Source organism: Nesoenas mayeri, assembly GCF_963082525.1.
Source record: "Nesoenas mayeri genome assembly, chromosome: 7".
Taxonomy (NCBI): domain Eukaryota; kingdom Metazoa; phylum Chordata; class Aves; order Columbiformes; family Columbidae; genus Nesoenas; species Nesoenas mayeri.
In genome coordinates this window covers 34261750-34405928 of record NC_137551.1, presented here as the reverse complement: position 1 = coordinate 34405928, position 144179 = coordinate 34261750, and the positions used below count along the sequence as shown (strand labels likewise).

Below are 144179 nucleotides of genomic sequence, written 5' to 3'. Positions count from 1 at the left end.
ACGTGCTTCCAATATTTGTCTTAAACAACTTTTCAGTAACCAAAAAGTCCCCAAGAGGTATCGCCCAAACAACCCCCACACCCAAGTTCTGTCTCATGTTTAAACTCTGCTTAATTACAATAAATTCCTACCTGTCAGTAGATGTCTCACCTTTTGAAGACAGGAAAACAAGGTGAAGGAAAAAAGCAACTTGTCTGAAGCCTTCTGCACATCAGATCAGAAGCAGACCTACATTACTTATGGAAGGAATAACAGCCTCAGGCTGAGCTTAAATACAGTCCCTGAAGCCAGGGCTGGGGGTGGAGGCCTCAGGTGAGGCTGTTTGGTGCCATTAAGGTTTGTTAGTGCCCTCAGGACCCTCACAGGTACCCTCCATCAAGCTGTGTCTGTTATTTGCTTGGAGAAGAGGTCCCCTGGGCAAGCACGGCCATCTGCTTTGCTGCTGATGAGAGGGAGCAGAGCAGCTGTGTTATAATACATGGACCTGTGGGAGGTGTTTTGCCCATCCCTCTGATCTGCAGGGAAAAGGAAGATGTAAATCCCTTCCTTACTTCTGAAGATGGTTGAGAAAACGTGTTAGCTCAAAAAGTTTCACAGCATAATGAAATATACTAGCAGTCCTCCATGATTTTCATGGTGCTAATAGGAAAGAAAACGATGGAAAAGAAACGGTTGCTGATAGAAAAATGATAGTTAATAGTTTTGCAAAAAACACCTTCTGCAAATTTATTTGCTGTTTTGTTTAGCTCCTTGGTTTGTAGGAGAAAACTGATCCTATTCCACACACTAGTATAGTTCCAGTTTTAGCAGAATAGCATCCAGAAAGAGGATTCTGGTGGTTGTCACAAGCCTATCAACTTCTGTATAAATATAACTATATTTTTAGGAAACTTCCTTAGTGGATCAGATTGCTGAGTGTAGCTGGATTCATCCTGTCCACTGTCCTCACCTGGAAGCAACAAGTTGTTCTTTGAAAGCAGAATTGTTGCTCCTTAATAACCATCACAACTGAGACATAAATTTGGGCTGAACTTCTTTTCAGAGCTTCATTTACAAAGGATCTCGATGGCAGTGTAAAATTACCTTATTTTTTCTTACATACAAAGGCTGGATTTAAACAGTTCAGACTGTCAGTTCTGTCACAGCCACTTTGTACAGTTGAATTTACAGTTTTATGATTCAGCTGTACTGGAGAAAAAATAGGAGGCTGTGCTGACTGGTAATAGTAGAGGCTCTACTTTACTCATCAGTGTAAATGTATTTGGGTAATATATTTTTCCAAACAGTTTGAGGATTTTATTCTAATTCTTTAGTTATATTTTAATGAGGTATTTTGAATGAAGTTCAATTTTAATGTCTGTTGAGTTTGCTATGTTAACTACACCACTTCCACTTATTTCATATAAACGTTTTGGATGTCACTTTATAGTTTCTGCAGGCACACATTGCAACTACTACATCTTAAGTCTTATAAGATAATAAAAATGTCAGAATTTCATGTTCTACATCAGATATAAACAGAGCTGTCGTGCAATATTCCATTTCTGACAAGAAACCGATAAAGCAAGAGAAGAAAGAAGGAAAATACCTCAAAAAAAGAAAAGAGCAGCAGTGATTGATGGGCACGTAACTGAGCCAGGATTTCCATGAATAATGATAGTTACATAACATGCCAAAAGACAGGATTTCCAAAGAGAATGATTTTATGATTAGATGTAAATTGTAATCAGGACCAGAATAGTTCTAGGAATTAAATGCCACTAAGCATGGAAATGAAGAAAAAGGATAACTGGTCTCATTTTCAACAAGGTTTTGTTTTCCTTGGCATCTTATTTTATAGCATCTGTCCTGCCTATAAACTATGGATTTCTTTATTTTTTAAATTGACAAGTGAAAAATCTCATTAAAACAAAACCCTACCTATGCTGCTGTTAATATTCCATGATATTAAATCTGAAATAAGTTTTTTAGGTCTCATTTTCTCTTCACTAATTTACCACTTACACATTAGATGCTTTGGGTAATAAAAATAAATAAACACTTTGCTTTCTGGAATGCCATATTTTAACAGCATTTTGTAACATGAAGTTCTGAGTGAGGTTTGTATGCAAACATTTCAATCATTTCATTTCAACAACATGAAAATGCAATAAAAGATTTTAATCAATATTACAGCCTGTAAAATGTATTTTGTCTTCTCACAAAACACAAATTATCTGGTAACATTGAGACAATGGAAGTGTTTGAGAGAGAAAACTTCTGAAATTTAGTTTTAGAGGCTGACATAACAGAATAATTAACACAGGCTGCCCAAACTTATAATTCCAGTACGCTGCACAAGGATGTGAATGGATGTGAATATGGTAGTCAATGGTGCGGAGTCCAGTTGGAGGCCAGTATCTAGTGCAGTGCCTCAGGGGTCAGTGCTGGGGCCAATATTATTCAATATATTCATTATTGATTTAGACGAGGGAATAGAGTGTACTATCAGCAAGTTTGCTGATGACACGAAGCTAGGAGGAGTGGCTGACACATCAGAGGCTGTGCTGCCATCAGAGACCTGGACAGGCTGGAGAGTTGGGAGCGGAATAACCTGATGAAATTTAACAAGGGAAAGTGTAGAGTCCTGCATCTGGGCGGGAAAACCCCAGGTTCCAGTATAGGTTGGGAAATTACGTATTAGAGAGCAGTGTAGGGGAAAGGGACCTGGGGGTCCTGGTGGACAACAGGATGACCATGAGCCAGCACTGTGCCCTTGTGGCCAGGAAGGCCAATGGCATCCTGGGGTGTATTACAAAGGAGGTGGTTAGTAGATGGAGAGAGGTCCTCCTTCCCCTCTACTCCACCCTGGTGAGACCATATCTGGAATATTGTGTCCAGTTCTGGGCCCTCAGTTCCAGAAGGACAGGGAACTGCTGGAGAGAGCCCAGCGTAGGGCAACAAAGATGCTGAAGGGAGTGGAGCACCTCCCTTATGAAGAAAGGCTGAGGGAGCTGGGTCTCTTTAGTTTGGAGAAGAGGAGACTGAGGGGTGACCTTATTAATGCTTATAAATATATAAAGGGTGAGTGCCACGAGGATGGAGCCAGGCTCTTCTCGGTGGCAAACAATGACAGGACAAGGGGTAATGGGATCAAGCTGGAACACAAGAGGTTCCACTTAAATTTGAGAAGAAACTTCTTCTCAGTAAGGGTGACAGAGCCTGGAACAGGCTGCCCAGGGGGGTTGTGGAGTCTCCTTCTCTGGAGACATTCAAAACCCGCCTGGACATGTTCCTGTGCAACCTCACCCAGGCGTTCCTGCTCCAGCAGGGGGATTGGACTGGATGATCTTTTGAGGTCACTTCCAATCCCAAACATACTGTGATACTGTGATACTGTGATACTGTGAAATGGAAATTCAACCTGTTCAAGTCCAAGTGTGAGTTAACTCCCAGTAACCCTCTGAACAGCAGGATGTCTATGGGACACAGCAAAGGGGCTGGGACCTCCTTACCCTTTTCTTCCTTCTAGTCTTCCACTTCGCTCAAGTGGAAGAAAAGACCAAGCGTCCATGTGTGTCGAAATGTGCGTGTCTGCAGACACTCATGGACTTCACAATGCAAGTACCAAGCTTAAGTCTCCGCTTATGGAATAAGGATCCAACATGAGCTGAAGGATCTACCCCAGGAAAAGCCAACTTCAAACTGGGGCTGCAGGCACCAAAATGGCCAGATTAGTTGTAGGAAATCCACATGTACATCAGTAATATTTAGGAGGAAGCATGTGCAAGTGGAAAGGTATGGATTGCGCTATTTGGAAACATAAGCAGGGATTTACAGGCAAGAGATATGTAAGAGGCAGCCAGCTTTGTGTGCTCGGCAGCTTAGCAGGACCCGTCTCAGCTGTGGCTTAGGCCTAGGCTGGACAAAGCGCTGGGCGATGCTGGTGGCACAGCACCAGCGCAGGGCAGTGCTCACATCCACGAGGCTGCAGCCTGACTAAACAAGATACAAGCAGAAGAGGGGGAGAGTTTTAACAGCCATCCCCATGAACACTGCAACGGCAGCAAGTACGAATCTAAATTATGAGGGATGTTACTCCATGGGCTCAGAGGAGGGACTGTATCGAGCTATTTTTAAGTAGGCTTTTTTTATTTAATCCTTTTTCAGTAGACTTTCAGCTTGTAGTTCTTCTTTTACTCCTTAGAGGTAAAACTAAAGGAGGGAAAAATGTCAACTTTCAGTTTCACATCTCACACACAAATTATCTTACTACAAGGTCAACATTGTATGTATTGTTCTCCCATGGATTGTCTGCATTTGCTGATAATTCATTCATTTTCTGGCTCAACACCTCTTCCTTCCAAGGCATTAAATGGCTCTCATGTCTCCTCGAGAAATACGAGAGAGCTTGATTGCATGGGAATGAGAAGGATGAGTGCATTGAATTTTGACGTGGCTCTTTCCTTTGTTTCTCTTATTCCTCTGCTTCTTGATGGGAACACAAAACCCGATCTGCTGCCAGTGCAAATGCGCATGAGGAAAAGCAGAACGGACCTACTGGGAAACTGTACTCTCCAAAAAACAACTTAGGGCAGATGCTGACGGGTGAAATTCCTCTGTGGGAGACTCCCTGTGAACAGGAGGGTGCTGTGCCGCTGAGGGACTGGCACCAACCACACATCTTTCACACCGGTTCATTTTTGCCTCTGGAAAAACTTCTTGCAATTGGTCTTTTCCTGAGCCCAAGAACAAATTCTAATTTATTCCCACTGTGGTACTAAAAACTCTATTTCCTTATTCCTGAATAAAAATGCAGATGAAGTGCGTTTTCTGTGATGCATCTTCTCAGGAAAAATCTGTGTGAGCATATTGGATTTATGCTGCAGAACTAATGACAGTATCAAAGCAAGATAAAGGTTTTATTATTTTGTTCAACCTCCTTTATTCCCATATCTGATTATTTAATGCCAATAAACACACTGGTTGACTTTTACATCTTGGATCCTACAAGGTAGAACTTGTCACTTACAGTTATTTTGACTTTCAAACAGGATTTTTGAACATCCAGTTATCTTTACATTTCTGTAGACTGCCTGTTTCAAGAAGTAATGGATTAAACTGGCCATGGGGAGAGGGGCAGGAAGTTGTCAGTAGGACTGGCTCTCCAAAAGCACGTCAAGTCAGATCTACGCAGCACTAATGAACTCTTCAGCCACCTTGTCTGTCAGCAAAAATAATCCTCTTTCAACTGTCTTTCCATTTCTGAAAAAGGCTCGCTCTTAAACTAGAGGTTTGCAAGCAATGTGTCCTGTGAAACCATCAGCAGCAGCTAAGAGAGGTCGTGCAGAGCAGCGATGGGGACGGGGCCTTTTTAGCAGGGCCTGTTATGACAGGACAAGGGGTGATGGTTTTAAACTGAAGGAGGGAGATTCAAGCTGGACATGAGGAAGGAATTTTTTACAATGAGGGTGGTAAAATACTGCAACAGAGAGGTGGTGGATGAACCATCCCTGGAGACATCCCAGGCCAGGCTGGACGGGGCTCTGAGCAACCTGAGCTGGTGAAGATGTCGCTGCTATGGCAGGGGTGGCATTGGGGGAGCTTTGAAGGGCCCTTCAACCCAAACTGTTCTATGGTTCTCTTATATGATTCTTACAAGCATGCCCACTCACGCTAGTTATACAAGTCATTGCTATGCAAAGGCCAGAGGAACTCCCTGAGAGTCATCATGATCCATCCCTCACTCCAGCTCACACGTGTGATTCCAGCCCAACAGTGCAGCTGCTGCTTATAAAAAGCATATTCAAAGAAAACACGACTTTTTTTTCGTGTTCAGCATGAAATCCATCAAGCCACCACCAGCTCAGCTGCTGAGTGTTCTCCCAGTGCTCCTAATTGAGGATTTCTCCATATGTGGGTGGCATTTCTTGCACAGACCTCCCCAAACCAACATCAGCTGGGTTTGGTGCCCACCGCACACCACTCTGCTCTGCCAGTAAGTAGGCAGTGAGTAGCTACTTGTCTGCCAAGAGACACAGCGAAAGGCAGCACAGCAGCCGTGTTTGAGTACATTGCTGAACACACATCTAAGCTGCGCTTAAGCTAATTGGTATCTTTGCAGTCTGCACCACGGACATATTCGTAGTATCAAGGTCTCTTTTTTGGAGGGCAGGGTATCTCATGAATACAGTCCTTGCTTGAGTGAGAAGCATTGTCATTATCTTTTGCTAAGAATGATATTTAGAATCAGTCTTTTGTGTATATTAATGACACGCTAATTGACTCTGGAAACTCATTGCTCAGAAGCAATGGATTCGGGGCTAATATTAGCATTTTATAGCTTTTGATAGAATGTAAGTGAGGGTCTTGCCAAGATAAACACAATGTTTGCTTTTATTGCTGGCAGGCATTGCTAGAGCTCCATTGCAATATATATCAGCAGAAAGCTTAATGTGAAGTCTTTAACTTGTTGCTGTGCTGGAGGTGAAATCCTACAAAATCAGCACTGAAACTCCCTAACTAAAGAGAATTTTAAGAAATTCCTACACCCTTTCCTTTCTGAAGGAGCTTTTTCTTGAGGCTCAGCATGGAAAAGTAAAAGATTGTAGAGTTTGCTGTTGCTTTAAAGTGCACACAAGAGAGTAAGAAATAACATTTTTACCTCTGCATTGCAGGCTGCCACTGGTACATGAGATTTCCCACTGGGTAATAGGGAAGGTTGGACAGGAACCCTCTTTATCAGTAGAAAACCCTTGTTAAAACATTGGCCGCATATATTTGTGCCAGCCATGACCAGACATAACATCAAAAGTTGCAGGGCTCACAAAGGAATTACATTATACTATTCCTGTTTGCCCCATGAAGTGCTGTGCAGGACTTCTGTGGCTTATCAGGCATCTGGAACAGAATATTTCTCCTCTATATCCCAATGGGATTTTCCAATCAATCACTCTCTCAGGTGCCTCAAATCACATCCATCTAGAGCTCTGCTCCTCACACCCCTTGTCTGCACAGCTCTGGCACAGGGACTTGTGGAGCTCTTGAACAAATCTTGGCCAGTGGCACATGCCCATTGCGTTTGAAACTTGGTATCCTCCTAAGGGAGCTGCTTTCAAAGATGAGAAGCCATCTGTCCCCACTTCTGGTGTTTTCTCTCCTTCCACATCCATATGTTTAAGGCATAAATAATGTTTTCAACTCAGAAGCCTAATTTGGTCTGTAAATTGCAGATTTGTAATGATCAAATCTTGTTTAAGACAGACAGTGAGGCTTTTTCCATCACCGTTTGCTGACAGAATTCCTTCTTCATAGCACTAGTAGTTTGCATCTTACTGTCCCAATATTTGAATTTAGTTTGGCATATTATATTCTGGACTCCTGCTTGTTTCCCCCAGATCCACGATCATTTACAGCCACAATTCTGCTGCATTGGCTGCTCTCTCCCAGTGAAGTTTCTATCATAATAAATGTCGGCAGAGTAAGCAAGATGTTGCAAAATATTGCTTTGATTATCAAAGTGCTGCAAGAATGCACCGGAGAGTCTGTGTTGCTTATGCGGCAGCTTGGAATGAATAGCAGTAAAAGGAAAATATTATTTCATTTCTCTGTAGATACATGGTGTGTGGGCAGAGCTGAGGCCATTCTGTCGGTGAGACGCCTGATTCTATGACCAAGAAGAAACAAGTTTAGTTCAGATGCTGTAGCTCTGCACCGGGCAAGGCAGGTTTTTTGAAAAAAGGCATTTTGCGTTGGCAGGACCAGGGGGTAAGAAGCCCAGAGAGTGCGGGAAGTGTTGGGGATTCTTGGTAGTAAGAGGAGAAGACACCAAAGAACATCATCTCAAGGCAATGGAGATGCTGAAGGGAGTGGAGCATCTCCCTTCTGAGGAAAGGCTGAGGGGGCTGGGTCTCTAGTTTGGAGAAGACTGAGGGGTGACCTCAGTAATGTTTACAAATATATGAAGGGTGAGTGTCAGGAGGACGGAGCCAGGCTCTTCTCGGTGACAACCAGTGATAGGACAAGGGGTAATGGGTTCAAACTGGAACACAAGAGGTTCCACTTAAATTTGAGGAGAAACTTCTTCACAGTGAGGGTGACAGAGCCTGGAACAGGCTGCCCAGGGGGGTTGTGGAGTCTCCTTCTCTGCGGACATTCCAACCCGCCTGGACACCTTCCTGTGTAACCTCATCTGGGTGTTCCTGCTCCGGCAGGGGGATTGCACTGGATGAGCTTTCCAGGTCCCTTCCAATCCCTGACATTGATTCTGTGATTCTGTCTTCACTTCTGGTGGCCTCCGTGGACATTCAGTGACGGCAGAAGCAGCTGCAGAGATGAGGAAGCCCTCGGGAGCCACTGTCACCTTGCAGGGTGCATCAGGCGGAGGGACAACGTGGTGCTGGCAGCAAGAACCCCGGCTAGCCCAGCAAAGGGGTCCTTATATTATTTTTCTTAACAGTTTTCAGAGGTTAAGGTTGTGTTGACTTTCTTATTTGGTTTTGTTTTGTTTTGTTTTTTCTTCCAGTCAGCTTCCATTTTAACTTAATTTGGTGAACTTCATCATCTTGACACCAAGACAAGCAAAAGCACGGGATCTTTCAAGCGTCTCCTGAGGGCTGTGGCTGACACAGCACTGCTGTTTGGCTCCCTGAATTCACACCTGGTTTAAAACACTTTTGCCTCCCTACCAACTTTCAAAGTTTCACCGGTGGCCAAGCGCAATCCCTACAATGTCATTACCCTACAGATTATTTTAAGTTGTACTTAGCTGAGCCTTAATTGCTTTACCCTCAGTGTTTCCAGTACAACATCTGATATGATTAGCTACGCCATTAATTATCTTGCACTTTAACTATGAACCTCCTGCTGAAAACCAAGGAAAGGTCAATGCACATCTAAAGAAAATGGTACCTAACAAGATACATTTATCAGCAAATTAGGCACAGTGTGGGTTCAGCACACGCTTGCAGTCTAAAGGGGTTTTGCTAGCGTGCTAATGATACTTGTTATTTTTCTAAGGATATATGCTTGTAGTCAACAGGGCACTGTCTGCCTAACACTCCCCTCAAAAATCCTTTATACATTATAACAAGTAAATGGGATTAAAGAAAGCAAAAGATACTTGGTAAGTAGTCCAGTCAGCACAAGATACTGGTCAAATGATACCTGACTAGCTGTTGTTACAGATAATAATTCTGTTACATGTTTTTACCTAGAATAATGATAATAAAAACAATCCACTCAGAATGTTCACAGTTATCATCTAAGTGTTATCATACACTCTGTCTCTCGAAGGTTTCATAGCATAAAATAGAAGGACTTCTGGACATGTAGTTTTATTCTGAAATGCTATGGCATTTGGATACAAACACTATACAGGCAATTTTTCAGGTGTTTCCCTGTAGTCACAGATACATGTACACAACCTTTTTTACTGAGTGTTTTCTGAAGTGCTTGGGGCTTTTTCCCCCTTGCAGCAGATGTGTCCTGTCATCCTTTTCCTTTAGGGGTGTTTAACAATATAATGTTGCCATTTGTAAATATTTTCGGTGTTTCATTTGGTTCATCATCACCATCGCATATATTTTCCATGTCTATTTTCTACAGCTTGGCGTAACTTTTCACTACCCCAACCCTCTTTTCTTGTGTTCAAACATCTTCAGCATCAGCCACCGACTCAGAACATCTCCCGCTGACTGGTTACACCTTCAGTTTTGTTCTCCATTTTTGTCCACAGCTACTCACTGACTTCCACTCTCATTTACAACTCCTATTAAGGAAATTTGAACTGAATAGACACATGTTTTCCAACACACACACCCCAAAACCACCCCACTTTGTGCTGAAAAGCCAAAATAATGGAAGTGACTTGTGTGTGGCTCTGAAAGCCACCTCATCCCTTCTCTGTTAGTGCTATATAGTCACAGTCTCAGCTCATTTACTAGGTTGTTAATAGCTCTTTCCATCCTATTGTCAGTGTTTTCTAAGTGGGCTATCTCCTGTGAGGACTTCACAAATCATTCGATATGAGATGTCATTATATTTGGATCAATAAACTTGTACTGCAATCCTATTAGTGAAGGATCTTCCAGTGACTAAAAAGCACATTTATTTGTACGAAGGATGGTCTGAAAAACAAACCTAATCCTGTTTATTGACACACCTCAGTCCTGAGAAAATGGTCTTTTAACTAATCATTTAGCCAAGATATTTTGCAGAAATACTCCTTCATGAAGGAGTTTTTGAGGTTATTTTTTCCTACTTTACACTGCGACTCCTGTTTTCCACTCAGCAGCACTGATGTTATTTTCTTCTGCCGAGAAGCTAAGGGGAAAACAAAGTAGAGAGAGAGTATCTGCCATGACAGAGCTGTGCTCCCTTTTCCCTGTGGCTGGTTACTTTATATTGGCAGAAATCGGAGATGTTTCTGCCTCAGTTCCCTTGCACAGCTCCCACCCCACTTAAATAGCCCCCCAGGAGGATGCCAGGGCTACAGCTTATGATTTGGAATTTCAGAACGGTATTTTCATAGTCCTCCGTGCCGATGGAAAAGCCGGGGAGAGGACAATCATAACTGAACATCCTGCAATGCAGAGATCATGAATCCCCTGAGTTACAAACAGATGAACAACTAAATATTTCACAATACCCATAACATAAGACTCAGGAAAACCTGATTTCTGTCTACAGCCAAGTGAGCTCCTTCCAGCTTCTGAATAAACCCTTTTTCCCTACAAATGCACTCAGAGCAGCCTCAGGTATAATTATTGCTCTGGTTGCATTCATGAGGCCATTTTAACAAGATTATATTAAAAGTTATTTGAACATTTCTTGGCAGAAAGGGAGATACAAGGTCAACTGCTTGCTTGCTTCTCCTCTCAGACCTTTGTTCTCTATTGCCATCTCTTAAATAGACACACTTCACTTTTGATTGCCTGAATTTGTATGGATCTGAGGCTATTTTATTGACTTATAAAAGATGTTTCTTCTTTTACAGTCTCCACATCTAAAGACAGATGGGGGAGTCCTGGGTTTTGAAAGTCATGGAGCTGAACGCACTGTTCCTCATGCATCTTGAAGAGCCGCATTCTCACTGCAAGCAGGTGAGTTGTCCAGGGTTCCTGCGCTCTCCCAATAGCTCAGCTCAACACTGCACTGGGAGAAAAATCTGATCATCACCTCTGTTCAGCTCACTGAAAATTTTCACTGCAGATATAAGACAAATACTTAGTTCTTTGGGCTTTGCAACAAGGGAAACACAAGTTTATGCTTTTCTGCGCATAGGTTGATTTTCTCATTAGGAACAAACTCTAAAGAGAAGCACAGATTATGTGAGTACTGGTCGGTGGTTGTGCTGCCAGTCAGAGGGACCTCAAAAGGCTGGAGAAATGGGCAAACAGGAATCTCATGAGGTTCACAGAATCCCAGACTGGTTGGGGTTGAAGGGACCTCTGGAGACCATCCAGTCCAACCCACCTGCTCACGCAGGGTCACCAGAGCAGATCACACAGGGTCGTGTCCAGGCGGTTTGAATGTCTCCAAAGGAGACTCCACAGCCTCTCTGGGCAGCCTGGGCCAGGCTCTGGCACCTCACAGGAAAGAAGTTTCTCCTCATATTCAGATGGAACCTCCTGTGCTTCAGTCTGTGCCCGTTGCCCCTCATCCTGTCACTGGGCACCACTGAACAGAGTCTGGTCCATCCTCTGACACCCACCCTGAGATATTTACAAACACTGATGAGATCCCTCTCAGCTTCTCTTCTCCAGGCTGAACAGACGCAGCTCTTTGTCTCTCCTCATAAGATGCTCCAGCAAAGGCACCTGGAGATGAACAACCTCAAGTACCAGCACAGGCTGGGGCTGACCAGCTGGAAAGGAACTTTGCAGGAAAGGTTCTGGAGTCCTGGTGTAAACAACATCTACATTCTTGCTTTTTTACCACTGTTTGCATCATGCAGCAAGACAAACTAATGTTCGTGTACTTCCCAGTTCTCCAGTGAAAACCTCACATGCAGTGTCAAGGATGCTTGAACCGAGACTCAGTTTTGATGCAGCAGATCGCAGGTAAGCAGAGCGATGCTCATCTCCACAGCCTCCAAACCTTTTCTGCCTGGGGGCACCCAGGAGCGTGTGGTACCCAAAGCCTGTCGTCTGCTCTCCTCCACCTCCTTCCCATCACCACGCAAAAACGCTAATTCTATAGAAGAGACCGCAAGTAACTGGCATTTAAAACAAATAAAAAACCCCTCACTGACTCTGTGGAAATGCCGAGTCGCAGCAGGTCTGTTTGTCATCGTGTTTACACTGGAGTGGTTCCATTAGCCTCTGGGAAGCTAATCCTGATTTACACTTATGAAAATCAGATAGAAATCTAGATCGAAGCTCATGTTTTATTTTAACAGTTGCTGTTACAAGAGTCTGAAAACAACCACCAGATTGCCCCTATTAAATCAAAGCAAGCTGTCAGTGACTTACACCACTTCTGTTAAATACAGATACACCAAGAGTATCAAAATGGGAACAGGCATTTGAAATAACGTTTCCTGTTATTAAGCAAGAATGCATGAGATTATTTTATTTCAATGTTAGAGAACACATTCTAACTCAAAGCAATGATTTAAAAAAAGAAAAGTAGGAGGATATTTAGCTTGGTCTGAGAAACACAGCCCTGCAAAGTGCTGCTCTCCAGTGCCTGCTCCTGTTACACTGGAACATTCCGTCCCCACCAACCAGCACCCTGGCACTGGAAAAATAAGGAAAAATAAAATGCTATGTTTTTTTATTTATCACAAGGGGAAAAAAATAACATATAGGGAGGAATTGGGGAGAATATTATTATGGAAATTGCATTTTAGATAGAGTTTGTTACATATTTGTCATATTGCAGACATAAAGTTGTAAATATTGACATAACATACACTGGGAAAGGACCAGGACAACTCTAGAAGCGCAGTTACTGAATATTTTCAGTGTTATGCAAGATGTCTCCTACCATCAGGAGAAATTAGTTAACTAAGTTTGAGGTGTGCAAGCTCTTCCCAGAGGTCAGAAATGCTCAATGCCAGCAGAGGCTGCTGAAAGAGTGGGAGAGGAGCAGAGGTTAAAGGGTTTTTCAATAGAAATCAGTTTGCAATGAAAGATTCCACTTTGTCCAGATGGGAATCTTTTGGAAAGGTGCTGGATTTCTTAGAGATGCTCCAATTTTTTCCTCATCCATGAAAAATTTCCACCTGAAAATTCATTTCCCACATGAGGCTTCAGTGGAAAACCGGACTGTAGCAGAGTCTGGAATAGTATATGAAACATCCAGAAAGGTGAGACTTTGGTGAAAACCAGTTAGTTTTTCACTTTTCTGCTTGTTTGGTTTTTGGTTGTTGGCTTTGTTTTTGTTTGGTTTGGGGTTTTTTTGGTGGGTTGGTTGTGTTTTTCAACTTATTCTGCACACTATGCACTTTTCCTATCTGTGCCCTTCAGTTCTGTGGCTTTGGGGAGCTCACTGACAACCTTCAGTTCCTATGGATCTTCTCTGCTGTGATGCTGCAAGGATAAAGTGCTTGTAGAAAAGAACAGTCAGTCAGTTTGATGCTTCCATTAACTCGTTTTCAAAAATCTGTGCACACTAACTGATTTGTAGATATAAAATAAAATCAATACGTTACACAGGTGCTTATCTGGAAGCAGCAAATACCATTCAACAAGTTTCCTCACAGAAGAGCAAAGGCATCCGCTTTTCAACAACTTCACTAAACCAAGTGCCATATCTTGTCAGAATTCTTCAGATCTTTGTAAATCTTCTTTGTTTACTATAATCATTGGTTTCACTGTCATTTTTCCTTTGTTAATGTTCAAACTCCTCTTTGCTTTTAAGACAGACTGCAAGCTACTGTAGCTGCAGTCAAATTTTAATTTATATAACTAGAATTGATTTTAATGCTATATTCCCAAAACAATTTCACCTGCAATACTCCCCTGGGCATCCTTCTGTTGCTAAGTAAGCTCCTTGCCAGCCATAGTCCCCCATAGAGCAGCACTTCTCGCACCCTCAGAACATTTAGGGTTCCCTGGCACTGCTGTTCCCTCCCAGGGGCTCCAGCCCAGCGGCTTTATAGTAAAAGAAGAAAGTGAACAAGGCACCATCAGAGCTACTTAATCATACTTCATCAGATTATTCAGTATCATAAGTGTATAAAATTCCACTCCATGATACTTACGATGAAAATGATGCCAGGGGTTGTGGGTTTTTGGTTTCTTTTGGTTTGTTGGGTTCTTTTGTTTGGTTTTGCTTTTCTTTTTTTTTAATGTATTTTTTTATATATATTCTAGCTAACAAAGCAAATTCTAAGCTTAGAAATCTCAGCCTTCAGACGTTAATTTACAAAGATACCAATAAGTTTGGTTTGGATGCAAAATTTCCTTTGGCAAACTTGCTTCCCAGAAGAAGATGGACTTTGATAAACTAAAGCAAGTCCAGTGGAAAGCCCCAAGGTGACCACAGGGCCACAGCACGGGCCATGCAGGAAAACCTCAGTGGAAACGTTCAGTCTTGAGAAGCTCAACAGGAAAATCTTATTGTTGTCTTCAGCTATGTAACGTGAGGGTACAAAAGAAGACAGAGGCGTTATTCCATAGCAGTGAAACATTAAATAGGGCACAGAGATGTAAAGGATCTTCATCCCTGGACAAGGCCCTAAGTTGCTCCTACTATGAGCCGCACAGTTGGACCAACTAACCTCTCCAGAGGCCCCTTCCAACCTATTTTCCGTGATGAAATACAAAACCTTGCTGTAAAGACCCGCTGGAATAACATATTTTTAATTATAATAATCAAAATATATACACAATAATGTGTATTTTACATATACCAAGAAAAGCAAAACATTCTGCATTTCAAAACTCATCGGCTGCAATAACAGAGGTAAATAGTCAGTAGTAAGGTTAAGTCACTAATATTAAGAAAAGCGACAATTTGCATGTAAATTGAAGCCAGAAGAAAGCTACAGCAGCTCAGCATTCGGAGACAGGAACTCAAAGGATTTCATTGTACCCAACTCATCTCAACTTCATTACATGACAATAGAGTCTGGATTGTAGGTCTGGACCTAGATTATTATTTAGTGCCCATAAACTGCAGATTCATCTATTTACATCAAATGTTTTGAGATATTAACCTGCAAGGTCAAGGAAAGTATTTTAGTTCTCACAACTGCAACCTAGTTTCACTAAAATTACCTCAATTACTAGACCAAAATGTTGTTTTAAATTGTTCTTCATTTCAGGAGATGTGAACACTGAACTAAGTGTAACAAACTTCTAACGTTTTCAAGTCCAAGGTTCATTTTTACTTAAAAAAAAAAACCCCAACACAATAAAACTCTTAACAGAGGCTTAAAAAGGTCTTTATAAAATAATCTCCATCACACTTACAATAGTAAGAAAATTATTCTGGTTTCTAGTTTTTAGTAAATATGAACTGCTTCATGTAATCTGCATTAACGATGGTTCTAACTACAATTCACATTTTATTTTTAAAAGATGGACCAAAAAAAGGCGTCAAGAAAAGCAGATTATTGCCATTTCTCAACAAATCCTTCTTAAGAAGGACACATTGCCTTGATAGGCAAAGCATGTTTGAAAGGAGCTAAAGGAGAGAAGTAATGATTTGCACGCCAAAAAAACACCTTCCACAGTGATCACTTTATACTTGGCAACTGTACAATTAAACTGATTGAAGATCAAAATTGTGTCACTCCATCCATCTCTTGAATGATGGTGATGATCATCTCAAAATGTAAGTTTGCTTGGAGTGACACTAGAAGGTAGAATCTGAGTGAGTTCTAGACTGGCAGGAAAAAGTCTGATGCTTATGCTGTCATCTGTAACTATGGAAATACTGGATGTTCTTCAAAACGCTTTTCACCAGGTCTGTCGGAGCAACAGGTGTGGCTGTGCAGAGAAAACATAACATATACATACGGGTAATATTAAATACATCGAGTTTTCTATTCCTGCAGTAGTACTAATAAATGTGCCAGCACTTAAGTACAAGCGGACTCAAAATATCTAAAAATCCACACACATTTTTAGTCAATTTTTAATGCAAAAAAGCTCCTGAAATATGCTTTGTGGACACAAATTGGCAATTACAATTACAAACAGAGAGAGCTCACAACTGCTCAATAAGATGCCATTCACTTTACATTTTAATTAGCTACTAGATGCTTTAACTCATGGTAGTAAGTTACCCCAATCTATTTAGAGTATCAAAGAGCTTCAAGTGTTTTCACCCTCAGCAGAGATAAGCAGAAGCAGAGAAAACAATATCTGTAACTATGACTTGAGACTCTGCATAAGCCACTGTGATAACTAATAAAGCACTGTCAGAGCTGTGCTGCCTCTTTCCTACTATTTACCCGTGCTTAAAAAAATGCATTTGATCAGCTATGACATTTCATTTTACAAAGAGATGTTATCAACCGACCACCAGAAACATTCTGTTGCGAAAGACTACTAGAATCGTATGGTGGTACTTCTAGAACCGTATGGTGGTACTTCTAGAACCGTATGGTGTTCTAGAACAGTAGGCAGAGATAGTAGGTAGTAGAGATATCTAGAATATTCCTCTGAAATGTCAAGTATTTCTCTTCGTACTGTGTATTTATGTACCTTGACATTATCAGTTCTTGTGAAAAAGGGAGAAATACATCAGAAACTACCCTGTTGTACGATTCCAAACAGAAAAGGTGCGTATTTCTTCCTCCTTGCCTCTCAAAAGAGAATATCGCTTTTTCTATTACATCCAGTGATGCAAACTGGTACAATATGGATCTTCAGTCACGATACACACATCTTAAAATAAAAATACCTGCAAGTATATTTCATATCTAAGACACTCAATTATATAGTATATTTAATTTCTTTTCAAAGTGAACCAACTTCCATGTTATATCGTTTTCCTTCTACTTTCAGTCAGCTACACAATGATAATAAAATACTGGCATTTATAAAAGTCTCATTTATTAATTTATCAATATCAACATTTAACATCTTCCTAAGAGAAAAGTGACTTTTTCTCCAGCATACACGTGCACAATTGGTCAATCAACACTACAATTTGCAAATCACAACACTGGAACACTGTTGGTGTTATTTCATCTACTGCACTGTAAAGGAAATATCATCATATCTATTATCACCAAGTTTTCCTACACTTGAACATTCACTGAACAATTTAATTGGGGAAGAAACATCATAAAGAGAGATCATACTTTTGACGTATTTGTACCAGCAGTTATTACCCTATACCAAAATCTCTAACAGCAGATATATTTTAGGAATTAAGGGGGGAAGACTTCCCCTGCATTTAAGTCTAGAAACCATTTTTCCTATCAAAATCTCACTTTGCAGCTGCCTGCTTCATAATTTAGAATTCAGAGGAAAAGGGAAAGTAAAGACATCTAAGTTGCAGCTGAATTTTATATAAGTACGTAAGTTATGTTAGAACAAACTTACAAATTCATGGATCTATACATCAATGTTGTGGCTGTTCAGGATTGATATTCATAGTCCTGTATATTTCTTTGAGAAACAGCAAGGCAGTGTCTTCAGATTCCCTATGAAGAATTAAAAGGTAAGTTATTTTGGTATGGTCCATGTTCTAACTCTTGTAAGCCACACTCCATCCCATTCCAGTTCTCTAAGGAGTTTGTACAACCTATTGCCCTTATCTTTTGGGACCGTGGCTTTAATTCTACCAGCTTGCTCTGAGCTACAATTGTTCATTAGTTTTGTGTTATTTCTGTATCAGACTAGCTTATGCATTTAAAGCAGTTTTCTCCCCACTCTGTCCTCTCTAACTTACTCTGTTTGCAACTTGAAATCATCCACTTCTTTGATGTTAGTCATTTGGCTTAAATCTCCTCAAATAATCTATCATTTTTCGTCTGCAACGGGCTCCTGAATACATCCCAATAATACATGCTGCTTGTCAAGGGTTTCTTTAGCCCAATGTCAAAACTCAGCCTTATCAGTTCCACCAGCAATATTCTAATTCTTATCTCCTAACTGGCTGGCACTTCCTTGGAAATAGACTATATTAACTATCCATAGTCTTCCTCTCTTCCTTACCACTAGAATGTAAGGAAGTTCTCAACTAATTTAAAGATTAATATTAGTGCCATGTTTCCTAGTTGGTGTTTTTCCTCCCCTTTTCAAAAATCAAAGCTTCAGACTATCTGAATTTAGATCCAACATTGGACAGACTTAATTTTCTTACTCGTCTATAAAGTGTTCTTTAGTCGCATGCAAACAATACCAGTATAAAAGATTAACAATCACTGTAAAAAAATAACCAAGTTAAACAGGCAAATTTTAACACAGTCCCAAAGCTGCAGTTGTTTGATAAGGGTAGATTTCTGTGCTTTTTCAAAGAAATGACATAAGGAGGCAGTAAAGAAGATTTAGACATTCAGAACTGTGATCCTCCAAATGTGAAGAACATGATTTGTAGAGCACCAGGACAGAGTTAAATGTGCAAGCTAAGGGACTACAGGTCTCAATTAAGCATTGAGATAATAACCATGTTTCTTGATGGTGTCTGCTATTAAATGAGCAGGCGGACAAGTAGAAGCATCACCACAGAAGCTCCATTCTCTCTCGACAGATCATTTCATTTAAGGCTTTTCCCACCACCGCTCTCAAAAAAAAAAAAACGAAACACCAACGCTTTCAAATTTAGGTCATTAATCATTGCGCTTATCTTCCTTACTTGAGTGACAAAAAGAAAAAACCTGGCAATGATCAGCTGCCGCCTTGTGGAAAACAGCTCCTGCTTCTTCAGCTCTACCTGCGAATCCACACTGCCACCTGTGGGTCACTGCCACTGTCACCACTGGGTCACCGGCACTGCCACCCGTGGGTCAGCAGCTGCTGGGGAGCCCTGCCAGAGCACCAGGCTCAGCAGCGCTGCTAAAAATCCCTTCTCCTACTGATCTTTAGTAACATGATGCTGACTTGACTAGTACCTTGACAGGTAAAGCTTTCTATGCCATATTTCAACCCCTGGAAAAAAAATGCCTGCTTCTAAAAATTATTAGTTATGGAAAATCAAAATCTTCAAAAACAGTGAGAGCGCTGCTTGTCCAGCACCTGCTGAACTCCAAACAAGACACTGGAATTTTCCTTCTGGAACAACAAAACCAGTCACTTCCCTCCACTCCCAGCATTTTGCTGAGCTCAGCAGTTACCACCCCAGCTTGGCCAAGACACAAAGCTGTGCTGACCTGTTGCCAAACAGAGTTTACACATCCTTTGCTCTAACATCCCACTTCTTGTCTATTTTCATGTGTGCTTAATTTTATGACAGTAATAAAATGCATACAGTGACACACTAAAAAAAATGAACAACTCATAAAGGCAAATACAATAAATAGGTCAATAGTTACTGCTATTATATTCCTATAAATGGAATTACACCGTCTCCATTTGAAACACATAAGCATTTAAAAAAAAGACAAAACAAAACAAAAGCAGATAAGGCAATGGTGTACTGTGGCTGACTACATGATGACACAAAACTCTGCTTCTTGTTCTAGAAATTGTTCTGTATACGAGCAAGTGGTAAATTATAACCATCCAAATTTACAGGAAGACCCATGGTGCCTTTTATCTTCTTTCTACTTGTTAATCTTTTATAGCAGAGCATCAATATCCAGCAATTTCATTCCAGCATGAAAAGGTAGTAAAGTTTTACTACACATTGTAGTCTAATTCCCTTATGAATAGTTTTATTTGAAGAACTACAGTTGTCACAATGCTCACAGCTAGAGCTCTCCTTGTTCTGAAAATGACTGTAGCTAAAGGTGTGTGTTTAGAGTGTCAAAGTTCAAGAGACCAGTATATATCTTCATTGCAAACAGGACGATAGATGTGTTCACTTTGTGCTAACACATCATTTTATTTTGAAATTCTATTAGCTAACAGTGACATCTAGGTGCGACACCTCAAGACTGACTTTCCTGGCGGTCACATATACTGTTTACCTTAATACTCAAATTGTCTCAATGATATAACACCTGAGCATCCAGAGTATAACAAATTTATCTTTACAGTATGCCTGTGTGGGAAGGCAATGTCTTTCCAAATGAGAGGCCGTTTCAGAATTAAGTGATGAGGACCTCGTATCCATTTTTGTCAAAACATACTTGAAGTGAAACACTAGGGCATGATTTTTAACAGAGATCTGAGTTTTCATTATAAAATACTCAAGACAAGAAGCATGTTTCTGGCTGTTATCACATTGGTCACCGGTAAATAACAGACAACAGGAGTTAAGATGACAGGCATGTCATTACCAACATGTAAAGATATACAGTTATATCAGAAAAGCAGTATTTATAGAATCACAAATATTTCCTCTTACCAGTAGCACAAATGACTCTGTAAAGCAAAAAGGTATTCATTGAAGCTTTCGATTGGTTTTTCTTGCAGAACATAATCAATACGACGTCCTCCATTTAGCATTCCAATCTTCACTGAAAAGTCTTCATCTTTTGGAGGCTCTGGACTTTCAGTGATCTTTTCAGCTAAAATTAAAGAGTTTAAGATTTATACTATTTTCAAGCACAGCCCGCTTGACTATAATCAAGATAAACTACCCATTTTCCCTGCTATAATTTCCAAGTGCTTGCAATAAGACAATAATTACAGTCTTAACTGACTGCACCACTGCATCATTCAGAAAGGTTACTGGAACTATAGGCTTCTTTCTTTCATAATAGATTAAATGGAATCTGTTTGAGGAATAGCTCACATAAAGCAGCAGGTGAGCAACTTTAAAAACAAACCACATGGTTTATACATAGACATATCCAGTCATTTGACAGGCAAATAACCTGAAATAATATCTTTTTACATCCCCTTGCACAGAGTCAATCACTATCCTCAATTTAAACTAAGGGGAATGTTTTCTTTGTAAGTATAGACCAAGCCAGTATTACTAAAGACCAACAGACAATTCACAACTGGGAAGCCTGCCCTTGGTATCATTAGGGTAATATTTATATCTGACTTAAGTTTATTTACCCCAGCAGCATTTTTTTCTGTTACAGTACATACTAAAATGTTCCTTGACTGGTCCAAAAAACTCACCAGAACACTACTGAAGAGAATATATCTCACAAATAAATATGTATTTACACTGACTTGCCCTAAGGGGAAAAAAAACACAACTGATTTAAAAACCTGCCCTTCTGACTTAAAGTTGAAAGGTTATACAAACCCAAGCCTAAAATATTGTCCATTAAAAATTTAACTTCTCTTTCCTAAAAGACAAAAAAAATGCAGCAATAGAGCTCACATTTAATGTTAATACTCCAAAAGCAGAGAAGTCTCCTTAATAAGGTCAGAAAAATCCGACAGCAAGCGGTCACTAGAATGTTCACGTTTCTACTAATTTGAGATTGCCATGTTGTAAGGAAAAAAATGTGATCACATACCTTCTACCACCTGCTTTTCTTCTTCCTCCTTAATTTGGTTAGCTACTTTCTCCAGTTCTGCTTGTAGCTGAGTGGAAGATGTATGAGCACGTGCGAATTCGTTCAGGGTCTGCCATGCACTCTTCAAAGAGCTGATAAAACCCTGTTTCAGGTCAGAACCCATACGAGACAGAGAGTCTCTCAACTCTAAGGGAAAAAGAAAATCACCATAGGAGAAGGATTTAAAATTATAAACTAACATCAGAATGATGAAACTCTGTTCAAAAAACATCCCAATTATTAGGAGAAACGGGCCTGCTATGTCATGAACACGTGTATCATGCTTCTCTATTCCATTTTAAAATATTAGTTAAAATGTAATTAATGCACAGTTAATTTCTCACTGTATGGTCAATGAATTCACACCTACTAGCACAGGGAACAGTGCAACAGCCTCCAAGTCCAGAAGGGTCCACAAAAATAGCTACACCAGCCAATCTCTGACCCTCACCACCCACCACCACACGACTATTCCATGGACATTCAGCTATGTCAAAGCAAAACCACTAAAGAGTAACAGACCATATTTTTTTCTTTCACTATACACACTATGACTTGTAACCTAAACTATTCCTTAACAAGTATCTTGTCTAGTCTAGGAAAGCAGACTCATTCTAATGTACTACTCTCAAGTATGGATGCTGCATCATTTCTCCATCCAAGTGCCTGCAGACAGGCTTTCAGGAGGAGTCTGTGAACTCATGGAACAGTAATATTGTCAACTGCACAGCAAAGTTGACTTTCCTATCAGGTACACAAAGTTTAAGTGCAGCACCTTGATCTGACGTGTACTTGTGAGCAACAAAACCCAGTCCTTGCCCACCAACGGCTAGGGAACCACTCTTCTCGATGTTTCAATAAACAGACACTGGATAAACACTTCATGGTGGTCATTAGGGACAAGGTAAAAGAAAACAGTAAACTTAGTTTCTATTTCACATCATCGTAAAAATCAAGGTGAACAAGCAATGGAGAACAATTTTGAAATGGAACTTTGGTAATCAGAAGCTCAAATCTGGAGGAATTACGATTATTACATCTGAATGCAATTGTGAATGCCCAAGTTATGGGGCTGGGAGGAATCCCTGTGGATGTTCAGGAAAAACATGAAGTCAGATATGTAGGAATATTCATTACTCTCTTGACATTTTATGATATTCTAATGCATCAAACAAGTAAATTAGCAATGACATCCATATATGAAATAAGTTGTTACCCAGGTGAAGTCTTTTTCTGCCTTTATGATGTGGAATGAGAACTGGTTTTAAATCCAGGTCTTCAGTGATCATTGGTTCTAACCTGTAAGCTACTGGGTCAAGCTGTTAAGAAACAACACATTGACATTTTGTCACCTTAGAAATTATTCCAATTATCACATTTCTGCGAAAAATATTGCTATTTATGATTAACAGAGAACCATTCTTTAATTCTGTTCTATTTCAGTTTACAGAAACTCAGTTCCTGAACATTTAGTTTAATCATAAGATTAGGCAGGTTCATTGACTACCTAGATCTTGTTCTCTTACAGAGATTCTAAAGAGGAAACAACAGTGAAAGAGTAGTGAAATTTTCTTGCACTCTGATGATTTCTACCAACATGTCACTATTTAATTCTTAAGCAAATGGGACAGAAGAGGACAAGTGTACTGCATGCACTGCAAAAACTCTAGGGAGTTCTAAATTTCCCAGAATCTTAACTGGAAACTCAGAAAACTCGTGTAAACAGCTCAAATACAACCACTTCATAAAAATCTACAATTCCTTGAAAATAATTTTTGAAAAGTTCTTTAAGCTCTGAAAATGAACAGGGCAAATATTTTCAAGCTAATCCATACCTACAATGACATGTATGGAACCTACAGCCAGCTCTACATCTCTTTCACAGTAAAGGCCACAAATATTTGGAATATATATTTCAGTTGGGACATTTTTTTTTTTAAAAAGGGTGTTTTGGGAAATGTACATAGGAGAACAGGAGGTGTAATGTTCAGAGGTTAAAACTTAGTGTTCTGCATTGCTGTCATCTGCATCAATCAAAATGAAATCCCAAAAGCTCTGCTTACTCACTGGGTGATAGATATTGAAGAATCCCTTGCAGGTGGGAAGTCTGTAGTTCTCATCAATCTTCTCCACACCTCTCACAGTGAGGAACACACCAATAGGAGAACCAAGAGCAAAGAAAATATCTGGCTCAAAGTCCAACGCGCTGTAAACCACAGAAACCTACCAGACAGAAATTGGATATATAACCTCTCAGAACCAGCAGCCAGTTAACATAATGCTTAGTGTGGAAGGAAAAACAAGTTGTGTCTTAAATCAATCACATGCTCACAGAACTTCCAGGAAGCTACAGCTGCATTGCCCTCTTCTATACTACTACTATAGTACCATTATGTTTTAATATATTTCAATATCAAAATGCTTTCTTTAAAAAAAGTAAATAAAAGTACAAAAAAAGTTTAAAAATATATTTAAAACAGGAAGTCTTAGAGGTTTGTTTTTTGAGGTAAAGCTTAAATATAACAGCATAAATGGACCAATTTAGGCTACCATGCGCAAAGCCACAGAACCATTCAATATTATGTCATTCACACAGTTCTGCTTCTGGAACAGAACCGTGTTTACAGCTGAAAGGATAAAAATGAATTGTAGCAGCATCCTTGTTACACTAAGTTTTGCTTTTCAGCAATCTAACGCACTCCTCCAGCCCTCCCTTCCACCAAAGGGTAGACAGAGTTCTACGTAAACATAATTTTTGTACAACAATCAGGGAAAGTAGCCCAAAGTCATCAACAATAAAATAAAAATTCAAATCAAATCACAAAATAAATGGAAAGCAAGCAAAAGGCAGTTTCACCTGGCCAGTTCCAACTTCAAAATACTCATAGTCAATGTTCACAGAAGAAACAGATGCACCAACTGGAAGTTTCCTCTTTGAGTGCAGCTGAGCAGCCTCTGAAGGGGAGACAGCACTAACTGTCTCCTTTGCTTTCTGGGCATCTTCTTGTGTTTGGAGTGTGGCAGCCAGCACCGCCTTCTTTTCTGCTACTGCTTTCTTTTGTTCCTTTCGAGACAAGTTTTAAAACAAGGAGAAAAAGTTTATTTCACTGTTGTCAAAATTCCTTTTATATATCCATAGTGTTAACAAGTGTGTTAAAGAATAGAAGTTACTACATAGCAAGGAAGTCAGTTACATTTGCTTAATAATTTTTTACTTCATTCCTGAAAAATGTATTTACCTGCTTTGCTGCTCTGTCTTTGACAAAGTTAGCTATTTTCTTTCTTGGTCCAAGAGGTATCCCCATTTCCTTCAGGTCATCGACTGTACACATCAGCTAAAAAAAGTCCCACACACATCAGAACTGCTGTAGTACCATATATCATCTCTTATTTGCAATGACTTATGAATTAGATAAGACACTTCGCAAAGCTACAGAAATCACCAAAAAATTAAGACAACATGATACAAAGTGCCCTAAACACACACACACAAAAAACCCCTCAACATGAACCTCCATATCATAGGAAACCCCCATAAGTTAAGTGAACATTATTTACCAAAGACTCCATGTCAATCCGTTCCTTTTCAAACGTGCTTGCATACTCTGACAAACTGAGCATTTCCAGCGTCTTCTGCAAGGTAGGAACATCATCATCTACTTCAGGCTCACAAAGGTCATCACCAGAAGTAGTAATTGAGGAGCCCAAGGAACTGGTATCTTCAGTCATCTTAACAAAACAGCACAGAAATAGAATCACATGATATAACAGTGAAAAGCCAATATGCAGCAAATAAAAACATTATTATAGGTAAGCTTTGTAACTTCATGCCCGTTTTTCATAAAGCAGGATACAGATTTTCCACTAGTAATTGACCAGCAAAACATAAATTTAAAAATGACAAAGATTTCTTGTGATTTCCAACACAAAAAGAATATATTTCCTTGCAATAATCAAGCTAATCACTGATTTTAGCCTGAATACAGACAGATTCTCTTCCTCTTACACATCTCCCCCACCATTTAGCTACTGTTAAGACCAAGTTGTGGGTCCACAAAGGTCAAAGCTGATGTTCATGATCAAATCCCATTACTAGTAAACTCATAACTTTAGAGAGATGCAAGTAGTTTGTCCTGAGAATTGACAATATTTACTAAGTTGCACATTTCCATTAATATATTAAAATGTAATATCAGAAGCCACAATTGTGTTTCAGCCAATAAATTCTGAAAACATCAGACCTATTTGCCTGGAAAGATTAGAATGCAAATTACCTGTTTATCATGAACAGCCATATCCTTTACAGTCCCATTAACACCAGAGAATGGTCCGCTACTTACTGATGAAGCCAAGTCCTTCTGGTTAGACAATATGTCAAACAGAATTAAGGAACCTGGAAAGAGGAATTAAAGTTGCCTTGGGAAAAATGACAGATTTTCCTGTCCATAAATCCTAAGGAAGATTGATATGCAATAGTAATAGCAATGTACGCATTGATCAAAAACGATGGTTGAATTAAAACTGAAACATCCACATATTAACATGAACATGATCATTCTCAACAAAAAGCAAACTTTTTTTTCCCATTTATGTGAAATAACTTTATGTAATTGCCATGATTAAACTGTCTTTCCTTAACCATCTTACACTGTTTACCAAACTGGAAGTACCAGCCCAAAACAGTATGTCATCTGTCTTTATAACACTTATTTGCTGACCTAAAAAAATCATCTTAATTTACTAAGTCGGGGTTCTAAGACACAGAAGTTACCCACCTAACAAGACACCAGATAATCTGTCAACTTTTAAACATGAATTAGACACTAAGTCTTCACATAGGGAACTAAGGCAGGGGGAGAATTCATGCACCTGTGAAGTACTAACCCTCGCTCAAAGCTTTATAAACTTAACTACTGAGAAGTGTTTAACTTTTAGTCAGCACTATTCTGAAAGATACCCATGCCCTATCAGCTAATTTTAACCTTATGCTTAACAATCGTTCCAGTTCCCTTAGCGCACGAATGTTGGTTTAATCTCCAATCAATTCCTTTGACAGTTACCTAAACTGTGTCCAGCCACAGAGACTCCTCCTTTGAAGTCTGGGTTGCGACTCATGAAAAGCGCGTACAATCGATTCATCTCCATCCCCACTTTTTCCACAATGGTCTGGCAGTAGGTGGGGCTGTTGTAGAACAGAACGTCAAGGAGCGTTTCATTGGTGAAGTGGCGCAGGCGTCCAATGCTCGGCAAAGTGATTTTTTTTATGTTCCTAGTAACACAAAATCATTAGAAGCATGAGTGCCTTTGAGGAAATGCAGAGAAGAGCTTTGTTAGCTTTTGAAACAACACATAGAAGAACTGCAGTGTAAATACTAGATATGGTCTCTACAGACATTAAAAAAAAACATAGAGACTTCTGGCCTCGTTGCATATTCATACAGCAGTGCTATCTGCTAACTGTACATATCTGAGAAAGATACAGTTCCCTTTTTATTCTCCAGGCTGAAAGAACGCCCAAAAGTGTCCTTTCTCTGTTCCAACACTGCTCTCATACAGTAGCATGGAAGTTTTGCGAGCAGATTGGTAGGAGTGGAAGAGAAAAAGAACTCGCATAAAAAATTGAAAGTTAAATCGAACTAACAGGAAACATAACACTCTTTTTGGAGAAAAAGTTCAGCATCACCATCTGCCTGCCTGGAGTTAAGACAGCTGCAGTGGAAGTGCTAGAGAACTGTGAGCCTTAGTCAGTTAGCATTGCCTGCTTTGATTCACAGAATGAAGACCTTAATTCCTCATGATAACGTACTGTTCCAACAAGAATAAAAGACTAAAACTCTAGGAAAGCAGTATGACTTGGCTGAGCTAGAACAGTCTGGAGAACACCAGTATGTGCTCCAAGCGGTTCAGGTTGCTACCCTCACAATTTCTACTTTCCCATCTTGGAGCGAGAGAAAACAGCTTGAAACATCAAGCAACAGCAAAGGAACAGGCACCAAGAAGTGATTTTTAAATAGACTTTTAAATGTGGTAACACTCCTACCTAAATATAGATACTTTGTTTAAAACAAAAAAACCCCAAAAGCAAAAACCACTTAGCTCAATTGCCTAGTCATAATTCAGGTACTGCTCTAGGACAACACATCTCCACACCCACTATCTCATACTTAAAATCACTGCCTCTACACTCACCATCATCTATCAGCACATTAGCCACTTTCACAAACATGCAGTATTGAAAAGAGTGTGTATACGTATCCTGTCACGCAGTGTCACGAAAATAAACAAGAGAAAATATTCTACATGTCTTTCCAGCTTGCCCTATCATCCTTATCAAAATGTTAATTAAAAAATTTAGCAATTCTCTTTTGTAACCCAGTCATACTTTCATTCATCTAGCCTATTAACTTTATTCACCTAGTGTATTAACTTCTCTTTTTATCCACTTTATGAAAACTGTTAAGATGCCACTTGTATGAAGAGTTCACAACATTAAACGATCTACTCACCTGTCTACACCTGTTGCATCTCCATGCAGAGCACTGTGCCAGTGAACCGGCAGGAACTCCACCCTGCTCACTTTACGTTCCTCTAAAGATTTCTTAAAGTGAGCCTGCAACAGCTTCAGAGAAACAGTCCTGAAATCATCAACTGCAGAGAAGAAGAAGAATGAAAATCTGCTAGTAGCAGTACTCAAGTATAATACAATTACAAATATTCTTTTTTCCGCCCCCTCTCTCCATTTTCAGACATGGTAAAAATACAAATGAAGGAAACTGCAAAGTTGAAAAATCTTTGTAAGTATAATATTACTCCCCTGAGAAAATATATTTTTTGTAAAAGTGGATTTTCTAACAAGCTTCGATGTATCCCACAAAGAATGCATTTTTACTCCATGACCAGACATGGCCTTCTTAATTTAGTCAGCTGTGCTGGAATGTATTTAAAACAAAAAGCAAACAAAAATCACTCCACGCACAAACCACACAAAGCAAATACATACACCCACACCACAAAAAATACCACACCCCACAAAGCCCAAAGCCAAACCACTCTCCAAGTCTAATATTGAGGACTAATAATAACAGTTAAAGCTGTAAGACTGAAAAATACACAGAATGCACTTCAGAAAATAATCAGGAAAAAAAATCCTATTTGAAACTGTACTTCTTAACATTAGGTACATGCTTATCTGAATGAGAGATATAGAGACCCACATTAACTGCTTAGTTAAGAACACGACTTCTCATTAAACAAGCAAAAAAACTTACCACATTCAACAATGCTTCTAAATCTCAGGTCACATACAGGACCTATGCCATGAACCATAAATACTAGATGGTCAATTTGGGACATTTCTCCTGTAGAAAAAAAATAAAAATAAAAAATTCAGAGTACCGACATGTACTGCAGCGGTGAAGTTTAGAGTCAAGTAACCTTAAGATATACTTGCTTTATAATGCCTATTGCATAACATGGTTCAGGATATAACACAGCCCATCGGACTCTTTCAGTTAAAAAAAACAAAACTAGATAATCTCTATCAGGCAGCTTAGACTAAGGAACAAATTTAGACTCCAGGCACAACCAGCACATTGCTGTTTTACCCACTATTGTCCAGCTTTTGCACAAAGCCAAACTGACTGCTGCAGCTGCAGACCCACACACAGTACTCACATACCATCAGGAATTTCATCGTGGTCAGCATCCGTCCCACGTTTTACTATCCTGGGTCTTGCCTGACCATCTTGAGTGGTGCCCCATTCATCTGGTATCGCAGAAGGTTGGAACTGAACTATGACCTGAAAAAAATACATCATCCAATTAAACACAAAATCCTCATGATTCATATTGTTAGTCTGAATGCATTGCATAGCTTAACACAATTTAATTTGACTGCTTCACCTTGCATCTGAGACAACTGTTTTCTTTAATTAGCACAAATGCAAAAAAAAAAGCCTTAGAAAACCCTAGGGCTATTCCCTGTGGCAGTGACAGCTTCACTAAAACTATATTCCAAAATAACACAGATAAATCTTGTTAGTTTTAAAAGCAACCAGATGCTTTAAACAAAAATAATCACTAGTTGAAGAAGGCAGCCTGCTCAGTAACTCTTAACAATTTTAACTCCTCCAACAAGCATTATTCAAACTCTTCTTTGCTAAACCCCCACACCTACTCTTCCTTAACAGATTACTGTTTATGTGAGGAATCTGAACGCTACCCCTATTTATTATACAATTACTCTATCACAAGGTGGAGATAAGGTTGAAGTCCATGTTTTAATCACAAGAGACTGCTAACGAAATATTTAGAGTAACTTTTAAAGGTTTTTTTGCTATACTTTCTCATGGTTTAAAAATAGTTCCAGTGGAAGATTTCTCATGGCTTAGATACACACATTACCTTACAGTTACATTAATGCTCTTCTCCACGTGAAAGCACTCAGTTTACATTACCTTCCATTTGGTACAGACTGTCTGAGGTTAAACTAATTCAAATTGTATCCCATTTGCTGCCAGTTATGCTTAGTCAAAATATTTACTATGTAAACCCTTATTCTTCTTAGGTTTCAGAAAGCATTGTCTTTTAATCATGAGACAGCATATTGAAGCAAGGAGGAATTTAGTGTTCTATAAACTTTATCATCTTTAATGCACACATATTCAAAGCAATCAACAAGTACATTTCAAGCAAGACTAAGACTGCATTCAATTTATGCTTCCATCCATCTGCTCATTCACCCCTAGTGAATTCTGTGAGAACCAATCACCAAAACATATTACCTTGGGATTATGCATAACAATTGTCTCCCCATTTGGAAATTCAAGTCGCCGATGCCATTGATTTGTAGTTACAGCCCTTTTATATTCTGCCTGAAACAGTAAACAAGTTACATGAAATTAGTATGCCTTCTCAAACAAACTATTTTTTGGGCTTGTGCACAGTCTATAATGTTAAGGCTATAATTTACTGAACTTTATACAAAAGTGTCACATGAAGCACTCCATGAGTTGATTCTAGGTCACAGCAGTGCAGGACCCATGCACGCGCAACGGGGCATTCCAGCAACTCCGCTTGCCAGGATTTGCTTACTTATGTTCCAGAAAGTGCATTCTGGAAATCATTTTAATGAAACACAAAAGGTACTTCTAAGGCCATAAATGCAAAGAACTATCAAGTTCTTTGTTTATGTAAAGATAATACTAACCTCCAGCTTATCGCTAAAATCCTCAGCGTAAGGAATAAACCGGCTATCCTTGTCTCCCTTATAAAACCACATGCATCGTCTCACTTCAGAAGGTTCTTCGTCCCAGTAAACTGCTTTCCTCATTCTGTCATACAGGTACACATCGTAGCGTCCTCCGTCTGTGCTCAGAACCACACTCTCAGGATCAGGCTGGACTATATAAAAGTCACACACAGTTACAACACGAACACATACGATCTTTTTTCTCTCTCACCCCAGCGCAAATCACTTCTGTGATGAACGTTTAGCCATTCAGACAGTTATACTATGGAAGAGAAGCTTCATAATATCACGCAACCATTGTGTTGCTCCTAAAATGCTTCTATTACACAACAAAAAAAGCTTTGAACAACTCCCAAATATGAATACTTACTCCACAGCTGACAGAGATTAACAAAAAGGCAAACCAAGACACAGATAACTAGGAGTTCTATGAAAAAACAGGGATGTACATCTTAACACTGACCATTTAAGTAAATAAATTTAGTGGCACGAAATACATCTTTGAGATATAAACTAACATTACTTACTACTGCCATATCACTCTGTTAAACACAAGTGGCATTATTCTAATATCTTTCTGCTAGTACTTCTGCTCACCTCTGAGTTAAGATACGACTTACCAGAATTATAGACTTCCTCCAGTTTTGCAGAATCCAGACTGCTGAACGGCATCCATACCTGCTTGTCCTCCACCTCCTTACAGTAGAACCAGTGGGGCTGAACTGGCTCGTATTGGTTCTGCAGCAAAACAGGAGGTGCCAGGACCAGTGGACCTACAGGTCTGGGAGTTTGGAGCTGTGACTGAGGCTGTGGAAACTGAAAATACACACGGGCTCATCATCTCAATGTCACACGGCCAAGTATCAGTTCTGTAAAAACTACAGAGAACACTCTGAGCCTTTATTTCTAATATTTTTTTTTCTCTAAGAACGTAATCCTTCAGTCTAACAATATTATAGACAGGATGTCCACTTTATCATGTTTCTGAAAAGATTGACATTTTCAAATTGAGAAAGAATGTGAATTTTGTTCCCACAAATACTGTTCAAAACTGTTACGGCCTAGCACCTTGATTACCTAAAACTAGGTTTAAAATGTTCTCCTAAATTTTCAAAACTCAGGCTGAGCTTATTTTTTACAGCCATCAAATTTGACATGAAAACAAAAACCTATTCTTCTCATTATTCATTTATACCTAATTGCATTTTTCATAAAGATTGTCAATTTTAACAAGCGCCCACCTCAGTAATAGCTCTTGTCCTGCAAAGTGGTCAGGACAGGCAGATTTCAAACTCAAGTGGAGCCTCAGCAACACAAGAAAAATAACTGATTTTGAAAGGGCCTATAGCCCGCATAAAGCTGATTTCATACAAATTGTACAGAGAGCTCAGTACAACTAAAAGTGAATGATGTCAGAAGTAACAATGGGTTTAGTTGATACATTTTAAGAAAAGAAAAATAACATGTTGTACAACACATAAAATTAACCAATTAGAAGTTCTGATTGTTCAAATTCTACTGCCTTTTCTAAGTTTTTTGTCATTATATAATCTTTCTATTCTTTATTCACAATATCAGCAACATAGCGATAGCTCGGGCAAAATAAAAAGAATTTTTGTTGTTTTCAAGGAAAATTTGTCAGGTTGTGAAGGTAAAAAAGAATGCAGATTAATGCTTTGCATCACACAAAAACCTGAACCAGTGTGTTTTAAAAGGTTTGCTGACAATCTGTGCAATTTACATACAGCTTGTGGCTTCACCAGCAAAACCAGCTTGAAAAGCGATATTTAACGCCGTAACTTGTAAATGACTTGATTTACAGCAGAGGCACAAACGATGCAGCAGGTCAGCTGAAATGGCAGCAAATTCAGTAACAGACAGAAAAGAGCAACACAGCTTCACAACCTGGCTTTCTTTCTGATGCCAGAGACTCACATAGCTATAGCCTCAGAGCACTCTCATTTTACAGATAAGGAAACTTTCCTAAAGCAACAGTTCCAGACTAGTTCTTGTGAAAAGATTTTGCGCTCAGAAAAGGCTGAAGACATTTTATGTCAGAAAAAAAACAATCTTCAAAAGATAAAATAGGCAATTCAAAGAGAAAAGTGACTTAATTTTTGTTCTGGTACCAGGACATGAGGAATGATTTCTATACCTGTGTCAATGACCCTGGAGGTGTCTGATACATCTGGACAGGCGGTACGGAGGCTGGCGGGTGAGTAGGCGCGGGACTCTGTTGCAGCTGCGGCGGGGTAAGGTACGGGTTAGCTCTGCTGCTCAGCGTGGTGTGTCGGTAAGGGTTATACCCCTGCTGAGATGTTCCTTGGGGAAGAGCAGCCGCATTTGCAGGCGGGGGACAGCTCTGCTGAGGAGTCTGATAAGCCGTGATTCCCACCTGTGAAGTAGGTGGTGCGCTGTAAGAGGACTGTGACTTGGGAATATGCGGTGAAAAGGCATTTTGCCCATCCTGTGACCCAGACGCAAGTGGAAGTGAAGTGGGAGGCCTGGAGAAGGCTGGTGGTCCAACAGGTGGGGCAGCAGTTGTCAAGGGTGGCTGCCCGATACTTCCAAATGGATCACTGCTGCTGGGGACTTGAGAGAAATAGTTGAAGGTCTGCGGTGGATTTGGGCTGGCAGAAGTCTGCCCCAAGAAGCTGTCCTCTTCACCGACATCTGCAGAATCATCTGCAAAAACAAAAAGATCATTTGAGTGTGAGAGATTCAAACTAGTTAGTGTATGTAGTCAAAATGTTCTGTAATGTTATCAGCTATTTCCAAAACTCTGTTGGCTCCCATAAAGCTAAAAGCATTACAAAGCTTGCACATCCTTGATGATTAAACACACCATGAAATGAAACAAAAGATACCAAATCTTCAAGAACATTTAAAATAAATCATAAAAGTCACCCAGCGTGCACAGATAAAGCAACAAATCTTAAAAATCTGAAATAATGAAACCAAAGCATGACTGACATCAGAGCATTCCCAAGCCAAGCTGGCAAAGACCCCTGCTTCCAAGGCACTAAATTCCCTTCCAATTTCCCCTATGCGTACCAAACGCCATAGCAGCCTTGGTTCATTCCCTTTCACCATGAAAACAGTTACAAAGTATAGAACTTTAAGCTCTAGTTTTTAGAATTCCAAGATAAAATCCAAAAGTAGAGCTTAAGAACATTCCCAATGAGACCAAACCTAGTGGTTAATCAGTCTATTGTCACCTGCTCCTTCAGTCCTCACAAGATTTACCATTTTATGTGCAAGGTGGCCGCAACTCATCACTCCAAGTCCCTTGATGAACAAGACTTATTCCAGTTCTCTCTAAAAATCCTGCTCCAGACTGGCATAAGGGCTAAAACTCTGGCACAGAAAAGTCAGTCCTCATTCCGCATAATTGCCGGAGAGGGCTTAAAAAGGTGCAAGGCCATGACCGCCCTTACACATTGAGAAAATACATAAACCAGGTCCTGGTCAATCCCAGTTTTCTGCTTTGCAGCGATCTAGTAACAAGCGGGGTGAAAAGCGGTTTGATATTATCATAGGTCTTACAGTAAACTCAGTTAAACCTGGGATGGTCTGAGCATCACTGCCTGCTGAGAGAAGAGCACCTTGACTTCTGCACATTGCCTTGTCAGCTCACAAAGTGTGTTGTCAACTGCTCTGGTGATCAAATATTCCCCAGGCTATGGAGTAGAAAACACAGAGATATCATTGCTTCTCTGCTACTCAGTCCCCAGCCAAAGAGAGAGACCAAGTATCTCCAGAGCTACAAGGAGCCAGTAAAAAATGTCTTTATCCGCAGCCAACATAACTGTAATATAGAGTATCAAGGAAGCACAGGGGAATCCACAGAGAAGTCTCCCTAGGAAGCTACTGTTCTAATTAATTCATAATAAACCAAGCAGCTATCATGACTAAAAAGAACTATTTTAGCCATCTTTTATTTAGTAGTCTTTTCAGACGGTGTCATTTTGAGGCAAGAATCTCCTGCAATTATCAATTTCTCTTACTTTCACCTGCAGCATTTTATTCCCCTTCAATAAAAAAAACCTTAAACCTATGTATGTGAACCACCATATGAAGAATACAAAAACCACTTGTAGGCAATGACCACGATGAAGTCAAGCCTATTCATTATCTCCCAACTACAAACAGAACAGCCATTTATACTAAATAAAAGGTCTCAACTTCTAAACAATAAAATTCTTCTTCCTTTCACATTTCGTAAGCATTGCGAAATAGAGAACCACACTATGTACCACACTGTCAATTCTCTGCTTTCTAAAATAACTGGTGGCAGCGCTGGCAACTCACCCCATGGTAAACACATAGCAATGTGCTGAAGAGTTTTCAAGGCCTTTACCAAATGTCCATTGACAAAACATCTACTATTCTCCAATTTCAACTTGGTTTCAGAGATTTAGTCTAACTGTATCCTTCCTTTCAAAATGAGGTGTTCTACCAAAACAAAAAATATACATATATATATATATACACACACACACACAGTTTTCTAACACAATACATTACTTTCTACTTTGCATTTTTCTAATTTTGCAAAAATTACATTGGAACATAAGCCTAGACTGGCAGAAAAAGAAGCACTTCATACAAATTTAAATATTCTCTATGAGCCCTGACATACAAGGGCTGTATTCTTCCCATATACAATACTGTGACTGTCTGACAACCTCCTGCATATCCCTCCTTATTGTCACCTGACAACCACAGGTGACATTAGTCCACTTCCTCCTCTTTATCTACCCTAAGTATATTGGTTACTTCACCCACACCTGAGCCAGAAAATGTATCTTATATTGTCAAACTGCAAAGCTTATTACTTACTCTTGGAGACACAACAAATATATGGCTGCACACAGCTTCCTAATGCAGGCTGCCAGATGTCAAACAATTTCTGAGATCAATTCTTATTGCATTTTACACAATTTCAAACTTGAGATCTTGTTCCCTCCTGCTTCAAACTATGATTCAAGATGCAAACTGCCCTCCACAGCCAGATCCCTATGACACCTGGCTGGACAAACCAGGAGTGCAATGGACCACAGAAATTGCCCATTTAATCAGACAGGGGCCTTACTGGGACAGACACAGAATATGGTACAACCTCTGACACTGAAATTCACTCTAGTTGCAAAACTGTGAATCTTCATCTCATCAAATTTTAATTGACATGGAAATTATATGATTCATGACGTTAAGGAAATCCCATCAGATTTTGTCACTGGCTGGCTTCAAAGTCTTTAAGAAGTTGCCACATGAGAGTCATTTGTGCAAAGATACTGGCCAGAGTAGCAATTAAAAAGTACCTTTTAAAAAAAAAATTAAAACCAATGTGTATTTGCAAGAAATAAAAACCAATAAGGATTGCAAAAATGGAAGTAGTAAGTGTATCAGCCACCTAGATACCTCACGTAAGAAGGAATATCATTCTAATGCTTTTATCTGTCCCATCCAAAAAGGATGTGGTCAATCTAAAACAATGTATCAAAGCCACACTTGACAAATCCTTTTTTTATAATCTAGAGACGTACCCCATTTATTTCCAGGTATATTAATACTCATTTTAGCTAATACACAACAGCATTGAAATCAAGACTTGGACTTTGGACTCGACATGTACCAATGCAGTAAAATTCAGGCTACCTGATTTCTAGGTGCATTTCCAATGTTTAGAGCTTTAATCTCAGACTGAACACATTTCCAGAAAAGTCCATTCTTTCACCTGAAACTATTTCAGCACCAGATTTTAAGTTGCACACACATGTGCTTGGAACACCATTAAAGCTCTAGAAGGAAAGGATATTCATAGAATCTCAGAATGTCCTGAGTTGGAAGGGACCCACAAGGATCATCAAGTCCAACTCCTCTCCCTGCACAGACAACCCCACAGGTCACACCGTGTGTCTGTGGACGTTGTCCCGTCTCTTCTTGAACACTGTCAGGTTTGGGGCTACGACATCTCCCTGGGGAGCCTGTTCCAGAAAAAAATGGTTAAACTAAAATGGAAGTTTAAGATGCCTGGTTAACGTAGTATTTTCACACAGGGAAAATAGATGATAACACGGAAGGGAAGTATGAAAAAAAAAAAGTGAGAATCGCAGAATGTTAAGGATTGGAAGGGACCTCGAAAGCTCATCCAGTGCAATCCCCCTGCTGGAGCAGGAACACCCAGATGAGGTTACACAGGAAGGTGTCCAGGTGGGTTTGGGGTTTGAATGTCTCCAGAGGAGACTCCACAACCCGCCTGGGCAGCCTGGGCCAGGCTTTGCCACCCTCACCGTGAAGTTCCTTCCATATTTAAGTGGAACCTCCTGTGTTCCAGTTTGTACTCATTGCCCCTTGTCCATCCTCCTGACACTCACCCTTTACACATTTATAAACATTGATGAGGTCAATGAGAACACTACGTGTACACCTGTACTGCCAACTTCTAATTGCCGAAACAAAAATGTCAATCAATGAACTTTTCAGTTCGTGATCACAGAATGTTAGGGATTGGAAGGGACCTCGAAAGATCATCTAGTCCAGTCCCCAGTAATGATAACCACCCCGTGTCGCTGGACACAGAACCAGCCCCAGGTACCCAGTACATACACATCTCCAGCAATCTGCGGTTCCTGAGGCGCCGGGGCCGGGCAGCGACCCCGGGTCGGGGAGCTCTGAGGAGGAAAGATGCGGGTCCAGCCGCCGGCCAGGGGCCCAGCGCCCCTTGGCAGCCCCCGGCCCGGCTCCTCAGGCCCCACAGCCCGTTAACCGGCGGCGCGGAGCGGAGCGGAGCGGCCCTGCCCCGCCGGGCCCCGCGCACCCCCCGCGCCCTCCCGCTCCCCTCACAACCCCCGCCCGCCCTCCCTCCCTACCGGCGGCCAGGAGAGCGGGTCCCGGAGGCGCAGCTGGGGCCTGGCTGACTGGGATGAAGGGCACGGTGAAGTTGAACTCGGTGGCAGAGGAAGAGAACAGCAAGTTGGTGCCGCCGGTCCCCCCGGGCTTTGCCGCCGCCATGGCTGCGCCCCGGCCACGTCCCTTCCCCACGGCGGCCCGGCCCTTTCCGCCCGCACCGCCTTGCCCTCTTCTAAGATGGCGGCGGCGGCGACGCGCCCTGGCAGCCTCTCCGCGCACGGGTGAGGAGGAGAAGGCGGGCCCGGCCCTAGCAGCGCCGCCATTGCCGCAGGAAGAGGAGGAGGAGAAGAAGGAGGGCGGAAGCGCGGAGCCCCCGTGCGAGCCTTGTGAGCGGGAGTTGGCGGCTGCAGGACGCCGGCAGCCCCCTGCCTGCCCCCGCGTCCCCGGCGCGGCTCAGCCCCCGCCATGCCGTGCGTGGCCGACTGGCTCAACAACCCCTTCAGCATCGTGCAGGGCATCTTCGGTGAGCGCGGGCAGGGCGGGGCCGGGAGCCGCTCAGGGGCCGAGCGGGAGGGCGCCCGACCGCTCCTCTTGGCGGGTGGTGGCGGGGCGGGAGGCGGCCGGGAGCGGGGAACGACAGCCCGGGCGGGCGGGCGCCTCCTCCTGCTGGGCGGGAGCCGCGTCCCTCAGGCCGCTGAGGGGATTTTGGGGCCGTCGCCGGCGGCTCCGGGTCCTGTCCCGGTGCCTTAGGCTCGGCAGGCTTGTTAGGGGAAGGAGAAAAATAATTAAACTCAAGCGTATTTTGGGTTTCGGGAGCAGGATTACCAGTCGGTGGTAATGTTACTAGTGCCGTCAGCGAAACTGTTTCAGTGCTAGGCTTGATTTTCTCTAAAAGCGTGTTTAAAACAAGTGTTTCCACGTTGAACATAAAGCAGAAGGCGACACATCATCTCCTCCGCTTTCTATCTGTTGTGTCTCAGGGCTTTTCTTCACTTTGTGTTCATCTCCATGTACTTTGATGGGAAGTCAGTGCAATTGGGAGGGGCTTAAAGTGATCTGAAACACAGTCATTTGCCCAGAATAGCAGTAAATTGTTTAAATCGTTTGCTGTGTTGCCAGAATGCCGAATAGAAATCTGTTACGTGATGCTAATGTGCACATAAATGCGTTTTGTTTGTAGCCCAAAATGTTCCAAACTCTGATTGGGAAAAGAAGGTAACCGACTACTTCAAGGAGAAATTAAAAGAAAATAATGCTACTAACTGGGTAAGACAGTTTTATTCTTTTAGGGATATGCCATTCTTAAGTTTTGTTCTTTCTGCCTCTTACGTGTTTTTGAGTAGTCCCTTCTCTTCATGATAAGTGCACTTCGGAATTTTAGGCCTAGACTTTGTAATACTTACATCTTACTTGCTTTAATCTTCATTTAAAGCAAAGGTTTAAAATCCCGACTGAAAGCGGAGAAGCCAATCCACTTGACTTCTGTTTACTGTTTTGCCCTGGGCCATAACTGCTGAATGCTGCCTATTTGAGTGCAATCCAGTAGATGGCAGGAGCTGACAAATTCTGTCATTTTTGGAAGTGTTAATGCCAGCCCTGGCTACTGTGAGTCTGCACTGGGTGCTTGTACGCCACAAGTTTCCCAACTGCTGGTTTTGAACCCCTTCTCTCATCGTCTTTCATCACGATGCTGCAAACTTTGTGTGGGTTGAAGAAGTAACTGCTTGGGCTTTCAGGTTTGAGGCAAAAATAATCTCTGCTAAAAATGTGCTTTATTGGGCGGGATCGTGCCTTGTTTCAGTAGTTTAGCAAGGCAGCTGTGCTTTAGGTTTAAAAATACAGCATGTACACCTGAGATCAGAAGGCAATGGTTTTCTAGACTGGCGATCATGGAACACGGCTAAGTGGATTAGAAACTCTCATGTCAAATTTGTTCTACTTAAGATTAAAAGAAAAAAGGTGAAAATCATTGTTTGGTTGGGTTTTTTTCTCCTATCAGTGGGAGTATCCTGTATTTATTTTTCAATGATAGTTTAACTCAAAGTGTAGATGGCAAAATTGTGCTAAATCGACAGCATTAGAGGGAACTGAAAGTGCATTTTCTTAGTCAAGATAAACATGAGGGAATATATATTTGTTTGTTTGTTAAAGTGATGTTTCCTATAAAGCCACTTATGTTATTTTGTAGCATTTTAATGTTGGATGTGGTTTTTTTCCAGCAGTTCATCTTCAAAATTAGAAAACTCTGTTCTTATTGCGAGTCTCATTATTTCATATTATACTACATGCCTAGGCATTGATTTTTTTTTCCTTCTGTTTTTCCATTGTCATATAAACATATGTGAAAAAGACTCCCCCAGTGTGGACTTGGAAGTTAACATACAGGTTTTCCATGGCTTTTTATTATAAGAAATTGTGCATACGATTGCTATAGTACCACTGGTGCATAATGCATAGTAAAAATTGTTGAATAGGAATAAAATAAGTAATATATTCTGTTTAATACTGCAGCTGCAATAATTCTCTCTTTAGGGGTTAGTTTCAAATGTTGCTGTAGAGTTTCCATACGGTTTCAGTGACCGAAATGCATTTCTTTAGTATTGGGATTGAGAAAAGAGTGGGACTGGTTGCTCTGGAACTGGATGAATTTGGGAAGTGTCAGATAATTGTAACTATTAACTGTAACAGCTATTGCAGAAACTTCTGGTGTTGAGATATATGCACTTTGTTACTGCTGTGATCAAGGCAGGAGGTGTGCTCAGAAAGTATTAAGTATGTTACTTGATGAGGCAATGAGTTGTCCCAGGGGGGGGATTAATCTATCAACAACACCACCACAGGGTTTGAGGCAAGTAAGTGAGCGGTAGGATACACCGAATGAGCAGAGAATAAGTTGGTGACAGCTTTTGTGCTTGTTCTAGCTTATTCAGGGCATTTCTTAATACTTATGTACCAGTTGTTTAGAATAAGCTCTTTTTTTCTAGGTTCCATCACTGAATGATGTTCCTGTACATTACCTAAAACCCAACAGTTTAGTGAAATTTCGCTGCATGGTTCAAGATATGTTTGATCCTGAGTTTTACATGGGAGTATATGAAACAGTTGACCCGAATACAAACACACGTGTAAGTGAAATACTGATCTACTGCTTTAGTAAATGTTTAGCACTTTCTCCATTCTTGTCTATGTATTTCATCTAGTTTCTAAATTAAACCCATGGAGTCTGGGCGCTATCTAATAAAACTGTTCGTATGGAATCAGTAATACATCACTTCTCATATTTCTGTTGGGAAATAAAAATTACTAGAATAATGAAAGTTTTGGCAGTATGTCTCTGAAGGACTTTACACTGCAACGATCTTGGTGTTATTCAGGATGCTGTCAGAAACAGAATGATCGCATTGCCTTTTCCTTCTTGACAGGTTTTGCATTTTGGTAAATACAGAGACGTAGCAGAATGTGGGGTAAGTTATACAAGTTATATGGATTTTGAGATGACGTATTAGATATAAAATGCACTTATAAACTGTATCTTTCTGAGTTTATAGCTTACTTGGTACTTGCCAGTGTACTCCTGGAGATACTGCTCCTAAACCACAAAATTAATCTCAGGTTTGGAAAACAGAGTGTTCTTAACTGCCCCTTGGCATTCTAAGTTTAGGAGGCTTCAGGCCATTTTTGTCCTATTTAAAATCTGTTTGTGGAGGGGCAGTAAGTGCTCTTGATCTTGAAACGTTCTGCTGTGGAAAACAATTTACTTTTGGTAGCACAGCTGTACTGGAATCAAAGCATTCTAGATACAGCCTGTTTGGATTCTCTCGTGAATATGTAGTCTTGTGTGTTTGTTGTAACTTCTACCTGAGTGAATTTGTGGGATTAGTTGAAAATAAATTCTAATCGGATTTTAAACAAAATTTCTGTTGCTATTCCAGCCTCAGCAAGAAATCGATTTGAACTCCTCGCAAACAGTCACCGCGGAGAGACAGACTTTCTACTGTGTTCCAGTGCCTGGTGAATCAGCATGGGTGAAGGAAATATCTTTTTTGACTGAGCTAGTGCTCTGTTACACAGTGACTACCAACAAATTCTTTAGGTTTAAGGAGATCAAGTTTATTTTAAGTTTTTTTAGAGTGAATCAGGATAGTTGAGGAGAGGGAGGAGAGGTGGTAGGTGTAGAAAAAACAAAAAGGAAAAAATGGTGTTGTGCTACGTAAGCAAAGAGGATACAAATGAATTTAGGAACATTACTTTTTGATTTAGTAGGGGTTTAAGCCAGATTTTCGTGTCTGATTGGGAGGGTCTTGAACATTTCTCTTAATTTCTATTTTCAGATGTTTGGAAAATGATAAACTTCATTTGAGCCATGGGCATTCTGTTGCCATTTTCTGATTAAATTAGGACACCATCAGATAGTAAGAGTCTCCTACAAGAACCTGTAAAAAAACCTGTAGCTGAGCATGTGAAGAGAATCATTCCTGGAAGATGGAAGTATTGAGCATATAATAGTTTGACCACACTATGTCATTTTCTTAGTGAGTACAGGAAAGGTCTTGGGGAGAAACAAATCGTCTTTAGTTTCTTCTAGTAAATGGAAGTTGAATTGTCTGAGTGGAGTGGATACAGGATGCTGCTTTTAGCAGTTTTATGAGTTTTATGTTTTCTTCTCATCCAAGGAAGTGGGGGAGACGTCTAGAAAACTTAACATATGTTGCATTTTGTAAAAAAGGGATAAATTTGATGGTAAATCTCATATGACTTGGTGTTGCATAATTCGAGTTCAGAATCTGAGAAAACAACTACTTCTCATGAGCTCAGGATGCCACTGCAATTTTAAAGTCAGGCTAACACAATTCTTGTAAATAAAGATTGATAAGTTAGTCTTTGAATGAAGCTTATAGCAAAATACTGCAGCAATGGGAATTTAAAGTGAGCCCGACTATTATGAAAACACTGAGCATTATTTCAATATTTGCCCATTATTCTAAGAAAAGGAAAAGTGTATTAGCATTTTCAAAACTCATTTACAAGTGTGATATTGCTGGTATCTTACAAGGATGTGAACATTTTCTGTGTGTTATTTTTTTAAGTAATAGCAAATGTGTCGGATAGCAAGTATTTAAATATTATCTGTTCTTTAGGGTTGAGATGTGGAAGAGGAAAAAATCATTGAGACTTTGAGTTGTACCTGACCACAAGCATGTTCTCTGGGAGTAAAACCACCCCTTTTTTTAGAGATTGAGAGTGGAATAGTACTCAGAGATGAAGTTTAGATAAGAATTTGAATCATTATTTTAATGTCTTGCTCAAAATAGGATAATAGGATCTTGTTTAAAAAAACCCAAATACTTTGCCTGAATTTTCTCAGCTGAATCGGTAGTTGTCCTTAATCCTCAGTTTTACGGATACATTAGTGCAAGCCAAGCTCGAGTTAGTCCTTCCACATCCTACACACCAAGTCGCCACAAGAGGAGCTACGAGGAAGATGAGGACATGGATCTGCATCCATCTAAACAGAAAGAGCACCATCTGGGTAACAGTAATTATTGAGGAATAGTTACTGTGCTAGCTTTCTAGAATGTACCAAAATTTCATTCTCAAAAATTGAAATATTTACAATTGTTTGAATCGGTAGTGTTGTTGCAGCCTTTATAACTAGTTTAGCAGCTTTGGAGTCTCCAGTGGGGGAGATTCTGTGGTGGTGCATGGTAAACCGTGTGACATTTGGTACTGCTTTCTAGAGTTGATTCTTAAAAAGCTAATATATTGTACAGCAACACTTGAGTATTGCCTTTTGTATGTAACAGCACGCACACAATTAATAGCAACAGGCTGAAATTTAGTTGTTCTCACTTAATTCCCCACTCGGTTGCAGATTTCATGGTAAGCTGGGGAAAAAGTCACCTCGTCTTGTCACTCTCTGTCTGTGGATGTTACTGTGTAAATTTAAGCCAAACTGCATCTCAATTAGGTGCTGCTTTACTATGAACAGTAGCATATAGCTAAAAAAACACCTTCCTTTTTTCTAACATGAGACTTATTGATCCAGCTTCATAAAGGAAGCAAATTAATACCAGACACTTGAAACGTCCTGAAGAAAGCTATTAAACCTTTTAAGAGGGTGGTGTTTCAACCAGTAGCCGTGTTCAGAGAGTGTGCAGTTCTTATGTTGTAATCTGGTGGTGAACTATTTGTCTCTGTGCTCTTCTGTGGAGATGCCACTTAAAATTGCATGGATTGGGGTTTTTTTTTTTGGAGATTTTGGCGTGTTTTTTGAACAAGAGAATGTGGTTAGTTTAAAATTGTGAGTCCTGTTAAATCACAGACGCTATTGCTTTCTTTTGTTTGGTGTTATATGTCTGTCAGGTACAGTAGCTGAATTCAGTTTTTTCTTTCTGGATTCTTACCAGTTTGCAAATAGGTTATTATATAGCTTAGACTATTTTGTCTTTGTACCTTGTAGAATACATTTTTATAGCTTTATTATTGCTGAAAATCCACAGACATTTTTTTATATAAACTGTTACGTTGCTGCATACTGTTACTTTTAAGAACCATCTATTTTTTTGACCATAAGATGCAGAAAAATATTACCTTTGCAGTCCTACAGAATTCAGAAAGAATTCATTCCCACAGTTCAAACGTTGCATTTTGAAAATCAGATTGTTGGCCATGTTTGGGTTTCTATGACACATAGATGTTTACCAGTACTCACCCTTGTGCTTGATGATATAAAACAGGCATTTGTTGAGCCTTTTCTATTTTGAGTAAGAGTATCCTCTGTCAAATATATTGGTTTATTAAATAGTTTTGTCTCGGTTGTCTTGTTAAATTAGTTTAATCCCATGTTGCTCACTGAAGAAAGTCGTTCACTTTGAGCCTCTCCACCCCTTATTTTTCAGGCAGTGGAGGTGACATCCATGGGTGTGTGGAGCCAAAGAGATTAGAAACAGAAGCGTCTGTGGGCCACCATCTCAATTCCACCAACTGCTCCTCTCCACTTGACTTAAATTTTCCATTGCCAGGAGAGAAGGGACCAGCGTGTCTTGTAAAGGTAACAAACGTGGAGAGCTGGTGAGCGTGGCTGGGTGAGGCAGACAGAATCCCAATTTAGTGTACGTGGTTAGCCTGGCATTAGTTTATAGGCACAGAAACTGTCTTTCAAGTCCCGAATTACGTTTCTACAGGTAATTACTTTGTTTCTCGTCACTAGCGCTGTACCTGAATTGCCGAACTCCTTCAACAGCATTTATTAGAGCTTCTGCATTCTCACTACACTTAGCAAAGTGAAAACGTCCATTACTATAATAGATGCTCAAGGGTGTAGCTGATACTGACTCCCGATATTCTGCTGTTAGGATTTGTCCTCTTAAGTTGTGATGGAACAAGCGAAACGGTACACTACACATTTTTGTATTGTATTTGAAATGCTCCTTGATTCACTAGTATGTTGTATTGACTATGAAACCTCCAACACCAAATTTCTGTGCCGTTCCCATGTTGAATGCTCCCTTATTCAGCAAATACAGATTAGAATACAATTGTTTACATTTGCATAGCAAGAGATAGGAAAAAGCATGCAGTCCCAGGAACTCATTTTTAAGCTTAGCACCACTGAGGGCGAGCAGGGACCTCTTTACACAGACTGTTCTCAATCTGCAGTTGAGTCTCCTGAGGTGATTTTTCTTGGTGTGCAGTCCTGCATCTGAATTTTCTCATTTTCGCTTTGTGGCAGGTTTATGAGAGCTGGGACAGCTTCAAAGTCAATGATGTTCTGGAGGTGTATGGTATTCTGTCTGTGGATCCGGTGCTGAGCATAGTAAACAGCGACGAGAGGTAAGGCTTTGAGAAACAAAGGAAGTTTTTATTTCAATGAGCAAAATAGTGTGGCTGTCCCCTTAAAACAAACAGGGAAGTGTGTAAATACAGAAGAGTTATGCTTAAGAGGTGAACTTTGTGGCTTTAAAAAAGCTTGACGTGGAAATTGTTAGATCCACCATCCTGTAAAGTGAACCGCGTTGTACTCTGGTTTGTCCTTACCCTTGGGTACATGATGCATCTTTTTCTAGGTTGTTGTACAGTCTATAAAGTAGAAAGTGCTTCTGTAGCTAAATGTTCTGTACCCTTTCATGCCTATGAAACTTGCAATGAATGGGCAAATAGTGAACAGAGTTTTCAGGTAAGCTTTACAATTATAAAAAGACCTTTTGAAATAATTTGTAAGCCCATGGAAGTTGTTACCATAAACAAGTCTGTAGAATATTAAAAAAAAAAAACTATTCCATGGCTGCCTGGAGTGTGAAAATGACCAAAATGAGTATAATTTGGGTTGATTTTTTTCATTAATTAAGGTGTATCATCAAATACTGCTGATAGAAACTTCAAATTTCGCCTCCTGTTACTGCGGTTACTTGCTTGACAAAATACAAACTAATCAAGAAGGATGCAAGAAGTCAAGTTTTAAAATAAAGCTGCTGAGCATCTAACATAAGCTTTATACTATTGCTGTCTTGAACCATTGCACTTTAGATTGTTTCTGTTGGTGATTTTCTTTATCTTTTTGATGGGTACAATATGGAGAGTGGAGTGTGGATCCTTTAGAGTGCCAGCTTCCCCAGGGTTACCTCAGCCTGGTCAGCTGCTTTGGGTTGTCATCTGTCTGACAGCCGATCCCAGACTGACAGCTCAGTTGGTCCGTCATGGGCTGGTTGTTGGTTTGTTGTTTGTTTGTTTATTCTGCACGTCGTTCTGTCACAAATAGGCAAAACGGTGGCATTTAGCAACATTGTGAATGTAAAGAAAATAAGTTTATTGTAATAGGAAGAGTGGATAGTCTGCGGGTGGACTGCTGAAGGGGCTTGGAAGTTGTAAAGCCTTTCAGCTTTTAAAACCAGTACAAGTTGATTAAATTTGTACTAAACTTTACTGTCACCTGATAGAGTCGCTTTAGGGATTTAGTTTCTACATAGCAAATGAAAACTACCTGGAAGGAGTTTTGTAAGGCATCCTCAGGGAAAGCAAAGCTTATATGTCTCAACCCTTAACTTAAGAGTTAATACCTTCAAGTTTGAGCTGAGTTATATTAGGATTTATTTACTTGGGTTTTTTTTTTTACTCAGCCAGTGATATAGCTCTTAAGTGACTGTCTAAAAGATCTTGTCAGGCTCCGGAACCAGGTGGGATATGAAAACCCCACATGTGCATACACAAATGTAATAAATCATGACCTTATTTTCTTAAAAGTTACTGTTTAAACTTCATTATTAAGTACATGCCAGACAGGACAGTGTGTAACATTTTATGTGAAGCTACATCCTATTCAGTGGTGCAGCAAATAATAAATACAGTTTTGTTTGGGGTGTTTGGTTTTGTGTGTTATTTGGTTGGTTGGTTGGTTGGTTGGTTGGTTGTTTTTTCAGCCAAGTAAGATTTGATTATTTTCTGAAAATAACAGAATCCAAATATTTTTGGTCAAGCGTGCTTTGGTGTTTCTATATGAGCGTTTATGGTGTTTGTAAAGGAGGCAGTTTGAGTATGGGCAGGAGCTGTGTTGGGATGATGTTTGTTCCAACCCGCTCTGCTCCTGGCCTGGTTCCAGCAGCCGTTACTCAGATGGAGAGAAATTTGCGTGGAGCTTTTCTAAGCCCGGTTGTGCTGTGTCCCCGCCCAGGGACAGCTCGACCCTCGATCCCATGGAGCCCATGGACACGACGGAGGAGCAGAGAGTGCACAGTCCTCCCGCCTCCTTAGTCCCCAGGATCCACGTGATCTTGGCGCAGAAGTTACAACACATTAACCCGTTACTGCCTGCCTGCCTTAATGAAGAGGAGAGTAAAACCTGTGAGTATCCAAAATTCACCTCGCTCTGTGAACATGAATAATAAATGTGCAGTTTCCTGGTACATGTGAACAAATGCCACTTTGCTCAGAGACAAATGCATCGATGGCAGAGTTTGAATTTAAATCTCATTAAATGGAGGAGCCATTCAGTACTGCAGAACTGGGAAAGACACAAGCATTTGTGTCTATGTGATGCTTATGTGGTTATTTTTCTGAAATAAATGTGATTTATATGAAACTTGGTTTCAGATGCTACACGCCTAAGGATTTTACCAAGTTGTTCAACCGTAAGAGCTTATTTGTTCTCAAATAGGCTGGTGAATTGCTGGAAAATTAGATTTGCACTTTACTATAACAATGAAAATAAGAAATGTAGTGACAGCATAAAGAATGATAATGCTGTGAGGAAGATAAAGCAATTCTGGTTTAAGGCAACTGCGTTATTCCTTGTGGCTTGTTTGACTGTTATTTTTTTTGTCAATGAACTTCTACATGCAAACCTCTAAATGATATTTATAATTGTCTTCCTTGCATGCCTTGTATTGGTTGTCCTGACCTGTGCGATGTGTGTGGGTTGGGGTTTTTTTGCCTTTCATATAGTATGGATAGGCCATCAATTTTTCAAAATTTGGTTCCAAACTTTACAACCTTCTGGAAATGCATTACAAAGGTCTAATGAAAAAAAAAAGCAGGCATTTCCAAGGAAATGATGAGTGATTCAGGTTTACCCAAAGCCAGTAATTACTCAGTTGGAAAACCAATGAGTGTTTATTTTTATTAGACTGCTTTGGAGTCACCATTTTTGTTCATCAAACCGTAATGAAAAATAAGGTTTATATGGAGGGAAGAGGGTGAGGAACAGCACGTTTCCTGACATTTGTTGTCTTTTGCTCTTTCATCAGTTGTTTCTAATTTCATGTCTGAGCTGTCACCAGTGAGAGCAGAGTTGCTTGGGTTCCTCACCCACGCGCTCTTGGGAGACAGTTTGGCTGCTGAGTACCTGATACTGCATCTCATCTCTACAGTGTAAGTATTTAGATCCTTGCAGAGAATTTATATATTTATCTTTTTTAAAATAAATCTCCACTCTGCAAATAAATGGCAGAAATAGCTTCTGTAGTACTTACTCCATTAGTACTTTGTCCAGCTAGAGTTGTCCTGTCATAATAGACATAGTAAATGGATTTGATTGTCTGAAATAACAGTAGGTTTTGTTAAAAGGCCGTTTTTCTGGCAGCGTGTCCTTTCAGTGTTCCTTTGAATGCTGTGCAAAATCTCTTAAGATACACTTTTAAACAGAGATATGAAAACATCTTTTTATCTCTGGCTTATTTTATTGAATAGAACATGCAGCTGACTTCTCAGAGACGGCATTTACTAACTGCACTAATTATTGTTTAAGTATTAAAAGACACTGAAAGATACATTCTGGGAATTTGTTAAATGAAATGCAGACATACGTTTAATGGTAAGCTCAAGTGAACCCCATTTCGCAAGTGATAGAAAGTTACCACTTGAGCTGATGCTGTAGCTGAACGTGCATGTGTTCTGATCTGTCTGCGTGGCTGATGGAAGCAGATTTGCTTAATGATCTCTTATGCTGGTTTAAACTGTCGCTGGATGGAGGAGCAGCGTCCTTTGGCTCATTAAAATTTCAAGTGTGAAACTTCAGACAGCATGTTTTGAATAGATCGTTAAGTATAGTTGTCACGCTCATATTTAATTTAATATTTTGATAATAATCTTCCTTCAAAATGAAAATTGGTTCAAGTTTCTAAAAGAAGGGAAAAAGTAACCATATCTCCTATGGTTTTCAAAAACTGCATTCTACTACAAAGTGAAAGGTAAAGGACACATTTAACAGTAGTATTTACAGAGCTGTAACTGGACTCGGCATCTTACCTTTCCCCTACCGCAACTGGTGTGTAAAAAGCTGTGAGAGATTTCTGTCTCAGCAAGACAGGTGACATAGATCCCACCAGAACGCCATGGCAGCTTAATTGTGAGCTGATCTGATTTATGGTGGGTTTATGTTTAGTCTGCCCAGAACCCTTGTCCCTGTGTACTTCAATATCAGCATGAGAAGTACTTCAGTATCAGTGTGACTAATGTTTAGTGTTGGGGTTTTTTATGATTATTCTGTGCACACTTCGTTCTTTCTGGTTGGCCTGTGAATGCTCTAACACTTAGACTAGAATGTGTTTTCTCTCTTAGCTGATATCACAAAAAAGTTGAAATTTGTCAAGAATGGGGAGAAGATATACAGTGAGAAGAGGGAGAGGAAAGCTGAGGGCAGGTAAAGGAAATGACTAAGTGTGATAAGCAGGGAAATTGAGATTGGGCTAAGAGAAAGCAAAAGGATGAAGTATGTTTGAGTAACAACAGAGCATGAGGAGAGCAGAATGTGTAGAAGGCAGATTTGCAGGATCCCAAGCACTCTCAATGTGCTGCTTTTGTGCAATGCTGCAGAGCCTTCCTCAGCAGCCTCCAGCCTAACGCAGCTCCTTGGTTGCTGGAGAAGGAAGGAAACGTGACTGTGATTGATATATGTAATTAGTCCTGAAATCCTGCTGGCTCTCAGAGCTGCAGCACAGCATTCACGCTGATTGATACCTGTGTTCATCAGGTGCTTGCCTAACCTGTGTCATTTCCACTTCAGTTACGCCAGACGAGATGTGCTTCCTCTGGGAAAATTCACAGTCAACTTGAGCGGGTGTCCGAGAAACAGCATCTTCACAGAGCACTTGTACCGCATCATCCAGCAGCTCGTTCCAGCGGTAACAATAGCGGCTTTATAGCGCTTTAATATTTCTGTTGGACTCATTGTTCCAACTAAATGAACAATATTTTAGTTAAAGGCAGGATTCTTAAACAAAGGCTTCTGTCATCTATGTAGAGGGAAATAAAAGTGGAGGGATGGCTTGCCTGTCAGTTGAAGTCTAATTACCAAGGATGAATATGGAATAAAATCATATCCTCATAGGTATTGAACTGACAGATGCTGCATACTTTATTTTGCCTTTCTGGATTGATATGTTTAGACATTTAAGTCATTTAATTATGGCGTTGTTACTGTTTATTTCCAAGTTTGTGGATAATTCATAGTAGATAATTCACAGTAATTCAGTTGGGGTCATAACAATTGTACTGCTGCAAAAAATCATTGTTCTTTTTTGTGCATCCTAGATGTGCAATAGAGGTGATATGAGTTCTTAACAGCATTATTTTCCTTTCATTTTTTTTTTACGTATTTAGCATTGGGATATTGGGGATAAAGTGCATTCCGTATTGTGGTAACAACTTTTATGTGACTTCCTACGGAGGTTGGCAGTTGCAGCCCTTGCTAAAGGAAGCAGCATTTACTAGGGAAGCTGCAGGAGAGGAAACATGTTGATCAGCTTTTATTTTCTCGTTGCAGTCCTATCGCCTACAAATGACGATTGAGAACATGAACCATTCTCGATTTATCCCACACAAAGACTACGCAGCCAATCGCTTGGTCAGCGGATTGTTGCAGCTCGCCAGCAACACCTCCCTTGTCGTGGACGAGACTCAGCTTGAGCAAGGACAGCTCGACACAACAGGTACATTTGGAAGGTTCAAAGTTGATATATTTTTAATATAGCGATGCTAATTGTGTCCTGGTGCTAATTTTCTATGACAAAGCTGTTTGTGGTTTCCGGATCCGATTTCATCACTTGAGCGAGCTTCCTGCTGCTCTGCAGTCGGCGCCAGCATCTTATAGCTGGGTTTTTTTTCTCCGTTTTACTCTTTGGAAGTTGCTGGTATTTTGCTCAGAAATACTTATATTCAGTCAAAATGATGAGTATGTTTTTCAGCTGTTCTGGTCTTGCTAGAGACTGTCTAATGTGTTCTTTACCCAGCAAGGCTCTTTTTTCCCCCCCTTAATTTGTTAAATTACACTTTGTCAGATAATTTGTGGTATTTTGTCCTCTCTTGAGAGATAATTTTTAATCTGTAAATAGTTTTCTGGCTTTGTAGGAGTGATGAAAACATGAGCTATTAACATATATGCTAGGCCAGATAAAATTTAGGCTTGAAATCCTTCAAGAATGCTTCATTGTGATCTTAACAGTTGTCTGTATATGGAAAACACCGCAGACACAAGAAGAAACAAGATGCTTGCAAGAATTTTTCTCTGAGATACTCATCAAAAACAGATTGGGGAAGAAACAAATCAGGTCTGACATTTGTTTAGGTGCAGTTGTCAGAGAATTTGTTCTTGCTTTTCTAGGTGTACACAATGTGACCGCGCTGGGTAACCTGATCACTTGGCAGAAGGTGGATTATGACTTCAATTACCACCAGATGGAATTCCCATGCAATATTAACGTTCTTATCACTTCAGAGGGCCGATCACTCCTACCGGTAAAGCGGGTCTTCCGGAATTTGGGGAATAATTACAGCTGGTAGCCGCTTCCTTAGGTCACGCCATTCCAGAGCCAAGCGGAGGCGGGAGAGCCGTCTCGGGTGCGTTACTGGCGTCAGTTCTCGCTCGTGGCTGCAGCCAGGCCAAGAACCTGTTTGAGGAGAACCAGGGCATTGACCTTCTCTCCTCTTGGCTGAGCAGTATTGCCAGAGTGAGGCAGCGACCGCAGTTAGTAACGGAGATCACGACGCTTTATTCTAGTACAGGAGGTTCTGAGGTGATGGGCACATGAGCGCAGAGCAACAGATCTGGCACCGGCCCTAGAGAAACAGTGCTGCCAAAACGCACAAATATCCCATCGCTTGCGTTCCAGCTTTGGGAGCTGAGCGTTTGCTCTCGTGTGTCTCAGTGCAACAGGTGCCTACTGGAATAAGGACTTCACGCTGGTGTTCCAAAAGGGAACAGTTCAATATTTAAAGAATGAATTGTCTTACCTTAGTTCTGGGAAACAGTGACTTCTGTTGCTTTAGAGATTCAATTAGTCTTGGAACAAAAAAAACCAACACAACAGAATGTGGAAAGAGATGATATGTAATTCTATTTTTCAGTCAGATTGCCAAGTCCACTTACAGCCACAGATCGTTCCGCCAAACATGGAGGAGTATATGAACAGCCTCCTGAAAGCGGTGCTGCCTTCCGTGCTGAACAAATTCCGAATTTACCTAAGTTTATTGAGGCTGCTGGACTACAGTATATCTGACGAAGTGACCAAGGTATGGAAGACATCACTAATATGTTTTCAACTGTATATTCAGATAGAAAGTATTAGAATAGGAAGTTATTTTACTTTCCTAATTTTCTCCTTGTTAATGATTCTCACTGAAGTTTGCTAAAAACCGAACAGAAGCATTTTCTTGTCCTGAATGTGCCTTTAAGATTTAGTACTCCTGAGGATTTTAGGACATACTTTACACATACCCTGCTTTGTAAAACTCATTTTAAAAATGAATTCTTTTCAAAGATGAGAACTAGCCTGTTCTCACTTGGGCTTGCTTCTCAATAGCAATGAGTTGAAATGTTTCTCCAGCTGAAACGTTTCTCCTGTCATCTAAGGGTAGTTATGGTGTTTAGCACCTTAAAAACTCAGCGCAAAGATTGTTGCCACATAATTGCGCCGTGTTGTTTGTAGGCGGTAGAAGAAGACTTTGTAGAAATGCGCAAGAATGACCCCGAGAGCATAACGGCCGATGACCTGCACAGAACTCTGCTGGTGGCGAGGTGGGTTTGTCCCGCTGGAGACTCTCCTGAGCTGGTAACAAATCAAGTCAGCGCAGTTTGACTGAAGTTTAGACATGGTTTAGTGCTAGAGTTTGGTTATGGTTGGACTCGATGATCCTGAGGGTCTCTTCCAACTGAAATGATTCTATGATAAGTTGTGTGAATCTGCTCCTCCCTTGTTCCTCTTGGCACAGATTCTCCGTTTGGCAAAGTATTTCCTCCCCCATTTCTTCCCGTACTTCCTAGTACATAGGAGACCAAAAGAACACAGGTTCTGCGCTGTATTAGCTTATCAACCCTGAGATGTGAAGGAGCTCTGATGTATTGAATGGCTGTTTCTGCCCCTCCAGGTTCTTGTCTCTGAGCGCGGGGCAGACGACGCTGTCGCGAGAGCGGTGGCTGAGAGCCAAACAACTGGAGGCGTTACGTAAAGCCAGACTGCAGCAGCAAAAATGCGTTAATGGGAATGAACTTTAACACTTTGTAGATGTCGCTATGAAAATTTGTCTAATCCAGGCTAAGATTGGAATATTGTTTATACCAGTTTTTGTAGATAATTTATACCAAAAAATTACGGATATTTACCCACGCAGTCAGAATGCACTTAACGCCGAACAGCCACTTCAACGTATTTTATGACATTTTTTTGGATCCTGTTTTGTAACTGAAAATTGGTAACAATGAGCAAATTGTTTGATATTAAACTTTAATACTGAAATTGTGTAAACTTATTTCCTTTAATAAGAAGAAACTTTAACGCAGCCAGAGCCCCTTCATGCTGAGCAGCGGTAGGCTCTACTTGGGAATAAGTTTGTGAGATAATTCTTGAAGGGCTAAATGTTGAGGATCAGAGGTTTTGGTAACCAGCAGGAAACAGCAACTGTAGTATCCAGAGCTTTACTGTTGCTCCCATGAGCTAAAGCTGCTTGTGCTGATGGCAGCAGCATAACAGTGATTTACATTGTGGTGTAAAGAAGTGATTTGATCTTATCCATGATGAGGTTGCAAGATGAACATCTCACATCTCTCTAATGAGCTTTATTCTGGCACAACTTTTCTTTAAAAAAAGCATTGACTGGAGAATTGGTTATACTCATGTATTCATACAAAAGGATCTTTCTACAGTACCAGTAATGCGTTGTGTTAAAATTGTTTCAATAACATCAATTAAGCACTAAGAATGGTCTCTACATATGTTATTCATGCTGTACAGTTTGAGCTGGGTTGCAGGACACGCTGCCCTTACTAGGACTTGCAGAACTAGTTTTAACAAGGGTGGGTGAAGTAGTGAAACATAAAATCTTATGGAGTTGGAGTAATCTGGAAAGATGGTGTAGCAAGCAGGGCTGTCCTTGTGGAGACAGCAAGAGAGTCAATTCTAGATTTTGCTTCAATTAATCCTTTTCTGAACAAGGAAAACTATTCCTGCCACACTTCTTAAAGCAAACACCAGCTTCACTGTGTGAACAGGAACCCCCAGTTTTTCTGCATTTTTCCTATTCTAAATGTGACATTGTTAGTTGCTGCACAGCCGATCTGGAACTGTCCTTTTCATTTCTGAATGCTGATGATAATTTGAATATTTATTATCATATACAAACTTGTTCATCTTAAACTTAAGCCAAGTTTCATACCTTCTTAAATCCCTTAGAGGTGTTTTTTTTTTTGAACACTAAAATGAATATTCATTGTTTCATCTGATTTGTGCAACATTAATAGGAAGATAAGGGTCTTCATTCTCTTCCTGTATCTGCTTATCAAAAGGCAGCCTTCTGGTGCTGCTTAGAGGATGGTTTTATGCATATTGCCACAGCTTGAGACAAATATTTCCCCAAGTATTGGGCAATTTGTAAGCTGCAAGGACATGATACTTTTGGATCACCAAGCAGTGACCTAATACAGCAGATCAGGGGTTAGTTTACAGGAATATATCCCCTAGATAGGAGTGACTTTATAGCTGTTGGTACCCTTGCCCTGCCGGACTGTTCTGGACTGCAGATTGTACAGATCCATTTCTCCTCTGATCAAAATAACAGCAAAATATTTGGAATTTTGTCTCCCTCCTCCAGGAGCTGTACAAGTACCAAGGAACGTCCTTGGAAATGTGCCTATGACTTTATTTCTGTTTTCCCCTCCCCTGAGACCCACAGCAGTGCAGCGCTAGAAGGATAAAGGGCTCAAGTCACATCTGTGACCCCTCCCAGGGGACAGTGTTAATGTCTGTCACTGCCTGAGGACAGAGCCAGGAGCTCCCAGTGCTGTGACAAGCAGCCATGGGCACACACTGGAACACAGGAGGTTCCCTCTGAACATCAGGAAACGTTTTTACCATAGAAATGACTGAGCAGGGGCAGAGGTTGCCCAGGGGGGTGGTAGATTCTCCATCCTCAGACATCCAGAAAGCCCCAGCGCATGGTCTAAACAACCATCTCCAGGTGGCCCTGCCTGAGCAGGGGAGTTGGACACTGTGACCTCCATCCTTCTGTGACTCTTAAACCACAGAAAGTCCAGACAACCCACCCATCTTCAGAGCCCTGTCCTACCCCAGCCCTTAACATCACATGCCAAAAAAAATCTTCCAATTCCACTTTTTTATTAAAATACCTCATGTATATTGCTCACATTAAAATACAGCAGTCATTTAATTTTAAATATAGCCACAAGTATAGACACTCAAAAAAACCCAAACCCACATCACTTTAATAAAACAAATAAATAAATCTGATTTGTTTATCAAAGTTCCAGACCACTGGGGTTCTATGATGATCATGTCAGACACACGAAGTCCCAGGACACAGTACTACCCCACCCCATGACACTATTGTCTCAGAACACCACGTGCAGCCTATCTACAGTACATGGACTAGAACACGGAGGCACCAGGTCTATAAGGGTGGTTATATAGTTATAAACCACAGCATAGGTAGGTCCAGCTTTACAGTAGCTTTAGGATCATGTCCTACACTAGGATGGCATGGCAAGGCATTGCTGGGAAAGAGTGATTTAGAGAGATTTAATCTTTTGACACATAGATAAGGGTGGTTTGGGGGTTTTTTAATCCAGTTCCCAGCATGAGCGGATGCTTCGCTTTATCCTGCAAGTTTGAAAAGCTTGAGCTGGTCATGAATTTGGTTTTGATTAGGTGCTGACAGCTATGCTCTAATGCAACACTGCTTTTATGAACCAGTACACTTGCAAAAGTCCTCATAACTCCTAAATCAGAAGGCATCTGAACAGATAAAATAGTTTAAAAAAATATATATAGCACAGAAGGACACAATGCCTGAAGGTCAGGTACCTGGCTTGTCTTGCTTTACACAAAGATATTAGAGCCAATTGCCAGGAATTTGGAAAAAAGGAAATAGGAATAGTTTTTCCATGGGCAAGACAATCAGAGGACATTCACTCCATTCCCCATCACCGCAAAACAAGTGAGAAAAACAATCTATAAACTCAATTTGCACTGCAGGATCATGGAGATTTCAGATTGGATCCATGTGCTTTATCTTTACTGAAAGTGTTTCAAGATGTGTGGAAAGAAAAGGAAAGGAAAGCAAGGAGAAATCGTAATTTCTGGTGAACATAAATCCAAGAAAAAAAATGCATCAATTCCCATTGTAGAGGCACAATTCATAGAAAGCTGCATCTAAAAACTTCAGTGGAAACAAGTAAAAATACTACTCCAAAAATAAATAACATGTAATTTACCGGTAAGTTATTTTGCTGGTGCAGTGCAAGGTAAATAAGGTCACAGAAGTGCAGGTATCACCTTTTGAGTATAAATACTTTCTACATAAGTCAAAAGAGCTACAAAATTAGTCTCCAAAAATAACTGTGCAACACATTGAAGACAGACAGCATGCTTATTAAATGCCAGTGTCTAAGCTACCTGTTTAACTATGGGTCACCGTTGTGTCCTCTCAGCTGCCTGAGGGAATTCTGAAGCTTGGTCAGAACCAAATTCATTTGCATCTCTCACTCCTGTAAACAAATTACCTCTGTTATTGATCCCAGTATTCAGTAGCAGTTCATGCCACAATGAAACCTGATGTGTTTTAGTATTGTATTAAAAGCCACGACTAGAAGAACACTTCCCACACCGGCTACTAGATCTGAATTATCCGCGTCTGGCATTGCGTAAACATTTCTTTCAGTTCTTTTTGTTTGAGTTCATTTAGAGCTTCTGGTTCCGCAGGGCTCTTCTGGACCTTTGCCACAGCAAAATTAATCCCTTGAGTCAATCCTGCTTGTGTGATGTTTGCGACCTGGACCATGGAACTGCGAATTTTAGCAAAAGGAGATACAGCTCTGCTGCTGCTGTCAGCTGGGGAAGGAGTCGTGTGCAGTCCCGGCTCAAGGCTGCCAGATACAGACCCTGGGTTTCTATGAGATTTGTTGAAGTCAGTCCCACCGACAGCTAAGAGCTGAGGATTTGGCTCAGAAGACTGTACATTCAGCTTGGATGGCCTGGAAGGAATATGTCCCGTAGCTTCAGCCTTGCTTTCTGCCACCCTCGCTGTATTATTGCTGGTTTGATTTACTAAGTGATGGGGCTCTTGAGAACCAGCCTCAGCCTCCAAAACATCCGACGCCTTAATTTGAGCGTCGTGCACAAACCTCTGGCAGTACACATCAACAGGTTTAGCGAATTCCACCTCCGCGCTGCCAGCGGAAGGCGTGGGCACGTCCTCACCGCCAGAGCAGGTGGCCGCAGGGACAGGGACATGAATGCTGATGTTCATGTCGGTGCTGCTGACAGACTGGGAGCGACTGCCCAGGCGCGGGGCCGAGGCGATGATCCCGCAGCTGGGCAGCACGTAGTCCGTCTGCCCCATGTTCTCCAGAGAGCCCGTCAGCTGGTTGTCCTCATCCGATTTGGAATTAGTCAGGAAGTCATCGGAGTGGAATGAATCATTATCCGATCCTTCTGTATCAGATTCAGTGTGGACTTTAGTATCTACCGCTGGATTCTCTAAAGTTTCAAGGCTACTATCTGATTTCCAAAGATTCACTTTCAAATTGGGTTTTAAAAAATTGACCTTCACTTCAGGTTTGGTAAAGCTGCCTAACTTGCGAAGGTTGCTGATGTTGACGTTGGATTTGGTTTGCTTCACTTTTTGATTGAGAGACGAGAACTTGCTCAGTAAATAATTCTTGCCTTGGGCCAAGGACCCTCTGTTCTGAGAGCGAATGCCAATGATGTCCTCATGAGGTTTACTGCTCTTCCTGGAAGAAAAAAAAACACCTCTGATGTCCAATCAAGGCAATCCTACTTATAAACACCAAGTATTTCCCAGCTTCCAGTCTATTCCCATGATACAGATGGACATTTTTAGCAACTACATTATCCTTTTTTTACATAATTGTACCCATATAAGCTAATCCAACTCAAAAACAAAGGAGCATTGTTATAGAATGGTAGCCAAACAAGTGGAAAAGGTATCTTTGGTTTTAGATATAACTGGATTTGAATTCTCTACATTTGTAATTCTTTGTGTACGTTCTACTCCGCAACAGGATTTAGCAAATATCCAATCTTCAGTGCCTGTAAAAAAGGAAGATTTTCTTGCTCTACTTTCTACTCATCTGGGAAAAGATGCTGCAATAGTAGCCCAACAATCAAATGCAGAAGAAAGTTGTTGAAATATTCGCCCTAATAGTTTTCACTTCACAATTTACAGTTGTGCTACACAACACATCTTCTAGTAGTTCATACAGTCTGGATCTGAAGGGTTCAAAGTAATGCAACAGATGGCACTTGAACTGGTGAAACATGCTCAGCTTCAGCCAGCCATCCTCTTATTTCTACTCCATTGTCCTTCATAGATTTCCTCAGTTAACACTTCACCAGTATCTGTAGATAAATGTTACCTCTGCTTAGTTATAGACAATTGACTTAGAGAAAACTATCTAGAAAACTCTGGTAAGTACTTCTAATTATCAACTGTGCTTCCATGTGCCATTCTGACTAACACTTCAGGCTTCAGAAGTTCCACTCCAGTCACTTCTTCACATAAGACCTGTAATGTTATCTGGATTTGTTAAATCCAAGCCAGATTTACACTTCACAGGTTGTCTTCTTACTGCAGGAGCAGACATTAAAATTCAGATAGGAAAAATTAAATTCGACAAACTAACCAAGAACCATCTGATTTGCAGTATGTTATTTACGTTAGGTAGTGTATTTTGTCTGTTAGCACACAAATAAAATAGTATTCTTGCTTATACTTTTAGATAAGCACCTGCAGGCTTATTATTGAACTCCTAGCACAGTAGCCAGATATAGACACTTCTTTTGGGTGTCACAGTAGATGTGGCTGTTACCATGTGCTGGCAGCCACCGAGGACAGAGCAGAAATGGGACACGAAAGGTTCACATTTAAGGACTCACCTCTCCAGCTTTTTCTCAATAATGGGCACATCTAACCCCATCGCTTGCTTCGTGATTCTCAGCATTTCTGCAATGCACTGAAGAGTGTCTGAAATGCAACCGGCAGCCCATCAGAACCTTAAAATACACCTTAAAATCCCATATTCCAAAAATCTGAAATTAATCACATCTAAAATTATTTTTGCAACATAATTAAGTTACTTCAGTTCTTTTTCTTTGTTCCACCCTACAAATTGCAATTCTGATCTAAAGTTTACAAAATAAGCTTAAAGAATAGACTGTCCTTAAACCCTAAATACTGGGTGTAACTGAACCACTGCCACGATGCATCATTTGTGGAATGAAGAGAAGCAATAGACTCATTCTAATCCTTCTTAACAAAACTCAGTGCTCCATGTAAGAAGCAATCTTTTTCCCTTATTATTGTTCATTTAATTTAGTTAAACAACAAGCAAGAACATTTCTAGACAGTGATTTCACTAAATCAACCAATTTCTTCCACTCTTTAGGAGCTAATTTAAAGCTCATTTTATCAGTTTTGGAGTAGTGAAGATCCGGACATGGAAATGTCTCAATTCTAGAGAGATGTTGCTTTAAAGCCATATCTGAAACTTATTTTTCTTTGTATTAAATCAGTAACATTCTAGTGTTTACACAGGAAGCCACATACAGCATTTTTTGTTGGTTCCCCACACAACTAAATTATATTCATCCTTCTTCAGAAGTTATTCTAAGGGCAATGGACAAAGTGCTTCCTAGAGAAATGCTGGTACACTGAATGTGCTTATGTATACAATTTTTACATAGGAAACAAACCTTTTCCATCTTCATCTGGGTTGCGTACCACAGCTCTGAGAGTGTGAAAATACCCACTCGTGTCTTTGTATTTGTAATGCAGTCTCATGCAGGAGAACTTGGGTTTGCCAAAGAGAGTGGGCTCAGGCCCTGGGAAAGAAACCAGATGAGAACTCATCTTTACCCAAACACCGCAAGAGATATTGCAAGGGCTGTACCTAAACATATGTAAGAGTGGACAGTCATCTTCAGCATAAAAAGCTTCATGTTTTCTTTAGAGTAGCACACTTTAAATTGAAGATTTGACTCTCTGTGTATGTCTATTATAATCGAGCCTGATTGTTTATTACATATCACCCTTTCGAACAGAAAAATAAATGCTACACTGATGACATCCTGTAGTTCCTGCAAGGATTAAAGGGAAAGCTGATATATTTTTATCAAGTGGAAGCAATATAAATTTCAATACTTAGACCACATGCTTCAACTCTTCAATGTGCTGCATATCTACCTCATTAAACAGGGGTGTTTTTGGTTTTATAAGGTATTTGGGCCAGATGTTTCAACCCCGTTCTGTACATCAGGGTGTATTACAGATCTCCACAATACAGAATTGAGGGACCCCTTTCCACTGACCCCTCAGAAACTGCACGTTGACAGTGAAAGTTACACCGAGGAGATGATGAAATCACCATGTGTTGTGTAATGGAGGATTAAACAAAGATGTCACATCTTTATACTTTCAGCTGAAAGTGCTGGATTTAGCCTGCAGATGATACATTCTTTAGTCAAAAATAAGTTAATCAGCAGAACAGGATTTCATGACAGCACATTGCTTATCAAACCTTAAGAGTTTTTAAAATAAGCTATAAAACACATCCACAGTATAATCCAGAACCAGCTGTTGTATTTGAAGCAGAGTGCACTGAATGCACAAACCTGTGATCCATTACGGAAGTTGATCAAATTGTCATAGCCAATTGATTAAAAAATTGTTTCAATTAATCCCTGTGTTAAGGAGTTTGAAAGAAGGAAAATTTTAGACCCTACCAGTGATCAAAGTTTCCATTTCGAGCAGTAGCAAAAGACAGGACTGAGAGTGAATACAGACTCAACTCTGGTATCTGTTACCAGCAAGAAAGCACATTTTGAACTATGGTAGATTTCACATAATATACACAATGTGTTGAGGCTCGCTGTTCCAATGTATTTGCAAGATGCTTTGAGAAGTGCTCAAGTTATTGCTAAGAGCATTCAAGAAAGATATGATGACTACATTCTTACCTATTTCTATTTTTTCCAGAGCTTCAAGACTTAACCTTTGGTATTGATTCACCTTGTCAATCTCATCATCGTAACTACAAAAAAACAAAGTGAATCAGAACTTAATGCTTCCTACTAAAGCAAAGCTACTAGAAATAAACTACACATAGTAAGAGAAAGTGGTAACTTACTAGGCCACGTAGTAGGCAGAATTAGAAAGTAACAGCAGAACATCCACATCCTTATGAGTGGCATCAATGAGACTAAGGAATGGGAAGAAAAATGAATATAGAGAGAAGGGTTTATTGGTACAGCTGTAACCCATCCCCAGGGTATTTTAGGGACACTTTTACAACTGCAGGAAGATTACAAGGCATTTCAGGTATGGTACGTTATCTCATGTGATGCTGCTACCTCTTCTCAGCCTCAAAAAACAAGTTAGGTCAGACATTTCACAAACTAAAACATCATGTGCCATTAGACTTACTATACCATAAGCAGATCCACACACCACTTTTAAACCTGGAGTTACCTAATAGCTCAAGTAGGTCAGCAGCAGATCCAAAAATAAATAGAAAACCTACAAGCTATTAAAAATGCAAACAGAGAAGTGGAAAAATACCTCAGACTGTGTTTAGGTGATGAATCTTGTACTTTGAAGAGTTATCATAACATCCTGCTTTGTTATTTTTAGATGCTGAAGTTTAACCTGCAGAAGATCAAGCCACTATTTTTCTTTTACAAGTTAGTGAACTCTGAACTTGATAAGGAGACTTATCAGTTAGAGTCGATTCTCACTACTTTTCATGAACAGAGATCTAAGCTTTCCTACTATTGACTCACTAGACAGGAATTTAATCTGATCAGATGTGGCTCTGAAATCAAGTTACACTTTCTCCATAAAGCAATGAGGAAAACCAGCTCCTCAGACAGTCCCTTCTAGAGCTAACAGGGGTTAGAAGTCCTCTCCACAGCACCCACCACATTTTGGCAATATTAACTGAATGTGTGCATTTCCAGGTGGTGTCTGAGGTAACTCCAGCATGCACCACTTTAATGGCACCTTGGGAAAAGCACATGTTTAGAGGACCTTTCCTTTCACAATGGCATGTATTGATCTCTTTAAAGACTTTAGTCACTCTATAAAACTACCTACTTGTACTCTGTTAACACAACTGCTATCAAAATCATTTAATGTCAGTACTAACAGGGGCAGTAGTAATTATCCAAGGTATTGTAGTAGCAGCTGATCAGTTATGACTTGATTCAACAAACCTTGGATCACAGTCAATAAGGGCCCAACCTCCATGGAATTTTTCATCATCTGGTAAAAGCAGCTTCATGTAGCTCTGCAAGAGCTGGCTGATCAGTTCCTGGTGGCTTCTCAGGCTCTCCTTGTGCAGGGCTTCATGCTCTTTCTCCTTCGTAAATATGGAGTAAAGATCCTCTGTTACAGGGATACCCTGCATCAAATCTAAGCAAAACAAAAATATCAAACAAGAAGCCAACAGTTATAAGTGATATACAGCAACAATCTGTTGATTCCTTTGTAAATTCCTTCCAAATGTTCCCTATTTGAAGATGCTGAGGAAAAATGGTTAATTATTCTTTGTGAATAGAATGTTGCCTGAAACTGAAAAGTCAGTAGGTATAGCACTATTTTCTCCCAGTGAGAAACAGGAGTTAACTCAGCATTTTAAGAAACACTTGCTACAAAAATTTAACTGTCTAAAAGAGATGTTACACCACAGTTAATGCTAAAATGGAGTTAAGAGCAAATTATACAGTGAGTTACACTGCATGTAATCCCTCTGAACTGAATGTTGTTTAATCTCCAAATGGAACATGACAGTTCCATATGGCATCCGCTACATAGACGTTAACATTATGTACACTCAAGGTGCTTTTAAGCTTCAGGAAAAAAAAGTCAATGAGATAAAGCCAAGATGACTTCAATAAACTCTTCTAAATACCATAGTTCAGCTTATAGACGAAATAGTTTTCTTACCTATGACTGCTTGCCTATAAGCATCCCTGAAACGATTCAAGTAGTATCTGTTTGCAGAATTAACTCCATCCTTCATCACACCTGCCAGCTTTCTTTCACCAGTCCTCGTGAAGTCACCCTGTCACACAGAACACACAGACCATGCTCATATACAACCTGCAAGCAGCAGTCTCAGCTTAAAAGCTTTGGCGTTCTGAAACTCAGAACTGAATGGATGAGAACTCGGAAATGATGTTGAATCGACTATTCCATATAGAAGTTGAAGATAGTGATTTTCAAAGAGCATTTGTTTCTCATGGCATTGTCTGACTCTGCAGAGAATATTATGCTTTGATAGACCTATGATTCTATATAAAGTCTTACTGGAAAAGAGTAAATCTGGATATATAAGCCAGCTCACATTAAAGCAGAACTCTCAAGACGGTCACTGGGATGCTTTAATACCTCAAAAAATAAAAATCACAACACTTATGTTTTGGCTTTTAATGTAAAAGGAGCACTACTGGAGCAATAGAGAAGACTGAAGCTTACTGAAGAGTGGTTTTCATCATCTCTGCTTCTGCTACCAAAACAAGCATAACACACTGAAGGAAAATAGTACATATTCTCACAAGCTCAGAAAAAGAGTTTCAAGGCCACAGAAGGCTTAGAATTTGAATAACAAGCAGTTTTGGTAGTTACACTTCATTAGAGGGTTCTATTTGCAGACACTCTGCACACTAGCATGGAACAGTTCTAAAAGCCACGCCAGCTACTGCTAGGGACACTTCAAGTGTGAGTCACTTCCAAATTAAAAGACATATTATAATTAAACTGCAAATAAATTTAATCCATTAATCTAAACAGTGATTAATATTTAAGCAGAATGGATGCAAATGTAGCTCTATAAATCTAGTTCTGTCTTCAGATCTGAAGTTTAAAATATTTACAGTCAAGACAAGTGAGTCAGGCTTTTTTTTTTTTAAAAGGATTAACGTAATAGACTAAGTTCAGTAGAGACTTAAATATCTTTAAGTGTTAAGCATTTCTGCTATAAAGGGTTTTTCAATGCCAAATACCAAGAATACTAAAAATTGTTCCAGCACTGACTAGACACAAAGTAGCTCAAACTCTGACTTTTCAAAGCAGAAGTGAACAGTAAGAAGTTTCACACATGATTTCTGGTCTCAGTAGACAAAATGCATTACAACTAATTAAGTCTTTAAAAAATAACTAATTAAAATCATCCTACTACCTACATATCCTGATTTTCAGTCCTTCAGAGTATTTAAGTACTGTGCTTAAAAGTACTATAATGGTGCTTTTATTTAAATAGAAGTAAAGCTTAATATAGATCTTAAACTCTTAGGTCAGCTTTGCTTTGTATCTAGATATGAAAGTAACAGAACGAAGTTAAAATACAGCCAGCACTGCCACAGACACCCAGACACTCAAGTCTCTTCCAAATTGAACCAAGTGTGATACAAAACATTCTTCTCTCGAAAGGCCTCAAGACAAAAAAACATGTAGGACGTTTGGTTAACTTTGTGACACATACAAGAGTTCTCCACTGGACATAAAACCTGTGCCACGACATCAGAACAGGTAAAATTCCTCACCCTTTACCTTCAAGGCCGCTGTGCCCGCGTACTGCCGGCTTATGGCATCCCCGTTGTTGGCCCATATTATCTGGTAGATTCTATTGCATTTCACCGGCAAAGGCTGTTCTGGTGGCATCACCCCAAGTTTTTTGAGCTAGAATTTGACATATGCATTAATACAAGGCTCAAGGATAAAAATAATTCTCAATATCGGAGCTTGATAGAGAAAATGGGAACACTTGCCATGCGTTTAATGGTGAAGTTTTATGCGATCTGAAAAAGGAAGCCGTTCTGCTAATTTGTCAGGTTAAACTGGTTGTTAGCAATGAACTACTAATCCATTGATAAACATATCATTGGATACAGAAGGATTATATTAATTATGGATGTAGGAGTCAATCTTCAGAAAAATTAGCTGAAGGAAAAGTAGTTACTCTGATTAGTCAAGATACAGGCATTGTTTCTGTTTTCTATAGGGAGCTATCAAAACAGACAACACGAATTTGACATGAGTAAACAAGTTAATCTATCACAAAGGCATTCATGACCTCAAAGGCTTCAAAATAAAGAAATGGAATCACTTTCCAATTACAAGAAGCAGCGTAACAGATTCCTAATCATTTGTACTAAAGCAAATGTAGTGGCACGACCTTCAAACTTACTCCTCTCCCAAAATAAAACCTTAAAGCGGCTTCACATGCTGTGATTATTATTAATGCTTGCACCTTTTGGACAATTGCTGTTTAACACTGATACTGAAAGTAAAATATCTTACTCTTCAGAACCACTTAAGTATTAAGTTTTTCCAATGTAAGTCTCAGATAGAAACTTGAGTGATTTTACACATACTAAACTGGTAAAGCTGCACTTATATAACTGCAATGTAGTTACTAAATGCCAGACCAACTGCAGAGGTTTTCAACTTTGTTTTACTGCACAGCTTACGTTAAAATGACTAAATTGAAACAGGAGAATTGTCTCTGAGATGTGGACAGTCATTTCTGCTTGGAAGGAGGGGATTAGGCATCACAGTTTTAGAATGATTTCAAGCTATTTTAACTGTACATATTACCTGCAGCTTCATGGCTCTCCAAATACGGATAGTTTGCAAAGATCCTTTTCAGTACAGGTTAGTTTAGCATTTTTCAAACACACAGATGACCCTGTGAATAACAGGTAAGTTCTGAGGTACCTCGGTACTTGAAAAGCACATTAATCATACGTGCCTGCTGTTCCATGACCACTCTGGCAATAGCAGCCTGCACAACATTGGTACGATCCAGACAGTCCATGCAGTTAACACGAAAAATTCCTTCCTGTTTACAAATCACACCAGCTTGATCAACCCTTTCAAGAGAAAAACAGAGCAGAAGCATAAAGAGACTTAAAATCCAGAGTAATTTAGCTTCTACAAACAGTAGGAAACTTTACACATGAAATACTATTTATAGTTGCACTCATCACCCCAGAATTAATTACTCTTTCATCTAGGCTAAATATCCAACGCACCCTATTGGGGCCATAAATTTGTATGTAATCAGCTGTTGAATTCACTTCCTACAGATATAATACAAGCTTTCAAGAACAGGCACTTCATCTCAAATTTAGAAACCAACAGTAACAACAACACTTCACACAACATGTACTCAGCACTACGTAATAACTGATCAAGACTGCAGCAATGCTTATTCCCAAAACACATGAACTTTAATCAGTACAAACTAAAGGTCAAACATATCTACTCTTTTCAATAGTGAAGTTGGCATTGCAGGGTTTGTGGGTCAAATGCAAAGTGTTTCACATTAAATCCAAGAAACCCTAGAAGTGTAAAATGCAGTAAGCCTCAGGCAAACCACAGAGAATTTTTGCGGTTACATATGTAGAACACTAATACTTTGGAACATAAACTCTGACATGCAAACTGGGCACCAAGAGAAGAATATAAAACATACTAGTTATGACAAAAATCAAGGCCTCTGAATATGTACTTTTCCCCTCCACAAATATTTCATACTAGTTTAAAAAAAAAAAAACAGTTAAGTACCTACCAGCACCACTTCATGTCAAGAATAATATCATGAATGGCATCGGTCAGTGTTTGAACATTTTCAAACTTCATTCCTCGGCTAAAACAAAGAAATTCACACAAGTTAGTTTGAACTAGACTAGTGATTTCTTTACTTATTTTATATTATTTGTAATGTTAACAAAGATGGTGTTTTGACTAAGTGGGAGAGACAGACATTCTCTCCTGCAATAAATAGCAGCCAACATTCAAAACTATTTTAATGTACAGTTCAATATCCAAATTCAAGACAAGAGATTCAGATCTTTAAATTCAAGAATTTGCAGTCTTGAATGCTGCTTCCCTAAGAAAGAAGAATTGTACAGCTATTGAGGTACATGCAACATTCTGTTCTTATTTTAGGCACAGTCTCCACAAAAGCAAGTACTATAGATCTGACATTGGGATGCTCTGCCCTGCTTTACCAGTTATTCTACAGAAAAAACACCTATAGACACACCATCCCCTCCTCCCCTCACCCCACCAGGTGGTTCTCAGTGTTGTTCTCTGTTCACTAATGCTCACAGTGCAAAAACAAACAGTCCCACTTACCACAGCAGTTCTTTGGTAAAACGCAAGTAAACAAAAGTTCGTTTAAACAAAAGAGTAAGTATCAAGTCAATTTGGGATGTCAATAGTGCTACCAAAAAGTCTCTTAAGGTCAGTACTATTTTGAGGAGGTTTTTTCTACCACCTCAGACAGTATCTACTAATGACACACTTATTCAGTCAGTAATGCTTTTCCAGGCCAGATGCAATCCCTAGATTAAGTTGGGAAATGAAGATTAAAACAGAGTTTTTAGGCTCCATAGAAATATAGTGTGACAGATCACATTCTTGGGCATGTGAACACAGTACTAGGCCATGTCAGAGTGAAGTCATGAAAACAGCAACTATTTATACCGGATTAAAATAAAATCCAGTGTATTTTATAATGGAACAGCAGCAGCGAGATTCTGAAAGAACCGGTCATATGTATATAGACACAAGCATGAAAAGCAGAAGGACATCTTGTAGAAAAGAATTAATGCTACACAGTTTGAAAAGCAGGTCAGCCACAGCTTTACATTCACAGCGTGTCTAAGGAAACTTGCCTAAAATGCATAACAAAAAAGCTTTGTCCAATAACTGCATATTAAACAGGTCAGGGATATAAGATCAACAAACAGTGCTTGGTTATCCAAACATGAACTTCTATAGCGCTTTAGTTTACAAAACACATTCTTCTTATTTAAAAGGAGTGTGTTTCATGGAGAAGTAGAATAATGGCTTTTCTCCTCCCTTTGACTCACCTTTCAAGTTAATAAAAAAAGATGCCAAGTGACATTTTTGAAAGGTTTCTTACCAGTGCTCATGGAAGTCAAATGAAACGTAAGTCAGACTTGCATTGTTGTACAGAAGAACTTGTTTAAGGTAAGCATCTCCAATAATCTTCTCTCTGCCTGTCTGATCCACCAAATTAATAATAACCTGTTCAAAAGTTTAAATTAAACACTTGTCATCTGCTGTGCAACTTGCCTAGACATATATCATAACAAACAGCTCAAGAGTTGAAAGCATTTTGCAGGTAATCTTGAAGTTAGAGTCTCTGCTAGATTGATCAAATAAGCTCCAACAGTTACCTGCTTACCCAAATTTCGATACAGAGAAACTATGAATTCACAAGACAGATACACAAAAGTGGGGCTTACATATTGCTGTAAGTTACTGTTGGTTTTTAGAATTTTACTAAGTTTCTCAAGTACCCTCTATTTATGTACCACACTTGAAATTGTCAATGAGCTTCTAAAAAACCCCAACAAGAAAAACAAACTGGAAACATTAACTTTCATGTCCTACGTTTTCATAAGATGACTTACGCAATGCTCACCTGCTTTTTGTAATGTTTCAGCTGTTCTTCAAAGTGTGCACGAAAACAGGACACTGTTTCATTTTCACCTACAAGGCAGAAACAGCCTGTTCAGCAACAGTTCCTGGTTGAAGTATTAAATGATGCCCAAATCTATAATACACTCTAAAAAAACAAAGATAGCTTTGCTTAAAAGTACTTGGACACACAACATAACACATTGTACAGAATTCCTTTTGAAGGTCTTTCATCAATTTGCTCAACTTCAATATTTTTATTCTACTACTATATTATACAGGAAACACCATTCTTAAATTTTGCTTTGTGCAGAGCAGATTGGACAAAAACATAACTTTTAATAAGCCTGTTTAATCCTTCCACATATGCACCACACACCCAAATAAACATATTTTTCAAAAGGGGAGAGCTTATATTTGTTTTGCATCTTTGATAACAAACTGGAATACAAGAGAGGTTTGCAATTTGCAAAGGGGGACATGCAGAACAGGGACAATCCCAAAAGTGTTATCCAGTTCTGCCAGAGGACAAAACTGCTCCTAACTAAAAACCACAAATGCCATCCAGTTGATCCAAGGCACCAGTGGTCCCTCAAAGTCTCAATTCCTGATTGTAAAGCTATCAAATTAAATGCAATTTCTAAATATTTTTTTTTAAATAATCCTATTAAAAAAGGGGGGAAAAAAAATCACTTAGCTCTATAAACACACATCACAGCACAAGCTTTCAGTTAGAAATAATCAAGTTTTGCTTCCAAATATCTAGAGGGGCATAGAGGTGTTTTATTTTCATTTTCCTCACTTTATCTACTTAAGTTTCCATTTCCACGATGTGGCAACAAGTCATCCCTCTCCAGTAATCTCCAGGTTATTTGGTATCAAAATCACAAGAAATCCAAATCTGTTGATGCATCTTAAGTCTGCAATGATGGTAACTGCTTGTCAATGTAAGATTAGGTGCTTTGCCCAATTTCCTACGCAAGCTTGAAGGCCCATTTTACCAGATTTTACTCAAGACCCAGCAGAAAAGCAGCACTTTGACTTTCCAGCCTCACAGAGCCCACTGAAAAAATATGTTTGAAGGTTTTTTTGGCAATTTTTTTTTCTGGTTTGTTTTTATTTTCAGCCCTAAAAATATTCTTAAGTGGCAGAGGACCAGAGCTGCTAATGCTGGAGGAGAAGGTGAATCTAAGACTTGTAGAAGTACATACTCATGATCTAGGATGCCAGTCAGCCCAGTGCAATTGGAGTCTGATTACATAAGATGACCAACCTACAAGCTTCCCTCCAATAAAACTTTCTCCTCTAAAAAACTAAACCAAGAGAAGATTTTGTTGAGCTCTATCTTTTACAATAGTTAAGGTTATGAATACCTAGTTCATACAGGCATCCAGATTTGCCACAGTCTCAATATTATGTTTTACATTATTTTTGAGTTGAAAATGAAGCAATTCAGATCTGACAAAGCCCACGAGATAGTAATTAATTTCAGAGAAGACAAAAGCACACTACAAAACTGGTGCTATATGAAATGTCTGTTTTATCACATTGAAACAGCAGTTAACTTCATGGACAAAGATATTTCTAAGACATCAATGCCTAAACAGGTTATCAAAAGACAGAATCAAATTGTCTCCCTTCTCAAGCCAGAACACACTGCAACAAATAAGAGTGGACATAATACACATACTTCATTAAATACTAAAATTCAAGACCTGTTAGAATTTACAACATACAAGTAGTCAAAGATCTGCATAAGTGCAATTAGAGTTAACTGGAGTCAAGTCATTACTTTCACTCTTGGCTTTTAAAAAGTGACATAGAAACAGTAGTGGTGAGGCAACACCCCAAAGAACCTGCTTTTAAGGGAACTCTGATCTTCAGGTGTTCTACTCAAATACTCACTCCTGTCCAGCCGGGGCCGTGGGTTGTATCTATATCCAACTTGGCTCCAGAAAACTGGCACGGAGCCTCTTGTTTGTATAAATGACAGAGTATGGTTATGAACGTGAATCAGTTGTTCCGTCTCAACATAATTTGCCACATTTCCATTTTTATCAACACCTCTTCGCTTATACCGCATTCCTAGGAGGAATGAGAATCAATGTTTAAGACTAACACTTAGATATTAATAATTTTTGTTACCATTTTGACAACAGTAACACAAGGAGAGTTCTAGACAAAAGCCATGATCACTCCTACCCTAATCTATCCATATAGTCAACATCACTTGGGGATTAAAGTTTATTTACTGATATACTACAGGCAGCAGAAAGTAAGTTGACAGGGCAAGGCAATTTATTGGCACTATGAAGCTACAGATACATCTAGTCCACCCTAAAGGATACGTTACCCCCTCTTCTGTCAAGTTTAGCAGAAAGTTTTACTTCAGTGCTCAATATTTTGCACGAACCTAAAAGCCACTTTTACTGACAGATGCTTCACTTTTCACAATAAGAGATTCCACAAGCAGCCCAAGAAGATTTTCACAGAATAGAAGACTGACTTCCACCCCCTTGTTTTAACCTGTAACTAATTCTGCACATTAAGAACAGATACTGCTCTTCCAACTACATGGGGTTTTTTGCCTAGGCATCTCTATCTGATCATGAAACAGAATAGATAAGTGTTTGCACATCCTTTACTCAAAGGACAATACATCACTGTTTCAGAATAGATGCAGGTGGTAGCAAGGGATGGGGAAGGAATAAGTAAACAGGGTTGGAGAAGTATTCAAGGCCACAGTTTATAGCATGGAAATCCAGTTCTACAGAATTGGAACAACTCTGTTCCAAGCCCTGAAGGAGCACTGGACCAAACTTTCAAGTTCAACCTCAACAGCACTAGCTGAGGACTGTGGGAAAGAAGGGAAAAGGTTAGAAACAAGGAAGTGAAAGAAACGTAAAATACCTATCACGGGGATTTATGTCAAAACAAAATACCTATTGCAGGGATCTAGGTCATAGGGACAAAGTGTTAAAGCAATTTCACAGCCTTTCATCAGAGAGGGGCTTGTAGTCTAAAGTATCAGACACCATTTACTTACATCCTGGCACCAATAGTGGCTCTTACATCAAAACTCAAGCTCAATCATTGCACAGGAAATTTCAGCTCCCTTGCTTTTGATATCTCTTTTTGTAGACACTGGGCTCTTACTCTCAAGAACAGCTGTTTCCCTTTATCTCATGATACCTCTCCTCAAGGTCCTGGGCAGGTTTATAATTTAGTGCAGTGGTTATTTAACTGTTTGTAAATCACAAACAAGCTGCCTCACTAATAAAGAATCCCCATATTTAACACTGAAGTGTCTTGGGCTTTCATATTAGTGTTTTTCAAGGGGTTGGATTTTTTTTTAACTAACAGTTCATAAATCAGCTAAAATTACGTATTACAGAATGAAATAAATGCAATCCCATACTTATTCTTCAAAATATTGCATCAGTTTACTGAAATAATCTTATTGTGTCTAAGGAGAAAGTTCAACACAGTCCATGCTCTGCACCAGCAATCAGATGAGCATAATGTCACTAATAGTGTGAGGGAATTCAGTTTCTGTATTTGTAAAACAATTCAGTACAAGTAAGGCATACTACAAACTAAATACCACCCTGAAACCCTCAACTATTTACTCTGAGTTGTTCTGATACGCAGTTTTCCTGGGAACTGAACTGAATGCATTGAGGTGAGCTGCGGTACAAAGGCCAGTCCCATATCAGGGTAGGCTAAGCAGGATTTTTCTTGTTTTGTGATGTTAAAAACCTGACTCTGTAGGAAAGGAGTTGAACACAGTGAAGAATATCTTAAAAAGATATGATAGATTTAAAAGGCTTAGAGTTGTACAGGACCTGCTAAAGCAAAGTGATTCAATCTTTCTGTGCTCCTAAGGACAGGGAATAATAGCTTGCTTTGCTATTATTAGAAGTCAAACAAGGGGCAAGACCAAAGCACAGTTCTTATTTCACACCCTGGCCCTACACAAACATCTCTCAGGACACAGGTACAAACACACCTTTTCCAGTCTCTACTCAGCTGCTGCCAAGCCCTCAAAGACCTTTGAAAATTCAACTCCTACCCAGGCTTACTGAAATACACCAGGGCAGAGCTGCACGCAAGGTTCTAATCAAGGTGTTCTTTGCAAAGACAGAACTTTTATCTCAGAACCATGACCTCCAAAAATACATTCAGTGCCCAAGAGAAGACTAGGGAAGCTCACTTAGTAACTGCTCCAAGTAACAGCTGTATGCACTACAGCCTTTTATTTCTTCCTATGAGCAGCAAAGGCTGTAGCACGTACTTGGACAAGAGTTGACCATCTGTTGAACAACATCACACCCGAGTTATCTTCCACCCCTCTCCAGTGCTCAGGAACAATCCCAACACCTTGGACTTTGTTTGCCTACCAGCTCTGTGCCGACTCCGGCGTGAAATAAGCGCCACCAGAAAGGTTGGATGAACGTCATCTACACAAGTTGATTCCTGAGGAGGAGTTTCAGGACTGCTCTTATCATCATCAGAAGATTCACTATAGTTTACTACAAGCTCTTCAATTTGCACGAATCCTTGTATGATGGGTATAATCCAGAAGTTCACTTCAACATTCTGAAGGTTACAAAAAACATTTACATTCTTGTTGGTTCTACATTACCTACAGTTATTTCTGCCATTTCTCATGTTTATAAACTGTTGCTTTGTATGCTTGTCAGGTTTTAAGAAATTTTTACTATATCCTTGTCTTATTTCTGTAAGGGGTACCAGCATTTTTCCTCCATTAGTTGTGGGGCTTTTACATCAGGAAAACGGAGAGCAACTTAAGATTTTTCTGTGAAGTTGAAGCAAGCTGATGCAAGGCAAAGCACCTTCCTTTACTCCCAGCTATGGAAGGAAAAGAACCCTGCAATAGTCAAAAGCTTCTTTTCCTCTTTCCCCAAAGGGAGTTTTCATAGGATGTTACATCTCATGTTTAAACACATCAGTAGTAACTCGTCCTGTCAAAGTCAGTTCAGGTAGAGCATCAAGTATTGGTAATTTTAGTTTCTGCTTTAAGGCAATTTTACAACCCTTATGTGGACATACAACATATTACATTGTATAGGTAGATAGATAAAAATTTCAAAGCGTAATGTTGTTAGCCTGTTTTCAGCAAAACATATTGGCATAAGCTTTATATGGGCTGACTTAGTACCCAAGTGACCTGGTTCCAGGCTCTGCACATTAGTGCCTTGCCACCCTAAAACCCCAATTTCTTAAACAGAATTTGGATTTCAGTTGCATACTAATTCAAAGTTATCCACTTATAAAATGAAAAATACAACTAGTTAAACATGCACATCATATACAATCTTCCACAGAGCATCTAGGTTTACCCTACTCTGATTCTATAAGCATTAGAGTATGTAAAATAACCAATGAGAGATGCAGGGCAAAGGCAAAATGTCCACTGTGAACTTAAAAAGAACCTCAGATTTGACCTAAACTGGCATACAGTAGTTAGTAACTCAGTGCTTTGTTTAGGAGGTTACATATTGAAGAAAAGAGTAGTTGTTCTACATTTCTGTGCCCAATAGCTAGGAAAAAGCTTTCTCTGCTACTCTGAACAGCTATTCAGAATAACTTGTTCTACACTATTGTTAAATTGATCAGTGACTCTGTTAAAGGAGAAAAACAGTATTTTCTACCCAGGAAGACAAAAATCTCGTCTCATGAAAATTCTGGAAATCAAAGTTTATTTTCTGGCTCTTCCCTCCTCACCAAATACTCAGCTCTGTCCAGGCATAGTCTGTTTCACAGATAAATACATTAAGTTTACAGTCATAAATCAGCATAAATGCATCCTACATCAAGTCATTCTGCATTGCTTTATTGTAATAAAGTGAACTAGGAGGCTGCTAGAAGGGTGGCTGTGGGAAGAGGGTAATACCAGCTGCTCAGCTGCCAAGGGCACAGCCCTGATTCTCACCTGTCTGCCGAACAGGTTCTTAAGAAAACTTCGATGAGGCCTTAAGTAAACATTTCAACCAGAAGTAAAGAATGGTTCTCATAATACACATGCTATTGCAAGAAATAAGACTCACATCAATGCTGATGAGATCTTCAATCATGTGCTTGTTCCAAAAGAATCTGTCATCAACCTGTTTAAAACAAAACGGGCAGGTTTTGCAATATCTTGGGTCAATACATCAGTGTTATTCACTACACCTGTACAAAGAAATCTAGCATTCCCTGGTTTTGAATGTAACAGCTCAAGACATGCTGCCATAGACTCTTGTTTCAGTTCCTTGCTCTGAAGCTGTTTACAGGGCAAGATCTACAGTTGCTGTACTTTACCCCAGCAAATAATGTATGTGGTCCAAACTTGACTGGTGACATTATTGAAAGGCAATCTCCAATAAGGGAAGAAAAATACACAAAACCACAGCCCACTTACTTTTCGCCACAGTGGTAAGTTAGTTTTCTCACACGCACTCTGCCTCTGCACAGAATTTGTTAGGTCATAGGTCAGGCTGTAGTAAAAGGAGTCTGAATCCATGAACATTTTGAACAACTCCTCCAATAATCTCTTCTCCAGCTTCTCTTTTTCTTTGCTTTCTTTAATCTGAAAGAAAATGAATGGCTTTATTACGTCTTATTCTTTGATTGAAGACTCCAACCTTATTTCCTAAATGCCATTTCTAACCTTGTAGGACAAACATTTTCTCATAGAGGAGCATGATCTTAACACCTGGCAGAGATGAACACAAGGGCCAGCATCTTCAGAAATACCTTCAGAGCAGCCAGACCCTGAAACACTCTGCTTGAACGTCAGATCCAGAAGTTCCAGTCTCAAGAGTTTCTGTGAAACACTACATCTACTTGTTCTAATTGTAATACTGTTTGGACTTTCAAACCCAAGCCATTACCATGTAATAAGTGTTTGGATAAGATTGTATGGTGTCCTCTGAGGAACTGTGCACCAAGTTTCATCTCCAATTCTATATGGTACGAGCAATTTGTAGAAGCTTAGAATCCCACTACAAGCGAATCCTGGTAAGAAGGTGCTCTAAGTAATTCTGACTAAATTATATAGTTACAAAATGAAAGTCATAAAAGAGCAACAGGTAAATAATCAAGAATTAAATTGAACTTCAAGACAATAGTTACACATTCTGCAGTTTTCCCCTAGTTCTCTTTTCAGGTCTCAGTTCTCTATTTGATCATCCACAACCTTTGAAGCATCAACTAAATTTTGGGAAAAAAAAAAAGAAACAGTAGAAAGATTTACCTTCTTTTTATTTGGAGCAGATACATTTGATTTAATTTGAGTAAGAGTCTTCAGCAGAAATTTGGTGTCATCTGGGGACTGTGTAATCTTCTCTGGCTTGTTTATCCCAAAATGGTGCTTTTTACAAAGCTAAATAATGATATTGAATTAAAGCAAATACTTAAATACTCTTAAACAAGTTCAAGGAAATTTTAATTAATATCTACAAAAGCAAGACTACAATGTCCACAAACCTAGGGGAGATACACTGAAGATATAGGGCGAACATGCGGGTGTATTTCTCTCTTTTTTTTATAGAAAGCATTTTCTCCTGTGGTTGTGCGAATGTCACCCTCAATTTGATGTGACCTGAGCAACCAGACCCACCTCAAGTTCCCACTCAAATTTCACATTTAAGTTTTAATGAAGCAGAAAGGGGAAAGCTGGAATTCACTGAAGACAGTCATACCTCCAACTCCAGATCCTGAGGTTCTGTTTCAGAAAGCGGAATCACTGCAATCTTTGTTATTTTGCAAACCTCATGGTCTCCGGGAAGTTTGCCAATCAATGCTTTCTGACGAATTAAAAGCAGCCACCACGGTAGATCTGGAAAAAGATTAGATGCTTTGATTTATTTGTCAGGCATTTACTTTGATTAGTCTGCCAGAAGCTTCTCCCCAGTGTAAAACCCCTGCCAGGAACCATTTGACTAGAAAACTCCAGTGAACAATGATTCACTATTGCTATGGTTTGTTATTATTCATTGCCATCATAAAATTTAAAAAAAAACCAAAAAACAATACTTATTCAGCCTCTAATATAATACAGTTAACTATTTCATAGGCTTATCCATTAGAGGTAAAGTTAGCACTGCTTCAACTATAGCAATTAGGCAATCTCTAGGATGATGCACATTCCCACCAATGTCACTAAAGGCAGCACCATGTGAAAAGAATACCTGGGGCCCATGACACAGCAAGCTAAGATTTTCCCTTTGTACCTTACGTTGTGTACAAAACAGCAAACAAGACAGACATGGATAACATACGATGGCAAAATGCAGGAGTAAGAATTCTGTTGAGCAAACATGGACTGCACTGTAGAGCATCTTATGTGTAAAGCTTCACAATGTCGTCCATGAAGCATATGCTAAGTGGTAAAGAAATTAATAAGCCAAAGAATTAATGAAGACATTGGTAACAAGTGCACGCCATACACACATTCAATCTACAGTAGTTGCAATTAGAGCTTCAGCACTCTAAAGAGAAAGGGAAACAAAACTAAAATTCCCACTGACTGCTCAACAGTGCCTGGGTATGAGTGTCCTGGTTTTTGATCCCTTGGTGAGATCAATACCAAGCCATAGTATGCTGGGCTTTCACAAGTCAAAAGTCAATGTTCTGCTAAGAGAGATGGAAAAGGCACAGAAAGCCTTGGAGACATATGTACACTATTTCTCCCAGCTGAGAAGTAACCGAGTTTAACTGAAGAGGTCATACACAAACATTAAAAGCATACTATGGTAGACTTAAATATGCTTCCACACTTGTGACAGTAAATGGGTCATGTATTATGCCTTTGAATACAATATACAGCCTCTGAATAAAATCTATTTAGAGGTTTTACGACCAAGAAAGTCTTTTCCTTGCTCAGTAAATTCTAAACAGTATTTTATCCTCCAAGTGCTTAAGAATTCACAGATTAAGAAATCACAATGTATGTCACCAAACAGATCCTCTTTTAAGAAAGGATACCATCTAGAGCTCTGGTGAAATAATCAATATGACTCCACCTTAAAAGTATAATGTAAATGCATTTCTAAGCAGATACACCTTAGTGAAAACTGGAAAGAAAGTCTCTGGCTGCTCTTCAGTTTATCTCATATTAACAAACCCCAGTAGCAGTAAATAAGAACTTTTAAAAATGCAAAGTTCTCTTAGCATGCACTTCAAAACTTTATTTGTATTACAGCCAGATCCACAAACCATTGAAAGGAAAAAGGGATTCCCCAGCAGATCAAAAGAAGAGAGTCAGGAAGTAATTAGGCAGATAAAGAATGCCCTAAAGTAAAAGCTTCAACAATAGCACATTATAATTGCCAGCAAAATCTAAATAACTGAATCCCCAAACAAAGCAATTGTCTACTCAGTGTGGGAGTTATGGTGTGCACAGAAAAGCACTACAGCTACCTGCCATTCCAGAAAAGAGCATGTTTTAAAATGAATGTTAGTTCTGATGAGATGGGTGATTTAAGTGTCTCACAAACTATGGCAGAGTTGATGGCAACAGCCAATTTAAAGCACTATATCTGAAGTAAACCTCCTCACTAAAACAGGAATTCAGCTGCTCTTTTGCATCAACACCATCAGCACACTGTTGTGCTTATTTTCCCTTAACACTTCCCAAACCATCTAGCATTTTGTTTCCCCAAATGCTTTTGAAGTAACTTTTCTTAAACTCTGTATAAGTTTACCAGGGTTTTTGCAAGTATTTTGATTTTAGCCAAGAAACACCTTTTATTTTTCTTGCTTGAATAACTTAAAATAAATACCACGCAAAAAGAACGTTTTAAGTTGTTGACTGGATGAAGCCAGAAATGGCAGCAGTTACATTTCATTGAAGATATTTCAGATACTGAACCAACCACTCATTGTTTCTCTCAGCATTCAGAAACATGCCAACAAAAAAAGCTTTCCTTTCCTGGGGACAGGGAAGGAAGAACTCCTCCTGTTTAGTGAGTCTGTGAAACCTTGCCAGCAGCATTTAATTTGGGTCTTAATTAACCAGCAATGGGAGAGCACATCAAACTGATGGAAGTACAGACACTGAACTGCATTCTTTGACCAAGAAACAGAAAAACATGGTGACAATGAAAGACTTACGTGAAAGCTGCTGGAACTAGTTAAGGAATCCAGCTTTGGTTATAGTTAGATACATGAATATGCTCAGGGTTAATACTGTGTTCGATCAACTTGCTAAATAGACTGATCAAAAGGGATTTGAAAGCTTCTAAATGGGAACTTACACTATGCATCAACTAGCAAACTGTACTGCTAGCAACAACTTCAATACATCAGGAGACAGAGTCTTCTACAAAGTAAAGTAAAATTAAAGTTGTTAAAGCAGATCAGCAAACCTCAGCTCAGAACTCACTTTCAGGTTACCATCACCATTAAGTATCTACTTTCTACAACGCCCTACTTCTGTATTGGGATTTTGGCAAAAGAAAATGGAGTGGCTATGTTTATATTTTGTATGTATGCACACTAATTGGACCATACAAAATTAATATTCTATAAGAAGACACTTGATGCAAGATGTGTGCTTGCCTCTCTACTGGAAGACCATGCAGAGAATTTTAATCATGCATCTGTACCAAGAAAGCATGCAATGTTCTTTCAGTAATTCATCTCTACAACACATCCTGAAATCCTTTTCCTTCTATTCCTACTTGTACTCTGCATTTTCTTAGGAGTTATCTTGAAATTGGCCAAAAAAAAGAGACCATATCTTTACATTCTGATACTCAATTAAGGTTTTGGTTTTTTCTTTATTCGGTTGGGCTTCTTCCACCCCTCCCAAATATGTTTAAGAAAATTCAGTTTTAGGGACAAACCAAACGATACTTTAAGCAGACTTTCATCTCCAATGTCAGTGTACAGTTATGTCTAGATGTACGACTGACCCTCTCATAGCAAAAATTCTTAAAGAATTAGGAAATAAGCCATGTAATATTGGCTAGCTGGTTTCTATGAGACTGCTTCCCTTCCACAAAAGCTTTCCTACACACTCCCCTGTACGTGGCCAGCAATAAAACCAGAAAGATTAATTAAATCCCATCCTTAGTCACAGCAATTTGGCAAGGGTATTTCAATCCTAAATTAAAGACAGCCCAAGACTGCCTACAGGGACATTTCAAGGTCATCTTGGACGGCTCCAGCATTCTTGCATTAAGCAAATCTTTCAAGAACACGTAAGGATCTATGCCCAAGACATTAAAGTGCGTATAGGCTTAGTGACAGCTTTATAGTGCACTAGTAAGAACTTCAATACATAAAAAGATAGTTTCCAGTATTAGTATGCTCTAAGCATTTTCAAAACACACCAGTACTTCTTTCCAACAAGAGCTAATAACAAGGTTCTGAGCAGGAAAAGCCCATTTAGGACTAGCTGGCCAAAAGATCTTCAGATTAATTTTTCTGATCTTTATAGTCTGTGGGCAGGGGAGAAGAAATCAGAGCAACAAGTCGTCCTGTTCCAGATCAGCTCAGATAGAAAAACATTTCACCCAGCAGGGGCTGCACAGGACTCCTACCAAGCCTGGAGATCATGGTCCAGCAATGTTAAATATTTATATGATTTCTGCTGATAAAGTTTCCAGGTGACAAAGATTGATAGAAGAATAAGTAATGAAGACAGGTTACTGTTACAGAGCACTACATGATTACATAAAACCACACTTGAATATGATCAAGTGTGAGTCCATTGACAATAACAGGTTCCAAGAGACCTATGTAAGACATCTCAGTCTGCCCGATGGAGGACAATCAACAGCTGTCGGCAAATTCAATTCCTCAGCAGAAAACAATAAATAGCTGGAGGTTGTATCTTTCTTCAGCCATTTAATGATAGAAAAACATCTTTTTATGGGACTATCCACACCAAGGACAGTCTATGGACAGTTTGTGGTGATCTCATCTGAACAAGGCAGAGAAGAAACAAAACTCTTCCACTGACCTAAGCTGCAACTGAACCGAGTGCCTGGATCAGCACCATTGATTCAGGAGCTCTACAGGACACATAGAAAGATGACCAGGTATCAGGCTTATTACCCAACCATCCTGATGTACTTAATAGCAAGCTGGCACCTGTTGAAGTGTCACACGCTGGGGAGTTTTAACTCAGCTTTCACCAGCAGAGGAAGCGCCTCACAATGAGTACACACAAGGATATTCGGTTGCCATAACATATTAGACCTTCCAGAAAGCACCTGACAAGGTCTCCCACTTCAAAGCCTGTTATACTCCCTAGAGAGAGGGGAAAGGCCTTTGTCTATGTAAGCACTTGGTTTAAAAAAACAAAACATTAAAAAATAACATGCTGTAAACAATAACTGAGTATTGTCCCCATAACAGAAAGAGGCCATTACTGGAATTCAGCCATCATTCATCATGAACAGCACGTGCTGAACAGCACAGAGAGCCTGGAGGAGGAGAAGAGAAAGTGAGATGGCAGAGTCTGAGCCACTTCATATCATCAGCTCTGAAAAACGATGGCTGAATAGATCTGCGGAATGAGCAGAAAAAAGCATCAGGTAAAATACAAAATGAAGTGATGCAGTTGGAAGGACATGATAGGAAGTTCATGAAGAGATGGTCTCTGAACTGTTAATCTCAGAAACAAGACCTTGGGGTTACAGTAACTACAGAGCCAAGCACTTCCTAGAACTAGACCCGTCATACACTGGTCCACCAGCTCCCATTTTCCTTCCTCCCCTATTGCGCATATGCCAGTGCCACCCTGACTAATCTGTTTCTATTCAATGAACCACAAACATCTGATCCATTTCAGCATTTAACCCATCCTGCTGTCCCGGAACACACTTGAAACTTTACCTGTGTTGATCACATTGCCAAGCACTAATTTAAATGCAGGGTCTAAGCAGTCACAAAAAGAACAGCACACCCTAATGAGGCAGAGTTTCTGTTCAGCTTTCCTAGCTGTCAGTAAATACATATCCAGAGATCTACTGGCAAAATAATCTTTCTAGACAAAGTTGGTACATACCAACCTAAATATTTATTATGGCTACAGGAATTTGCAGCTGACTAAATCTAAAAGAGTATTTACCTTGTTTTACAGGGAAAAGTTACTAGAATCAGTTAAGAGACAGGCTTAACATTAAATCCCAATGTATTCTACACCTGCTTTCATTTTATAGAAATGTCTTATATTTAACTACAAATAAGTTTAAGTGTTTCTTTTACTGTCAAACAGTCAACTAAGGCAGTAATTATTCTTCAGGTTTTCATATAGCATTGAGAATTTAAGCCTTATATTTTTGTGAAAACTTCCATCATTAGTTGTTCCACTGTACCACAGGAGAACAAGGAAAAACTGCTTGAAATAATTTTCCAAAAAGGTGCAAGAATTTGATGCATCTCACATGAATTCTCAGCTAAAACATCAAACCCAAACTTTGAATGCAGTTCCGCACCTTTACAAGACAGTGATGGAGCAAAGTGTATATACTGGCAAGTAGAGAGAATTGCACCTGCAGCTAAAATATAACCACTTTGACAAGTTCACATAGTTGGGGAGTACTCCTCAGCTGCAGAGAACACTACCTAATTCCTTTGGAGCTACACAGTATTATTTGTAGTATCACTGACCTTAAAACAAAGTGCATTAGCCGTAACAAAAAATGAAAAAATAAGAATAATTCAGGTTGGAAGGGACCCTTCAAAGGTCATGTAATCCAACCCCCAAAACACATCACACAAAACAAAAACCAACCACCTACCTGTATGAAGCTGAACTTTACCAATGACTCCCTCCACCAGGCCCAGACAAATGGGATTCCAAGCCAAGAGAAGATCAGTGGCTGAAAAATAAAAATAAAAGCTGTTTTTCTTTTTAAAGTAAATTCAACACAACAATTAATCCAGTGATGGGCATTCTCTCCACTTCCCCACACAGAAAACGCATCTGATTCCCACAATAAGACACATATGCTGTTCAATTTTTGCTTGTTACCAGGCAGCTATGACCAAATTACTGTTTTCAAGTTAAAGTCACCCCAGATGTTTCAGAAAAAAGCATATAATAGTTTTGGGCTACAGTAATTCAGTTTAATGGAGGCATAATTCTTCTAATATCCATTAGAATTTGTAACTTAACTAAAATATTACATGGCTGTAGTGAAATTGAATACATGCCATTAAGTTAACAAAACAGCTTCAAAAACCTAGCAGATGTCAACTTTCAGTCCCAGCTCCCTTCTACACCAATCCAACTACCATTAGTTTCATATCTTCTTTCTATACACATGCACACACACCCTTTCCTCTTTTCTAAAAAACTCTCAACAAAACTACATGGAATACTGAAGTACACAAAGTTGAGTTTAGGTTTCTGGTTCTCCTACTGTTCAGAAATGCCAGTGAACATCATGGAAGCAGAAGAGAAAGCAGGAAGGCACAGGCTGGAAAACCCATAGTGCTGAACTCCTCTCAACACACATTCAACCAGTAAGATGGTATAAACATGAATATCCCATGGGCACTGACACGCATTGTTGATATCCAGTAAGAGTTTCTAGTAGTGGTGTAGGACCTGCTCAAGAGGTCAAGACTCTCAGGAATAACAAATTTCTTAAGTCAAATCTTTTAAGGGAAGAAAAATCCTTAAAACCAGTTAATATCTGTGTAGGAGAGAACAAACTCAAAGGCAGAGAAGGTTTTTCTATACCAAGAAGGACAAGAAGCTTGTTATCTATCAAAACTCACTTGTTCCAACAGAGAAGAATTTCTCCAGTTTCAACATCCAGACAAATTAAATATCTTGGCTGCCAGTGTAAGCAGATGAACATTTGAAAGAACAAACTCACACAATATCTTAAGATAGAGAATAATATACATCATCCACCTACATACATTTTATTTACAAGACTTTAGTTTCTTCCTGGAAGTCTGAGACCTGCAGGTGACAACGGATAGTCTGATACTTTTTACATACACTTTTCAAACACTTGTGTCCTCCTTGAGACATCTGTAATTGAGACTTTGCTGTTCCAAGAATGCAGATTTAATCCTAGCTTTCAGCATAACATTTAATAGCAAACTGAACTCTAACTTCATTTTTAAATACAAGCACTTACATGAGATACAACAGAAATGATTTAAGTCAGGATAGATCTAAACTGACCTCATTTAAATGGGATGTATCACATGTGCTTGTACGCAGACAAGCATGAACCAAGAGCACATAGTAGCAGAATTTAAAGCTGTTTGCAGGAGGCAGAACAGAGCTACAACTAATGTGTGTCACTGGGATGTGACATTTCATGGTCAATAACTGCAGAGAGACTCCTGGTTCTTCCTCTTATACTGCAAGAGCGATACAGACTGCTACTTGCTCTATACAGAACCCAGTATGAATCACGCCTTAATTAAATGAAGTTCAAGGAAACTAACACAGATGAGTACCAGGAAATGAGCGACAGTGGCTGTAACAGTGCAAACAGTCTGATTTATCCTCAAACCTTGCTAGAGTACCTGAACTCTTTCTGTATCCATATGCCAAAGACTCGTGCTCATGCCAAACAAGTTCTAGGCCAGCCTGAGCTCAGAGTTTCAGTCCAAATGACATGCAAGAGCATCTGTATGCCAAGTGGAAAATCTGCACTATCAGACTTACAGGAAAGAAGAAACACAGGCAGCTTTCCTCACTCCCAAATCTTCCACCTTTCCCAGTTCAGCCACACAATCCCAGGGTCTTGTCTTCATCCCAGGGAATTTTCTGGACCTGTATTGTCTCAGACTTCACCTACATTTGGCTACCTCTGCAACTGACTTCCACATTCATACTCCACTGTGGCAACCAAAAACCAGCAATACACCACACAGCCAAAAAAGGCCAGGGACAGATGGAATCTGAAGAACCAAACCGCTAAAGGTTTGCCATAGCTACTACAAATTTAGTAGTCTAGAATATCATTTAAGCCTTTTTAAAACCACTGATTTCCTGCTATGATAAGATATTAGTAGCACGTTAATTCTAGTGCCTTACAAGTTGTTCCTTACAAGAGATAAAAATGAAAAAATATGTTGTTTTAGTTACAGATATAAGGGAACAACAGTTTAGACTTTCCTGCAAAAGGCCATAAGAAAACCAATATCAGGGACTGCAGGACACATGGGTCTTATGTAGCTATTTTATTAGTTTTGTGTGTTACTCTAACATACATAGCCCTAGACATAATCATAAACAACATCCAAGACCTCTACAGGGATACTCCTCCCTAACAGCACAGAGACAAGGAGAATTGGCTCTAAACTCTGACTTTATGTTCACTTAAATTATAGAGGAGCTTTTGAAATGAATTTGGAATTAAATGCCTGTTATACTTTAAGACGGGAGTGTCAAACTCATTGTCACCAATGGCTGCATGAGCCTTGTGATTGCCTTCAAAGGGCCGAATGTAATTTTAGGACTATCAATGTAGGAGTAGTTACATTTCTACAGTCCTAAAATTACATTCAGCCCTTTGAAGGCAACCAACGTGGCCCCGGTGACACCTCTGCTTGAAGAGTTGAACAGCAGCAAACACAGATCTCCCAGCTAGGCAGCACTGCTTCTTGAGATAAGTGTGATTATCAAGCTACTAACAGTGAAGGCTGTTTTAAAATTTCCCTATATCCTGCCTACCCAAGAAAAACGACACATTAGCAACATTTGAGGAGACTGACGTTTTTCCAGTGTCAAAGAAAAACCTAGATGCAAAGTCATCTTACAGAAGAAATGCCTGTAAGTTGTGGAAAAAAACACCAGTTGTGGAATCACACTGACTTCAGTGACAGTATCACAAGGCTTTTTATTACACTATTTCTAGATAACTTCCTATAGAAAGTATCCATGACAGCATAGAAGCAAGTTGCTTTAAATAAATAAAACACATCTGGTTCTGACCACCTGATTAGAATTTCATTGCTGGTTATAGCTCAGTTTCCTGCAGGACAGTCATATCTTAACTCAGAGTCAACACCCAGTCATGCTGAATAAATATCACTGCAGTAAATATTGATATGAACCTCTTGGTCTTGGAGAGTACACTCTGGAAATGGATGAACCAAATTAAAAGGTTTAACTATCGTTCCCCCACCCGCTCCCAAAGAACACAGGCTTTGATATTGAGTGCAGTCCTATTCACTTTTTTTTGGAAGAAGCTCTTTCCAGTTTGTTTAATACTGTAAAATTGTTTGAGGCTGATTGTTTGCAGCCATTTAGCCTGTCTGGCACTTCTGGCAGCAGCTGTCTTCAGCCACCACCTTGTATCTTTGAAAATGATAACCAACCTAATCTTCATATATGTAACAGTTTTAAATATACAGAGATCCAAGAAAGTTAAAGACTAGTCTCCTACAGGCTTGCAGTTAACTCTAAAACACAGCAGAATTCAAGAGGTTAACACAAATTGGTAGACAAATGATACAGGTTAAAGAATATATTTACATATTTTTAAAGCCATAGAAAACAAGACTGAAAAAATCAGAAGTTTTGGGATTGCATACATAAGAGACATGTGGCTGCATTTCTGAATGCTGAAACACATGGCAAGTTTGAATTTTATTTTTAAAAGAAATGCCTTAGCAATAGAATTATTAACTACCACAGGGCTCTACCAAAAGAAACACTGGACTGTACACCCAATCCAGACTGAATGCTTTGACATATGATATGAAGTACAGTTTATCAATGCAGTTACTCTTGTTTCCCCACACAAACTTCCCTTCCTATAGATGTCACACCAGTCACCTGGTGAACTCTTGAAACTCAAGACAGAAATCAAGACCTATCAACCTGAAACTGCAACACAATGTTGTTCAGACTTTTTACAGTATTGTGCTGGTAAAAACAAGCACTGTCAAAGTCATTGTTCTTCAAAGCAGAAAGTAGGAAGCTGTGTACAGAAAGCAGTATGAGCAGCAAACTGAGCCCCATGGAAGATGTTCCCCAACCTGGGGAGTTCTCTGGTGTCCTCAATATGTTTCAGTTTGAGACCTGCCAGGGTTTGACAGGCCATAACACACACTCCTAGTACTCTGAGGTATGTACTTGCTCACCAAGTTTCGATCCCAAAGTACAAAATTGTTCATTCCTTCCCTTACTCAAGCTATTGAAATAAGGGTTGCCTCTTTTTGCCGATTCCTGTCAGAGATCACTGACAATACATTCACCATTCACAGTGACGAGCATTGTAGTCCCAGCACAACAGAACTTGGACCACAATTTCAGAACAAAACCAGCTTTGATGTGATTGATTCCAGCACCACGGCTCAGAGCTCACCAGCAGCAACGCAGGGCCAGGCGACGCCAGATAAAGCTTCTTAAATACAAAAGCAACTTGGAAAAGCATCAAAATCCCAAACTGCTTTCTTTCTCTAGTCTACCACCAGGGTTGATCCGAGGTCAGGCACAAATTCTGGTCAGAAAACAAACTGCTGCTTTGAGATAAGCCACTTGCTCACCACTGAATGGCTCCAGGCAAGCCTGAAGAGTTCACAGAGGTGGCCTGTCAGCTTCATTTGGGGAGAAAAAAATATTTCATTTGTAATCACTTGAATCCAACCCTTACTGCTGAGCTGCTGCCTTATTCAATCCATCATATAGCTATAACTAACCTTGCAACCTTGCTGTAGTCCAGTGAGTACACTCCTCCTATCTTCCTCAAACTCGGCTGCTTTTCAGGAACGCACCTTGGCTAGGAAGTGTTTGCTGTCAGTGTCCTCAATATAAAAACATTCAAAACGCCATTGAACTTCAAGCTCAGTTTATAAGTGTATAAACACAGATATAAACACACACTATTTCTCAAGAATTCTTTCCATAGCCTGACAGAGTAGCAATTCTCACAACCATTCTCACCATTCAACATAAGCAATAGACATTTATATACAAAATGTAAAAGCCAAGTAACTCACAGTAAATAGAGTAAATCTTTCAGCTCTGCTAACATAACATTTGACACCTGTGTTAGCTCTATGAAAAAAACTTCAATACCCTTCCTACATAGATCTGAGATTTTCTTTAAATCAAGTCCAATTTAGATCAGAAACAACTGCAAGACCTCATTATTAGCACTATTTGACCTTTAAGACCTCTTGTGGCTTTTCAAAACCAAGTCTGCTTCCAAGCTCCTGTTCATCTTTGATCAGTTTCTGAAATATTAGTCAGGATTAAGAGATTACAAATTAACTGGGAAGACTTAAGAGTATGAACTTCTTTCTCTTGTATGAAATAAAGCACTGCTTATGCAAACAAACAGGCTAATTAAGTTTTCCTTTGAGCACAAATCCCTATATTTAAGCTACTATAATTGCAAAAAGATTGCAAAAGACATGCAGTATTATAACAATTCAGATCTTGTACTTGTACTAATTGCATTTACTTGCATATTCTCTCCCGAACTTTAAACAAGTTATCCCTTCAGCTACTCACCCGCCTTTACTATCTTTGTCATTTATAGCACTGTGTTGTAGTCTTGAGAGGCCCCAGTCACTCAGAACTGAAATGCTTTGCTTTATGAAAGAGAATTAAATCATCACTACACCCTATTCTGCCGCCCACCTCCAGAAGCCCATATTAAGGAGGATTTCTAAAAACTCAATCTTCTCCTAGACCTTACAGCCTTGCTAGAAAGCAAGTTTCCAACAAGGAAAAGCATGTTTTCAAACAGTAATTCAGTGCATGTTTTGACAGGGCGCCTGTCTCAGCTGCAGCACAGCACACACCACAGTGCACATCAACCCGCTTGTGTCCAGGAAAATCAAACAGCAATTTAGTTTCTTTGGACACTTCAGTATCTCAGACTAGATGAAAAGGAACAGTCCAAGTACAACTCGGGTCGCATAGTGACAGATGTAAAGCAGAGAGGATGGGAGTACATAATATAGGCTTGGATTATTGGTGCAAAAGCAGGATGCAAGTCCCAGAGAAAGTACCTAACAAAAATGAATCCTTTATACTCATTTTGATGAAGAATACTTCCTTGTATTCTGTTGCAGTTATAAAACCCCCAAGTCATCAGGCAATGCTCAGGTAACTTGAAAACATACGGGAAATGCTCAGTTGTCTGGAGAGTATCCAGTATTACAAGTAACTCCTGTACTAAAAGTGGTAACAAACTGCTGTTATTAATACCAGTTGTTACCAGGTGAAACATCTTCCCTCCAAACAGAATTTGAACCTATAGACCAGTGGTCTCCAAACTTTATCACATATCACATCAGTAAAAAAATATTTTAGCGTGCACCCCAAGTATCTGTATATTTATTTGTAAATTATATAGATGCATTTCAACTGCTTTAAATAAGAATAATCTCCTCACCCCTTCCACAACCTGTAAATACCATTCAGATAAGTGGCCAACGGTGACTCTCTGAAAATGTGAATAGGCACCTAAGCCACTGAAGCTCGGTGGGTTGGGTTTTTTGTTGTTGTTTTGGGGTTGGTTTGCTTGGTTTTGGCTTTGTGTTTTATTGGGACTTTTTACTTTGGGATTCTCCTTTATTTTTCTTCTACACTCTTGAACTCTGCTAGTAAACACATACTTTCTCGGAAGTGATACAAGTAAGGAAATATCTTTTATCCTACCAAAACTATCAACACTGTATTAATTAATATTATTACAGACTAGCACACATTCTCATTTTCAGCTGGTATTTCAAAGCTCAAGTTGTTTGTGGGTATATCCTTAAAGCTAGGAAAGCAGTACATTTGTCTGCATTTTTTTTTTAATCCTATATACCTTGTAAGAGGGAAACTATCAGAAAGGAAGAAGAAACATTTTATTCAAATCTACTTATAAAACAGTTTAGACACTTAAAGATGCTGGTTTAAAGTTCGCTCAACTGTTACAGATGTGCTCAAAAGAGAATGCAAGAAAGCTATCCTATCCTGAAAAGATTTAAACATAAGCATTCAGCAGAAGGATTTCACTATTATGAAAAATAGTTTATCACTGAACTGATCTATGTTAATGCTTAAGAGCCATGAAAGAAATACTGGTCCAGCTCTGGTGAGCCAAGCCTAAGCCAGGTCAGGTTTTCCCTCACAGTCATGTTTTCTTCTCACTCCATAATTAACTTTCCTTCTTGACTGCCCAAATAACCAAACTCAACGCAGAAAAAGAATTATGGATTGGGAACAACCATTGCAAGCACTAAATAAGAGAGTTACACTCAAACTTGACACATGTTTCAGGAACAGAAAGTAAAGGATTTGAGGCCACACACACCACATAACACACTGTCCCTCTCCTCCACCCCTCCTCTCTTCTTTTTTTAAAACATTGGGCACAAATCAACTATTTAATTGAATTACAACAAGCAATTTATCATTTAAACACTGCTGGAAGACATGCCAGTATATGGAAAAGCTTCAGCATCAGCTCTATGTGGGAAAGTTGCCCTTTTTCCCAGCCTGAGAAATAGACGAGAAAAACAAACTGCAAGTTAACAATTAATGACAGGCCAGCACATACATCATTTACATTTTGCAACTGCCTCTTAGACAAGGTCATATACTTGCAGATGTGGCTCAGTATTCCATTTCTCACAATGCTGGCATCTTTTATGTGGTTTACTTCAGCATCTCAGTATGATCTTGCCTACTATCTTTAGCATTTTAGCACAGATAAAGACTTGCTATGTTACTCAAAATAGAACATAAAGTTTGAGCTCAAAGTAAGTCCAACCACTTTGTTTTCAGTTTTCCAAAGACACAATGAACGCTGTTTTAGGGCTTCTATTCAAGTAATATTTCTTCCTTAAAAGGAAAACCTAAGTGATCAAATGGAATTCCATTCATTTCAGTTCAGCTTTTCAACAAAACAAAAAAATCTTCTCCCAGTTTTTACTGGGGAGGAATTAAAGACATTTAGAGTGAGAATATATAACTGATCGTGGAGTATTACTATTCCCATTTACTAAACCAGAGCTTTCGTTAAAAAGTTTTTGCACTATTTCCAAATTCCTTCTGTAGAAATCTGTCCAACTTCTTCTCAATATTCTATTCCTATTGTTTCCTATGAAAACATGAGAAATGCAATGATTTTAACAGATAAGGATCTAATCAGAACATGATCAGCTGATAGAACTGAAGACCATCAGCTGGAAGCATTAACTCCAGAGGCAGCACTTCACAAAAGGTTTAAATGGATGGAGGGAGAAGATAAACCTGCACATACTCATGGGCACACTTCTCCTTGGTGGGCTCAATTTCCATATTCTATCTCACAACTTGTGTTACTTCCTGGCTAGAATTTCCACTAATGATTCTTGCAAGGGTATGTGATATGGCCAAAAGACAACGGAAAATAAACTGGGGAAAGTTTTGTTGTTATTGCTGTTGTTTGTTTAAATAGTTATATCATCCTAGATCAAGTTAGGTTACCATACCAGAACAGTGTTTTCAAGAAAAACAATTCAGTTGCACATGTGAATTTCTCAATTAGAACAATCCACACATTTTTATAACAAATCCAGAACATTCAATGAACAGAAGCACTTTTTAAAACCACAAGTTTTTAGCAAGTTTAATGAGAAGCAAGCTTTGAGTTACTAAATCTGTATATTATCCTCTAAAAACTTCTAGATCTATTAAAAATTCATGTTCTTTGTGACATTCATCATGAAAACGCTAAACATTGACCAAAAAAAGCTTGTCAGTGGTCTCAAATATTTGAGACATTTGAAGGGAAAATTACAGTCTGCCAAACTCTGAGTCTCAATACACAAGGCTAACAGAATGAATTTCTCAAACACACATTCAATGTTTAATTAAGATATATGTGAGACCTGCTTGATCCTGCACTGCAGAAAATTCTAAACCACCATCTGAAAAGCCTCACGGTTTGAGGGGAATATTTAGCAGAAGTCATTGCAGTGTCCCTGGACATCTCATGGCTCCTGTTGCAGCACAAGCTCTTTAGAGGAAAAGCAAGAGAAAATGGTTTCTTGTTGTGAGTCTCACTATTTCATCAGCAGCAAAAGCCCCACTGCCCACCCAATCGCCTCCTGAAGTCACCCAAACCCTTCAGCTAAGTGTCTTAAAAAGCCCCTCAGCTTCAGAAGCTACAGCATTAACTATTCTTTCTGGGACATAACTTGAGATACATAAGGTCTCTCTCCGTAATAGCATCAATTAACAACCATAAAAATCACATTCCGATCTACAATAGTTGTTTTGAAAGAACATAAGTGGCATATCAAATAAATAGTCACTTTTTACTACCATTCAGCCAATTTCAAACTTAAGTACTTGAAGTCTTAATGTTTCCTTACACATAGAGCTGAAATATAGCCCACACTGTTAAACTGCGAAAGAACCTAATAAGAACAGTATTCACAGAGTGAAAAAACCACAAGCCTTTGCTACAGATGGAGATCTTTCTTAATTGAAAGGCTGCTACCTGTCAGTGCCTTCTGTACTAAATATTTTAGTTGCAGTTAGTCTATAATTTCCTATTCACTACTATTTAGTTAATACTAACCCATTAGAGATCAAAGATGAGTCTAACCCCTGACAGCAAAACACAAGCCACAAAAATCCACCTGAGTTACAGATTCATTTTAATTCTGGCACCCAAAAAAAACCAAAAAAGGCTTTTTATTTTCTTCACCAAGCAAGAAACTTTCAGATCACAAAAAAATAAGAACCCCACATTACACACAGCATACCAAGCTTATGAGGTTTCTCATGTATTTCTTTAAAACGTAAAGTCATTTCAGTATGGGCAGGAGTTCCAGAACACCTATGCATCTGAGTTGGAACAGGTTTGGCATTTCCAGACCTCTTAATATAAGGAAAAAGGAGAAGAAAAGAGACAGTAACAGTCTTGTTATATTCAATTTGTCTTCTGCTACTGAGACCCAACAGGAAAATAAAGAAACAGCTCACCTCTACATTTCAGTCTCACCAGATTAGGATGTAGCATACCATCAACCTATGTAAACCTCAGGTTTAGGTTTACTATGCTCTAAAAAGAATCATGGATAGAATTACAAAGTAGATCTCATTTAATGAAAGCAGAAGATTATCTCTGGTAAATACATTTTAAAATCTCACTTCACATTCAGAAGCTACAAAATTGACAGGTGTATGTAATATTCGATCAGATGGAGGATGTAGAGCAGTCCAGCCCTCTCCCCTAGTCCTCTCTTGTTCTCTTTTGGGGGAAGGAAAAAGCAGCAACAGTGAACTAACTGCTCAAGATTTTTTTTAAGCATCTATTCTTGCTGGGTTGCAGCTGATACAGATCAGTTCTGACATCCAGTTTGTCACATACGCCACAAGTATGTTGTGCTGACAGCTAAGAACGGGTATGGGGAAGAGGGACCAGAATGAGCAGGCAAGGGTGAGAAACAGTTCATAACCACCACAGCTAGAAAAGTGTCAAAAAACAGCTTGAGGTCCTTTATGAAGTAACTTGAAATATGGAGAGAGATTTTCTAAAGCTACAGCTACCTCCTCTGGAATATTTTCCAGAACAGACAGGCAGTTTCCAATACAAACTACTGAAATTCAGGAAGTCTGTTTTATATGAAATATCTAATTCAGCAACATGAATGGACACACAGGCCATCACAGCTCAGAGCCATGCTCTGGACTATCCTGTGGCTTTACACTTAGCCAGATATCCACTGCTCCTTAAAACACTCATTAGATCAAGGCCTTCACTTGTGCATTTACAGCCATTGTACTTCAAACAGAGGAACCACTGTCTCGAGTCTACAATCATGAACAACAGTTCAGGAATCCTGACAAGTAATTTCTACATGACTCCTGTAACATCTTTGAGGAGTAAGGCTAGCACACATTCCTATAATATTAGATGGTGTTATGATTTGTGATTCAGAGAAAATCTCGCACTGTCAGATGAGGACACCTCACCTGAAAGCTCTCCCCTGATACTCCAAAAATAATGTCTGGTAATATGTCTCTCATTAAAAGGAAAATATTTAAGAAGCATTGCTTCAGGTGCTGATTCACAACCATTTTTGACAGATGAAGATCAGTACTGTAACATTAATTTCCTAAAGCATTCAAAACAAATAAATGCTCGTTTGCCTCTAGTTATAGCTCCAGAGGTAAGACACTCTTACAGGCAGAGGTGATGGAGTCCTGAAGCATGAAGTCCCCAAAAGTTGTGTTAAAGTAATTCCAATTTGTGTCTCTCTCAAAATACCTAGTAGATTTTCTCTCCAAGGTGGTGGGAACAAGCGCTACTACACTCAAATATTCCCAATCTTGTTTAGTCTGACATTACTGCGCAGACTACTATCAAGGCCAACACAATGATAACAGAAGGTTTCACCCAATAAAACAGTCTCATTCCTTCTTCTGCTGGTAAGAAAATGCTGAGAAGAATTCAGTGTCTTCAAAACTTTTGCTTTTTTCTATATATGCATACACATGCCTACATAAATACATAATTTATACCAACAACATCAATAAAACAATGTTTGCAATCTGTGTAGAAGTACCAGCCAGGAGCAGCCAAGCAGAGTGTAAACAGAGTAAACCAAGAGTGAAATCCTGATCAAGACCTAATGAAAGATATTTAAAGCCTGGCTGAACAACACAGGGATCTTCACTACGCTGAAAATAAAAAAACTGCACAGTTAAATTCCAAACAAAATCTCTGATGCCACAGTGATTCATGGATTTCCAGCAGGTGACTCATTAGTGCTTTCACTTCAGAGAAAAAACACACCAGAAACATCTTGTAAACACAGGCTGACATCCTTCAAACTAGGGCCAACCTCAGACTTTGCTTATAGCAAATATTTACCGAGGTTTTTTGCCTTTAATTCAAGCTGTTCTCTCCATGATTCAAAGAGGTCAGAAATACAGCTTTTAAGACTAGTAAATTTCTGAACATGCCTTTACAGTTGAGGGAGGAGAATATTATAAAGCTCAGCATCAGCTCTTCAGATTCAGACCTATCATATAACGCAATACTTTGCAAGGTTTGCCAGTATTATCTATTTCAATCCACGAATGTATAAAGATTAACTAAAAGCAGCCTCTGTGGGACAGAATAAAACCAAGGCCTCCAAAAACAAGTAAGAGACATATAGTTAGATTATAGCCTTTTGACAGATTATTAAACACGTCAATGAACACAAGTTATGACTTTGTTTTTTTTAATATGGCAGTGACTCATCACACAGTAATCCATCTACTCATGTCCGGTCAGCGGCCTTGATTATAAATGATCAAATGTAATAAAATTGTAAACTTAAGGATATCCATCTTAGTCTTAATACAAGCAAGAGCTATTGATGCAAGAAATACCTCTTGTGAGAAAACTGATTCTTTCAACATACTAAGGTATTTGATTTCACAGCCCACTTTCAGTAAGGTCATCAACAGACAGGGTTGGAAAAACAAAACTACAAACACAATGGGAAAGAGTGACTAACAATCCGGAGTTTCAAGCAGACCAAGAGACTCCAATATCATATTACCTCTCACTAATCTGTAGGTCACACACAATAGGGATCACATGCATACCGGCTGAAAATTTAAAGCTAGGCTAAGGACAAACTGCTGGGCGGTGACAAAGTCTCCGTGAAGTCTATGAACTGCAGGAAGGGGACATGGGGGAAAAAAGCAATTAAAAACAAACAAATCACAGCACTGGCTACATGAAAACAAGTGACTGATGCTTCTGAAATGAAAGCTTTCAAACACCAGTTTCCAAAACTACAGTTCACTAGTTTGTGCTTTTATTACTCTGGTTCAACTAAGAGTCGTTACAGCTATGCAGACGATTACAAGTATCACCAATCTAAAACTGAAGATTTTTTTTCTCCTGCAAAAACATGCATTTCAATGACTAGCAGTTTCATTTGCTAACTTAACATCAAGTATTTTGTAAGGTGATCTATAAATCAAAGTATTACTGGACTTTCTTTTTCAACCATAAGTGAAGCTGCTGGACAAGAATAAGTCACCTTAAGGCAATCTGTAATTTTATCTAAGAGATGTAAACCAATTGCGCTGACAACATGAAAGCATTAGCATGAGCCAAGTATGAAAACATAACACAAGAAAGGCCAATATGAAAGTTGTTTGTATAAACACAGATAACTCTGGAATTTGCTGTTGATATATAAACTTTTTCCAGCTTTTTAAAAAAGCTGATGAAGTGTACTGTGCTCAGATAGCCAACCTGGTCAAACACACACTTAACTGACTTTTTAGCATAACACAGATCCCATTTTTCGGAAAGCTGCAGGTAACATCTGTGCAGCCTGACACATGTTTGGTGAAACATCCAGCTATTTTAAGAGTATTTTTAACTTATAAGCAGGTACACTAGGGTCCTTTACATCTAGGCTACACACATTACTCAAGGAAAGCTAATTTCTAAGGATGGTATTCCATTTTGAAGGCACCTTTACTAATCTCTAAGATAGGATGTTACAATCACCATTATCTCAAAATTTCCATTAACACAACTCACTGTACCTACAATGTTTGGTCCCACTACCTTGTCTGCGGCCTCATATTAATACATGTAGGGTCCCTAATAGTCACTAAAACAATTTGAGAGCAATTTACAAGCGTAGACACCTGCTCAGTTCCTCCTAAAAGAGACCACGGAGTGTGTTCAAGGACGCGATCACCATTTGTCACCAGCGCTGGCAAGCATCAATTATATAAGGCTGACACCCAGCACAAGATGGCCCTTTCCCATTCAACGATGCTCCGGTGAAGGTGACCAGATGCATATCAACACATTAAACTACTCCGGGGAGTTGGTGGGGGCAGCGCGACTTCATTTCTGCAGAGAAACAAACGCTCCGTGCCAGACAAAACGATCCCTCAGCCCCGGGAACGGACGTTTCTCTTCGGGCCACCGGCTCCAGCACACGCCGGACCCGCCGCCCGGGCCAGGGCGATGGAGCCCGCGGAGCGCTGAACCCCCGCACCGACCGGCCCGGGGCTCGGCAGCTGCACCGGGCGCTCCCCCCCAGCCCCGCCGCCGCCCTTCCCCTCCGCGCCCCCTCCCCGGCCACCGCCGCCGCACGGCGAGGGCACCGCGGGCGGGTCCCTTCGCCGCGCAGGAAGCGGGCAGGGAGGCGCCCCGGCCCCGCGGCGGCGGGGGGCTCACCGGCTCTCAGCTGCAGGCTGCCGTCCCTCCGGCTGCACCACAGCGCCCGCTCGCCGCTCTGCAGGATGTAGTGGTCCTTGGCTTGGAACAGCTCCATGCTCGCACGCCGCCGGCAGGGACAGAGGGCGGGCGGCAGAGCGGGGCGCTCCGGCGCTCCCGCCGCTCCCGCGCACGGAAGAGGGAGGGCCGGGCGCGCTCCCGAGACGCGCGCTCCCGCAGACCGCCCGCCGGCTCGCGGCGGTTCCTCAGCCGGGGACGAGCTCCAGCTCGGGTTCCGGCCCCGCCGCCCGCACGTGACGCGGCCCGTTAGCGCCCCCGCCGCGCGCTTAAAGGCGCAGCAGCTGCGGTGGGCGGGGCTTGGGGAGCGCGAGGGGCGGGGCTGCCGCTCCCGCCGCCGGTCCCTCAGGGTCAGTCAGAGTCGTGTCGGTTGGAACAGGCGCTCGGGATCAGCGAGTCCAGCCGTAACAGAACTCTGGCACTAAACCGTGTCCCTGAGAACCTCGTCTAAATGCGTTTCCTCTGAAGTGAGGAGAAGCCTGTGGTCAGACTCCTAGGAAGGGGCAGTGGGACACTGTCCATATCGAAGCCTTGGCAAGGATTTATCGCTGTGGATTCCTCCAGAAGGCTGAAGGGCTTTATCCCCAAGTGGAGCAGTTCAAAACATTGCAGAGCCCTAAAATGCCCAGAGAGAGGAGCTGGCAACTAATCCCTTGGGGCATAGAATCATTTCGGTTGGAAGAGACTTTCAGGATCACAGAGTCCAACCGTAACCTAACTCCAGCACTAAACCATGTTCCTAAGAACCTCGTCTAAATGCCTTTTAAACCCCTCCAGGGATGGTGACTCCACCACTGCCCTGGGCAGCCTGTTCCAATGCCTGACAACCCTTTCTGGGAAGAAATGTTTGCTAATATCCAATCTAAACCTCCCCTGGCACAACTTGAGGTCATTTCCTCTCATCCCATCACTTGCTACCTGGGAGCAGAGACCAACCCCCTCCATGCTCCAAGCTCCTTTCAGGCAGTTCAGAGATCAGAAGGTCTCCCCTCAGCTCCTGTTCTCCAGCTGAACCCCCCAGGTCCCTCAGCCGCTCCCATCACACTTGTGCTCCAGACCCTCAGCCCAGTCCCCTCAGCCGCCCCCCGCAAAGGAGGAACCCGGACCCCACAGAGACAGTGGGGAAGGGAACTGGGCTGAGGCGCCATGGTGGGGACTTATGATTTAAAATATTTATACAGAAAGGGACACCTCCTGATACAAGGGTAATTATACGCTCTCTCTTCAGGCAATGCTGGAAAAAGTACGAGCAAACTCATCACTGCTACAGACCCTTACTGGACAGTTGTCTGCAGGTTTCCAGAACTTTTATTTGTTTACAGAAGCTGAAGTCCCACTCCCTACAAAACTGAAGTAGAAATGGACATGGACAAAAAGTGTCCCATCATGCATGCAGACATTTGGGAACATTTGTTGAAAGAACATCTTCAGTGTAACTCGGAAATTAATGGCACGTTTAAGTAAGTAGTTTTACATAGTATTGGAAACACGATTTTTCTCTTTTGTTTATTTCCATCTACCCTTATTTCTTAAGAGAATGAAGACAATGAACAATTTCCTTTTGAAAAGTCTCTAGATGGGCTTGATAGTATTTTTAATGCAGTTTAAGATTTTTCTTTCAAATATAAGGTCTGACCTCTAATGTTGTCGCTCTTTTAAGTGCACTTAAATAATACAGGAACGATATGAATGGAACTGAACTTGATAATAGATGCTAGTATCTCTTAACATTTTCCCTGGGGCAGGTATGCAAAATAACACACTGTTCTTTTTTGGCTACAGATCTCAATTTTGAAAATGCTGTGCTTTGGGAATGCCCCACAACTTTCAGAGTAGCCTAATTCTTGTGTGCAGCAGTCAATGCCATTGGCAGAATGCTCGTAATGCCGGTAATTCAGATCAGTCCTGCAGATACTGGGCAAGAGAAGGGTTTAAATGACTTCTCAGTCTTTTAATAAATGTATCTCTTTTGAATTAGTTTCTTGATTTTCCCATAAGCACAATGTGATATATTTTCAAACATACAAAGACATGAAATAACGGGGATGGATTGGTCCACGGCTTGTTTCCTAGCAGAACATAGTGCTGTTTTCCCATGTGTAAATGAAATGCATTTGTAGTGTCATAAAATGAAGTCTAGCTCAAGTAGAGAAGGCTTTGTGAAATTTCAGGTGGGATGAATGGACAGCAGAGCTGTGACTGCAATGGGATGCATTTTGTATCTCTAACCGAAAGCTGTGTCTATCTTTCAGTTTTAGCTGCCTAAAGGGAAGGGTGAGGAGCAGCAAGATGCTCAGGTTTTTCAAGTGCTCAGCTCAGTAAAATCCACACTGCAGCTTCTCCTGGAGAGAAGTCACTCTGTGGCCCTGCAAGGAAGCTGCCAATTGACAGCTGGAAGAGATTCTTGAGTTTTGCTCCTTTCCTCTCTCTCTTCCCTTCCTTGCTCTATGAGGCGGGCAGCGGGACAGTAGTTTAGTTAGATGATGAGTCACAGGCAGCAGACATCTTAGCGTCAGTAGCTGCAGCGTTCCCCTTCTCACAGGGAAATGTGTGAAGCCTTAAGGAATAAAAAAATTTGAGAATTAATTGGAGCTGAGATTTGCTAAAATGAGATGAGGCAGACTTTTGAGAAGTCAACGCTCTGTAGGTGAAATAATCTGTTTTAGCTGTCAGTTGTATACATCTGCCTGCTTGAAACACTTTATTGTTTTCTGGACAGTGCAAATAAACACCATATTCGATGGCACCATTCGTTCATTTCATTGTGTAAATGTAAGCATTTGACTTTTACATGCACATTCAATTAATTATCTGAAAAACTCATAAAGACTTTGAGATGATTAATACTGTCTCGTAAGAACAAATGATGATCAATATGAAAATGACAGTAAGAAAGATGTCCTGCTACAGACTCCACCCACTCAGAGTGGCTCTGTGAACAGTTGATGTGGTATTTGTCATGCAACAAGAGAGTGGGAATCTCCAGCTGGGGCTTGGGAACTGGCAGCAGAGGGCAGAGGTTTCCAGAATGAGTCTGTTCTGTCAGTGGCAGATCCATTTTAGGAATTTCCCTCCCCTGCCAGAGGCTTCCGCTTCCCTTTGACAGGCTAAATCAGGGGTTCCTTCACACACACTCTATCTGGAAGGACTGAAGTCCCTGCTGACAGAGCGGGATGGACTATGGGGGAGGTTAACCTCTTCATCACACAAATTTAAAAAAATTACCGATTATTATTCAATTATCTATGATTGAACAGCACTACTTTAAAACCAAATTTTGAAAAGATTGGTATCTCTTCCATACAGCATTTCTCCATTAGTGTACTCAAATATATAAAAATTAGTTATGCTACAAAACGTATGAGTATAGGACATTAAGAACTCAGAAATCTCCTTATTAAATGTTAACATTCAAGACCCAGGCACGAGCTTGGTTTTGGAAGGTACTGAGCATCCAGCCTAGAAAAGCATTTAAGTATATGCATGGCTTTAGTTGTATAAATTAAATATGCTTGATTGGATGTTAACATATTTTAAGATGAGCATGTGCTTCAGAACTTTTCTGGTTTAAAACTAAGAGCTGAACATCTCAGTGGATCAAAACATAACCCTTTACTTTTCCTCCCATCTCTTTCCTCTGTTTCTGGGCAGTCTGCACTATCATTTGCTAAATATTTGTCACCGCCACTTGCAATATCATCTCCATTCTGCATGCGTTTCCCAAATAGTTCAGTGTTGTAGTGCAGTGCATGAGGTTGTCATTAAAATAATACAGAGCTCCTTGCAGGGATTCAAGGACAGACTTTGTTTTGTCCTTGTTCACCCTTTGGTCAGGATGTTTTTCCCCTTGGGTAGTTTTCTGTTTACATTCAGTGTGTTTTCTGTAGTTTCACAGCTGGGCAGTGTTTTTTGAGCCTGTCAGCTTTAGTTAGGAAAAAAAAAGTGGAAAAGGAATTTTGCATTTTTGCAATTCGTTGTGAACAGCGCAGACTGACAATTAGTTATGCATGCTCACTCTCGGGATTACCTGTTTGCCCAGAGCTTGATTTCAACTTTAAATGTTGATTAATGGGAAGTGAGGTGGTTTAGTAATAGTCTGGATTGATTGCATAGATTGGACAAATGCACAGCTCTTCCTGGGATTAATGACACCAGTTTTGAAAAGGATGCTGTAGAGAGTGCAAGGATCTTTATTTCTAAATGTCTGTGGTTAAGAAGTCATGGAACACTTTTTTTGGTTTTTTGTCTTTTGCTCCTGGCAGCTTCCAGACAAACATCAGAAAAATGCTCTTTGGTAGTGAATGCACTTATAACATTTGCCTGCATGATATTTTAGTCAGCTCATTCCTCTTTTGCTATTAGAGATACCAGTTCATAGGTGCAGTTGGTGGAAAATTTATAGTATGGACTTTTTCTGCTTTGTTTTTGACTGATAGGCTGGGCCATCACTTATTTAGGTATCTGATGACAAGCAGAAACAATTTTTGCTGCCTAATGGTTTATTCAAGGTATATTCAGTCTAGTTGTTTACAGGAGTATCAAGTACTATGATAAAGATGATAAAAAGCAGCCTTGCAGTGACACCAGCCAGTTTCTGGATGCATCCCATCAGGTCCAATGGAAATTTTGTATGTCAGCTTATTTAAGTAATGCCTAACTCGGGCTTCTACCACGGGCAGGACTTCTATACCCTAACTTTGCTATTGGGCACAGAGGAATGGGAGGCCTGAAAGCAGATCCTCCAGTAAACTCTGACGCAAAAATGGCCTTGGCCTTTCCAACACCCTTCATCATGGGGTTGCCTACCGCACTCAGCAATGCATTTAGATTTTCTTGTTACCCTTCATACTCCTTGCCAGTTTTTAGCCTAGCTGTGCTTTGTCTTTCCTGTTTGCATCCCAGTGTGCCCAGGCAATGCATCTGTTTTCCTCCTTGGTAGTCCCTACCTACTTGTGCTTTCCATGTGCTCCCTTTTTGCATTTGAGCTGGGTCAGGTTTTCCCCATTCAGCCAGACCAGCCTCCTATTATGCCTGCTAGTTTTCTTGCAAACTGGTTTTTTTTGCAGACAAGACAAACTGGTTTGCCTGTTTCTGCAACTCAGATGGTTCTAATGTGTTCCTACTAATACAGGAATATGAATAATAAATCCATGATGCTACACCCTTACTGTCTTAAGCGACATCATGGATAAGGGCTTTACAAAATTCCAATCAGATTCTTTAATTTACTTAATCCTTCACCACGTATCTACTAACCTGACAGCACCCCAGCTGTGTGAGATGGTTGATAAACTATGATGCAAGAGGGGCTCTTGAGTTACTTTCCTCTTCTGTAATATAATTTTAAAAAGCTTTTGTGTGCTTTTCGGAGAGGTTATATTATGCATTAAACAGACACTCTGAAAAGCCTGCTTTGAGAAGGTACCTCCTCAGAACAAAAGCAAAACAACAAGCTCTTCTGATTGGCAACAGAGCAGATAAAAAAGATATTTGTTCGTGACAGTCAACACTTGCCACCAGAACACTTTACAATAACCTGTAAATGTACTTTCAATATTAAATACTCTGAAAGATATTTGTATGTTGTGTTTTATAACAGAAAAATACAAAACCACTGGCATGAATATTAGTTTTTGGCAAGAAAATGTTTCTGCCTGACTTTATTTTCAGCTTTCATTCCACTGAAATAACTTTTTCACATGGCGGCTGCAGTTATCTCTAACGCAAGAGCAACTCTGGTATTTCCTCCTTCCCCATGAAAACCTCTTGCTTGCCAATGGGAATATTTCCATTGACTTCACCAAGTTTCACTGAGCACACAGGAAAACAATAACATTTTCCCTTCAAAGCAATGTGTATGTGGTTAACATCTGCAATATACTACATGGCTTATGGGTAATGTATTGATTTCCCACTGTTGTGCTTACTGTTAAGATCAAATCAATGAAACCATTTGCAAAAATAAATGAGAATGTTTTGGCTGCCTGCAATTCTTTTATTCTACAATTACAAATTTCACTTTGCAGACTGATGCAATCACGCATGAAGAGATTCTTTACTGTGCAGTTGGTCTGCCTTTATCAGTTAAAATACTATTTATAGTATTTAATTTGTTATTTCTCCAAGGTAAATGATGTACTGCTCTTCATGGCCATTGTAATAAAATTCACAGCTAATTTAAAACAGATTCTACTTGCTATTCCTGATCCGATCACCAGGCATGTTGCTTTTCCAGTGGCTTTGGAAGTGTGCAGAGCAGACCAGCTGAGACACAGAAGGTCCTTCACTGAGTAGATTTTACATTTTGCTCCACAGCCCCATTTCAGTCTGTTGCTTTATTAAGGGCTGATTGAGCATTAATCCCATTTGCCAGAAAGCATCGAGGGAGATCTACACAAGAGACTCATTTTTCCCAAGTGCAGGCTTTGGCACATTTGCCTCACAAGAGACTTTCCTTTCTAGACCTACATTTGATCAAAGAAAGTTTCGGTGGAGGTGTTTCTAAACAGGCTTCCTCACAACCATATATGTCTTTATTAAGGTGGCATGAGATCATAATTTGGACTTTTGTGGAAATGTTTCAAAGACAACTTCATCTTGTTGGTGGTTTTGACTACAAAACAGTATTTAACTCAGTCTCCAGGGAGTTGAGCAGAATATATTCAGCAAAATAAGATATAAAAGCAGTCTGAGCAAGTTGAATGGTTTTATTAACCTTTGGAAAAGCTTGCCTCACGTCCTTTCCTTTTCATTTAGGCTCAGTGTTTTTTAAGAGCAAAATGGTTCACATTTCAAACCAAAAGTCAGACTTTTCTTTTAGAAAGAATGAAAAGGATCATTGGAATTTAAGTCTTTTATTAAAAAAAAAAAAAAAAAAAAAAAAGTAAGTCTATTTTTATCTGATACCATTTAGCCAATTTGAATCAATTTTGTAAGTAGCTTTCTTGGAAGTTGCTTTATTTTCCTTGTGTGTTTTTTGGGTTTTTTCGGTGTGTTTTTGGGTTTGTTTGGGTTTTTTTTTAATATTATGGAAACAAAAAACATCCAGTTATATTTGTCATGTTATTAGGGTTCATTGAATCTAGCTTTTTGCTGGAGATTTATCATACTTTCTGTCTCTATTTATGAATAGGACTACTCAGTGTCTTAGTATTGTGGTGATTTGACAGTAAATAGCAAAAACTGCAAAGTAAAAGTGTTTAATTCTTGACATAACATGATTTTATGTTCTACGAATACTGTTGAGGCTGAACATCAAATAGCACCTGAATAATAGCAATAGTTGCCAAGTACTGAAGTGTTATACATTTCTTTTAGTCACTTTTCACCATTTTTGGCTATCCTATGAAAAAGAGATGCATTAGCTATGCAATGACAAGATCTCTGTCAGTTGGATGTCATGGAAATAACCACAGGAAAAGCCTGCCCCTCCCTGGGCTTTTTATTTAATCACTTTCCTCTTGCTCCCCTTTCTCATGGCACTTATTATTTTATAAGATATTTATGAATTACTATGCATTGTTTACAGTACTGTCATGCCAGAGAACTCTAGTTGTGGCTAAGGACCCTGGCTTTGCTAGGGACTGTTCAAAGCCAGAGCATAATGTCTATTCAGGTTCCAGAGGTTTAGAACCATTACGGAAGACAAGAAATAAGAAGAGAATTAGATGCTTAAGGGGTGAAACATGAGATAACGTGACATCATTGATCAGCCTGGAAGCCAGTGGTCTCAGCACTCCAGATTTAAGCATTGCCAAGTTGTGATGGAAAGGATACTGTAGTACTTAGTTCAGTTGTTGCAATTTTAATACAAAATATTTCTATTCTATCACTCTGGTTGACTTCATTTTCTATATTGTGACTAACATGCTTTTAAAATGGCATGTGTACTTGTACAGTTGCAGCAAAAACCTATGCAATAAATTAACTTAGGGTCAAATTCTCCTTTTCTTACCCCAGAATATGTTCCAGAGGGAACTTTTCAGAGTGAGGTTTGACATGCTGTGACATTCAGCAACAACAGTGCTAAAGCCATCTTAAATAATCATTTCCTCCTCCCCAGCTGTGTGTTTCTATTCCTGTACCGTGCCTGTGCTCCATCGCCACAAGCATGTGCAGCATGTTGTGAGCTGAATTCAGGGAACTCATGCAGACGCAGAATAAACTACTAAAATATTGTTTGTGAAACTGGACTCCAAATAACAGAAAACAGAGTCACAGTAAACCCAGCCAGCCCTTATTGGACGGAAGCAGCCTGATTTTTTAGGGTCAGGACTTACCAGTCACTCACTTGTAAATTCATTCTCAGTCGCCGAGCAACGCAGAGTCAGATCATCTCGATATTATAAATGCACTAATGCCAACCATGCCGACATCAGCAAGCAGTGTGGGACAACAGGAAAGGATTTGGAGAACAAAACAGCTGGCGCTGAGGATCCAGCTTCTGCACTCTGTATGTTGCGAGAGCTTCATTTAAGATTAGATCTAGTTTTGTCCTACAGACCCTTTAGCAACTGGAGCACATTAGATGCAGTCCCGGAGTGCATCTTCTGGTCTTGTTTCAACAGCAAGGAATCCAGTTCATGTGCTCAACTGTACCTAGAGCAGCAGAGCCCAGTGATGAGACACAGAGGGTGCCATCCAAAGGAGCTTTTCCAGGGACCGTTGCATCACCTTCCCAAATGACATGAGCTGGAACAGTACGAGAGGTCTCCTGTAAGTCTTGCTGCAGCTCAACCACATTCACTAGCACAGATGTGCTGGCTAAAGAGGTGATTATTTCTAACTCTGCTAGTGTAGTTATTCTAATAGGCATACAGAGCCATAATGAAACCTTATTGACATACACACCCACTTCTCTCTGAAAGAACTCATGTTTACAGAACCTCAATGTAAAGCTTCAGTTAGACTGCAGAAAAACACAACAGTATTTAAGAGAAGAGCAAGGATGTATGAAGTTCTGAGACTAACCCTGAATCCTTTTCTCCTGAGAGCAGAATCTCTAGCTGCTTTGCAATAATTTAGGTCAAACAATACTACCAGCTTTTCCTTCATCTGTGGCTTGTGAGTAAAAAAGTCATGTAGAGAATTTGCAGTCCTCAAGCTCTGGATGTGCAGTTCAGTGCTGTACCGGTAATTAGAATTCTTATGACTCTCAAAGGGCTGAACCAGAAGATTAAAATAACTTTATTGTCCTGTGAGATTGTAAGTTCTATACTTGAATAACTAGGATAGATGATCATTGCTACATAAAGGCTAAAAGTGTTTATTGCTGGCTTTGCATTTCTCAGCAGTGATATGTAGGTCATTGTAAAACCCAGGGAAAGAAGACAGACAGCAGATTGAAAAAGAGGACTAAAAATGAGAAAATCTGAATCCTTTTCCTGTCTGCGTGGCCTTGGTTAAGTAACTTAATCTCTCTCTACCCCACTGATACATATATGACTAAAGGTAGGATTTTCCTACTGTGCAAAAGTATTATAGCCTGACAATATCCATACATGTAAAATGTTTTAAACTGCTATGGTGAAAGAGATTACAATCATATTTATATGCAGATAAATGAAAGCCAGCTCTATATTTTAGGAAATAATAAGAAAAAAAAAAAACATGATAGAAGACTATACCTCAGAGAAATCAGGGAAGTTCTATATTGTCATTGGAGTCAGTCAGGGTTTGGATTTGTGAGAAGCCAAGGTGCAATCACAGCAACGTGTAACACTTGGCAATTATTAACATGCTTTTGACTTTGACATTTTAATTATATTACAACATATATAATAGATACATATATTTGAGCAATATATGTATCCTGCATATCTATAATAGCTTTGTATGTAGATCTATGACTATGTGTGATAAATCAGAGAGCTATAACACTATGACTGATATGTAGCTACACAGATAACTCAGCTTTACGAGAAGATGTTTCTGAGAAAAGGTCAAATCCATTCATGAACAGTTTTTAAATATCCTAGAAGCATAAGTAGTCGATTACCTGTTTGGAGAAAGAGACACACAAAGAATTGCAATGCACCATTTCATTTATAATTGCATTGTAGGCTTGTCATATACACCATTGCACCATATAGAATGTGGGAGGAAGTAGATCTATCTCTGAGTAATTATTGAAGGGAAAAATTACAAGCATGTGTTATTGCAAGAGTCTACACTCTGTCATCAGTCTGGTAGGACCAGGTAGAGATGTGACAACCTTGGACAGGGAAGTATTGATGTTTGAAAACAAACAGAGGATGAGCGAGACTCCAGAGAGGAGTATTTGGGCTTCTACTTTACTATTGTATTTTGCTGTCTGTGAAACCAGTGGGAGGTTATAGCTTTATATATATATCGATGAATCTGTGCCAGCATCCTGAGTCTTAAAAAGGGGAAAAAAGGAAGACTCAGGGAATTTTACATCAGTCACAGCCTTTTCTTAAACGAAAAAAAAAAAATAGAAGAAAACAGTCAAAGTATGTACTTTCAAGTACCTGCAAGAAAACAAAGTGTTAAGAATCAGTTAACATAATAAATTTAAAATTGAATCAATACCCTTTATTCTTATGACAGTCTAACAGTCCTGGCAATAGTGTGTATCTGCACTTTATCTGACCTTTGATCCTGTGTCTTGTGATATCCCCATAATTATCTAATGAAATGTGGTCCAATTTGGACACCTCCACAGTCCCAGATAGCTGGGAAGTTTCTCTTGTGGAGCGGTTACTCAGGGTTAACTCACGAGTCTGGATTATCCCATATCTTTAGCAATGTCTCAAATTATAGAATAACAGTGTTCTTAGTAAATTATCAAGGTATGAGGGCCTGAAAGCCCACTGGGCATCAGGATTCCATTATGAGATTATTGTGGCAAGTTGAATAAATTATCTGAAATGAATGAAATTACTGGCAAAAGAAGTATTTCCAAGAGTAATGATCATCTGTATAAATACAAGCTCAGGAACAGCTGGTTAATTGGAAGATTTGGGGTAATCCTAGATCATAAATTGACCAATCAACCAGGAACAAAAACGTAAAAAAAAATCCAGTTGTACTAAAATGAATACACAGGAGCATTATACGTAAGACCTATGCAGTAATCCTTTTACTCTACTATGAGTAAGACCTCAGTGGGAATACTATATTCAGTTTCATACAACCACTTCAAGAATTATCAGCTGAAAATGAACCAAAAGAAATCAGGGATATTTTGAATTTTAGAAGCTGTGATCTATGATTTGCAGAACTAGGATTTTTTAGACTAGTTTCTTATGGGAAACAGTCTTGGAACATATCAAAATGGCTGGAAAGAGATCAAGAATAACTGGTTTCTTTGCTCCTGTCACTGAATCACAGGATGGTTGATGTTGAAAGGTACCTGTGGCCCAGCGTCCCTGGTCATTGCGGGGTCTGCTAGAGCCGGTTGCCCAAGACCATGTCCAGTGGGGTTTTGAGTGTCTCCAAAGATGGTGACTCCATAGCTGCTCTGGGCAACCTGTGCCAGCGTTTGACCACCCTCACAATTAAAGTTGTTTCTTAAGTGGAATTTCCTATATTTCATTTTGTGCCCATTTCCTCTTGTCCTGTCACTGGATAATATTGAGAAGAGCCGGCCCCATCTTTTCTTCCATCAGGCATTTATACACATCGATAAGATCCCCCCCGAGCCTTTTGTTTTGAAGGTTAAACAATTCCAGGTCTTATCCTAGATAAGAAACAAAGTAGTGGTCATAACTGCAGGAAGAATGAGTTAGATTAGACGGTGACAAAGAATTTGGATAAATAAGCAAGGGAATTGACTGCTCACTGAAATTAGCTGGGCAATACCCACCTCTAGTGTTTTTTAAGGAGCTGTTGGGCAAGACAGGAATTAACTGAAGTGATCTCTTCCTATTCACAACTTATGATGCTTTGTTGCAATGTTATTCTTTTGAATCTTAGTCTCTTTACCCTTCTCCACATTTCCTTGACCTTCTTTTCATCTATTCCTTTCTGTCTTTCTTCTTTTGTGCATATATCTATTAAGTAGTAGCAGAAGCTGCTGTCAAAACATAGCAACACCACAGAACTGGAAATACTTGCTAGCTAACCAGAAAAGGCAACATTCATCCCTTTCACTTGTTGTGTTTCTTCCAGTTAGGTTCTGAGTCTTCAGAATGATACCCTTAGTGTCATGTCCTGTGCTCAGGTCTTACGAGGTTATTTAATTTATACCTGCCTCATTATAAATAATGTGCAAATTGAACTTAACCTGAGAAACAGTAAGATTTTCAAATTTCAGGCCAATGGATTTCAGGCACTTCCTTAAGGCTGGAGATACTTTGTCAGAAAGCTTGGGCTGTAGCCTCCCAAATCATTGTTTTAATTAAGGAAAAATACCTTCTTCACCAGAGTTTTGTTTCTTTCTGCGCTGTTTACCAATGCTTTCTTTCGAGACATCCATTCTCCAAATGTACCTTAAAACTTGAGGGATGATTTTTCAATGTTTTCCAAAAAAACAGTGAATAAGCAATGTAAAGATAAAGGTTCACATAGAGAAGAGGGAAAAGGAGAGAAAAAAAGACTGGCGTTCCATTTATCCCCACTCAGCCATGCTTGCCTTTTACAGAAGTGGTATCTCTGAATGTGCCAAAAAAACCCAACCCCAGAAAAAGAGAAAACAAACATGTTCAAGTCCTCAAATAACTTTCCTGCTCAACTAAATGTTTGAAACAAGGTTTCTGAGACCAACTCATGCATTATGCATGCAGTTGTTCTTTTTGGCTGATTTGATTTGCCTCAAGCCTCAATGTTAATTATAGTGGAAAAGATAAATACAATCTCTCTATTTAAATTTTATAACAGTCTTTAAAATAGATGCCACTACCCTGCTCTCAATCAAACACAGCATCCACAGGCAAATGCAATTTAACACTAACAAAACCAGATGTGGTCAGAGATTTGATTCTCAGCTAGAGTATGTTGCGTTAAGTAGCCATGTATCCTTCAGCTTTGTTTGGTGTATTTGGATTCAGCTTATGGAACATTAACTAAAAAATTATGTCCCACCACAGCAGTATAATACCTATGGGAAAGAGATCCTGGAAGGACTAGGAATCAACACGGCTGGCTTATACTACTGATACTGCAAATAATTTACTGTGCTACTTGTAGGCTGGAATAATAGGCATATGACCTCTCCCCATGGAGTATTTTATGACTGGAAAGCACTTTGGAATCATATAATTAAAATATTAGATAAGTACACATAAGAGCATTCAAAGTTCCCTGGGATGGAACTTGGGTAAAAAATAATCCCCAACTATTGTGATAATAGGATTAATTTCTCTGGACAGTACTCCATTATGCAAAGAGCAGTTTTTGCTCTATGCTTTACATGTCCTCTTCTTACAGTCCAATCTGTTCAAGAGGAGGTTGCATCAGCTATCATATCAAAAAGAGTGGCCCAGCCCTTAGAGTCAGATGATTGTGACTTCTTGGCAGCTTTTGTTGCTGACCTAAGTCACTCTAAAATAGGATACACACAATCACTCTGTCTCAGGGAAAAAGTGGCTTATATGAGTTCTGGCCTGGCCTGGCTTTGAGAAATAGCACCCTCAACAAAAAACCCAAATGTCTACTGAGCAATTGATTGTGATTTTAGTATCTTGTTCTTTTAAAATGACTCTTTCAGAAATCAAAATGTAGATATGCCAGTGCTCGTCAGAAGGGACCTCTCAAGATCCTTAGTCCAACCTTCCACTTGAAGCAGCACTTTATTAAAAAGCAGGGCTGAAATGTTATATTTCGCTGATCCTCAGAAGCCTCAGAGTACAGCTCCACAGTGCCTTATAGAGAAAAGTCACTCTGATTCAACATACTGGAATTACTGAACCCCTCTTCCTATTTTGTAGTTTTGAAGTTTGAAGGGTTTCAGCTGTCTCTTGCTAGCCTGCATTCCTTAAAACACCACCTGTACTGAGCTGGAAGTGATGCTTACGTGCCGTAAGACTGATAATAAGCATTACCTGCTCTGGCACAGAAGTGCCTACCAAAGTAACTGTCCCTGCTTCTTGTGCTGGTCTCAAGTGGGATTTTTTTCATATCATATTCATATAAAATCGCTAAGTTAGAACAAGAACCTGTCTTTCTTAGTGCTGTAGTGGACTTGGATAAAATCAAGGAATAGAATCATAAAATAGAATCATAGAATCATTTCAGTTGGAAGAGACCCTCAGGATCACAGAGTCCAACCATGACCTAACTCTAGCACTAAACCATGTCCCTAAGAACCAACTTCATCTAAACGCCTTTTAAACCCCTCCAGTGACTCCACCGCTGCCCTGGGCAGCCTGTTCCAATGCCCGACAGCCCTTTCCAGGAAGAATTTTTTCCTAATATCCAATGTAAACCTCCCGTGGCACAACTCGAGGCCATTTCCTCTCATCACTACTTGGGAGAAGAGACCAAGGAAATTAAGGAGCTTCATTTCTTTAATATGATTTTTTTCAATAATGACAGTAGATATTGTAAGGGAAAAAAAACCCACAGTCAATCCAGGGACTGCTGGTGGGTTTCTGCAACACGAGCCACAAGCCACTGTGGCACAAATGGCTCGTCACCTTCTCTTCGCTCATCATTCCACGCTCAACCCTAGTGCTTAATTCCAAGCACACTTTAAAGTGGCTGCTTTAGGAGACAACGAGCCCGTACATCCCCCCAAGCCCCTGATTTCCAAGGCAGGGCCCGGGCGGGAGCGCCGGGTTCGCTCCGGATTCGCTCCGGGTGCTCCGGAGGCGGCGCGTCCGGCTCCATCCTTGGGCTCCGCCGCCCTCTGCTGGTCGCTGGGAACCGTGTTCGTCCCGAGTGCGACGTCACGGTGCTGTTGACGTCATACATGGAGCTCAGATGGCGACATTCGGCTGAGATGAACAACTGGGCCGTATTTTCCACTTGCAGTCATGCGACTGCATGAGGTGGCCCTTCCTCGGGTACACCTCATAGTTTTGTCATGGTGCAAAATTACACGGTATTTGCTGGTTTTAATAATAATGCTATAATTAGCCAATTTTCTTTATGTAACTGCTGGCTGTGTGATGAATGCTAAATTACTGTTTACTGACATTATTAGTTTCTTCCAGTGATTGGATTTTGCCTTTATCAGAGCACCACGTGGCAAATAAAGTTAGTTAGAAATATGTTTCTTGGCTCAAGCCCAATAACTTCAGTTTTTTAGATTTTAAGACTGAAAGATTCTCAGAGCTTGGCTTTGATAAAACGTCCCTTCTGCACATGACCTGCTTGAACCACACCTGAAATGTCCACATGAACTAGCGCAAAAATTGCTCTTCCTCCACCGTTTGCATAAATGTACCCAGATTCTGTTCCAGCTTCTGGCAACAAAGGGAAGCTTCGACTGTGCAATATTGAAGGGAGAAAAGTCACCAGGGAGAACAGGGAAAATCCGAAGCACACAAAGCTCCCTGACTTTGCTGCCCCTGTGTGAGAGGAGTGTCACAGGAAAGGATGCATCAGGAGTGGATTACACTGGTGGATCAGGTTCTGGCAACAACTACTGGAGACTCATGCAGAGTTCCCAATGGAAAACTTCTGGACAAAAGGCAAAAATAGCACTATGTGACACTGGGAGAATTTCACCCTCTAGAGCAGGGGTGTCAAACTCATTTTCACCAGGGGACACATCAGCCTCACAATTGCCCTCAAAGGGCCAAATGTAATTTTAGGGCTCGATAAATGTAGTAGTTACAGTTATACAGTCCTAAAATTACAGTTGGCCTTTTGAAGGCAACCGCAAGGCTGATGTGGCCCCCCGTGAAAATGAGTTTGACACCCCTGTTCTAGATGAAGGAGCTTGGATGATACAAAATCTGAATCAATTATAAAAATAAATGCTTTATACCTCCTTTTAAAAATCTGAGAACACACGTTTTATTTTAACAGAATTAAGACATTCTAGAGTAATTTACTTGGAGTGCTACTGGAAAGAGTCAAGGCTTGTTCTACCAGAGTCTGCAGGTTCATATTTCTCTTGAGGCAGGTGGAGACCGATGGATTAGGATTGTTAGTAGAGTTAAATTTTGCAATGAGGATTGGTGTTGTGGTTATGGAATACAGAAGTGCAGAAATGAGCCAATGGCTTTATTTTTGGTTTATAGACTATAAACCAAACTCTAATCCCTCTGCTAGGGGATTCCTGTCTTCATGTAGATCCCAGACTGGAAATGGTTATTGGTTTTATGAGAAGCTTGAGAATGTCATGTGCAAGTAGGGTTCTACAAAACCTACTTTGGAAGCCAAATCTGAAAGTATCGCAGCTTTTAAAATGCTAGATATGTCAATGTTGTTTGTTATAACTAGAACTGCGGGAACTCAAGGCCTCCAACACCCTGCAAACCTGTATTAACCTGACACCTTTTCTAAGCTTTAAAAAAAATCACTAGAGCCTGCCACCACCGCGTGTGAGCATCCTGCCAACATGTTTATTCACTGCTGTAATGAACACATGCAAGATTAGAAAGTTTGTTTAACTATTACTGGAAACCATTTTCCATCACAGCCCTTTCAGCTGTTTTGCAAATGGTGCAGCAGGAAATTCTGCCTTTGGGCTCATACGTTCGGAACGCGCAGCGGTGGTGCGGGAAGACACAGCCCTGCCAAGCTGTGACATGGGGAGCTCCTTATGCTGCCAACTGCACGTCACTGGGAGAGTAACGTACGGGAATATTGAGTGACATGAGCAATGTCACAGGAAATAAGACTCACAGCTTACTCTGGTTCTCTTGTGAAATGATGTCACGTAACATGCTTCAGATGATGTTTACCCATGCTATGGCACAACTACATTATAAATGCAAGCACCAAATTAGGAAAGTGTGAATGTAAATGCATTGGTATGGTCACACTGTAGGTCAGAGGTAGAGGAGGAGCTAGAACCCAGTGATGCAAAGAGCCAGTCCTATCAAATACAGATTCTGTAATGTCATAGCCATACATTGCTTCTTAGTGTAGTCAAGCCTAAACTATTTAAGGCAGGGATTGTCTGTGCATTTAATTGCATGTTTTGTAACAGGAGTGATGTGTGTAATTGTTATTGTAAAAAAAAAAAAAAAAAAAAAGGAAGGATAATAATAATAATGATTGCTATGATTTCTGCCTTTCCTAGTAGTGCATATTTTCCTTGGAGTAATCAGGGACTTGTTGCTAGGTAGTTAATATTTAAGGTACCTTAAATATTTTAATGTGTCTATGCCTGCTGTTTCTAGGCAGCAATATTTGTTTATGATATTGTTATACAACCCTTTCTACCTTATATCCTTTATTCAGTGTAATCTAATAATCCATACAGTTAAATTTCAGTCCTGATACTTTTTTTTCACAGTGTAGCATATTGAAGTAACCACTGAAGTGAATTACAAAATATCTCTTATGTAGAAGATTGATTCTGTGTCAGGATGCACTGCCAGCATTTTTTCCTTTCTTTGTACAATCTTAAAAATATAATAAACACTTAACAAAGGCCATTTATAAGTTGGTAGTGCTCCCGTGCACTTTCAGCAGCTATTGCAGATGCTTACATGTTTCAAAAGTACAAAATTCAGAAGTCTTAGAGTAAATCACATGACTTCAGTATTTTGGGTGGAGAGAAGCCCAGTTTGGATAGAATTACAGTTACCTTAAGGGTTGTCCTCACGCTTCCAGGCACCTTCCATCCTGTGAGTTGGCTTCCTAGCTGGTATGCAGGCATGCAGAAATCTTGATACATTTTTTAATTTAATGGCTGAGGATCGAGATCACGTTTCATTGGAGAGATAGAGTTGAACTACTAACATTTTTTTGACTAGGCTCTCTAAATCGTTGAATCTTGAGATGCAAATCTGCTGTGTCTCACTCTTTCCTAAGGGGTAATGGGCCAGGAGAAGGAAAGAGGTTTCATGGTAGTTGGACAGGCAGTTTGAGAGCAGGAATGGAGATGAGTTGAGAGTCCTGTGGACTCAATATTCACCAACATCTGCTGAAATGCTTCACTAGGGTTATGCGTTATCATTTCATCAATCCTTTGGAAGTAAAAATCTCTGTATTTTTGGAAGCTGGGCAATGCTGCTTTAGGTTTTTCATGGTTTAATCTCAATTTTATTTAAATAAAATATGAAAATGCCTACTGCGTTAATATTATGGCTCTTATTAACAGATTTTACACTCTGAGCTGTGCACGTGGAGAGATGAGACTACTGGCCTCTCATTCTTTGACACAGATCTATATGGGCTGCAGAAAACGTACATCATCTGCCTGCCAACCCTGAGACAAGAGAATTATTCCAGATATTGCTCATTTCCACAAACAGAAGGAGCTGAGCTTCCCTGCCAAGACAGACATGGATGGGAACTCAAAGTTCATCAAATGAAAAGCAATAAATCAGGGTTTCAAGTAATCCATGTAGATGATTTTGCAGATCTAATCTGCTCACTGTCAGGTGCCGCAGAAGCCAGTGAAGCCAGGCACATTTCAGTACCCCTTTCTTGCTAAATTCTTTTATTGTTTTAAAACTAATACAACCCCCATATATTAAAAATCATTTTATATTTGTGAAGGCAGCTGAACAGCCCTGCAGGCAGATCCTCTGTCCACTGAGGAGATGTAATGGGAGTAGCAACACTTGAAAGCTTGTTACATTTTCTTACCTGCTCACTTCTTTCCTAGAAAAGGTACCTTTCTCATTAAGAGAAGCTGCTAATTTTCAGGTTGTTCAGTCTCCAGCCTTTTTATCAAGACTTCCAACAATGTTATCAATTAGTGAAAATTCTGATAGTGATTTATTTGTTGTGGAACACGTCACAGAATACTGCACAGGCCTTGGATAGATGTCAAATGTAAAGGACCAGAGATAAAGAACTCCGTATTCAATGTTTTAATTCTGAAATGTGAAGTGTGTCTTTACAGATCGGTGCCCTTCAGCATTATTTTCTGAAATATGCGTGGCAAATGCACTTCTCTTTCTATAAACTGAAGTTTAACTTGTGATCCTGTACTTTTACTTGTCCTGCAGTTTGCTGGTGCGGGAGCCTATGGATACCGAAGGCTGTACCTCTTCCTTTCATCTGTGCAGATTCCCAGCTTCTGCAGACAGTAATGAAAATTCTGGTAGGCAACAACTGAACTAGCCTGTAATTTTTACACTCTTTATGTTTTAAAGTTGCCCATTTATAAATTCTGGAAAGGTGTTTGCTTGGGATTTGGTACATTCCACTGCTTTGTAACCAGCTTCTTGCCCATCTTAAAATAACTCTTGCTGTGGATTACATTGGCTGGCATATGATTACATTTGTATTAGTATCTAGCATTACAAAGAGCAGACAGACTGTTCACATTTGCACAGTCGTTCACGGGAGTGTAGACTGATACCGTATACAATACTGTGTGTTGTTTGTGTAGAGCTGGGAAATCCAAATTATCCAGTACAAAAGGCTCTTTGTGGAGCAACGTTAATGTGTCCTAGTGTCATCCATTTATCCTTAAGCAAATCCTGTGTCTTAGGAGAAAAAGAGTTTAAACAGACTAGTTCATTTGGATCTCCTGTGTACTATTATGAGATCCTAAGTCACATCAATAGAAGATGAAAGTGCCAATAAGATTGTTGTATCTATTGCTAAAATGTTTGTGTCAATATTTCATTAATGATACTATTTATATCCAGCAAATTTTGGATTTTGAGTCCTAATATTTATGTTAATGCTCCAGGAAATAATTTGTTGTATGGTTAACTTATGGCTTCAACCTGTATTCTACATCCAGCACTACAGAGCTCAGATCAGCTTTTTCTAAAAGCCTCCTTTACCCAAGTGGCCCAAGAGGCCTGGATTTGTCTGTCAGAAAAACTATGTTTCTGATCAATATTAGCTTTTGTAGCAAAATCAAAGACTGATCTGATATTAAACGTTTACAGCTCACTATTTAGATTTCAGTTTCTTAAGACACCTGCACTTCACTACTTGGACACGACAGGACCAAAAGCACTGAAGTTACTGCCCGTAACTACTCCTTTAGTCTAAACCCGTTTTACCCTCATGTTTGTGTACGTCTTATTTAAGTTCATGATGCAGTAATGTCTTTTATTTGGTTACTTGCGTATTTTAAAAGATCAATACATGCACATCTAAGGAGGGAAATTAAAAACCCAGCAAATGAAGTCTTCTCATAAGCATACCGTGATTAATCTTTAACCTCTTCGGCAGCTATACGCCAGCCACCAGCAGCTTTTTTATTATTATTATTTCAACTATAATTTTTAAAAGTGCCACATGATATTCTGAGAATAGTGACACTGAGACAAGGGCTTTCCTGGGCTGGCTGATATTGCTGCTGGAGTGCAGGGGAATGACCTGCCCCTCCAAACTGTGCCGTGTTGCTTCCCTGCCTTCTGGGCTGAGTTTCACTCGTACTCCTCTCCTTCCCTTCCCCAACTTGTCTGCAAACACAGCCGAGCTAACAAAGTTGGAAGTAAAGCAGATCTCTGATACAGGGCTTGTACCTCCCACCGGAGAACGGGAGGAATGGGACACCAGAGAGTGGCCCGACTGTATCTCAGCGTGCTCTTGGGGGCAATGTCACTATCTGCTGCCCCTTCCGCAGGGTATGGTGTCATTTGGCCGTGTGTAAATAGTCAAAATGCTATATTTATAGGAAACACAATGCCTCACTGCTGTGATAGTTTAAATATAGAGACCACTACTGGCATTTAAAACATCACTAGCTGGACAAGATAGTGCAATCAGAAAATAGCCTAAGCTTTTACTGTGATTCTGTGTGCAGGGTTTTCATATCCCTCTTGCTACTTTTAGATTAGTTGCAACAGTGTCTTTCACTGTCTTGAGGATTATTTGCTTCTTGAATAAATTAAACGCTTGGACATAGAATCAAAATGAGTAACAGGCAGCTTTTTTTTTTCTTATTGAAAACCTTTGTGATATTTATTTTTTTAAATGGCTGCTCCAAATGCAGTATATATGTATTTGAACACCTTGTATCCCACAGTGCAGTGGCCATTTGTTGGGCACGGCAGTATTTGAACAGTAATGCAACGTAATGTCATTCTTATCGCTAGTATTAAAACCCTAATCGCTTTCTACTTGAGTTTCAAAGCCCAGTTTCCCCAGCTAAGGTTCAAGCCACAGACCAGCTCATACCACACTGCAGAAATGCAACTTAATGAAGAACCCTTTTCCTCTCCGCTGCCAGGTGCCCGTATCATTGGCATCAATGCAAGGAAGCAAGCACGCTCTGCAAAAGATGTCAGAAGCTTATAGGGAACAAGTGGGAATCTTCATCTGCTTCCTCCCTTGCTACTCCCTCCTCCCAGCCCATATGAAGGACATGTAGCTACGCTGATGTGTGAAGACATATATGCTGGACTGGGTGTAGTTTAATCTTGAGCAAGAGAGGAAACAAAGAGAGACTATGACTCAGAGCAACCGTCTTCCAGCCAGGGAGCTCCAGGGCAGCCAAATGTACTTTCCCTTATTAGGCCAGATCATGAAACCTTGCTTCGAGTGGTACCCAATTCTACAGTAGTATCACTGACTTTAATAATCAACTTTTAAAGTACTGCTTAGCAGAATATCAGTTTACCCTTAGCTTTGCTTCTTAAAACCCCACAACTTGTCATTAAATTTTACTCCACCTACTCTGACAAATATTGAATAGTAGAACATGAATCAGGCTCCATTAGGAGTGGATGACATGTTTTAAAAGGATAGCAGCTGTTTAACTTCCTGTAAATACCATGTTTTTATGACTGTAATCTGAATTTCCACATTGCCATCTCAGCTAAGGAGGTGGTTTTGATCCAAATTACTTTAGTGGGCTACTAAGAAAAACTAGAAAGAGACAGGGCCTCACGCCTCCCACAGACCTTGCTTTATAGCTCAGTTTTAAGAAGCCATAGCCGATTTTCCTCGATTTTAAGTATTTTTGTTCTGTGATGTCATAACATGTGTGTCCTCAACTGAAATGTAATCCTGCAGAAGAAATGTCACTGAAGTGAGTTCATCCAAGAATTATGCAGGCCGATTAACTTTCACACCTCTGCTGCTGGAATGCCCACAATGCTGCTCCAAGAGCTGCAGTATTCAAATAGTTACAAGACATTGTGTATCCTTACAGGGAGGTGTTGACCATCAAAATGAAACTAAAAGCAGCATCAACCTTCTACCTACAACTACGCAGACAGTTCACAGGCCAACTGTTATTTTAAAACATTCATTGCATTAAAAATTACATACCATATTGGGTTTTTTAAATAAAGAGTGACAGTTCTAGATGACCACTCTCAACCTGCCTCCTAAAACCAGGTTTTCAGGTGGGTTTAAACCCGATTTCCAATCTAATCTCATAACTCAAGAGTATAATTAATTCAATAAGCAATCAATTGCCTTGAACAGCTACATTAAAGTTTTTCCCATATACTATCAGGTAAAAAAGATTTGTTTTACAAATGCAAGGTAAAGGTAACGTCTTGAGTTTGGTCAAGACTCCTTCCTCCTTTGCACTCATTCCGCACTGGTCTGACTCTGCAGCTTTCGTTTTACACAGATGTAGTTGTGTTTTATGTGTCTTGTTTAAGTTGCTAACTCACTTAGAACAACCATGAAGTATTGCTTAAACTGTTCATAAAATGAAAGAACTACCTCTTAATCATATCTGCTCTATGAATACAAAGTGTGTTTGGCTGGAAACTCAGAAGCACTTGCTAATAAAAGGCTAATGACTTCGCAGAACAAGATGCTGTAAATTTCTGTAAGACAACAGCAGTAGATACAGATTTCTTAATTTTATAAACATTTCTGTTAAATGGTGGCTCCCAGGGTAGAAGGAGAAAGGAAAAAATGCTAAGCCAATTTATCTCCTTAATCACAAGTGTGATACAGCAATGACATTCAAAGGGAGCAAGTGAATGGAGAAAGGCACATTTTGGTTTTGATGAGAAAGCAGCTGTCAGACTTCAACTACAGTGATGTAACTAAAAGAAATCTCAGGTTAGAAGGGTGTATTTGAAACCAGTTACTGCCATTACATTTCCATAAAATCACAAGACTAAATTAGGCTTCTATATTATTTTATTTCCCTCTTAAAGTATAGCATCGAAGTCCTGCACACATATAAATATCCTTACAGTTTCTTACACATTTTCTATCCATCATTACTTAAAGTGCCCAACTGTGAACATTAAAAATAAAAACATTACTGTTAAGAGTGGCTACACTTATAGAAGGACTGGTATTCTGACAATGCAGGCCACTGATTTTACAAAAATCACCTGCCAAAGAATACATCCTAAACAACACGCATCAATATTAACCCTGAAGTAGTTGCCTTTTTTTTTCCGCTCAGCTGATCTAAAAGTGATTAATATACAGGGTTTCTTTTGAAACGTGTCTTTTACATAGTGTAAGAATAAAGGATAAATGCATTACTTTCTCTCTAGCTCCCTCCTTCCCCCACAAAGTGTTTACTGTGTCCCAAGCTGCTATGTTGATTAAAAACCAATTGAAAAGAGCTCTGGAAATGCATGCAACTTAAAACTCACTTAACCACACTTTAAGTTATAAAGTCTGAGAGATTTTAATTTCAGCATGGGGCTACGGTTCAGTTGGATTATTAGATGTGTTTGTCGTGGTGGTGAGATTGGTAAACACTTCTTCCTTGGTTTCAGGCTGATGTCTTTCCATTTTGGTTTCCTCTTTAGCATCTTTATTAGTGGTATCTCCCTTGCTCTTGACTACCACAGGTTCGATCTCCATGATCTCCTGTGGTGGTTTAGGCTCTGGCAAATTTGGCTGAAGTCCATCAACCTGAACTGGTTCTGGGACATCTTCTGCTTTCTGTTCAAGTCTTTCCAAAATGTTCTGGACCTTCCTTACACCATCTCTCCTGGCCTGGCGCACATCCGCGCGGCCCTCAGGGTCCACTGAGTCTAGGGCTAGCAACTCTTTGGTCAAATACTCTTCTATCATCAAGTATTTTTTGTCAGTTTTCTTGCCTTCAAAAGAGTCGACTGCCTGCTCGAGCATTTGTACTTTCTCCAGAATTGCCTCCACTTTCAAAACACCAGGATGCTTTTGAGGTTCTCCTGTCTCCATTGTCTTCGGTGTCGCCGCTTCTTCAGGTGGAGGCTTTTCCTGTGGGGGAACAATCTTAGCTGGGCAGGGAACCTTTTTATCAGCTCTCTCCGCCGTGGCTGGAGGCTTCTGGGGTGGCAGTTTAGTATCTGGTTCTTGGTGGGTGACCTGAATTGGGATATACGGTGATGGGGCCTCATTTGCAGGTGGTGGGACTGCCTTGTTTTCAGGTTTGATTTCAGGAGGTGGGGATGGTCTTGGTGGCTCTTGAGGTGGGACTTGTTGCTGAGAAACCTGGTGAGCAAGGCAAATGTGTGTTGAGATACAATGAACAATGCTCCTCATTTCCTTCTAAAGAACAAGTAACCTAACGAACAACCAGTTCTCTGTACTTCTAAAAGTGCATTTTTCACACAAACCAGATGATTATTCTTTCCTGTGCATTGCTGAATTGTACTGGTTTAAAATAAAAACCACTGAGCTGAGGAGTTCAGTTTTTGTTTCCAAGCTATTGCAGATTACAAGCACCAATTGACTCTCAAAGACATTAAGCTTCAACCCACCAAATCCTACCCATGCTCATTAAAACCAGCTCTACAAGCAGTTTTACGAGAGAGGAACTCAGAGCAAAAACCTCACTGATCCAAGTCAGTAAGATTTGGTGCAGCTCACTGCAGCATGGTCAAGACTTCATCCTCAGTGTGTCACTGTTTCTGGAAAAGCTCACTACTTTGAGTTTTAATCACATTTTGGGCCATTCTCATCCCCTTCCTGTTTTCAGGACATTCCTTTTTTCACTAGTGTTTATTTTTGTGTTTTTACCTTTAGAGCATTTACATGCAGAGGCTACTAAGTCAATCTTATTACACTGTAGCAGTTAGAGACAAACCCTGCGATTACCACAGATCTAAGTCATCAAATCTGAAATCTCTTGATATCAAGATCAGTTTTGAAATCTTACCAGATAACTGGAATTCATGAGATCTGCATTTTCCTTTCCCTGCCACCCCTTCACACTTATTTCTACACATATACAGTGATCTTGGAACGGTACTGGGATCCAGCTCTCATGGATTTAGATGGCTGAAGTAAAATACCTATATTTATATTTCAAGCAAATAATGGCCTGCACTGACAATCTGTTGCAGCTTTACCTATTACATCTAAAATTTGATTAGGGACCTCAAATTCTCACCCGTCAAAATAAATTAACATTATAACCTAAAATATACCATCAAATCTGAAGGCTTCATTGTTTTGTCCTAGTACTTGTTTTCACAAATATTAATCTAATTCTGCTCCTGTCATTTTCTACGTGAAATGTCTCCAGAGAGGAAATCAAAGCTTGTTTTTATACATAACCCCTTCTACAGACTCACAGTTACCAAGTTCCCAGTAGCCTTTAACTGTTAAGAATTTTAACACGGCAGAAATGTTCAATGACCAATATGTTCTATAAGCAAGTTCTGGAAGAATAAAAGCTCCAAAAATAGATTTTGCTGATCCTCTTTCTTCATAACTACAATTACTTTGTGCATCTGATGCTATCCTAAATGGTTCTGAGACATCAATGAGGTCTATTTACATAGATGCCACAAATCCCACAGACCTGATTTTCTTCTCACAAACATAATGCAACATCAGTGACCTCAGTGTAATTACACCAAATTACACTCTGACAAGAGGAAAATCAAATTGTGTGTCAAATCACATTTCAGTGATCCAATGACTCCACAATCCTGATAGGTGGAAAGGCAGCTTGATGCTAGTAAATTGCCTCAGTATCTCCCAATTTGTTTAAATACGGAAATGGAGACGGCTCTACATACTTTCATGTTAGCACGAGCCAAGTTTTCAGCTCTAGCCACACGACATGAAATACCTGGCAGGTCATTCCCTCCCCCATTCTACATACCTGGGGTCTGTCCACAACTGTCTGCACCCTGATGGGAGCCGGGGGCTGGATCTGGGTGGTGACTCTGGCTGGTGAACTTTCGCGGCTCGACGAGCCCCTCTGAGCCACTCTGAACGGGGACTGCGCTCGCATGGGCTTGGGCTCCCGCTCGTCCGGCTGGATTTTGTGGAACACGGGCTGGTGGGCTTGGTATTCGCTCTGCTGGGCCGGGTAGTGTGTTTTCTGTGCCTGATGGTAGACTTGCGTTGGTTGCCGCTGGATGTTTTCGTGGATCACGGGAATTGGAATATAACCACGAGGAAGCTGATGGCTTCCTGCGTTGGGTCTGCCAGAGGGCTGGGGGGAAACCGTTGGAGAATCAGAAGCTCCAGGAGATTGAGGCTGCCGTGAAAACAAAACCCATTATTAAATGTTAACAGTTTGGTGCTCACAGTACTTTTCCATTTCCAAAGAGAAAAAGAGGAGATGGACCTAGAAACTGGGCTCATGTTTCCAGCAAAGGATCCACTTCCTTGTTTTTTTGGCCAAGGGCCTCAGAAGACAAACCACAGAAGTTGTGAGAGAGCATCATTATAACAAGTAGAAACTTGAGTTACAGCATTCCCAGCCCTCAAATGAGCAGGGAGTGGATGCCCAGTCAGAACGTTTGCTGCTTTTGCATGGCTGTTCCTGTCTAAACCTGTTAAATTTGAGGCAAACTAAAGTTAAGCAAACAAATTATATGCTGGAGACAAAAACAACCCCCTAACAGAGGCACACAACATTTAGACTTCTGATCCAGGTCAGACTAACAGATACTGGCTTTTTTTAAAGCATGGAATTTGGTAGCAGGCTATGGCAATGCACTTATGGCTAATGCCCCCTTTTACCCTCCTAAGACCTTCCAGCACCTCGGCCCCCTGTCATCAGCACTGAGAGCTGCACCAGCTTAGACCTGGTTGTGGGGCTGCAGTTTGGGGACAGGCAGATTATCTGCTCAGAGCTCCATCCCTCCTCCTGCTATGCCAATCCATCCCCTCACCAACTTTGCACCAACTCCAGCAGTTATCAGGCTATTCTCTCACCAGTTTCACTAAGAAAGAGGAAAAAACCCCAGCAAACCCGTGAGGAAATGATTACACAGCCCAGTGAAAGGTCAGGTCAGACTGGAGCAGGACAGAGGCAAGAGAAGTGCAGGCAAGGAAGAGCAACAAGACCCCTCCTTTTGGTGCTGGTGAATGGCTCAGCTGCCCACAAAAAAAGTGACTTTAAATAAATAAATGCTGGTACCCATCACTGCCACTACTGGTGGCCTTGTCAACAGGGGGTTTAAAGGCACAATCACAGGCTCTGGTCAGTTGATGCCCACACTGTTGCTGCCTGAGTTTGTAACAGCAAGTTCTGAGGTCCTCAGTAGTTATTCCAGAGGACTTCAGTGAGAGGCACAGAAAACATACTCCTGAAGGCACTCTGCGTACAAAATAAAGCATATTCCCAACTGTACAGTGCTGGAGAAGGAAAAGCTGAGCCTCTTGTCCTGGCACTGCATTGTTAGTCCAGTCAGCTGAGAAACCTGCTAACAGAATTTTAATTACATTGTTCAGACTCCAAACAGGTTTCAGAGCCACCACTGCAGAATTACAGACCTGGTGATGTATTTTCAGCTTGGTGAAGGCTGAATTTCCTGCTCATCTTTGACTAAAAATGAGGTTGATATTTCCATATTTACAAGAATACCAATTCTGCTAATTGCCTAGAAACAGGCAAACCAAATTCCTGCGTTTTGAAACATAAAGCAAGCAGGGTGACTATATTTTTTTTCTAAAGCTCATCGTTTGGAAGTATTTTAACATGCCACTGAGGGACAAAAATACTTTACAATTCAATTTTAAAGCTGTGTATATGTAAATCTATACACTTACAACAACCAAAGCATTCAATTGGAAAGCAAAGATCACAGCACTACAACTTCTAAGCCAGCCTGAGTTATTAGCTAACTGACCACTTTTATCTTCTTCTCTCCCACTTTGTTCTCTTCAGCTTCTGACTCATGGTGCAGAACACAAGAGACGTGTCTGTATCCTCTGCTTGTGGGGGAACCAGCACAAACCCCAAAACAACCCAGCCCTGCTGCGGGACCTGCAGGGCTCAGAGGCTCCTCTTTTTGCAGAAGCCATTTACACGCATTTGTTTCTGCAGAATCATTCCCTCATGAAAGCGAGCCATGCTAGGAAAACACTACATATTTATGCTGCCATGACTGTGCACTTTCACATTTTCATACTTTGGGGGTATTGGGGAAAATGTAATCCTGTGGTAAGTGTGGCTTTTCTGAGGGATGAACCACCCGTGTGACATTCGGGTCACAAATGCTGCAAAGACCACACCCCAGCAACACTGACAAGTTACCTCGGGTCCGTGTGTGGCCGGCGCTGGGGCTGCTGCAGCTGCCGTTGTCTGTCCACATTGTTTATCTGGTTGAGAAGCCTCCGCCGGTCCCCTTGGAGGTGGCTGTGGCTGCACCGTGGGGGGCACAGCTTCTGTCTTGTATCGCTGCGGAGCAGCAAAGCACGGGTGCTGCTGCCTGCCGTCGATGCCCTCGTGGATGACGGGGATGGGGATGTAGCCAGCCCGGAGCTTGGGGTATCCCATGTTTCCTTCTCTTGCTGCTGGCTGCTTGGGAGATGGACCGTTTGCTGATGACTGGCCTTCCTAGGAGTTAAAAACACCACATAGCACTCGCTGGTAACTCGGATCAATGCATTTAATAAGAGAAAACTGCCCGAAAGGTCTGTCCTAAAAGCAGTATCAGCTTGTGCACAAGTTCAGACCCTCCTGGGTCCACGCGGGGCAGCTAACAGCAGGAGCTAACAGCCCAGACCTGCAGGCCGGAGAAAAGAGGAAGCTTGATGATCTGCTTATTCTCATAAATGCCAATTTGGGATTTAAAATACCTAATTACAAAAGGATTTCCTATTTAGCATGCGTTACTCATATTTAGCCACCAGCCCACCCCCTTCAGATGGGGCTCTTCCAATTCAAACAAGTGTCCCTGGGACCAGAGACATTTCCTCAGCACCTCTCAGAACCCACCCACCCCGTGCTACAGATAACATCTGAAAAGATGCTTTCAAGGAAGCCTAATCCCATCAGAAGCACAATGTTTGTTGATATTGTTCATCCCACCGGCTCTTTAAAGAGTGACTGATGCTGTATACTAAAGAATGTATTCACTTTCAGCTAGGGGAGGATCTGGCTCAGTAAATATTGAGAGAGAGGGGAGGACAAGACAGCATAGCACAATGAAGAGGAAAAGGCTGTAAAGGAAGATAAAAGAAATCTCTGTGTTGTCTGAGTACGCTCACTGGACAATGTCAAAGCTCTGGCAAAGGTGGAAGCAGTTTGTACTAAGAGCCCTCACAAGTGCTCTAGTAAGTTCTTCCTGCACCGGTCATTCTATTTTGAGGCCCTGCGAGGGCCAAGTTCCAGATGTATCTCTAAGTCAGATCATATAACAAGCACCTCTGTCATTCAGAGGGTAATGTCATTATTCAGTAAGAGGAGAATTTAATAAGGGGACATATGGTGCAAGTGTTGGAAACCCTATTTTTAAAAGAGGTGTTTAAGCTGCAGAAATATTTCATGTCGCTTCTGTACACATTAATATTCTAATGTATCAAGAATTAACTATTTTACCAACCAGATTTTGAGTGTTCTTCCTATATGAAAGTATCCCCTCAAAAAGTAATTTCTCAGAATTCCTACAAGCAATGAAACTGCAGAGAATAAAGGCTATTATTTAGGTGAGTTAAAAAAATAATATGTACTGAAAGGAATAAGTTCAAAGTCAGAGCCCTGATGTTCCATTTCCTTTTATTCCTTAAAAAAAACCCTCCACAAAGGAAAAATTCTGAAAGCAGCAGAAAGACGAGCCAGGCTTAAAAAGTCTGCGCAGAGCAGTAATTTGAAGTTGGCATTTCCAGCTGCAGAACAAGGATGATCTCACGCCAAGGTCTGCACCGGATCCACCGCCAACAGAGTCACTTTAAATTCACCCTACCAGGAAAGCACACGGCTCTGCTCAACACCCAGGGGCTCCAGGAGCCCGAGGACCAACAAGCACTGACCAGTTCACCTTCTACCAGCACAGCCCTGAACGCAGCTCTGCTGGCAGCCATCCCTCCAGGGACCCGGAGGGACGTACAGTTACGCCAGCAAACTGCGTCTGCTGGAAAATAAATTGGAGGTGCGCTCAGCCAGCAACAATGCGAGGCCACGTCAGAGCCAAATGTCTGCTGGGCAAGCGGAGCCGCGCGGGCTGCCGGGCGGGGAGGGAAACTGATGATTCGACAGTCGGAAGAAGCACCTTGCCGCCCGGCGCTGACTCCGGGCATTTCTGCGCCCCGTGCGCACCAGCTGCTCCGCAATCTCCCTGACCAAGGGAGCGGTGTAACCCGAGAGCTCACAGCCAGCCACCCCACCTCAGGCACGGCTCCCACCGCTATAAAAAGGAGATTCACTCACTTCCAGCACTGTCAGACCCGCTGCAGGAAGGGTTGGTGCTGGGAAGGGTTTAGGAGCTGGGTGGGCCGAGCAGCACCTACAGATGCTCTGACATGAGACGGATCCTCAGCCATGGGGGCTCCACTCCACTCCACCTGGGTATGCGACCAATCTGCAAGGAGGCTGGAGCATGGAGGGGGTTGGTCTCTCTGGAGCATGGAGGGGGCTGGTCTCTTCTCCCAAGTAGCAAGTTATAGGACAACAGGAAATGACCTCAAGTTGCACCAGGGAGGTTTAGATTGGATATTAGGAACAAATTCTTCCCAGAAAGGGTTGTCAGGCATTGGAACAGGCTGCCCAGGGCAGTGGTGGAGTCACCATCCCTGGAGGGGTTTAAAAGACCTTTAGACAAGGCTCTTAGGGACATGGTTTAGTGCTAGTTTGGTTACGTTATAGTTGGACTCGATGATCCTGAGGGTCTCTTCCAACCGAAATGATTCTATGCCCCAAGGGATTAGTTGCCAGCTCCTCTCTCTGGGCATTTTAGGGCTCTGCAATGTTTTGAACTGCTCCACTTGGGGATAAAGCCCTTCAGCCTTCTGGAGAAATCCATAGCGATAAATCCTTGCCAAGGCTTCAATATGGACAGTGTCCCACTGCCCCACGTTCCATGAACCCCTTCCTAGGAGTCTGACCACAGGCTTCCCCTCCTTTGTCTTCATTTTCAGACCCTTGAGGCTGCCCTTGTTTTGAAACACCTTAGCAACCTGAGAAATCCACCCGGTAAGAAATACAAAAACAACAGCCCAAAACCACAAAAATCAGGTTCAACTGCTTTTTCAAACAATTCAGTCTATATCTGAAGTGCAACTTTTGGCAAGTTTAATACTCTTTTTAATGGAAACACTAACCCCTCTTTAAGAGCCACGGCACAAACTACACTCTCATAATTTGTCATTTATTCTGACAGCTGCAGAAAGTTAGCATTTCAAGCTGGTTCTTTGCACCAGGGTTTTTTAAACCCTGTATTCAGGTGGGATAACCACAGAGGACTTGTGTATGTGTGTCTCTTACCAGTGCAGTCATATGGGAGCAGAGGAACAAACGCAATGTCCCTTTTATTTTCCACCACTAGTAGCTCTGAGGCAGAGATGAGATTTAGGAAAGGTGCTCCCACAACTGCCCTTCCTAATCCACACTGTTCTCTTCAACACTTAATTCATATTTAACTCTATCAACAGTTTCTTACATTTGCTAGTCCTATGTCCATGACATGCACAAGGTGTGTAAGGGAGACCTGTGTTTCCAACCTGGGCAAACAGGTTCTGGAAGACGTCAGAAGTGCAGGTGTGCCTGGGGACACGGGCAAGGAGACAGGAATGGAATCGAGCTCTGAAAAATATCTGTCGTAATGCTACGGAGAAGATTCATGGTTTCCCTCTGAACATTTTCATTCCTGTTTCACCAGATAGCCAGCCAGGAGACCAAAAATGTCTGGTTTTTGGTTTTACTTGCCTTCTATCAAATACAGGTCTTGCTCATTATATTAACAAACATCTGATCTGAAAAAGCCCAGAGTTCACATTTAACACAAATCTGCATAACAAGATAAAACCAATAAATGAATTACAAGCTTTAGTCCATCACCCTTCCCAGTTTAAGAAACAGTAACCCAACTCAGATTTTGATATTAGAAAAAATGAAGTCCATTTCTCCTGCCCTCATCCAAGGAAACAAGTTCTTTGACACTAAAATTGAGAGTAATTATACACAACAGAATATTGATTAATTTTCCCATAAGTAGCATTGACAATCTGCACTGCAGGAAACCCGGCTGTGATCACACATTTTGGATTTAAGGGACAGAATCCCTAAAAGGAGGAGGAACACGAAGATGCCAAAAAAAACACTGGAGCAGCTCAGAAGTTTCAACAACAGTCCTGGCCTACACACTTCAGGTGGCCTGAACCAACACCAGAAATTCGGACCAAATCCACCCTCTCAGTAGGTGCCAGCGCTCCCACCTCTGGGGACGAGGACACGCGTTTCTGTTGTGAGGCCATCACCACGATAAATAAAGGTGCAGCCAGCACACGTTGTGCAACTGGAAAAAACCACTTCATACCCCCCACATCCTACTTTTGGCTTCCTCTGGGAAGGGCACGGTCAGGAGTGATGCTAAAATCCTCAAACTTGCTCAGATTTTCAATGAGTTCTGACACTGAGTGCCAATGGAATAACAATCTTTAAAAAGTGACAGCAAAATGCAGCCTTGCAAAGAAATTCACAGCTGTGGCATCTGTCTGGAGTGGACAACAGCGTAATGTGCCCAGTGACTGCTCAAGTGTTATTCCACACCAAAACACAGAAACCCAGTCACTGCTGATACCAGCAAATCGCCACTGAAGTCATCCAGATGGCTGTACCAATAGAATTACATTTGTCAAAATATTCTACATGCACATTAGATTACTTGAATAGTTGTATCAAACTTGGAATCTCCCTTCTGAGACTGGTTGCATAATGCATTTTTCATTCCTCTTATACTGGTCTAGAGAAAAAGGTAAAAAGCAAGTTTTGCTGCCATCACATTCTTGCATTTTTCTTGACCTATACTGATATTATTTATAGTACAGTGAGTTGGGTTCTCTAAAGCATGTACGTATAATATTATACACACATGTAGCACCTCTGTAGCTCTCACAGTGTCAATTTTTAAATTATAATTGTTTTGTAAGTATTATATAGCAAAGTAACACAACTATTAAGAGTATTACCAAAAGATTAAATAGCTCTCTCTGTATACAAACAGAAGGTCTACTGACTTCAGTATGGTTCTGAACTTTTAAGTTGCTGCTGTAAAGAGTAGCACACAAATATAAGTATTCTGGTTGCTCAAGTGACTGAGAAAATGCCAGTATCTGACAAAAGCTGACTGGAGAGCACGCTTCCCATTATTTCAAGCCTGTATATTTAAGCCTGTATATATTTCTGTATATATTTAGGAAGATGGGAGCAGTATGATCCTGTTCTGTCACAATAGATTACACAATAACTAAAAGGAGTGATTGAAATACAGCTAAGTTTTCTTTGCACATAAATCTATTTTTCATCAGAAAGTGGCATGTCAGTAGTACCTAATATTCAAATCTAAGAATGATGTAAAAATTCTAATTAAAAAAAACCAAACAACATTTTATGGCACGGAAAGGCAAAACCATTCACCATTAGAACTGGATTCCATATCCACTTGTATTTTACTTTTGCCCAGACTTTTTCTTTTCCCTTTTCTATAGCAGAAACTAGATAAATCAACACTACTACACTGGTTTTGCTACCAAGAGAAATCAGCATATGTAAGCATTTCTAAAAAAATTCTCAACAGTGCTTTGAGTTTAACCATAACACAACATCATCATAAAGTAGGTTTCATACATATACAGGAGAGAAGGTGGAAAGTGAGTTGGAAAGGGCTTCCTACCACTGTGCTCCAGCCACTGAAGGTTTCTACATTCTCACTCTTTTACTCACAATTTGCACTTAAATATATAGACTGAGCACATAGGCATTTGAGCAAGATATCATTAGCTAATGACCAATGGAAACCGTGAATAAGCTCCGTCGCATGAGCTGTGTCAGTGGAACTTCGTGTCCGTCACATCATGTAACCCATTTATACACCAAGCTGTGTTTGATGTTTTACGTTTTGAATGCTGAGTTTTTATTTCCTAACACACATGTGTAGGCAAATAGGCCTTTTGTTCTCTCTTTTAATTACCACGTTGTATTATACAAGTGTTACATTAAGGTATGCTCTGATGGAGCGCAATGACGACATTAGAACAAACACTGAGAAACTGAAGGAGAAATCCAATACTCAACTTTCTAGAATGGAGAGCCTTACTGGAGCAAACATGTTGATTATCTTGCAGACTAATCTTGTTTCAGGAACTAAAACTGTTCTTTCTATCACTAAGATGATTCTTTCTTAAGCTCAAATGCTTTGGCGCAGACATGAAGACACTTGTCCTCTATGCTCACGAGTGGAAGTTGGTGCACGCATGGAGAGCGTCCAATGGGCCAAACTGAACATGTTCAGTTCTCTTAGGAGAGAGCTGGTATCCTGTCAGCTTTAACGGATGGGGTTAAAGAAAAGCCCTTCAGAGTGCTAACAGGAATCTCCTTGTCAAAAGTGATGAGAATGACAAACCTTATGCAGTTATTTCTGTTCACTGCCTGCTTACCTAAGATCCAGGTGGTCAACATGTTGCTTTCCTGCTCTTAGCTCTGAGCCAGAAATTTGAAACACAGAAGAAAGCACAAACCTCAGGAATTAGTAAAACAACACCCCCCATAAAAAGGAGAATAGGTAGCTAACAATTCAAGAGTCAACTGTGAATGCTGCAAGTTATAGCCAGGGTCTACATTTTCATCTAAACTTCACACAGCAGTCTTCTGAGTTCACTTCCTTAAGCAGCAATTTTCCAACACTATAAAAACACTTGCTACACTGCACCCTTTTTATCAATTATAAGGCTTTGCCATCAGCCATAAAAACGTACTTCTGCGCCACCTGACCTACTGGGTGATGTTAGACAAGTCACTTCACCACCCCATGTCTCATTTGCCTGCCTGTAAAAACCAAGAAGGAGAAAATAACAAGAATCAAATCAACAGCTTCTGCAGCATATTTGAAGATACAGCATTTTTGTCTGTAATTAATGTAATTTGTGCGAACAAGCGATTTCCTCTATTTTATATCTAACTTGGCATGAAGAGGGGGCATAGCCTCCACAGGAAAAGTGGAGACAGAGCTCACCTAGAGTGATACTGTGTAAATACCCTGAAGTGTATTGGATCGCAGCTTATCATAGCTCAAGTGGGAACAATTCTATTTTTGCCATGTGGTTATGGGAAAGTCCTGCCTGTGTATAAGTCGTAGGTGTTAAAAATGCAATTCCTGGCTAAGAACGCTGCCACCTGGCACAAGTATTCTTCCTCCTTTAGATAAGAGATGCGCTGTGTCAGGAGACACAGAACCATGGAAGACCTTCCTTGCTTTTCCTCTTGCATGACTGCCCAGACACCACCACGTCATTACCAGCATCACGTTTCTGTGTTCTTTTTCTTATTTCTAATTTGGTCCACCCCATGTTTTCAGATTAATTGATATCCCATAAATTAACTCCCTATGTTCTATCAAGGCGGGGGCTTTAAATACCTACACAAAGCAGCTTCAGGGGATCTGGACAAAGCCAGTACACAACCCTCCAAAAATCCCCTACTGGTATTTTACAGCATATATAGTACCTTAATAAACCAATAACTAACTTGTTACGGGACAATCGAACTGTACACCTGGCAGAAAGCATGTAATTAATCTAAAAAACACAGCAGGTAAAGGAGACCTAAGTTGTTCTCTAGTCTTGCATTCCCTTCCACGGATGTGAACCACTGCAAAAGACACACACTTTCAGAGAGATCGGATCAAACTTTCAATGCAATTTCTAATTTGGTTTACCAAGAATTTTTTTAGTCAACCTGAACGTGAGAAGTCAGTGCATGAAAATAAGTTCACTGCTAAAGAGATGGGAATTGAGTGACTCAAGACTTATTTGGGGACACAGAGAGAAAAGAGATGCAATAGTCATGGAGTAACTAGCAGGAAGGGTGAGGATGGAAGCTGAGGTGCTGTTAGTTCTTCCCCAAATACCACCAAAGCCATCAGTACCAGGGTAAGACGGCTTCTTCTTCCTTCATTTAGACCAATTATATCACTTTTATTACTGCTTCCGGACTTTGTGGCTGGCTGGTACAGCTTTTATCTCAAACCCAAGGCATTAGCGAGCTATTGATCACTGTGATATTAGTTCAGGGAAGCTCAGCACAGTCAATTCCTTTTGTCTATTTTTAGTTGCCGTATTTCCCACTCGTTTTACTGCATGTGGAAACATACGGAGGGGGCATCAATATACACTTATACAAGCCTTGTTCCTGTTTTCTTCTTTAAATGTAATCTATTTTATCAACACTTTGGGGAATACCAAGTAAATAATTTAACACTGTAAGACAGTCGTGCGGAAAGTATGCCAAGCGTACGTCAACACATGAAAACATCGCTAGTAAAGGCTTTTTTTATACAAGTATGCATACACACGCTTCATTATATTGATTGTACCTTGAACTCTGAATGATTTACTATCAACAAATTAGACACTTGAAAAAAATCATTAGGCTACCAAGAGGTTTTGATGGTTTCGTTAATGTTTTTCAGTAAGTCATGGCTTGTTTCTCACTGGAGCACAGCAAGAGATTTGTTGTTCTTTCTCGGAAAGGTCTTCCCAGTCCAGCCTTATACTGCAGTGATTCCAAACAAGTAACAGAGCTAAACATGCAGAGGAAGGACACACATCCTTCACGTGGGTAGAAAAAAGGCCAGGCTGAATGAGAGAATAACATAAAGCCACCTGAGTTGATCGAAAATCTAAAATACATAGTTAAATGCAAAATCAAGGTCTGGTTCCATCAATTTAAAATGGCTCTGTTGTGGTTAAAATTTTAAAAGAGCCATTTCTTATTTTAGCTGATGGTACATGCGGTACAGCTGGCTGCAGTCAGCATAGTCTGTTTGCTGTCCACTGACTGTGTAATATCTCATTTTGTTGTCTAGGTCTCTTCAAAGGGGAACAAATATTCAAAGAGAATATTGGTAGGTATATTGTAAGGGTAAAGACCATCATATAAGTGATCGAAAAAATCATTAGTTTCACAGGCTGAATTCAATGAAAGCAAGGCAGCGACAAGTTTGTTCTTTGTACAATCATCCTTGGAAAGATGCATTAAGTCTGACACACGCAGTCAGCTTTTGCAGTTCACAGATCACTCCTAAACCACCAAAGTTCTCATTCAAGCTAGACCAAGAATGAGAGAAATCAGAAAGCTGTTCATATCTAGTCTCCCTTTCTGCCTACATCTGTCATTTTGTCCTTCCTACCTGTCTAGGTTGAGAAGAAAAGAAGTTCAATGCCTTCAGAAATCACTGCTGGATTTGAAATTCAATGTCAGTAGGCAACCCATCTTCTTTGGCATCGTTTAACCGAGAAAATATTACTTTAAAAATACTTTCCTTGGGTCTGAGATTCTTTTGTTAAATAGTACCTGTCCGTGTGAAATACACTGGCAATTAACAAACTATTTCAGAAGCTGTCCATTAACTCCAGCAGATATTCTAAAAGCAAGGCTCTGACAATTGACCACTTCTACCTCCATAAACTGGAGGGTTTTTTCATTGAGCAACATCTGACTGGAACTCCCCAAAATCCCATTCTCTATTTTCAGCTCCGAAAGCATTTCCCTCTCTCTCAACAAGGGATCCCACAGCATTCCCACATTCCCGCTGATAGCGAGCAACAACACATTTTCCCATTTGGAAAAAAGTGCGTCCCACAAAAGCCACTCAAAAGCAGGTGCAACCTTCTCCATCCACAATAACCCTTCCCAGTTGGCAGCAGAGGAGGCACTTTGCATTACCACAGATTTCACATCAGATAGGGCTGAAAATGTGTTTTGTTTCAGGCACCCACTCAGGCAGAGGACTGATCCACCCGAGCACTTCAGACTGTTTTCACACAATTAGCAAAAGTGGCTTAAATGTGACTTTCCTGTCAAATGGGTTCAAGTGGTATTTCCGTAACAAAAGCCTTTGAGTAAACAGCCCACTTCCCTTCTCAAGTATGTTTTATGGTTATGAAAAAAATCCTATTTATTATTGTTTTGCCAAAACAAACACTGTTAACAGGTGCCTCATTATACCAGGAAGGTGGTGCCTCCAAAACGGAGTTAGAAAGCACTTTTTCCTATGCCAGTCTCAATATTCACGTTATACATTTTTCTACGACTTCTTTGTATTATTACTAGAATCATGTCATTCATTTCTAGATCAAATTAAACAGCCCTTGAAAAGTTGAAAAGGGGCTGAAAGGATACGTTTTGTCAATTATGATTCATTAAAACACTTTATGAATGCAGCTCCAGCGGGTTCCGGGATTTGGTTGCGGTGCCATAGACAAGAACGTCCCTTTCAACACCCGGCTGCTCCCACACCGAGCCCTCAGTCACGGCCCGCACTCACGAACTGGGCAATTACTATTTTAAGCAACATTAAGTTCTTAAAATAATAACACTTACTGAGTGCTTTGATCCTCACGTTTTATGTAAGGCTACAGGAGAAAATCTGCAGCGAGTATGTCGCAGATACATTGAGAACACAGCAAGTACGCTGAGAATACATGAAGAAGACAGCACGTATCTCCCAAGTGGTGTCATTTTTTATATGTTTAGCACACAATTTGGGGGGCGCTGCTCAAAGCGGCGCCCAGCAGCGCTTCCCTTGCAGGTCCCCAGTGCGGTGAGACAGGCACTGCCCGGGCAGGGGGAGCCGCCGGCTCCCGAGCCCGTGTCCCGTTCTCCAGGGCCCGTGTCCCGTTCCCTCCGCCGGCTCCCAGGCCCGTGTCCCGTTCTCCCGGGCCCGTGTCCCCATTTCCCGTGACAGGCGGCTCCGGGCCCCGTGCCAGCCGCCCCCGCCTCTCCCGGCGCCGGCCCCGGCGGGCACCCCAGGCCAAGCCCAGCCGGGCCGGCACGGAGCGATGCTGCTCGCATTAAACCCCCGCGAGAATCCTCTTCCACACCAGACAACTTCTAGTTCAGCTCAAGTTTCCAGCACTTTCTGCCTACGCTGGGAAAACATCAGCGCAGGTCAAAGGGCTGAATTCCCCCAAACCGAGAGAGTTTGACATGAAAGCCTAAGGGCCCCGACAAAATCACAACCGCGCTCTCCTCCGCGCCTCTCCTTCCATGGACATATTTGGACTAAGATAGGGCTTTTCTCTGAGCATGCTTGAGAACAAAACCAGACCAGACAGCTACTGAGATAGTTTGTGACCAGGGGAAAAAAAAAAAAAAGCAAGCAAAACTTTTTAAGTAGGTTGAGTTTCTTGTTTTTTAAGGGCACTCATTGTTTGGGCTGCTCACAGCTGCAAAATAGATCAAGGTTGGCGTCTTCCCTGGCAGGCCGGGTGGACTTAACCAACTTTAAATAAACATTACAGGGCCGAGGTATCAAATGATTTAATGCACAAAAAAGGGACTGCAGTGCGTCAGAGACAAAAGGCAGCTCCTGCCCTCACTGCATTGCCATTCGCTGGGGGCAGCGCCCGATCCCCCCCACCCCGGGCCGCCCCCTCCCGCCGCGCCCCTCCGGGCCGGGACACGGAGCCGGGACGCGGAGCCGGGACGGTCCCGCCTGCCGTACCTGCGGCGCCGCTGCCCGCACCCGCGGGTCGCTCCAGGTGGTGGTGCGGCTGTTGTGATCCACGAAGAAGGGCCAGCCCGTCTGCGGGTCGATCTTGATCTCCCAGCCGGGGGGCAGCGGCTCGGCGCTGCCCTCCATCTGCGGCGGCGGCGGGGAGTGCGCGGCGGCGCTCATGGCGGGCCGGGACACACACCGGGCCGTGCGGGGTTCCCAATGGCGGGCGGGGGCGCCGGGCCGGCGGCTTTATCCGCCGCGGGGCGGGGGGGCGGAGGCGCGGGGCTGGAAGTGTCTGGAAACGGCGGCGCTGGGGGCGGTGGCGGAGGAGGGACGAGGGACCGGGGGGAGGGACGCGGAGGAGGAGGAACGCGGAGGAGCTGGCCGGGCTGGAAACTTCTGGTTGTCTCCAGCACGGCTCGGCTGGCCCGCGGCTGACCCGACGCGTCTCCCCGAGGCCGGGTCGTGCCACCTCAAACGCGGGCGGCCCCGGTTCCCTTTGCCCCAGCGGCAGCGCAGTCGCTCTGCAGGGCCGCTCAGTGGGAACACGCGTGGGGAAGTGCATGTGTGGCACAGAGCTGCTTTGCTGCTGTGCCCAGCGCCTGCCACAGCTCCGGGGCTGGCACCTCGTACCCTGCCTGCTGGGCAATGGGTGTCCGTGGAGAATCCACAGCCCTCCCGCACCTCACCGTGTCCTTTGGTGGGGACACGGTCACCTGTCAATTCCTTCCTACTGCCCCGTGTATTGGGCAAAAGCACAAAGCTCCTCCCCAAAAGCTCCTTCCTCCGTGACTGGTAATTATTATGAACAAATAGCAAAAATAATGTTTCTTCCCAAAGAAGTGTGCGGGGAGGGGTTGTTCTTCAGACTCAACTGGTTTAAACGTTCTCTGCTGTTTGTGGATATGTGTCTGTTTCACTTAGAAACGCATCTAAAGGCAAAGAATGTGAGCTTTAAAATCATCTTTCTCCACGGGTGCTGTGTCAGCGTGTTATGCACTCAATGTGTTTAGTTTGCGGTAACTACTTCACAATTACACCACCCGTGGTCATCTGACAGTCACACCAACAGCCACAGGTGCCGGTTGATAGTTACTTTCTGAACGCACAGTGTCCTTCAAGTGCAGACGGTACCTGCTGCAAAGCTGTTTGCTTCACGGAATTAGAAGTATGCATTTCTCGGAGATAGATGCTCATTACCAAAGTATCTCTTTAACTTCAGAAAAACCTGCCTGTTCACAGCCCTGGGGACAGTCGGGATCTCCTTCTGCTCTGGGCAGGATCAAAGATCCCTCGATGCTGCTTGATGCTGATAGTCATTCATCTTTTGACAAAGTGAGGGGTTTTTATCAGGCTGACAAACCTAATAATTGCTCAAACTTGCTCCTTCATTCCTGCAGCTTTTACATCCTGCACATCCCTTGCCTTCAGAACCACGCTGTGGTCCATCATAGACCTGGTTTTCTGTCCTCATTGTTGTGTGCCTTTCACTCATGAGTATTGTAAACAAATTTTTTGCTTTTTTTCACAGAGCATTTACTTTCATATGTCTGTATTATCACCACTACTGACTAATCTGTTTCCTACATCAACAAGTCCCATACCTTGCGTATCTCACAATCAGTCTTGTGGTGCCTGTCCCTGGTCATATCTCCTCCCTCCCGTGCTCCCTCCATGACATAAAACCTCTGCTCAGCCTCACTAATGTCAGCAGTTGCCTCAAAACATGTAACATCAGAGATTTATTCTGCTTCCAATCTGTAGACATCTGCAGAGGAATTTCACTCTCTGTCTCGTAACAGAAAGGCATGCTTAGACCATATGTTCTCTGTAGCATATGCCAGAGTCTTTGCCAAATCAACAAAAGCAGCTGATTCAGACACAGGAGACATGGATGTTAAAAGGTCTTGCAGGAAAATCACTCTTGTAAGTCGAGGAAGTGATACAGATGGGGTTTGTAGCTGATAGAATGTAAACAGAGACATGAAGAATGGTGTTTCTTTCTTTTGTTGCAGCTGGCAGCTAACCATATACTCAGCAGAAGTAATTAATAAGGTCAGCAAGTAGGTAAAAAAATAATAAAAGGAAAATTCAAAGGGTTATCTAACAGGCTTAAATTAAATATTTTTTGTGAGGGCACGCCCTGCTAAGAAACGGAGGAGATTGTGTTTCACAGAAATTGGCATGGGTGAGGGGTTCAGGATTCGCTTGAGCTCCTGCAGGAGAGAAGCCCATGGGTGGACAAGCATCCAGCTGGAGACAGAGCAGTCCGGGCTCAGAAGGAGAAACATTTTAGAGATTGAATGTAGTTGGCTGGACCTCATGCTTTTTCTCTTAATTAAATTGTCCTCCCTGACAGGCAGGTTTTAGCCTGGTTTCTTGTGAAGATGAAGGGACTCCGTGCTTGGTAGGTTATATGTGATCAGTGATTCACTTTTTGTTCTCCGGTGCTGTGCTATCGCTGGGCCATAACTGCAGTGCTGATGCAATATGGCTTCTAATTTATATTGTCATTAGTCATAGTTCAGATCAGAATGATTTATGGAAATGTTCATGTAATGAATGCTGCCAAGCAAAAATCTTGGGTTCAGGAAAATTTGTTATTAAGATAAGTATGTTTCTGTAGTGTCTGGCTAATCTCAGTTGAGTCTCCAGGCTCAAGGTATCAGAAGGGGAAAAAATCAAGAAGCATTTGCCATTTTTTGTTTTCTTCCTATAGGTGCAAACACAGCACTCCTGACTTCTCCAGTTCTCCAAGTCCATATCGGTGTGGTGCTTTGCATACCCGGGAGTACCAGTTTAAGCATTTACTCCAGGGTGTTCCAATACAACTAGAAACTGTGTAATTGTAGTTACTCAGAGCTAATAAACCCTACAGGCTCTTCACATGTTTCTTTGTCTTGATAATGGGCTGATTCTAGGTAAACAAGCTAGAAAATTATTAGGCTTGTATGCACAGTCAGATTTCCAAGCAATAACTCAGGACCCTGGGTCCTGGTGGACAACAGGATGACCAGGAGCCAGCATTGTGCCCTTGTGGCCAGGAAGGCCAATGGCATCCTGGGGTGTATTAGAAGGGGGGTGGTTAGTAGATCAAGAGAGGTCCTCCTTCCCCTCTACTCTGCCCTGGTGAGACCACATCTGGAATATTGTGTCCAGTTCTGGGCCCTTCAGTTCAAGGACAGGGAACTGCTGGAGAGAGTCCAGCGTAGGGCAACAAAGATGATTAAGGGAGTGGAGCATCTCCCTTATGAGGAAAGGCTGAGGGAGCTGGGTCTCTTTAGTTTGGAGAAGAGGAGACTGAGGGGTGACCTTATTAATGTTTATAAATATATAAAGGGTGAGTGCCACGAGGATGGAGCCAGGATCTTCTCGGTGGCAAACAATGATAGGATAAGGGGTAATGCGATCAAGCTGGAACACAAGAGGTTCCGCTTAAATTTGAGAAAAAACTTCTTCTCAGTAAGGGTGACAGAGCCTGGAACAGGCTGCCCAGGGGGGTTGTGGAGTCTCCTTCTCTGGAGACATTCGAGACCCACCTGGACATGTTCCTGTGCGACCTCACCTAGGTGTTCCTGCTCCAGCAGGGGGATTGGACTGGATGATCTTTTGAGGTCCCTTCCAATCCCAAACATACTGTGATACTGTGATACTGTGACCCCAAATCAAAGCAAAGCCATTCCTTCCCCAAGCCATCAGTTGTATCATTGCTCAATTTTGACCTTAGAACTGCAGAGAGAATGGGCCTCAGCTGCTGAGTTACACAATGGTCTGTGGTGACTTGAGTCGTTGGGTTCGGCTGCTTTCCCAACACCTTGTGGCAGTTGCACATCCGGTCCATGAGATCCGAGCTGTCAATAGTGCAGCTGATGACTCTTGAGCACCTTGTGTGCCCACTGTGAGCAGAGCCCTCACCTTCTCCTCGGGGAGTGATTTTCTTCTGGATATATCTTCAAGTGAGCCCTGGCCCACTCTGAGCAAGTGATTATTTCCTCTGGGTACCCTTGAGTGAAAGAGGCCTCTTCTTTTGTGAGTGAGGGCGTGCAGGTTGTGCGTCATTCTTTTGTGGTCATACAGTAATAATATCCCCAACTGGTACATTGAACCTGCAGTTTATAAATGGTGCCAGAGTGCTGAATGATTTTGGATAAACCCCATTTCTAGCTGGTTTCTCTGCCAAACAGTTCTGGTTAGAATAACATCTGTTTGGAGCTTATCACATTGATTCCTGTGTTGCCTCCATGACAAACCTCAGGACAGTGTATTAGGTAGATGGACCACCCTGGGGAGCCACTGCATGCCACCACTTCTTGGTGGATGGATCAGTGAATGTCTGTAGGGATCATCTGCTCCATCTACTACTCACAGGAGGACTGTGGTGACAGATGTGTCTGAGACGGTGGGGCATGTTTGTGTGGACTGTCCTGCTTCAGAGAGCTCCCTCCTGGCTCTAGTTCAGGTTATTGGAAGCAGCACCCTTCTAACAATCTAATATATTTGTTGTATAAACAGGTAGATATCTCTGGTGTGTCAGGAAACAACATGTCTTGCAGTAAGCTCTAAATTGGCTTTCTACCTCCTGCATACCGGTGGCAATATAGCAGATCACCTGAACAGAAAGGGCACTGTTAATTAGGACTGTGAGTTGAGGTGTTTGTTCTACATCAGGTATTGCAGAAAGCTGTTATTGATGAACCTGTGGGTAAGTGTTGCATATGGCACGTGTCTAGTGCTGTATTTCTAAGCAGGCATCAGTCCAAGTTCTCTGCTGAATGCATTTCAGATTGAGTCATATGAAAGCTCTGTTAATAAGTGCAGCAAGCACACAGAGTTTCTCAGTCTTCAGGTTTGAGAGACGTGATGAATCGTCCAGCGTGACTTCCATCGCCTGATGTTCCATCCAAATCCAAAGTATCAATACTGAATAGCTCAGAACCTCAGTGGCTGCATTTTGAATATCCTACTCCAGGTGTACAAATCATTTCAGCTAAAAGCAAAAAACCTCTCAACAACAGATTCTCTGCTGACCATAACCAGAGAAGTAGAGATGTTTGGCTTCACAGTTTGTTCAGAATTGTGGAGTTATTTGTATCAACAGTGTAAAAAAAGACCCACTGACACAACTGGGCCCCATATTTCAGAACATTAAAGATGCAAAGTGATTGATAGTCTTGTACTAATCTGACATGCCACAGACCACCTTTGACTTGATTTTCAGTGTTTGTTTGGTACAGAATTTGGTGTAACTGCCGGTGAAGTAGATCAAGGTCCATCCACAAATCGTACCATCTCGTGCTGACTGCTGCACTGGTGCAGACATTGTTTGGTTCATAGAGCTTGATCATATCATCTGCTTGTTGGAGTTACAGTAGTAACATGCAAATTATTTGACAGAGAAATATAGTTCCTATGAACTTCAATAGAAAATGCAAAGTGTTAATGAGAAAACAGAGGGCTATGTGTACTGCCAAAATGGAAAAAAGCTTTTTAAACATACCTGTTGCAATCACAGTGCAATTGTGCTAAATCCGAGTGTCCACAAAGCACACAGTCTGATTTCCGAATATCAGATTTTTTGAACTCAAAAAAGCCTCCAGAAGCTAATTCCAGTACCTTTTTTTTCCTTTTGTCTTTTTATTTCCACCTGGAATACAACCTGTCTGAAATCAGGAGTGAATCTGGCTGTAAACACAGCGAAACCAGCTTCCATTTCTGTGACCCCTGTGCAGAGAAAGCAAAATTAAATCCAGAACACAGGCAGCAGAAGACAACTTGGATTTTTAGAGCTCCGCATTTTCCTCATGTGTTGTGAACGGTGCGCGTAAGCTAAATGAATATCTACAAAATACAAAATAGGGATTGTTGGTTGACCATTCTCAGTCCGGCAGGAGCCCAAGGAGACAGCTCGTTGGTGCAAGAGGCGCCTGAGTCTGCCCAGGGAGCGAGATGACCTTGTTGTACTCCTTAGAAATCAGAAAAATGAATTAGAACCAATATCAAGACAGCTTTTTTAATCACTGCAGGGGTCATTCATCACCCATCAGCATTTACAGGCCTCCACCTAGTGGGTAAACTGCTCAAGGCTGCAGTGACCCAAGTGTACCTGGGGACATCTGGATTACTTTTTCAAGGTTTACTAGCCAATCTCAGTCCAAAAAGAACCATTTCCAGGGCTGAGTGTGCCCAATAGCAGGCACAGTGAAAAACAACTGGAAAGAGAACTTGAAAACCCTCTTTCATGAGTAAATTGATCCTTCTATAAGCAGTAGCAGAATATGGCACATGTGGAGGCAGAAGTATTTCTCCAGTTTCTGTGGGCACTGCGACTGATCTAATTATATCGGTGCTCTATCCTTAATCGTCCCTTCAAAATATTTTTATTCACTTGAATTGAAGCAGCAGATGCGCAGCTGATAGCATCTCTGCCTCTTTCCCTGGCACACCGGAGTCTCAAAGGAGGCAGCGGACTAAGAGGGAAAGAGAAACACATGCGTGTCCCTCAGTCTCTGCTCCTTCTGGCTCTCCCTCCTGGAGCAGCCTCTGCCTGGGAATTCAGCTTTGGAAGCGCTCGCATTTCCTCGCCATATAAAGAGCTCTCTGGGTCTATGCCAGGAATGCAACCCCTCCACTTCTAGGAGTGGAGCTGGCTGCTCCAGGCTGCCTCACTGATAAGAGCGGTTTAGAAGAGCTGGGAGAAGCGTTAGTGCCTCCCCCTCCTTCCTCCGAGCCCTCCAGGCCCCCACCAAAGCCACACCACGGCTGCACTGCTATTATGACTATTTACCTACATAGCAAACCCATCATTCAGGCATTTGACACTTGTATCAGCAGGATAAGCACATGTGAGGTGGAGAGTTTCTGGACAGTGTTGCTAATTGCATCATCTATCTGATCATTTACACATCTACTCAATGCTGCAAACAAGTGAGGAGGCAAAACTCAAACTCCTGGGCGGAACAGAACATACACTTTATTTTGATGGAGAACCTTGTCTGTGCTGAGCTTTGAATTAGCCAAGAAGTGAGGACAAATCGTCACTTGTACAATAACCTTCAGGAGATGAAATTCTGTACAAACCCATGCTT

The 144179-nt window shown here is 40.7% G+C and overlaps 4 protein-coding genes across 5 annotated transcripts; 1 reads left to right on the top strand and 3 right to left on the bottom strand.

Moving 5' to 3' along the window:
• Positions 1-14627: 14627 nt before the first annotated feature.
• SEC23IP (SEC23 interacting protein) lies at positions 14628-38131 on the bottom strand (the record flags this gene model as incomplete). Its single annotated transcript, XM_080348343.1, is given in 21 exon segments — positions 14628-15920; positions 17487-17587; positions 20395-20557; positions 21470-21655; positions 22725-22827; positions 23576-23731; positions 24366-24572; positions 24748-24843; positions 25067-25237; positions 25783-25901; positions 26569-26777; positions 28015-28156; positions 28777-28866; positions 29187-29307; positions 30292-30381; positions 30717-30910; positions 31379-31574; positions 32914-33443; positions 37634-37926; positions 37928-38064; positions 38066-38131. Coding segments are annotated over 20 exon segments (3351 nt in total). The 3' UTR covers positions 14628-15920; positions 17487-17505.
• Positions 38132-40663: 2532 nt separating this feature from the next.
• On the top strand, positions 40664-53595 carry MCMBP (minichromosome maintenance complex binding protein; the record flags this gene model as incomplete). Its single annotated transcript, XM_080348269.1, has 14 exons — positions 40664-40738; positions 41036-41077; positions 41546-41638; positions 43008-43143; positions 44513-44664; positions 45346-45446; positions 47131-47450; positions 49665-49746; positions 50110-50227; positions 50869-51034; positions 51706-51839; positions 52449-52613; positions 53030-53118; positions 53469-53595. 14 exons carry the CDS (start codon positions 40664-40666, stop codon positions 53593-53595), a joined length of 1800 nt encoding a protein of 599 aa, XP_080204395.1.
• A 3629-nt stretch (positions 53596-57224) lies between these two features.
• Positions 57225-97466, bottom strand: INPP5F (inositol polyphosphate-5-phosphatase F; the record flags this gene model as incomplete). 2 transcript variants are annotated; one of them, XM_080347693.1, is made up of 20 exons in its annotated part: positions 97229-97466; positions 82847-82927; positions 76793-76929; positions 76345-76473; positions 75511-75678; positions 75158-75214; positions 73487-73685; positions 70992-71171; positions 69091-69158; positions 68566-68690; positions 67204-67281; positions 66382-66502; positions 65181-65309; positions 63576-63693; positions 62843-63041; positions 61759-61830; positions 61589-61662; positions 60326-60454; positions 59510-59597; positions 57225-58365 (listed from the first exon to the last, which is right to left on the bottom strand). In XM_080347693.1, exons 1-20 carry the CDS (start codon positions 97323-97325, stop codon positions 57225-57227), a joined length of 3390 nt encoding a protein of 1129 aa, XP_080203819.1. In that variant the 5' UTR covers positions 97326-97466. The 2 variants fall into 2 exon arrangements, with proteins under 2 accessions (XP_080203819.1, XP_080203820.1); XM_080347694.1 differs by having other exon boundaries at positions 57225-58344.
• A 23447-nt stretch (positions 97467-120913) lies between these two features.
• Positions 120914-137274, bottom strand: BAG3 (BAG cochaperone 3; the record flags this gene model as incomplete). Its single annotated transcript, XM_080348166.1, has 4 exons — positions 120914-121687; positions 123309-123689; positions 125697-125999; positions 137101-137274. The coding sequence occupies 4 exons, from the start codon at positions 137272-137274 to the stop codon at positions 120914-120916; spliced, it is 1632 nt and encodes a 543-aa protein (XP_080204292.1).
• Between the last annotated feature and the right edge of the window lie 6905 nt (positions 137275-144179).